This window comes from Anabrus simplex, chromosome 6 (genome assembly GCF_040414725.1).
Source record: "Anabrus simplex isolate iqAnaSimp1 chromosome 6, ASM4041472v1, whole genome shotgun sequence".
NCBI lineage: Eukaryota > Metazoa > Arthropoda > Insecta > Orthoptera > Tettigoniidae > Anabrus > Anabrus simplex.
In genome coordinates this window covers 68,132,259-68,276,437 of record NC_090270.1, presented here as the reverse complement: position 1 = coordinate 68,276,437, position 144,179 = coordinate 68,132,259, and the positions used below count along the sequence as shown (strand labels likewise).

At 39.8% G+C, this 144,179-nt stretch overlaps 1 protein-coding gene across 1 annotated transcript; it reads left to right on the top strand.

Moving 5' to 3' along the window:
• Nucleotides 1-57,231: 57,231 nt before the first annotated feature.
• Nucleotides 57,232-115,003, top strand: LOC136875864 (mucin-17). The gene is made up of 3 exons (XM_068228228.1): nucleotides 57,232-57,280; nucleotides 105,343-105,477; nucleotides 110,584-115,003. The coding sequence occupies exons 1-3, from the start codon at nucleotides 57,232-57,234 to the stop codon at nucleotides 114,321-114,323; spliced, it is 3,924 nt and encodes a 1,307-aa protein (XP_068084329.1). The 3' UTR covers nucleotides 114,324-115,003.
• Nucleotides 115,004-144,179: the final 29,176 nt, after the last annotated feature.

The following is a 144,179-nucleotide window of genomic DNA, read 5'->3' as shown; positions in this document are numbered from 1 at the left end:
ATGAGCTTTAGAATGTATTTGGGAAAGCCGTTCGGTTTTCAAATTACCCTCAGGGATACGATGCCGCAAAGGGAGGCCCGCTGTTCTAATGAAGTGAGTGCGTTCTCGTGTCGCAGAGCAAGGAGAGGTGCTAGAGAAGTCCGACTGAAATGAGGATGGAGGAGTATTTTAAAATCGAACTAGTTAGATGATATAATACTTCAAGAGTTCACTGATGATCAAGGACAGAATTTTGATGACCCGAAATGTTCAAGAAATGGTCTATACAATGACGGCAATATTCCAGTAAAATGATCCGAATACTTTTAAAAATGACATATAAATTCTTAATTAAATATTGTAATCGATTTAGTAATCGGGTTGGTATAGCCTATATTTTTATTTTAACACACAAACAAATTCAAACAGACTGCGTCTTTCCATACTAACATGAAGTTAATGAATAACTAATAAAGTTGCACATAAATACTGGTGAACATTTCGCCCCATTGTTCAATACTGGGAATTTAATTTTTATTTCAAGAATGTTTTGTCTGTTACGTGTTCGATACATCGGGAACATCTGAAGAACGAAACAAAAAAATACTTAAAGTTGCGATAGTATCTAGTACCAGATGCGTAAATGCTTCAATATCCTCAAACATGTAAGAAAATGGCTCAAAAATTATAAATTACATAAAATGAACAAATAATGACACATGATTTTAGAAAACGATCTAAAACTACAAAGTGGCAAGAAAAGACAAAAGATGACCTAATAAATTAGCATTTCTACTGTTGTATACAAGGAACTTGGTATACAAGGGACAACTTAAAAGTTTATTGCTTCAAAACATTTATACAATATGTACGTGAAATAGAACGAAACTTTTCTTTAAGCTTGTTGAGTTGCACACGTTTAATGTTAATATAAGGTAGTAGGCTGAGGGCCTGAATAATATTTACAAATTGAGATTCCTATATACATTCAATCTTGTCTTGATGAGACAGTCAGTTCAAATGAGGGAACGTTCTTGATAGTCGAAAACTATCGGTCATATATAATAACAAGTGTAACTTGTACAGAGAGTTCGTATTAGCAGAATGCTAACAGGAGGAGTATAACTTGCAAGGAACTTGCGTCTAGTGTTCATATATAGCAGAATGCTATGATTGGAGTCGGAGCACTGTAGGGGACTTGAGTGAGTAGCAGAATGCTTGGATGGGTGCTCGACGTGGCTACGGGATGCAGGATGAATGAGGCAATGTCCAGAGGTGAAACCTCACGGCCAGGGATCAGTCCACCTATTCAGAACACATTTTTAAGAGAGTAGCTCCGTGTCTGACTTGCGGTGTAGTCTGGTCGTTGGACACTGTAGGAGTCCTGGAGAGGCGACCAAGGGGGAAGTTTTCATTCCCCTTCCCGAAGGAAGGGGCGGGCCACCTAGAAGGTTACGCCTTGCGAGAAACGTTGCTCCTTTTATAGCGCTGGCTGACCTCACAGGCGATCACGTCAGCGCACTGCAGTCTGCCTCGTGGTCTCTGGAAACATCCATGTGTCGGGCGGAGATTGTAGGCGCGGAGGACACACACAACATCTACAATGTGGGAACTATGATCAGGATTTCTGTACGAGTTATCAATGTCTGTTGTGAACCAATTAAAAGATGACATGTCATCAAACTCCTATCCTTGCTGATTATTATTGATACTGTCTTAGAGGAACGGTGTACAAAGGAAAAGAACTGAAATGTGGTACATGAAAATGAAGTCAAATGATGAGATCTTTAAAAAAAAGTATCAGATCTGAAAAGTTATTGAAAATATAAAGAATTTAGTTAATGAATGGTGAAGCATGGAATGACTAGACGTCGTACCAGACGTTGACAATTAGCATGTGTGTGATTTACGTTAATCCCTCAAGTTGTTCTGAGCCACGCACGCAAGTGGACATGCGGCTCCCAGCGGCTTATCATTACCTAGGCTACTCTTCTTCAGGTTCTCTGTGGCCCTTCGCAATCATTTTTGCACTCTCTTCTTTGATCATTTCCTTCTGGTATACAGGTTGATGTTTTTTTTAAAAATAGACTACAGCTAGATGTACAAAGCCTTTGAAACGTTGTAAGGATGATCTTCATAGCATCTCTCTATAAATTTATTTATAGACTTTTGGACACAAAATTCCATACGATTGGCACTGATATTTCCCGTATTTTCCATTTATCGAAAAAAACAGTATAGAACAAAAAATTCTAATTTACCTTTGGGAAAATCGATTGATCATGAATATATCTTTCAATAAATCAAACTCAAATCGATAACGATTAATTGCATGTAAAGAATTGTTTTGGAGAGACAGCTGTGTGAAGTTGATAAATGTAGGATTCCGTGCATCGAAAGAGGGGAACGTCGATATCTCGAACCTCCATTACTAGAATTTTCAGTATCTCGAAGTAACTTAAATTTCCCGGCCGTTTGTCCTATTCTTCATGTGTATTTATTTCTCTGTTACTCGAAATTCATTTACACGAATTTCTCGATTTCTCGAAGTAAACATTTCCTTCTTTTAATCAAAAATACTGTGTAACTCGAATTTTGTGAAACATTAACTGTGCAATGCGGCATGTATAGTTTGTGAGTAACACTTAACAAGTAAAGAAAGGGTTACACTGATGCTGGGAGCTAATATGACGGGAAAAGGAAAACTAAAAGTTCTAGTGATCGGAAAATGGGCGAAGCCTCACTGTTTCTCGGGTGTGAATTAATTACTGGTCACGTACGAAAGCAACCCCCGAAGTCGCGGACGACAAGCTCCATTTACGAATCCCGGCTGTGTGTTATTGACGAGAAGTTTCAGCGTAAAGAGGGAACGATTAACCGTAACAAACAGAAGGGACTAACGGATTTTTTCTAAAAGTGTTAACGGAGGTTTGTTTCTTGTTTCACTACTGTATGTAGGGCCTACTGTATAACATGTACGATATACAGCAGTATTTCATGATTCACATGGTCTAAAACTTATAAATCCAGAGAATATGTATGCATCTTGTACCCAAAACCTGCATCCCCATCAATGCCTCTCTGGTACCAAATTCACTACGGAAACCAAACTGGGTGCTACCTATGTAGGATTCACATTTTCTGTATATTCTTGCATGTATCACTTTTAGGAATATTTTTGAGAAGATGGCTCATTAGACTTATGATTCTATAATTTCTATGAGATTTGCCACTGTATTCTTTGGAATAGGGATGAAAATTGATGTTAACCAGTCACAAGAAATTGATCCATTGGTGTAACTCTATCAGGATATCTAGAGATTGGTCCTCTTGAATCATTTTTAATATTTCTACATGTATACCATCCAGTCCAGGCGATTTTATGTTTTTGTAGTTATTGAGGCCATATTCGTGGCGAGTTATTAATGGTCCTTCATCCATATCACAAACAGAAGGACATGGTCCCCTATAATCAAGGAAAGGATAAGTCACATAGACTTTCCGGCTGTTCAATTTTCCTTCATGTTCACAAATTTATGTATGAAGAATTACCAAACACACGTATTAAATTAGTTGGGCTGGTGCTCAAGCCTATGCCAATAATACACTGAAATAATTTTCTTACGCTGGATTGAGTGGCTCAGACGATTGATGCGATGGCCTTCCGATCCAAATTTGGCAGGTTCGATCCTGGCTCAGTCCCGTGGTACTTGAAGGTGCTAATATACGTCAGCCTCGTGTAGGTAGGTATACTGGCATGTAAAAGAATTATTGCGGGACTATATTCCGGCACCTGGGCGTCTCCGAAAACCGTAAAATTACTTAGTGGGACGTAAAGAAATTTGTTATTATTATTATTATTATTGTTATTATTATTTTCTAACAGTAAAACATGTGACTGGATTCGAAACTCATGGCCTTCAGTTTTCAATTTCTAGACTACCGCGATAACCATTAGGCTACAGGCCCACAAGTTTTCGATTGTGACCCTCGAGTGAGTATACTAGATTTCCATATTTGTTAATATTAGTTTTACGTCCCACTAACATTTCAGTAGAGTATTTCATTGATTTTCTTCATATAAGAGGCATAGAATGTAACCTCAACACAGATGCGCGGTCATTATTTCTTTTAATACTTGCGGTCCTTATCAGTTCCCATGCCCATTATCTTGCTGGATAATTTGTTCAGCGCATAACACTTTTCTTGGAATATAACTGCAATGTAAGATCATTTAGTGACTACACTGATACATTACAAACAACACTGCAGTGCGCCAAGAATCATACAGATGGCAATAACATTTTATTGATGATTTGGTCACACCAAGCCATGTAGGTAGCAGCATTATCGACTTTCTCGCTGAAAATAGCAAGCTGTCCGGTATTGTCATATTAAAGTATTTGACCACGCCTCCGAAGAGGCTATAAGCAATCACCATCACTGAAACAAAATGAATGAATGTAGCCATCAAACAGGATATTGTGAGATAAAAATATTTGAAGGTCAAAACAATTAGACAGTTTTTAACATACAAAGTTACCCGAGTGTATCTTACGGCCGTACATCATCCAGCAAAGTGTCACTGTGTAGATTTCATGATCTCGGACATTCATACATGTCTTCCCATTGTCATAGTTCATATAACACAACCTGTTACTGGCCAAGTCAAAAGAATGGAGGTGCACATTTATTAAACCACTCTTCAATATTCATATGGAATGAGGCCATATGGCACTGTTGTTGGTGATTCGTTAAGCCTTGAACAGTCCCCGACAAGAGTAGTCTGTGTGCCATAAAGAGGTTAACTGTGATCGAAGTTGGAAAATGAAGACGTCTTGCTCTTCGCAGAATTAAGATATCGGCAAAGGTAAAGCATGAAAGAAAACCTCCGCAAGTTTCCTAAATCTATACCGTCTAGTCAAAATAAAACCTGAGCAAGTGAGGTCGGATGGCAAATATGGTGGTAGTCAAACTGGTGAGCAAATTGGAAGTAAAGCCGGTTTAATCTAGCAGTCAGAAAAAGTTCCTGGACAAAGATTTATCATGACAATATATGATTTTATGTCCTCGGTATTCTTCTTCTTATTATTTTTATACCGCTTTTTCCCCACACCTGTGGGGTCGCTGGTACGAACTGCGTGGCACATGTTGACGTGGCCCTGTTTTACGGCCGGATACCCTTCTTGACGCCAACCCTATATGGAAGGATGTAATCACTACTGTGTGTTTCTGTACTGATTGGTAGTGTGGGGCTTTATATGAATATGAAGAGGAGAACGTTGGGACGTACACAAACACCCAGTCCTCGAGACAGAAGAATTTTTTTGCTATTTGCTTTACGTCGCACCGACACAGATACGTCTTATGGCGACGATGGGACAGGAAAGGGCTAGGATTGGGAAGGAAGCAGCCGTGGCCTTAATTAAGGTACAGCCCCAGCATTTGCCTGGTGTGAAAATGGGAAGCCACGGAAAACCATCTTCAGAGCTGCCGACAGTGTGGTTCGAACCCACTATCTCCCGATTACTGGGTACTGGCCGCATTTAAGCGACTGCAGCTATCGAGCTCGGTGCCAGAAGAATTAATCAGAAGCGATTACAATCCCCGAACCGGTCGGGCATCGAGCTCGGAACCCTCTGAACCGAAGGTAGTACGCTGACCATTCAGCCAACGAGTCCTCGGTCTGAATTAGACAAATAACCTGAAGGCATCCAAAAAGTAGGCATGTAGTTTCTCATGACATTTAAAGTCGTCGTCATACTCAAGGGACGCCCAGTTTTACGTGGGATTTCAACGAAAAAGATGTGAATTTTCATTTCAAAATCCCATTCATTTATCCGGTATTTGAAAAGCGCCCACCTTTCTGAAAAGCCGATAATGATGTTACACGGCTACCACGCCACTGAACAATATTCATTACCAGAGGAATGGCCAATTTTAATGGAAATCCGCTAACATCTATGCACTGATGTGCAGCCACACTATCGTCTGGAGAAAACGTGTATAGTTAATATTTACATTAAGATGTAACGTATCCTTCATGTTTTCCATCCTTTGTAGTTGCTTACAACTGTATATAAAGTTTGGCACTTCCGCATCAAGTTTAATGTATACTTCATGGAGGTGTTGAATCAGCAAAGCAGAATATCAGATCCTTCATCTTCATACATCTCTCTCTCTCTCTCTCTCTCATCTTTGTGCTTGTTAATTTTCTAGAAGTTGTTAATCTCTTGGTGTTTGCCAAAGCTTATTTTAGCCCGTCCATCAGCAAAGAATGGATGTGAGCATTATGTTAGTAATTCTAAACTCCCTGCACCTCCCCATTCATTCCTCTTATATACCTAAGTGGGAATGAATTTTAAATTCTCTGAATCTGGAAGGAAGTTTGCTTTACCCGTAGGGCATCTGGCACTCAAAAAATATAACTGAGCTCTGAATCTTACGTTTGAGCACACTTAACTTACCCAGGATAGTTAATTTTTTCTTCAAAACTTCTCTGTCAAGTTCTACTTCATCATTTAACTCAATTTTCCTCATTACTGAACAGTAATGATCTCGTGACTTAACTAAGAAGTGGCTCCCCATTTGAGCCGAACTTTTACTAGTTTGAATGAGAAGTGAAATTTCCCCAGTGAAGTGTTTGAATTGGTGCAACCATATCGACTGCATTCTATAGCGTGTTTCTCTCGTCGGTTGGCCGGCAGGCGCGTCCAGCTTGTCTGCGTCCCGTTGACTCATCACTCCCCGCTCCACGACATAGCCACAAGTACAGCACTTCGCTCATCTTATCCGTGCATGACATGAGATAACAATTAAGTATTAAGAAAATACGTTCGTACATTTTATGACAGGATATGTTGGAAATGTTCTCCTGCATCCACACATTTCGGGCATCGTCTTAGGATGGTTTGAATTTTAACATCTTCGTAGCCCGCCATGCTGAGCTGTTCGAAACTCCTGATTTTTGTGCAACTCGTCGTAGGGATTTTGTAGGCGTATGTTCTAATATTTCTGAGATTTCATTAACTTTTTCCTCGTTAAGCACACGTTTTTTAACACTTCGCTTCTTATCGAGTCAAGAACTAATTCCTCTCAATTTCTTTACGAGTTTCCGCACGGTTTTTCTATGTGGAGGACGTTCACCTGGAAATTGTGTTAGAAATCGTTAACGAATTCCCTGCAAGACTCTGTTTTCACATAATTATCGTACGTAAATACCCTTTCCTCTGCCGTGTGCACATGTGGAAGCATTATGAGAATTATACCCCGTAGTAACACTTCACAACTCGAGAAAAGTTGGAGCAACAGAGCAACACGTATACGCGTTCTAAGCACGGACCTGAACTGCGAAGTGCGGGCATTCCCGTCCTGTGGCTGACTTTATATACCGATTTTCATTAAATTTTGTTCAGCCATTTCCTCGTGATGCGCGTCCATACGTACATACATACATACATACATACATACATACATACAGACAGACAGACAGACAGACATGACGGAAAATTAAAAATTGCATTTCCTTCTTACTGTGGACACGACTGATTCTTTTTTAATTCTGAGCAATGTACAAACAAAACTGTCATTTTGTATACTGTATATATTTTTTCATTGACGAGAATTATACACCGCACAGAAATGTAATGAATCTAAAATTGCAATTGCTTCTTTGTATTTCTTATTGTCCAGAAGAACTCCGTGCAAATATAAAGAACAGGATGCCAAACAGACACTAGAATGGTACTATGGAGCACATAAGCAAAACAATACTATTCATGAATTCACAGTAAATCATTTCAACAAACTACGCATTGGAGAAACGTATATCATATATTTTTATAGTATGTTTTCATTGCTTCCCTGAAGGGTAAGGCGGACCACCTAGAAGGTAACGCCTTCTCTCTGGCCAGGAGATTCAGGCGGGTTAAAGCTGAAGTGATGGATTTAGGAGGTGTGTAAATAAGAAGATGGGAGGCGTTTAGCATATTGACTAACAGTATTTGTTCTTTTCAGTCACACGTAAGAGGACGAAACATATATCACGAATATAGTCTAATGTAGTCTTTTCAATAAAGACAATTACAGAATTATAAAGGTGGAATTATAAATTTAAATTGTACAACTTGATACTTTAACAATAATAATAATAATAATAATAATAATAATAATAATAATAATAATAATAATCGTATGGCGTCTGTTTCCATTTGCAGGCATTTAAATTTGTCGCCATACAGGCTGTCTACGCATCACTCTTGAAGTTCCATTTTTCTCTGATAGATGGCGGAGTAAACCGGATCCCTTTTGGGCGATCGATGCCTGGGTTTTCGTTTTTTTTAATTTTTTTTAATTTACAATTTGTTTTACGTCGCACCAACACAGACAGGTCGTATGGCGACGATGGGATAGGAAATGGCTAGGAGTGAGAAAGAAAGTGGCCGTGGCCTTAATTAAGGTACAGCCTGGTGTGTGAAAATGGGAAACTACGTAAAACCATCTTCAGGGGAGTTCGAACTCTCTGTCTCTCGAATGCAAGCTCACAGCTGCGGAAACTTAACTGCACGACCAACTGCCCTTCAGAAATCAGATTACCTATGCCGGACTTGAACCCGCGATCCTGCAGTACGGAGGCCAACATTCGACCTGTGAGTCACAGAGGGAGCTATTTATCAGGCCAATCTTTCTGAAACTATAGCATTCACCTATGCAATTTGACAATCCTTCCAGTGTCAAACATCAAGACTTGAAAAGCAATCAATATAATGCAAACTATTGAATGAATTCCATGTGGATTCTGCAAGACTTCCTCGACATCGGATGTAATTTTGCCTCATTCGTTGAGTTTAATAACGTTACGTTGAAATACATAGAAGTTAATTTGTTCTCTGGAAGATGTAATCAAAAATAAGTCATCAGTCGTCTCTGTCGCATTTCCTATATTATTCTTATTCATTTTTTCATCAACGACTTGACCTAAAAAGAGAGATATTTGAGAATGAAGGGCGAAATGCAGCTTGACAAGAGGACTTAATGGAAGTTCGCCTTTCGCGTGTAGTATGCTGCAGCGTCTCATTGCCTATTGCTCCTTCCTTTTTGTCTCATCGAGCGACCCTCAATGGGCTTCGTAATGAGTTGCACTCCAGGCATCAGATACCGGACTGGAGGAGTCATCTCAACAGCTCGGCCACTTAAAAAGAAAGAAAAAAAGAGGAATAAAGACAGGAAATATAAGCAATGCTAGATGATTTTCGCATACGTCCGCTTGAGGATGTGTAGTCGGTGATGTCCTTTCCATGATCGCTAAAATAATTGAAATAACTTGAAGGTTCAACACATCTACAGGTGTAGTAATCTCACTGAATTTTCCCTACGATAATTCTCCTCCACTTGGATCTACCTTGCACTGTCCTTTTAGGATCTTCATAGTCCTTCATGGTCCGGATCCATGTCTAAATGGTTAGCGCGCTGGCCTTTGTTCACAGCGGTCCCGGGTTCGATTCCAGGAAAGGTCGGGAATTTTAACCATCATTCGTTAACCTTCGCTAGCACGGGATCTGAGTGTATGTGTCTTCATCATCATTTCATCATCATCATCATCATGATCATCACAACCCGCAGGTCACCTACGGGCGTCAAATCGAAGGACCTGCACTTGGCGAGCCGAACATGTCCTCGGACACTCCCGGCACTAAAAGCCATGCGTCATTTCATTTTCATAGTCCATCAGTATGTAGCAGTAAAGAATGCTTCTTGGCCATCCACGAGGGCCTTTTTCTAGTATTTTGCCCTTTATTAAATCAATCATCACAGACCACTCCCAGTCTGTGAGTGTTCCATTCACGACGATCATCAAATCAATCACTCAACAATGATCTGCATTTAGGGCAGTCACCCAGGTGGCAGATTCACTATCTGTTGTTTCCCTAGCCTTTTATTAAATGATTGTAAAGAATTTGGAAATTTACTGACGTCTCCCTTGTTAAATTATTCCAATCCCTAACTCCCCTAACTATAAACGAATATTGGCCCCACTATTGTGATATTTCCTACTTTTAAAAACACCATTCAAACTTATTCGTGTACTAATGTAATTCCACGCTATCTCTCCACTGACAGCTTGGAACATACCACTTAGTCGAGCAGCTCGTCTCCTTTCTCCCAAGTCTTCCCAGCCCAAACTTTGCAAGATTTTCGTAACGGTACTCTTTTGTCGTAAATAACCCAGAGCAAATCGAGCTGCTTTTCTTTGGATTTTGCAGTTCTCGAATCAAATAATCCTGATGAGGTTCTTCTCTGGATCTAGTTCTTCAGCTGCCCATCATTGCTAACACGATCTAGGATATCTGTATTGGCCATTCGTGGCATACGCCTTATTTTCCCCAAACGGCACCAGTACCACATCTCAAAGGCCTCTAATTTCTTAATGTCGCCTTTATTAGACTTCAAGTCTCACCACAGTACATCGCAACTCATCCTTTGATGAGGGCATGATCCGCTGACATCTGAGATTGCTCTTCTTGAAAATTATGATTAGCCATGGAAATAAGACTCCTGGGTACAGTTTTACACTGAACATTTCTGCTGGAGATGTACCTTATTTAAAGCCACGGGCGCTTCCTTCCCAGTTCTACACCTTTCCCGCCTTTGGGTCACCGAAATCCTTCAATGTGTTAATCCCCCGTTAAAATAATAAACAAAAATGAACATTTCTGTTTCATTTATTGTCATTTAAGAGTGCAGAAGATCCGGAGAAACTGCTGAACTGTATAGACAGCGTCCTGGAGAAAGAGCCCAGGATAAATATAAGTGAATTCAAATGAAATTGTTGGAATGCAGATACACTAAATATTAGATCAAGAAATAAAATCTTACGGAAGTAGATGAATACTGTTCGCTGGGTAGCAGTAGTATAATTAACATTGACAGAAGTAAAGAAGACAGAAAATATACACTAACACTATCAGGGAAGACCTTCTTCTTCTTCTTCTTCTTCTGGCGTTTTCCCAATTATTTGGTGTCGATACTATATGTTGATTAAACCCAGTTTTACGGTCGGATGGTAAGTAATGTAATTTGTTGTACGTATGTCTATTAAGACAATCATAAATACCCGGTTACCAGAGGCTGAGAAATTAACCAAAAGTGGCCAAATTCCCCAGTCCGGTAGAGAATCGAACGTAGAGCCTTCTGAACAGGGATACGTTATGTGTTATTTGGCTAAATTAGGGTCAGTATTCCTAGGCCTATCAAACGTATAAAAAAACTACTGCAAATTGCCTTTGATGGCTGTCATGCAAAGTGATGTTTGGCTCCTTTATCAAGTGTATGTGCATTTGCGTTTCTCAGTGCCGGCAAATTCTTATTGGTGTAACGTGTATTTGAAATTCCAAAAACACGGACCATAACTAGCTCAAAAAGAAAGAGAATAGAAGCTTTTGAAATGTGGTGATACAGAAGAATGCTGAAGGTGAGGTGAGAACAATTTGGTTAAATTGAACCAGAAGAAGAGAAAGAATGGCAGGACATATCTTAAGAGAGCCGGGACTTGTTCAGTTAATTTTGAAGGAAGTGTAATTGGCAGAAACGGCTGGGGGGGGGACAAGGTATGAATATGGCAAAGAGTTCATAGTAGATGTAGTAGTTACGTTGAAGTGAAAAGGTTAGCACAGAATAGGGTGGTATGGAGAGCTGCATAAAACCAGTTTATAGACGGATGACCCAGACAACAACAACAACATGTATGCATCACAGACATAGAACACAGCCAACGATTTAACTGGTTTGAAACGTCGGATTTCGGAAGATCTTGCAGGTTGACCACTAGTGTTCGTACTCATCACTTATGTAGATGCTGTTGGATGAGAGACAGATGGAGCGGCACTCCCTAACATGGCGTTATGTAATCTGCCTTTATAAAACTGTTGGGGGTCTTGATCATAGCTGTGGAACATTCAGTTTTACATGTTATCAGAACTAAGGTGTCTCAACTTTTCATACAAAAAAATCTTATTGGCTAGGATTCGAACGGCGGCCACCTTGATTACGCACCACTATCGATATCACTCTTCTATAACGCTGCCCATTTTATTCTTTCTAGACTAAATTTTTAACTTTGTTTCAAAACTTGACCCTTTATTTAATTCCAAAATGTTCATTTAAAGTCGTATAATTTCTTTAATAATAATAATACTAATAATCATTTCGTGTGGCTACTTCTAGCCGAGTGCAGCCCTTGCAAGGCAGACCCTCCGATGAGGGTGGGCGGCATCTGCCGCATGTAGGCAACTGCGTGTTATTGTGGTGGAGGATAGTGTTATGTGTGGTGTGGGAGTTGCAGGGATGTTGAGGACAGCAGTAACACCCAACTCCCGGGCCACTGGAATTAACGAATGAAGGTTAAAATCCCCGACCCGGCCGGGAATCGAACCCGGCACCCTCTGAACCGAAGGCCAGTACGCTGACCATTCAACCAACGAGTCGGACATTTCTGTAATGAACGTGCTATAAAGCTTTTCTTATTCCTTAATTCGAACATAGTAATAATAATGATAAATACTTAGTTTGCAGAACGGAAACGTTATTTATTTTCACCAATTACAGTTTCTCAATCGTGAAATTAACAACGTTTCGCCCCAGTGTGGCAACGAGCTTTTCAGTTAGATGCCACACCTGTCCAGGACGTTGGCGGCTATTGTACCGTTGAGACACCACTGCAAACTTCCTTATAGCACAATATCTTTAAAGTGTTTGCAGCGTCGATGATGGAGACTGAAAAAGAAATGCATTACCCGGTTGTACTACTACTATACCCCAGAGACAAAACAGCAGTCAAAGCAGTGGAAACATGCTGATTCACCACCACCAAAGAAAGCAAAGGCAGTGCGTTCGGCCGGAAAGGTCGTGGGCTCAGTTTTCTGGGATGCAAAAGGCATTCTGCTGATAGATTATCTTCCTACTGGCCAAACAATTACGGGGCAATACTATGCAAACCTCCTAGACCAACTACAGAAAAGGATACGCAAAACAAGGCCTGGTTTGGCAAGGAAAAAGGTCATCTTTCATCGGGACAACGCTCCGCCGCACACAAGTGTTGTTGCCATGGCAAAACTTCATGAACTGAGGTACGAATTGTTGCCACATCCACCTTATTCGCCTGATTTGGCACCATCAGACTTGCATCTATTACCCAAGCTGAAAATTTTCCTCGGTGGACGGAGATTTTCTACAAGGGAAGAACTGACAGCCTAACTGGAGAGCTATTTTGCAGGCCTGGAAGAATCTCATTTTTTAGATGGGATCAAGGCATTGGAACATCGCTGGACTAAATGCATTAGTGTACAGGGAGACTATGTTGAAAAATAAAAGCAGTTCCACCGAGGTAAGATACTTAATTCTAGTACATTCCGAGAACTTTTCAAACCACCTTCGTATGGGAAATCCGCTTAGAATTAGTCACGTATACCTAATCAACCACTTAATCAACAACTAAATTACAGTAAATAGAGCAAATATCGGTAACTCTACGGGGTTCGTACTCCCCGAGGGACACTCTCTCGCCAAAGCCAACGACCACTTTAGAATATACTATCCTCCTCGAACGGGTAACAAACTGCCCTGTAAAGAATACGATTCAATTAACGTCAGTTAGACTATATCAACTTGCCTACAAGGAATGTCTATCCACACCGACTTTATTACTCCATAAAATACAGTGCATCGTTCGATCCTGAAAGCTATCTTATATAGCAGTTCACAAACTAACGTAAAGGAGGGTAGTTTGATAATACAGCCAGTTATTGCAATATTTTCATAGCTCACCACTGAAAGTGATACTATCATCCAGAAAATATTACAGAACTCAAAACATACATAAGAATAAATTACTTCTGCTCGGATTTCGATGAATTTATTTTTTCTGAAGTTGATCGCTAAGTTAAACGTAAAGCTGCTCTACAGGAGAATAACTAAACTGAACTACGTGGTGCGTATATTTAAATGCACATTTCTGATTTCTAATCAGGATTAATATCGCTTTTCTAGTATATTTGAAGGCATAATTTATTAATTTTTAATATAGGACTATTCATAAGGTTATTTTTACGAGACTTTTCTTAGTGGGATTCGTGATCGTGAACCCCCTATGGGTTGGGAACGCAGACGAAGAATACACCCACGATATCCCCTGCCTGTCGTAAGAGCTGTCTAAAAGGGGAGACCAAGGGGTGGTGAATTTTGAACAGTGAGATTAGCTGTGATTAGTACCATTACGCGAGCAACACCATGGATGGACTGTACTTGCAATTAATACCACTATGTGAGGAGCACTCATCATCATCATCATCATCATCACCACTGTGAGTGTTATCGTAACTGGCTACTCACCCAGGTAGGCGCGATTCGAATCCCGGCGAACGCATGTGACATACTTGAAAGGAAAATTCACAGCCTTGTCATTTGGATTCGACGTAAACATGGGTATATTTTTTTTATGATCACGATACGTACCGTCACGTGAAACTACAAAATTGCTTGCTAGCATTTGGTCATTCTTTCAGTTTGTCTTCTTGAAAGGTGACAGCATTTTGTGTCCTTCCGTTAGCGGTAAAGCTTGTTCGACTCCTTGACTGAAATGGTTTGCATGTTGTCCTTCAGAATATTCTCGGTTCGATTCCAGGCCAGGCCGGTGATTTTAGCCACTTCTAATTAAATCCTCTGACTCGGAGACTGGGTATTTGTGTTTGTTTCAGTACACACATCTGAATAGCTCGGACGGTAGAGCGCTCGCTTCCTGATTTCAACTTGACAGGTTCGGTACATTTACTGGCACATAAACAGAATTCCTGCGGAATAAAATTCCAGCACCTCAGCGTCTCCGAAAACCGTAAAAGCATTTAATGGGACGTATAACCAATAACATTAAAGTGATCACTTCCCTGCACGTACGGTTGGTGAAAGGAAGGGCAGCCGGTTGTGAAACTGGACCAAGTCCGTATGTATGCTGCATTCTGCATCCGCAACCTCACCGAGAAAGTGGAAAAATTGGCGGAATAAATAAAGAGAACCGTACAGATCTGATTGATTTTTGTGCATATTTCTTTTAATTTTATTTTAGGGGTAACTATCTAAAGTAAAGTACACATTATTCTCTGTTTCCCGGAGGTCCAAACTGGGATTTGAGGATCTGCTGGAAATTTAAAATACCGTCTTAAGTCTGAAATAGGATTCACTTAGCCTCTCTCACTCTATAAACTGTAGTGTAGTACACAACAAACTGAGTCAACCTTAACTAACTTTAATTATACATCACAATTATATTGTTACACACTCATATACAAAACGGATCATAACAGCTCACTCTATCTTAATATTTCTGCCGCCTTTTACGCTCGGCAAAGATTGTCTATCTTCGCTTTTGAAATCCATTAGGGGGCGGCCTACAGAATCACGATAAGGCTTCCTGCCTCCCGTTCTCTTCATAGTGCTGGGCGAGCTATATCAGTCAGGTGGCTATTGCATCATACACTCGTCCAGACATGGCACGGGGAATAACCGATAATCCGACTGCGACTCGGACTGTATAATTACTAGTTTCTACTAGCAAATATTAATAACCAATAGTCATCAAACCTCCCAGCTGTGTAGCTGAGCTTAGGAAATTGACATTTTGGTGTCCCGGGTTCGATATGTGGTAGGATCATGTTACACTGTTAATTCCCTTGTCTCGAGGACTGGGTGTTTGTACTGTCCTGAAAAAATGAAATGGCGTATGGCTTTTAGTGCCGGGAGTGTCCGAGAACAAGTTCGGCTCGCTAGATGCAGATCTTATGATTTGACTCCCATAGGCGACCTGCGCGTTGAGATGAGGATGAAATGATGATGCCCAGCCCCCGTGCCAGCGAAATTCACCAATTATGGTTAAAATACCCTACCCCGCCGGGAATCGAAGCCGGGACTCCTATGAGCAAAGGCCAAGACGCTAACCATTTAGCCATGAAGCCGGACATTGTCCTCAGTATTCCTGCAACGCACACTTAATAATATCGTGCCGATTTCTATGCAAGAAAGAACGTCGCCTACCCTGTGCTGGCACGTTTGGGCGCACACGGCCTAACCACTCAAAAGCTGGTTCTATTACCGTGATTTTAAGATTTCCGGCGGTGAAAGCTATTTTTGAAACAATACAGCTTTTTGTACAAATTTAAATAAATGGGTACATTATTGTATTAAAAAATTGTGAGGTAGCTGTTTGCTTGCCTAAACAATTATTGGGTGATTAAAACTTCTGAAACTTCTGAAACGCCTGAAAAGCCTTACTTCTGATATGTTTTTGACATGCTCTATTGGTGAAAAATATCTAATTCCCTCCATGGGAATTTAGAATTTTCCATTCGGAATTGCTAGGCCGGCAATAATTCCATTGTGGAGATTTATCTCCCGTACGCAGTTATCAGACTGTGCCTCTTATAAGGGCTTCTGATAAGTTCACCTGCATACACCCCAGCGTCAGTGGGTACGGTCTGACACATCCCACTCTGATGAGTCTAGTGTCAGACCTAAGACGAAACGCTGGTTAATTGAGCAAACGCCTGAAAAGCCTTACTTCTGATATGATTAAAACTTCGTCAAAAATTCGATGAAGAGACGAACACATGCTGAACAGATTCTGGGCTGACTGACAGCGGAGATGAAATCTCTAGTGTCTTACGTTATTGTATAGTATGAACGATGTATTGATACCTGATGTCGATATGGAACCCGATGTTTGAATACAGCTTCTTCCGAAGACTGGACCAGAATAGTAATAGCCACACGAAATAATAATTATTATTAGTCTATTATTTCCGCCTCCGTAGCGCAAGGGTTAGTGCTATTAGCTGCCACCCTTGGGGGCACAGGTTCGGTTTCCGGTAGCGCTAGAAATTATTATTGTAGAGATATCTAGTTACGAAATAAATCTAGTAAATACTCGGGATGAGGACACGTGTTTCCAATTATTATTAGACCCTATTATTATTATTATTATTATTATTATTATTATTATTATTATTATTATTATTATTATTATTATTATTATTATTATTATTATTATTGTCGTTTGGGCCTACTGAGGACCACGGGACTCGTTTCGACTCCTTGTATGGAAATTCTGTTCTTTCTTTGCCCAGAAAGCTTTCATCTTCTGCCTGTGTGCTTGTTTCATTTCCTCGGTCCACTTCGGTCGGGTGGTGCCTGTACTCTGTCTGCTGGTGAGAGACTCTGGAAAGACACCTTGAAAGGTTAACTGCCGGAATAATACACGATCCTGTATGATTTGTTCTGAAATCCCCAGCTGTTCTAAGTCGGACTTCACTGTGGTGATCCATTTATTTTTGGACGCTTTCCCTCTTCCTGTAGTGGTAAAGATCTTGCTGGTAAGTCGGTAAGTACCCATACGAGTCAAATGCCCATAGAAAGTCAATCACCTCTTCCTCATGGATGTATGTATGTCTTCTTGATGGTCATAGATCTCTTCGTTGTGCCTTATCCTGTAAGTACCTTCTCCTTCTCTTATTGGTCCTAAAATCCTCCTTAGTATTTTTCGTTCCTTGAGCTCTAACTTCCTCAGTGGACCTTTTCTGTTCACCAGAAGACACTCATAGGCGCACAGTACGGACGGTCTTACTACTGAATTGTATTGTTGGAGTCTAAGGTTCTTAGAGAGGCACTTGGATGTATAGATGCTCTTACAGGTATGGTAGATCCTTTCCAACTTGGTGCATCTGGTGTCTATTGCTAATGTCTCATTCTCGGTTGCTGAAATCCACTCCCCTAGGTACTTCACTGCAGGAACCTTACGAATGGTGGTGTTTTCTGGTGGCATAGTAGGTGGGACTCCCTTTATTATTATTATTATTATTATTATTATTATTATTATTATTATTATTATTATTATTATTATTATTATTATTATTATCCTATAACATTGCACAACTGTAGAAGTCCCTTGTTACGAACTAAATCTAGTAACTACTTGGTTAGCTAACATTGACAGCTTCCTAGAAATAAGAGTGGTCTAAAGAAACTAGCCTGTAATGAGACACAACTAAAAGGGTCAAGGACTGTTCTCTGTATCGACTTATCCGAGTTCGAGTCTGGAGAGCGAAGTATCACGTGTAACCCTTGGCAGCGTGAAATTTGAGCGTTCTGTTGAGAAATATTAACTCCCACTGAGGCAGCTAAAGCGTCACAGGATGGAAATTAGGGGCCATTCATTGCCTTGTCGGTGTTACAGGTGCATGAGGTGGGAGACAAATGACTAACTCATGATGCCCGCCTGGTGGGCATGATCGTTAAAGCGTCAAGTCTCCGTTTTCTGACACTGTGTGGTTAGCCCGTGGAAAATAATCACCATCAGTATGTTGGCCAACAGTGGTGGTATATAAATTACTATAACTGCTTGTACTTATCTTTGGTCCAAGATGTCCAGGGTTCGATTACCGGCATGGTCGCTTGATTATTAGAAATTTTCTTGGCAGCGCCCCATCCTCCCGGACATGTAGGTCGCCTATAGACCGTTTATTAGAAGTCCTGCATCCGGCCTCTCCGGAATCCATACGCCATTGTTGTTATTATCATTTTTATTATTAATGGAAGTGGTGGAAATATTATCTCACTTTAGATTGGCTAAAGAGGATTTTACAATACATGTCCGCTCGTCTGAGCTGATAGGGAACATATAATGTATTTGAATATGTTATACTACTGCAACCAAACTTAAGAATTGTCTGTCCACGAACCTGCTACGCAGGCGTAGCAGGGGGAGAGGTGATACTCCCACGTGGCGCGTCCCAGGTGGCGGATAGGGGGGTCCTAACCGGCTTGCCGGCGGACTTGAGGGAAATAAAATACCTCTCGCGGACCAAACACACTACCCCCTGCGGGTGGGGGACGCACATGTAGAATACACCCGCGGTATCCCCTGCCTGTCGTAAGAGGCGACTAAAAGGGGCGACCAAGGGCTGACTGAATTAGAACCATGAAACTAATTTTGAATCGTACCATCACGCGGGGAACACCATGGGTTGCCTGTACTTGCGAGTAGTACCACTGTATTAGGTATGAAATAAGTTTGTGATTAGTAGCAGCTGGAGGGGGTTCTCCTGTGGGTTTCCAGTACCCGTGCGTCGTACCCATGTGAGCAACACCGCGGGTCTGGGCGTTGCCTGTGAGTTGTACCACTGTATGAGCGACACCGTGGGTCTGCGTTGGCTGTGATTGGTACCCACTATGTGAGGAACACCACGGGATGTGTGGTTAGTACACCTAGGTGAGGAACCTTATCGGTCTGCGTTGGCTATGAGTGGCGCCATTGTGTGAGAAACACCATAGGTCTGCGTTCCCTGTACGAAGTGCAAACCTTGTGAGTAGTACCATCTTGTGTGGAACACCGTGAGTCTTCGCTGCTTTTGATTAGTACCCCGACATGACTAATACCATGGTTCTACTTTACTCGCGACATGTACCATTCTGTGGGGCCTTAGACATGTATTTTGCACCCCTTTAGACATCAAGCATCCTTGTGCTTTATAAGTGGTCCCTTGGTCAGTAATACTATTATTTTCGATCTTTTTTTTTAAGTCTGATCCACTGTTTTTTTTGTTTGTTTGTTTGTTTTGTTGGTTGGTTGGTTGGTTGCTTTTTGTTGGGTTCATGTCCATCAAATCATTGTTCATGACAATTTTTATTTTATTTTGGTCAGTGGATGTATTTGACCTTTTTGTTATTTCATTTCGTACCATTAGGGGCCGATGACCTCGATGTTAGGCCCCTTTAAACAACAAGCATCATCATCATCATCAAGAATTGTCTGTCTCGTAAACTAATAGAATTTCTTGTAAGATATTTTGTGTTAAGTACATATAGAATTAAACCGCAAATATGTCCTTAAAACGACGAACATTATGCTACGACCATAGTGTACACATACCATACTTTTTGTCTCCAAAATATGTCCGGCTCCTTGGGACTGAATGGTCAGCGTGAGGCCTCGGTTCAGAGGGTCCCGGACTCAGTTCCCGATGTGGTTAATTCCTCTGACTCGGGGACTGAATTTATATTTGTCATAGTAACTCTCCTCTTCGTATAGGTTACTTATACAAATAACACTTCCAACCACCACAAAAACACGCAATATTGAATACATCCTTCTGCATAGTGTTGGCGTCAGGAAGGGCATCCGGTGGTAAAACAGTGTACAATACACTTTTGCTACGTAGATAACACTCACGATCCCAGAATGTTAAGTGTAAAGTGGTAGGAGAGGAAGAAGACGGTGATGCTGTCTATTTCGGTGTTTCGAAAATCATTTCCGAGAAACGTTTTGTGTGTGTGAACTCAGCAACTGAATAAGTATATGTATTGCCAGGTAATGTAAAATCATATTCCTACGGACAGGTTTAGTTTAGTTTGTGATATGACGAGGCTCAGGTTATGAATCCTACTATTATGCCAAAGTATATTATGAAAAACTTTTACACCATTTTTCGAATAATATAAATGGAATACATTTAATCATTTGTCAAACATCACATTTCTAAATAAATGAAAATTAATTTACTTTCTCCTCTAACATGTACTTTATTGCTTGTGGAATGAACACGTAATAGCAATGTCTTCCTAAATAAAAGTCACCCTCAAATGAAATATTGTTCAAAAATAGGAAACAAATATAATTTTGTAACTTTGGTTCGCAAATGGCGGTGATTCTCAGTAGAAATAAATATTCTTATTGTATGTCCTTTTCTAGAATGGAGAAAGTTAACTGTTTCAACAGGTGAAAATATACATGTGTTTATATATTTGATATATTCTTTATTTAAACCTTGTCTTGGAGTCTGTGTTGCCTTTTTATAATTCGTGGTGCGCTTAGTAAATCAGCACTTGTCTTCAGGTAGAAGTTTACCTGAGCCTAGGTGACAAAGTACGACATATATCTTCTAGAGAGGAGCCAGGTAGAATGGTAGATTGCTGCTACCTCCCCTCAAGAATTAACGCATTGCTGTTTATGTGGGAGTAAGGTAGATTAAACTGTTTTGAAAGCTGACATGATAGACTAGCTCCACAAGGTGAACCAGAAACTGTTTCACTACTTCTAAAGCCACAGTATCGTTACCTGAACAAAGTTATGACTAACGCTCGGAAGTTGAACACCTATCACTTACCTAAAACAAGACTATAAATATCCAAAACAGAACCTGAAATCTGGCAGAAAGGGTGTAAAAATGTGATCCAAATTCATTCATAATTTTATTTTTAATTACATATTTAATTAAGAAATACAATGTTCAGAAAAAAATTCTGGTGGTATGTGTAATGTACAGTGCAAAGATATGAGTGAAATACTTATATCAGATTATATATATTTTTAAATGAATATCATTTAAAGGAATTGCGTGTTTATTAAACTTTAAAATTTATTATGAAATACTCATTCCTCCTAGAATGAATTCAGCGAACCCCCAATAGACATCCTGGAAAATGAAATTTCAATTAGTGCAACTGAAATAATGTTTGGCTTAACAACACTAGGGTTACAGAAATTGGAATTCGGAAACCTTACCTCAGTGTTGGCTTTGCAGTATAACACAATAGTCATCGTCTGGTTCTTAGGTGTAAAGCATCGCCGGTTTTCGAACAGTACATTTCGAAACATTGAGAAACTTCCCTCTTCATTAATGGATATTAAGGGTTCTTACTTCGTGCAAGCGAGATCTTCCTCTTCAAACACACTCACGTCAACATTTTTTTTTCCTTTCAATATTTCAATTATCTTGCACATAATTTGATACCCCTTGTTGTTGTTTTTTCAAGCACCAGTTTCATTTTTCATTTCATTTTATCATCATTTCTTTCCCTCTTTTTTCATATATGCCAACGGCCGTAGCCGTGTTGAAACACCGGATCCCGTGAGATCTCCGAAGTTAAGCAACATTGGGCGTGGTCAGGAGTTGGGTGGGTTACCACGCGCTGTTGGTGGGGGGTAAGGGAATGGAGGAGCGGAAAGGAACTGGCCATCCTACCGCACGTAAACTCCGGCTCAGGAATACCTCTGCGGAGGTTCGGACCTGCCTTCGGGCAGAATAACCCTTACCTTACCTTTCTCATATATGGTTCAAATATATGTATTTACTACAGAAAAGATGTTTAAGAGGTGATGGACAAAACAATGATGATTCGAACTGAAAATGAGCAGTAAAAATATAGACGAAAAAAGGTAAAGTTGAGAAAAAGCTTTTAAGACCTAAAAAATGCTAAAAAATGACAATACACCAAAAAACGCAAAAACAGGAACAAATAAAACCCAGCATTTTCTGGCCTACAATGACCCAGAATGAACACATATTATGTTGGGCCTCGTCCTCGGACATTCAAGAAAAAAAAGGATTTTTCCTCAACTTCCGAGTCTTAGTCATGACGTGGACTGATACTGTATAATATTTGAGCTTTCATTATAAATGTTAGAGAAGTATCGAAACCTTAAGAAGTTGATTGTATCAAGTACTGTATGTGTTAGTAAAATATATTTGTAGACCGTGAAATTATGTTCGTGTTACCAAATTTCACTTTAACATGGATATGTTTTAGGATGGGGGGTATTTCTGGGATTAGCGTCATCAGTGTATGTCTTCGTTTAACTAAGAACTTGCGACAGGCACGCTGCCTCTACGCCACAAGGCTGGCTAAGAAGAAGAAGAACAATAAGGATACATTTACGAGATCTAGAATGTCTTTCATCATCTCACAATTCACGAGCCTTACTTTTCGTTTGAGGACACACTCATTTCGCTTTCGATTTATCGGAACTCTTTCTTGCCGCGCTGAGTGGCTCAGACGGTTCAGGCGCTGGCTTTCTGACCCCAACTTGGCAGGTTCAATCGTGGCTCAGGCCGGTGCTCAAATACGTCAGCCTCGTGTCGGTAGATTTTACTGGCACGTTAAAAGAACTTTTGAGGCACCTTGGCATCTCAGACAAGCATAAAAGTAGTTAGAGACACGTAAATCCAATAACATTATTATTCGGAACTGTTTATTTTTCACCGGGCGGTTAGGAGCCCGCAGCAGGTTGCATCCGGGAGATAGTGGATTCGAACCGCACTGTCAGCAGAACTGAACATAGTTTTCCGTGGTTTCCAACTTTCACAGGAAAATGCTGGGGCTATTCCTTAATTAAGGCCACGACGCTCCCTCCCCTTTCTTAGAACTTTTCTATCCCATCGTCGCCATAAGACCTATCTGTGTCGGTGCGACGTAAAACAAATAGCAAGAATTTTTTTTTTCTTTCTTGTGAGTGGAATTAATAGATGCGTTGTCTGTACCCCCTGCATATCCTAAGGGGCTACTTAGAGGGGAACAATGAAAGAATCGTTCTTCTTCTAAGGCCAAAAACGTGTCCATGATTCTATGTTTACAGTGCAACCGTAAACAATTGCACAAACAATTCGACAATCCGTTAAAAATATCGAAGAATTGTCGCTTGAATTGACGTGCTTCTCTGTAAATTCTGCGAACGGCCGTAGCCGTGCTGAAACACCGGATCCCGTGAAATCTCCTAAGTTAAGCAACATTGGGCGTGGTCAAGATTTGGATGGGTCGCTGTTGGTGGGGGTAAGGGAATGGAGGAGCGGAAAGGAACTGGCCACCCTACCGTACGTAAACTCCGGCTCAGGCACACCTCTGCGGAGGTTCGGACCTGCCTTCGGGCAGAATACACCCTTGCCTTTATCTGTAAATTCTGAATGAGCTTCAGTCGTAATTCAAAGAGAACTGATAAGGCTTCTATATAACGCAATTTTGAACGCCGGTGTTACAGTATCTTAGGTGGCCTCCTTGCTTTTTATAAGACCTTGAACCAATACGAATTTCCGCGTATCTCGCATTGTCATGCAAAGTGATTGCTATGTTTGAATCTACATTGTGAACACATATTCTCAGTCCTGAAACTTAATAACAGTAAAAATAGGTGTCTCTCTCTCTCTCTCTCTCCCCCCCCCCCTTGTTCAAAGCTGCAGTTATAGTTAACGAGGTCTATGGTGTGTTTCGGTTATTTAATACTAACTGGGACTATGGCACCGGGTGTATAGACGTGCAAGGCACACCTATATGACCATGTGACCATGTGTACAAGCAGTCACATCTTTTGCAAAGCATAATTATCTCGCGAACGGTTCAATTGTCACCCCATATTCACATAAGCCGTTTTCACATAAATATGTCTTAGATCTGGCGATCATCTGAAAATCTGTGTAAAGGAATACTGTCATGTAAGAAAATGCGTGACGCACTGTTACCTAGCAACAGTACTTCGACATCTGGACCTGCATAAAAAGAGCTGCACGGGCCATGTATATGTATATCATGACCATTCGTCAGTACTTCACATCACAGCCTGACGGCTGCTAGGTACCAGCGTCTCACATTTAATTTTTATTTTTTATTTTTGGTGCCGCTGCAATTGTTTCTCTCTTATGGTGTGCGTTCTACTGTTTCGGCTCGTGCCATGTTTTAGTTACTATATATGATGCCCCCGTCTTCAGCTTTCTGCTTCATCCCATAGTAGTTTGTATTTCGAAGATTTATCATCAGATCTTGATGGTACTAGATCGTTGATCTTCCTCGCCCTCTCTTTCCCAGAACATTTCCCTCAGTCAGCCTGGTCAGAAAACTGTCATATCGTAGCATGTTCCCAACCATTTGACAGTTATTTCCTACATTTCCATGAGTAGCTCTTTTTTGCCTTTCATTTCGTTCAGGACGCATTCATTCTTTTTCTTTCTGTTTATACTTATCACTTGTCTCCAGACCACATTTCAAACGTTTATGCTGATTTATGTCTTGTTTAGTCAATGTCCAACATTCACAACCTTATATCAGCTCTCTCCGGAAAAAAATTGCTTAGCTCTTTTTCACTTCAATGTCCACATGCTTACTTACTAACAAATTTCTTTCCTTGGTAAATGCTTGTTTAACCAACACCATCCTCGTCTTGATCTCCCTGCTACACCTGCTATCTTGTGTCATAATACTTTCAATTTAATTATGAGACCTGTTCAACTACTTGTTCGCAAGCTTGATATTTGTAAGAACTAGCTCAGGATGTTTGCTCATAACTAGGGTTTGGAATTGAGGAAAAATCCTTTTTTTTTTTTTTTTTTTTTTTCGAGTGTCCACAAACGAGGCCAGCATAAAATGTGTTAATTGTGGGTCATTATAGACCAGAAAATAGTGGATTTTATTTTCAATTTTTGTCTTTTTCAGCGCTTTTGGCTTATTGGTCCTTGTTTAGCCTTTTTAGGTCTTAACGGCCTTTATCTCAACCTCACCTACCTTCGATTACATTTTTACTGCATATTTCGATTCAAATCATCATTAGTTGAGCCATCACCTCTTAAATATCTTCACTGTAGTAAATGCATATATTAGAAGCATGTCTAAAAAGAGAAAAAATAAGAAATGAAATGAAAAATGAAATAAGTGCTTAAAGAACACAGGGGTGTGCAAGATAAGTGAAATATTGAGAGGATAAAATGTTGATACGAGTGTTTTTTAAGAGGAATATCTCGCTTCCTTCAAGTATGAATCCTTTCATCCGTTGATGTGAAGAGAAGTTTTCTAGGTTTTTCACAACGTTCTGTTTGAAAATCGACGATCCTTTACACCCAAGAACCTGTAGATGGCTACTGTGATATACTGCAAAGCCAAATGAGGTGAGTTTTCCGAATTCCAATTTCTGTAAGCCTAGTGTAGTTAAGCCAAATATGATTACAATTATGCTAATTTCAAAATCTTTCTCCGGGATTTCCATTGCGGATTCCCTGAATTCCTCCTAGTGGAATAAATATTTCATTCTAAATTCTGCAAGTAATTTTCTAACAAACACGGAATTCTTTTCTTTTTATTACGTCTAAAAGAAGAAGTAGTAGAAGTAGTTCCACCAGAATTTTGCATTTTTTATATCATATTCCTTCATGTAATATTTAATTAAAACTAAAATTATGAATGAATTTTTATCACATTTTAATTAATTATTTATGGTTCAATGGACATTTCTTTCCACTTAAAAATATTTCCACTTCTTATTTCTAATTTAAATAATATACTGTACATGTCCTTTTTGCAAGGTTTAGGTCTTTTTTGGATATATTTAGCTTTTTGGGCAACATATAGTTCTTCAACTTCCAATTCCTACTGATAACTAATGCCTTCCTTTTCTTCGTACTGATGCTGAACTGTAGGCCTACGTCAGAAAGTACGGATTACAGCACTTCCAGCAATTTCGACAGCTTCTTTTCTGATACAACTTGCATAAATATATTTATTCTGATGTGCATGTGGACTGGGGATGACATACAACAGGGGCGTAGCAACATAATCCCTTCTATTAGACATTTCAATTGCCAGCCTATTCTATATATCTGAGCGAAACCGATGGTCCAGTTTGTGTTGAGAAGTAGGGGTTGAAATCTTTATTCTGGAATAAACCCTATTTGACCCGTGTTTCATTGTCTCCGGTGTAGCTTTTTATCATCCAGCAGGACGTTGAGTTAATCACCACTTGTCTTGGGGCAGAAGTTCACCTGAGCCAGGGTGACAAAGTGTGACAGCTTTCTTGTCCATGGTGTCGTGTTGAGAGAGACCAGGCAGAATGCCAGACTCCAAAATAGAGAGGCAGCATTTATCGATCTGAAGAAGCAGCTGCTGCCACAGCGACCGCCCTCCCACACATACACAGTGGACTTCGCCGCGCATCGCATCGCGCTATTTTAATATTCGTTAGCTAATACTAATGAATTACTTGCCCTTTCCGGCTAATTTTAGATGAGCTCTAATCCAATATCTATCCGCAACACAATATGGTAGCAATAAAACTTGGTGTACTCTTGCAAAAGCAATATGTTTAATCCTCCTTTTTTCATAAAACGTAACTTATAAAATTTTAATATCGTATTAGTAGATTTTTTATTTTAATTAATAACGCTTGTTTAACGTTGTTCTAACACACTTGTGGAGCAGAATTTTAGCCGACAGTGCATTATTTAGAGATGTGTTTAAAATTAAACTACCTCTCAGTAATTTTGCAAATGTTATATACTTGTCACATGTGTTTTGTATTTACTTCGGGTGAAATTTGTTTAGTAGAGGAAATCTCTGTAGGTCAGTGGTCTGACAACTCAACTCGCTACTAGCGTGTCCTGGACTCGAATCTCGGTGACTTTGGATATAAATTTCAGTAGCCGGGCTGAATGACTCAGACGGTTGAGGCGCTGACCTTCTGACCCCAACTTGGCAGGTTCAATCCTGGATCAGTTCGATGGTATTTGAAGGTGCTAAAATACGTCGGCCTCAAGTCGGTAGATTTACTGGCACGTAAAAGAACTCATGCGGGACTAAATTCTGGCACCTCGGAGTCTCCGAAAACCCCAAAAATAGTTAGTGGGATCGTAAAGCAATTAAAATTTATTATTATTAAATTTTAGTAGGAACACAGCAGCAAGAATATTTGGCCATAAACCTCCGTCTAAGTCCTAAAATAAGCCCAGAGGAAATTACAACACCTCAGCTTCTCTAAAACATAATAACGATTGATGGGACGGTAAGAAAATAACATCGTCATCATCATCACATCATCATCAACACCATTATACATCATACATATATTTTCATTATAGATGGTTACGCATTTCTGCGTTCAGTCTGCAATCCTCTATGAATTTACTAACCGCCGCCACAATCATATATTTATAACTAGTTCTGTGGCCTCATTTAGTTATACAGTATACCTCTTATCTTTAAATCGTTATAAACTCAGTCTAACCATCGTCGTCTTGGTCACCCCCTACTTCTCTTACCCTCCCTAACAGAGTCCACCGAGCTTGATAGCTGCAGTCGCTTAAGTGCGGCCAGAATCCAGCATTCGGGAGATAGTAGGTTCGAACCCCACTGTCGGCGGCCCTGAAGATGGTTTTCCGTGGTTTCCCATTTTCACACCAGGCAAATGCTAGGATTGTAACTTAATTAAGGCCACGGCCGTTTCCTTCCCACTCCTAGCCCCTTCCTGTCCCATCGTCGCCATAAGAACTATCTGTGTCGGTGCGACGTAAAGCAACTAACAAAAAAAGTAAGAGTCCACTATTCTCCCAGTTAACTTAACCTCCTCCATTCGCCTCACATGACCCCACCACCGAAGCCGATTTATGCGTGCAACTTCATCCATCGAGTTCTTTCCTAACTAATCCTTTATCTCCTCATTCGCAGTACCCTCCTGTTCCCTCCTATCTGTACCAGTAATCATTCTAGCTACTTTGTCTATCACTTCTAACTTACGAATAAGATAACCTGAGTGTACCCAGCTTTCACTCCCGTAGAGCAAAGTTGGTCTGAAAACAGACCGATGTAAAGAAAGTTTCGTCTGAGTGCTTACTTGCTTCTTACAAAATACTGTCGATCGCAACTGCGAGCTCACTTCATTAGCTTTACTGCACCTACATTCAACCTCACTTACTAATACTGCCATCCCGGAAGATCACATTATTATTATTATTATTATTATTATTATTATTATTATTATTATTATTATTATTATTATTATTATTCACGCTGAATACCAGTGGAAAGCGTAATTTTTGTCATCGTTTCAGAAAGGATCCATTTGAAATATTTTAAACTCTTGCATTATTTGAACATTTCCCCAAGCATATAAGGAGAAACGTTCCGTTTATCATCCATTTATTGGTGCAAAAAAGTAATCAGAAAAACGTGTATATCTTATAAAATAAACGCATTTGAGAATATAACGTAAGAAATGAAAGAATATGACGTAAAGACAGGAAGGAGAAATAATGACCTGTGTAGGGATATGAAAGGAGGGAGAACGTGTCTGATTAGGAACATATGGATTCAGAAGACAAGTCATCTCGGAAGAATGCCGGAAGCAAGTACAGTAATGGAAGGATTTTCAGACAGGAAGAGGCTCACAGGAATACTAGAACAGGATGAAGAAGGGAACTCGGAAAGGATGTGGATTAACTGAGAGTAGATACAGCTTGAATGGAGATAGGGAAGAACTGTTGTCGATGAAAGCTGTCCTTGTATGTATGTATGTATGTATGTATGTATGTATGTATGTATGTACAGATTGTACATACAGGGTGTATCTAAATTCATTTACACCGAGGAGTGGCTGCAAGGTTTGAATCATATATACCAACTTGGGTTCGAACCCCACTGTTGGCAGTCCTGAGGATGGTTTACCGTGTTTTCCCATTTTCACACCAGACAATGCTGGGACTGTAATCTTAATTGAGGCTACGTCCTCTTCATTCCCACTACTAGCTCTTTCCTCTCCCATCGTCGCCTGTCTGTGTCAGTGCGACGTAAAGCAAAATATTAAAACAAATCCTATAATACACTTTTAGGGTTTGTATGGGGTACCGAGCAAATAACATTTTGAACAGAGACCTATGTCCGGTAATGCACCGTTTCTGCGCTACAAGCAAAATATCACGCTGCGTTTAAATGTCCCGTGTCTGCTGTGTCAATGAGTGGAGGTCTAGAACTGCCCTATATACAGTATACCGTGCTGCCATGCCTTTGCTGGCGGGACCTAGTGTTTACAGTGCACTATGTCTTCTGGTATGGGCTAGAGCAATTTTCTTACTTTCATTGATCTGTCTCTGTCTTATCCTTGACTTTGACAATGTGAAAGTGACTGAGGTATGAGCGATGCTAGTAATGACAATCCTTATGCAGCCAGTCCCTGCTATGAATGGTGTGAAAATGTTGCTCATAGGATCGGTTGGTGCATGCACTTCAGTGGGATTGGCAGACTGATTGTAATAGCAACTTCTGGCTCGGTGAGGAAAGCAACGGGAAACTACCTCACTCCTCATTTCCCTAGTAATCCTATTCAGTGATGCCTAGGCCATCTATGACAGCTGATGGCAGAGCTGTTGAGGATCCAACCAGCCTTAGGGCTGAAGACCGAACATACACACACCCTGCTACCAGAATGTCGCTTGTTACTCTCCCCGCTCCAGGCGAGCTATAGCTATATGTACACAGAAACGTTTAACGATTTGCATGAGCTGGGCGAATTTTACAGATTTGTTTTACGTCAGGTTGGATGTTCCTTCCTTCGGTTCAGATTTCTATTTTATTACCCAGAAAGCTCAGAGTTCCTTTCGTTGCCATATATAATTCATTAATGTACACTCAAATAATACAGATGTTCTGTTATTTACGTAGTCTTCTTCGTACAGGGCATGAAAGCCGTTGAAAGGGTAACGGCTTCCGCAGTCGATAAGGTCGTCACTTGGTGAGTTCATTGCCCGGCTTCCTTTCTCCACAGAAATTAATCTGGCACGCATTTTCGGTGCAAGACGATTGAATCTGAGCACCATGTGTCTCTCCACAGTAGATATCTTGTTTCTGCGCTTTTGACTTCCTTACAGGATACATGACCTGCCAGGTGAACCAAGCACGCCTTTGCCGCCTCTCTCTACAACACTGTATACTCAGAAGAATATTTCATTATTCTCAGTTGTCCGTGAATAATGTATCTCTCTTTAGATCAGTGGTAAAGCGTCGGTATCCAGATCCCTAGATAACTAGTTCAAACCCGGCAGATTTTCGAAGGGCAAAGGAAATTCCATTCGACACCCCACGCCGTACGTTGCCGGCGTGTAAACCTTCTCTGGCAACAGATTTGGAGTTTACCTGCCGAAAATAATGAAAACTCTGGCCGAGATCGCCAAACAGCGGTCCGGCTTACTCTGCCATCTGATAGAAAAAGACTGAACGTCTAAATTGATGCGGAGGCAACCTAAATGACATCAAATAGGGACGCCTTCTGATCCTTGCGATTTTTTCTGGCGTTTTAATGTCGCATTAACATAGCGATTATTTTCGGCGATGCAAGAATGGGAAAGGGCTAGGATTGGGAAGGTAGTGACCTTAAATAAGGTACAGTCCCAGCATTTGCCTGAAGTGAAAATGAGAAACCACGCAAAACAATAGTCAGGGCTGCCAACGATGTGATTTATTATTATCATTATCACTGAATATTCTATACTTTTGAAAGTCGCTGATCATGGTGGTATTCCATAGTTTCGCTTTGTATATATCATGTAAGTTACACTGTTGTAGGTATGTTCATAAAAACAAATCATCATAAATATGCATTTCTATAAATAAAACTCATATACATAACGATTCATTTAAGTTATTTTAATCTGTAAAATCTTTTCCGCGGGACATCTGTGTGGAATCTGAAGTCGAAAAGTGTAGGATTCAGGGCATCAAAATGGGGAAATTGAGACAGGGCAATGAAACTACCACGAAAGGAATAATCAGTTCTCTAGATTACGATGAGATAAGCCCTCGATATGTGCCTCAGCCATGAGTCTAGAGTCCGGATTATTAGGTACTGATAGGTTAGACTGCAACTTACTTAAGCCAGTAACAAGTATACCCTACACTGTACAACGGTTATGCTATGAGATTTACATAGATATTAGGGGTACAGCCTACAGAACTCCTTGAATTTATGCTACTCTTCCTACGTTATGGTACAACGGGTTGCATGACACTTCCTACAGACCAAATTACTTTGCATTCTAACATATTACCACCTAAAAATCCGAGGTATAGTCATGACCATCCATCAATTCTTTACATCACAGCCTGCATGGTTGCTAGGTAACATCACGTTACACATTTTATATCGCTAATTGTGCGACACAATTTTTTTTATGATCTGTAGCCATAAAACGTATTCATGTTGAAACTACTGACAGCATTACTTTAAATATTCATTTTGAAATAATATTTTTGTCACTTTCCCACCATCCGCCCTTCACGACATACTTTGAGTTAACGATTTAGGAGAGAGGAATCTCTTTATACTGCACTCACCGGATACCTCTCGCGATAAAATACGACGAAGAGTGTATGAAGCGAGAGAAGTTCGTAAAGATGAAATACACCCCAGCGCGTGGGAGAAAACGCAGATGATGTCACATTTTATCAATCGAAAACGGAGCTACACACTAAGGCTGAAAATATTGCTTCTAAAAATTGTTACTTGAAAGGAACTGTTTATCTATATGCCTCAATAAAAACGATGAACGTATTCACCAGACTATCAGCCTTATGTACAAGTAATACGCTATAATGAGGTCATGCAACGCCAAGAACATTCTGAAAAATTAGACTTGATAAAATTACAGTTACGCACAGATATAGAACAATATTTCATTCTGTTTTAGGGTACATTCCCTGCAATATAAATATATTAAAAGTGAGTTTTTGATAGTTATTGATGCTACACTACAACTGCTGGAAGTAGTTCCCTTCCTATATTGGTGATCCAAATGGCAATGTTTCCGTTTTTTACTGCAGATTGAAGTATTTCTGTCAATTAAATATGAACAAGGTCTCCAGATGCTCAAGCGATGTCATCCGAGGTCTTTCGTGCCCAAAACTGCCTGCAATTTCCAGTTAAATAATAACCGAAAGAGTTCAAACTTCTTAGAATGTCTCATCATGTGTTCCAGACATACAATGTTTCTTTTCTTAACATTTCTAATAATTTCTGCATCTTTCCTTAGTCTTTGTATTCCATCATGCTTTGTTATGTGCTCTATCCAGGAAAATCTTAACATATGTCCGTAACCCCACGTCTCAAACGCCTCTAATGATGTGCAGTGCTTGCAGTCAGTGTCCATGTTTCTACACCGGATAACAAGACTGTGAAGACGTAGCATTTTACCAACCGAAGCTTAGTCTGAATGTTCAACTGGTGGATTTTCAGGATAGAACTAATCTTGACAAGGACATTTCATGCGTGTTCTATTCACACTCTAAATTCACACAGCTTCCTAAGCAAGGTTACTTCATCAATCTCTCAATTTCTGCACCATTTAGAAATAATTTTTCTGAAATGGTTTGTTGTTTATTAATTCCCATAAATTTTGTCTTTTTTTCACTTGTGTTATTACACCATATAGTGAACTTAAGTCTCATATCTTACTCATGAGTTGTTGTAGACTATGGGATCCTGGAACTGTTAGCGCCAGTCCACGAGCATAATGACTGTAGTACATACACAGGTGTACACTGTGTTGCCTACACTTTAAGTGCCAGTCCAAGAAGTGACTGACTATAGTATACTGGTGTGTGCCGTGTTGCCTACCATGTAGCCGCCCGTCCACGAAATTATTGACTACAGTAGTATTAATAATATCATGTTGAATCTCTTCTTATTCGAATAATGTTAAGATGAACACAATGTAAACACTCAGTTCAACGCCCACTATACAATCAGTCGTCACCACCGTTCGTTGGATACGTCTACAGGGCAAATATCAAAGCCTAAGCGTAGTCCCAAGCATGTCCAATCTAAATAATAATAATAATAATAATAATAATAATAATAATAATAATAATAATAATAATAATAATGATAACGTATGTTAACGTATGTTGAGTATTCAGCCCGAAGGCTGGTTTAGTCCTCAAAAGCTGCACCAGCAGCTGTCAAAGTGTCATTGAAGAGGCATACTAGGGAAGTGAGGAGTGATGTAGTTTTTCCGCTGCTTTCCTCACCGCACCAGAAATTGCTATTACATGTCAGTCTACCAAGCCCACAGAAATGCAAGCATCAACCGAACCTATGAGCGATATTTCGACACCATTATTAGCAGCGATTGGCTGTATAATAAATGGTATTACTAGCATCGCTCATACCTCGGTCACTTTCATATTGTCAAAGATAGGGATGAGACTGAGACAGGTCAATGAAAGTAACAAATTTATTCTAGCCATACTATAATACATAGTGCACTGTAAACGCTGCATCTCGCCAACAACGTCATATAATAATAATAATAATTATTATTATTATTATTATTATTATTATTATTATTATTATTATTATTATTATTATTTCTTTACGTCCCACTAACTACTTTTACGGTTTTCGAAGACACCGATATGTCATAATATTGTCCCACAGGAGTTCCTTAACGTGCTGGCAAATCTACCGACACGAAACTGTCGTATTTGAGCACCTTCAAATACTACCGGACTGAGTAGGGATCGAACCTACCAAGTTGAGCTCAAAAAGACAACGCTCAACCGTCTGAGCAACTCAAGCCGGCAACAAGGAAAGGAGATAACAAATTTGAATTTATGGCAACTACTTCACTAGGTTTGGTGATTATGCCGAAAAATAAACAAGTGGTATTGAAATAAAATGGAGTTCATTACCGTGTCCTTTTCACTTATAAACTTTGTTATTTTTTATTTTTGGTTATGCACGATGACTTTTTAAAAATAACATATTATTTGAGGAGGAGGCTGGATGGCTGCTAGCTTCTAGCTTCCCACCCGCATCGTGATCAATCCTGGGTCGAGGTTTAAATCTCGACAATTACATGACGTCCTTGACGTCAGGAAGGGCATCCGGCCTTAAACTCCCGCCCGAAACCAAAACGACACTAGGGGGCTCCAGTGACGCCAGAAATAACTGGTACAAGCTGAAGAAAGTTGGAGTCTCCGTGGCTCAGGCAGCAGCGCACCGTGGTTCAAATCCTGCTGACTTCATGTGGGATTTGTGCTGGACAAAGCGGAGGTGGGACAGCTTTTTCTCCGGGTACTCCGGTTTTTTTCGCTATTTGCTTTACGACGTGCCGACAAAGATAGATCTTATGGCGACGAACTCCGGTTTCTCCTGTCATTTTTCATTCCAGCAACACTCTCCAATAACATTTCATTTCATCTGTCAATCGTAAATCATTGCCCCAGAGGAGGGCGATGGGAGAGGGGGGGGGGCCTTCATTCATTCCATTCCTGACCCAGTAGAATGACTGGAGATAAGCTGTGGATTTTCATTTTCATTATTTGTGAAGTTTCATAAGAAGTTCAATCCATATTAAAAATTAAATACCAGTGCATTTTAGAGAAAGTTAAAATCCAATTGAATGTGAACTTGGTTATGAGAACTTTGATTGTGGCTCAGGTCGTGAAACTTGAAAGTTCTGGCGCGTTAAATCCCTTCTGCCACAGTGATTCGGTACGCCTGAGTGGAAGTAAGATTCGGTGGGATAAGGAGCTTAATGAGAGTTTTAACAATAAATCACGTCACATATTCAACTTGGTAAGAATATAGAGAGATTAACATGGGAAAGTTTCTCTCCTTATGTGCCTCGGAACAGGATGAGATAATAAGTCAACTTCAGCTCCAATCTGGCTCCTGGCTCAGTCCGGCGGTTTTTGAACGTGCTCAAAAAGTCAGCCTCGTGTTTGTAAATTTACTCTCATGTAACTGCGGGACTAAATTCCGGCACTTCAGCGTCTCCGAAAACCGTAAAAGTAGTTAGTGGAATGTAAAGCCAATAACAATATTGCTATCCACTTCAGCTACACTTTAATTCCAAACTACCAAAAGTGTTGCCCGCGTGATTGGAGGCTTGTAGCTGTGAGGCTACATTCGGCTCGAATCCCACCGTTGGCAGCCCTGTAGATGAATTTCCGTTGTTTCCCATTTTCACACCAGGCTACTGCTGGGGCTGTACCTTAATTAATGCCACGCCCACTACCTTTTATTGAAATACGCTGAATGTTGTGAAAAGTAAGAGAAGAATTTAAATTGTTTCATTTGTTGTTGTTTTTTTCAAGAGGACTGCAATGTAAGCTCAAGTTTGCGACAATCCCGTAGCCGTCTCATTCGTAATTCAGATATAATATTGATCTTATTCGATCCCTTGTTGGATCTAGTTTCCCTACGTATCCGCTTATTAGTCTTATTTTTGGACATTTTTGTAAATACAATTGCCAATTTTCTGTCATGAAATCCTCGATATTTTCTGTAATTACGATCAAATTATAATTTTTCTTGTGTTTTCTGATATATTTCGTGGAAAATTTCAAACGATACCTAAATGGCCTCTATATGGGTCTACTACATGCCATGTATAACCGCCCGGTAAGTGGCCTTCGACTGTCAAAAGCATATCTTAAATTGGCGGCCATCTTGTGATGACGTCATGCGGATTAAGTCATTACTGTGACCACATCTTTTGCATTCACCATTTTAATTTAAAATTACATACAAACAATTCCCGTATAGATAATACTATTTGAGTTATAATATTCTGAAGTGAACCTCCGTGGCTGAGGCGGCAGCGTGCCGGCCTCCCACCGCTTGGTTCCGCGGTTCAAATCGCGGTCACCCCATGTGATATTTGTGCTGGACAAAGAGGAGGCAGGACATTTTCTTGTTTTTCAGGTACTCAGGTGTTTCCTGTCATCATTCATTCCATCAACACTCTCCAATATAATTTCATTTCATCTGTCAGCCACTAATCACTGACCCAGAGGAGTGAGACAGGCTTCGGTAGCCGGCACAATTCCTATCCTCACCGCTAGATTGGGGCTTCATTCATTCCATTCCTGACCCGGTCGAATGACTGGAAACAGGCTGTGGATTTTCATTTTAAATATTTTGAAGAGGTTTATGAAAAGCGATTCATCGATTTCTTGCTTGACCTCCAAACCCAATTTGAAGACGCTTCATGACAAAACATATTTTACCGGGCGAGTTGGCCGTGCGGTTAAGGGCGCGTCGCTGTGAGCTTGCATCCGGGAGATAGTGGATTCGAGATCCACTGTTGGCAGCCCTGAAGATGGTTTTCCCTGGTTTCCCATTTTCACACCAGGCAAATGCTGGGGCTGTACCTTAATGAAGGCCACAACCTCTTCCTTCCCACTCCTAGAACTTTCCTATCCCATCGTCGCCATAAGACCTACCTGTGTCAGTGCGAGGTAAAACAAATTGTAATAATAATTAATAATATTCACTATCGTTGCTACTTCCTACTATTTTTATCTTATTTTTTTACAATTTGTTTTACGTCGCAGCGAAACAGATAGGTCTTACGGCGACGATGGGATAGGAAAAGGCTGGGTGTGGAAAGGAAGTTTTTATTGCAACTTGCTTTACGTCGAACCGACACAGATAGGTCTTATGGCGACGATGGGGCAGGAAATTCCTAGGAGTGGGAAGGAAGCGGTTGTGGTCTTCATTAAGGTACAGCCCCAGCATTTTCCTGGTGTGAAAATGGGAAACCATGGAAAACTATCTTCAGGGCTGCCGATGTGGTGTTCGAACCCACTATCTTGCGGATGCAAGCTCACAGCTGCGCGCCCCTAATCAAATTGTCAACTCGGTCCGTGGGAAAGAAAGTGTCGTTGCCCTTAATTGAGGTACAGTCCCAACATTGGCCTGGTGTGAAAATGGCAAACCATATAAAACAATCTTCAGGACTGCTGACAGTGGGGTTCGAAACCTCTGTCTCCCGAATGCATGCTCTCAGCTGCGCACACCTAACAGTACTCCCTACTAATTTTCTGTAAGGTATGTCAACTACGATTTTGAGGGATTCCATCCGAACAGTAGAAGTATAACATAAAATAATATAAGTAAATAGAATCTGTCAGCGGGTTGCTGCCAGAAAAGAACGAATACTGGAACTTTTTAAATTTCCAATGAACACGTATGTTAATTTCCTTTTTATACGGACATTGATTAGTAGGCTGAACCTTTGTGGTTTCCCTACAATTAAGCCAGCTATGCATACTGGATTTTCTCTCTGGATGTATTAAAATTGTCATACTGATTCAGTAGTTATCAGCATGACAGGACGCCGTTGTTATAACCTGATTCATTCCCCACTAGCCGTTCCCATACTGTACTGTACATACGCTGCTTCAAGCACAGCCCTGTGCAGGCGAGCAACTCCAGCCAGCACCATAGTGCATTAAATTGATGGCTACTGTTCTCGATGATAAATAACAGCTAATTTATCCCTAAGGGGTAGAAAAAAGGAGACAGGACAGTGTTTCGGAGCTATTAACTAATTTTCTATCAATACTAGCTGCTGTACCCGTGCTCTATATTGTATGCAGATTTCTAGATGAAGTAACATACACGTTGTGAATAAAATTTTATTAAATTGCATAATAGCATTAGTATTCAAAAATTAAATTTTAGGCGCCTTCTCCTAAACTACCATTTCATCCAGCGTGAATAAAATTATGTATAGCCTAGATTGTAGTGCCTTATTTTCCGACTTTACGTCCCTATTTTCATTAAAATCTCTTCATCCATTTTCTCGTGATGCGCGTACATACATACATATATACATACAGATAGAAGAGATGACGGAAAATTAAAAAGTATATTTCCTTGTTACTATGGACACTACCGATACAGAAATACCATTCTTTTAAAAAAATTCTGAGCAGTGTGCAGACAAAACTGTTAATTTATTCTTGGTTCAAATGGGCCTACTTTGAACCACGCTTCTTCAACTGTTCGACCTTGGTCCTTGCCCAGTATTCTCGCATTTTCTGCCGGTGTAACTCCTTTCTTTCTTATCTTCAGGAGGTACCTTTCTTCCGGGATTTTTCCTAAAATCTATGAACTTTCAGAGTACGTCGTACAGATCGTCTATGCTATAGTGTATACTTTAGGTTGTAGAGAGTCGGCCATTTGGTTAGGGGCGCGCAACTGTGAGCTTGCATCCGGGGAATAGTGGGTTCGAACCCCACTGTCGACAGCCCTGAAGATGGTTTTCTGTGGTTTCCCATTTTCACTCCAGGGAAATGCTGGAGGCTGTACCTTAATTAAGGCCACGACCGCTTCCTTTCCACTCCTAAGCCTTTCCTATCCCATCGTCACCATAAGATATATCTGTGTCGGAGCGACGTAAAGCAAATTCTTTAATAAAAAAAATAATATGTTTAGGTTAGGTCATTTCAGTTTTTATACTGTTATTATATTAAAATGTAAATTGTTGAAATACTCCTTAAATTCTAAAATTGTAAAAATTATATTGTAAATTAGTTGCTCATTTATATACAGGAAGTGGTTAAGTGTAAGAAAGGGCCAGGAGCAGTAACTTCGCAACAATAAAGTCGCTTTAATAATAGTAATAATAATAATAATAATAATAATAATAACATAGACATAAAACCAAAAGTCCTTTACGCAAGTGAAACATTGGCACTCAAAAGAAAACATGACATTGAAGAGATCAAAAGTGAAGAGAGGAAGATAATAAGGGAAATTTTAGGGGCAAAATACACCTAAGACGGTTACAGGTTACAATCAATCAAAACAACAGAAAAATTCTCAAACATCGAAATTGACATTAGGAAAAGACGAATGGAATTCTTCGGTCATCTCACTAGATTACCAGAAAATCGATTGTCAAAAAGGATAATAGGTTATGTAACTTTGTTTAAGAACTCAACACCCCGGATTAACGAAATTCGAAAGGACCTCAAAAACTCAAACATATGTTCAACAGACATTCTAGAAAGAGACGTTTTTAGACACAAGGTAAACAATTGGGAAGCTACATCAGGGCAACCACTGGTAAAACAGTACAGACCAAAGTGGTCGGAAGAACGTAAACAAGCCGTCTCAAAAAAAATGGAAGCCTACTGGAACAACAAGAACAACCCACAGAAGAATTGGTTGATTTATTTCCTTAACGTATTCCAATACTGGGAGAATTCACTAATAATAACAATAAATAACGAATTATCAGCGATGCTATTTACAACTTCGTACGTATATATCATATCGCATAAATCTCTACGTGATTTAAGAGGTTTCAATAGCCATTTCGTATGAAACTATTGTTGTCAAGTCAAGTTTTGTCAATGAAAATAATATTTGAGCGCACTGCTGCACGTGATAACGACTACAGTAGTTACCGCACAACGTTTACACGCTTAGATGGTCAATATTATAGTATATATTCACTACGCGCAACTTTCATGTATAGCATTGCATGTCATCCCACCTCTGAGAGCATATTTCGGCTTCATGTCGAGCATGGCATCTATGCCATAGAAATCCGTCGATATTTCACCTCGTTTCCTACGCATGTCTCTCAGGAAACTCTTACAAGACCGTGTATTTGGTATTAAAAAATGTTTTGACGTCTATCTTCTATGCCTATGACTCTCGAGCTAGCATACACGTCAACTATGAAGGAGTATTTGTTGCAAGGCATAGATCCATAAGTGGTTTTGATTATTTCCATGTATGTCAGATTACTTTCATAGAGGAGTTCCCAGATGACTTCTTTGCCGTACTTTATTTTAGCCAAGATCTTTCTTTTGAAGAATTTTAGAGCAGTAGCCAGCGTTAACTGGCTGAGATTTTTAATACCCTGAATAATTGCTATAGCCGATGCTTATGTTTCTTGCTGTAAAGGTGCTTCCATTCGTTTTTAGATTTATTCCGAGATTTTTAAATTTCCTTTATTCTTGAATGTCATCCTTAATGCTTTTGTTACTTTTGAAGTAGCTCTTTCTTAAAGCCCATTTGATCACCCTGTTAAAGGCTGTCTGGAGACTGTGTATGGAGCTGGACTTATGTACCATATCATCTGCGTATGCATAGAAATTAACGTTTTCCATTCGATGACTTTAGGAATATCCCAGGTTGCAATAATGAATAATAGATGGCTTAAGGGATCGTTAATATCACCGGACTATTATCATAAATCATGTTTTCGTCACTTTCAAGGGGAATTCACAAGCATGGGCTCACCGACTTCATTCGAACTTTGGGAGGTAGATGTACGTCGAAAGTAAACAGAAATTTGTCCATGAGATTATGTTACGTACCTTTATTTAACGAGAAAATGGTACCTTAAATTTACCAGCCTTGTTCACAGTTGACAGTAGCACGGTCGACGAATGCAGAGTGGGTCTCGGCCCACAAGTGGTGACTGCTGGTCCGTGGTTCGACAGCTCTGCACTCCGACCGACCAACCGAGCAGAGGAGGGGTGGCCACGGCTCTACCGTGGCTCTACGCCTCTATATTCATGAAAAGGTGAGGGGCTGGTCCACCTCGTGGGCTGTCCTGGGAATGGTTTTGCGTAGTTTTCCATTCTCCTACACTTAGGCGAATGCCGGGACCGTTCCTAAAATTCGCCACGACCGCCAACTCAGTCACCTTCTCCGCACATCTTCTCCAATACAAAACTCCTGACCTGAGAGACGGCGATACAATCTAGGAGGCCCGCCTCCCCCTTCGGGGAGGAATGAAAACATTTAGTAGTAGTAGTAGTACCAACTCGCATACAATTTGCCCAGCGAAGCCCGGGTAATTTAAGTAATGTATACTTAATCTTTCCCCCTCTTCCTGGTCATTTTCATAATTTATTTTCTTTACTTGATGTGGATTTGGAACAGTTTTACGGCCGTGTGCCCTTCCTGGCGCCAACCCTATGTGGAGGGTTGTATTCACTATTACGCGTTTCTGTGATATTTGGTAGTGTGGAGTGTAGTATATAGATGAAGAGAAGACGAACACAAACAACCAGTCCCCGAGCAGAAGGAGTTAGGCCATACTCAATTAAAACGCTCATCCGGAATCGAACTCGACACCCTCTGAACCAGAAACCAGTCCATTGACCATTCAGCGTAGGACGCGGACAGCTGGAGTATACTAAAATAATGAAGCTAAATAACAGTTTTATTGAAATTCTCCGTGGCTCAGGGGGCAGCGCTGGCCTCTCACCGCTTGGTTCCGTGCTTCAGATCCCGGTCATTCCATGTGAGATTTGTGCTGGACAGTTTTTTCATCGGGTACTCCGGTTTTTCCGTCATCTTTCATTCCAGAGACACTCTCCTGTATTATGTCATTTCGTCTGTCAGTCATTTATCATTGTCCCAGAGAAGTGCGATAAGTATCGGCAGCCGGCACAATTTCTATCCTCGCCGCTAGATGGGGCTTCATTCCATTCCTGACCCGGTTGAATGACTGGTTTTTCATTTCATTTCAACAGATTTATCGGACCTCTCCAACATTTCAGGTATATATTTCTGAGAATTTGCATGAAGTATTTCCCAAACTATGTCATGTGCGTAGTCTCTCTGCCTTACTAGATCCCACCACAGCCACCACGAGGGAACCAGGACAGCGACAGGGAAGCAGATAACGGCGCCAGTAGAATATCGACTCTGGCTCAGATAATGCAATGTCGACTGATTTAGAACTAGGAGAACCCCGCACACACAATGTTCCGTTATCAGAACTCCCGCACGTGCTACAATCTGCTTCCGAGAACAAACATCATTTAAATGCGAATAATAAAATATAAACCTCTTCTCAGTAGAGCAGAGAATTATAAATTATATCACGCGTATCCTCGTGGAATATCAAGGATCAGCAGTAATCTACTTCCATATTATTTGTTGGCTTGAATGGTCATCGTAATGGCCTTCCGTTCATAGCGCCCTAAAATCAGTTTCAGGACAGACCGGGGATTTTCACCCTGTCTGATCATTGTTTCGAGCTCCAGGGTGGGTAATTTGTATCGCCCTAATACACATTTTAATTTACGTACAACATATCACATTACCACAGAAACAGACTATAATAATTACATCCCTCAACACAGGTTTGGCGTCAGGAACAACACCCTTCCATAAAACTGGTCTTGTTCCGCATTAGTTCCGACACTAAAAAGGTTAAATAATTGCTAAGATCAAGCGCAGTACCTCGTCTGTCATGTATAGACATTTCAACATTACTTCATGTAGGCTATCCCAGCGTCAATTTTGAAAATTCGTCTTACTCTACCAGAAGTTCCCTCTAGAATAAATGATAACGTGTAGACCTCCTGGTCGCAAGATCGTGCGTTAGTTCGCAAGGATATTTAGATTTTTGAAAGGGGAACGGAAGACCAGTTAGCAAACGATGTCGACATATAAGATATATCTGGGACACATTCCGTATACACACCATTAGTTAAACTCACAAGAAGTCACCCAATAGTGTTCTTGTTTCCTTGAATTAACACGAAGGCAAACTAAATGGTGTCGAATCAAAATGTCTATTATTATCAGTATGATGATGATGATTATTATTATTATTATTTTATTATTATTATTATTATTATTATTATTATTAATTCTATTAGGCTATCTTAGAACCTCATGAACCAATGCCCTTATTCTTAATGTTCTTCTTCTGATTATTATTATTATTATTATTATTATTATTATTATTATTATTATTATTATTATTATTATTATTATTATTATTATTATTATTATTATACGCGAGTGCACAGAAAGCCAAAATCTACCGCGGAGTCGTGATTAATTTATTCGAGTACACATATCATATATTACCAAATGTCTTTAACGTGAAAAAATCGAAGACCAGAATGCAGACCATTCATCCAAAGAGAGCCTGTTACGTTTTACGATCCTCGTTCATGAATCATGATTTCTCTTTTATCTCACTTTACTTTTCACGGACTTCTTATAACATCTCTGCATTTATGAAATTACCTAACTTAGAAGACTGTGAACGTCATCCATTATGTTCGTAGATTTGCCATAACAAGTGTGAATGCCTACAGTTAGGTATTTGGTTTGTAATTCCTTTCGTCCCACGAGCTTTCCTCTTAAATTACTTTGATCTCGTTTTATAGCGTTCAAAATTTGCAATTAATGTATCCCCAAACCTCATAAATTACAAAGCTATCATTCAAATCATTACAGAAGACATAACACAATTAGGAGAAAAACTGAACTAAAATCAAAGAAAACACTTACAGAATTCTTGACTGAAACACACAATACATTTCTCCGTAAATAATATAAAACAAAACATTCAACTTCGGTCACAAACTATAAATTTCTCATAGGCCTAATTATGAAAATCCTCAACCTGTTTCTAGTCATTCGAAGGGGTCAGGGTTGTAATGAATGAAGCCCCCATCTAGCTGCGAGGATAGGAACTGTGCCGGCTGCCAAAGCCAGACCCACTCCTCTAGCGCAGTGATTAATGACTGATTATATAAAATTATATTGACCGGGCGAGTTGGCCGTGCGGTCAGGGGCACGCGGTTGTGAGCTTGCATCTGAGATATAGTTGGTTCGAATCCCACTGTCGGCAGCCCTGAGGATGGTTTTCCGTGGTTTCCCATTTTCACGCCAGGCAAATGCTAGGGCTGTACCTTAAGTAAGGCCACGGCCGCTTCCTTCCAACTCCTAGGCCTTTCCTATCCCATCGTCGCCATAAGACCTATCTGTGTCGGTGCGACGCAAACCCACTAGCGAAAAATGATATTGGGGAGTTCCTGAAATGAAAGATAAGAGGGAAAACCGGAGTTCCCGGAGAAAAACCTTTTCCGTCCGCTTTGTCCAGCACAAATCTCGCATGGGCGGTATTTGAACCGCGGAACCCAGCGGTGAGAGGTCGGCGCGTTGCTGTCTGAGGCATGGAATATTTCTGTAAACAGAACATAAATGCTAAAATATCCTCAAATAATTTCAACCTACTAGCTGTATCAGTTTCAGAACTAAAGGAATATAAATTTACCAACTGGGAGGTTTAATATAAAGGCGGTGTATGCCACAAACCTATGAGGTACGGCAAAAATAAGTTTGTGTTTTAGGCTCAGTTGTGTGAAATATAAATTACTGAAACGTGTTCTTTATTGGGTCATCATTAGTACAATCTACAAAATATTGGCTAAAACATAATCACATGCTACATATTTATTACACATTTTAGTGGAATCAAGTGCAAGGAATAAGTGGCACTTGCACATTAAACACATAATAGTTAATTTGTGAAAGGAAATGATTCGGGAATACAGTATTATTTTAAATAAGATGGTGGGTATTAGAGTAGGAATTATTTACAAATTGCATTCATGAATTAAGGCATATCATCACAAGAAGCGGTGATCAATGAACGGTTTGACAGAGCACTGCGGAATATCTACTTCTTCATCTATATTTTTCAGTGAAAGGCTTCTTGTCTTCACATCTTAGTGACTGATAAAAGGCAGCATAAATATCTGGTTCACCGGGCGAGTTGGCCGTGCGCGTAGAGGCGCTCAGCTGTGAGCTTGCATCCGGGAGATAGTAGGTTCGAATCCCACTATCGGCAGCCCTGAAGATGGTTTTCCGTGGTTTCCCATTTTCACACCAGGCAAATGCTGGGGCTGTACCTTAATTAAGGCCACGGCCGCTTCCTTCCAACTCCTAGGCCTTTCCTATCCCATCGTCGCCATAAGACCTATCTGTGTCGGTGCGACGTAAAGCCCCTAGCAAAAAAAATCTGGTTCAAACTGTAAAAGATTCCGTAAACCCATAAATGTTACCACCTTTATTTCAGTCATATTGGCCGATGTGAAACACTCACTCATCAGGATAGCGACACACGCGACATGGGCGTCTTTTCCACTACTGATGTCTGAAGATCATAAAACAAAACAGTTTGTTCCGTTTATTTAAAGAGAATGGATGTGAGCCAGAGTCCTGTAAGCTATCTCATCTTAACCCTTTCAGACCTGAAAGAAAACTGGAGGCGTGAATTTTTGTTTGTAAGTCAAAAACTGACTAAAATGCTCCTCAATACACATATTGATAGTTTATTTTACAAAATAAAAACTAACATTCGAAAAAAAGGACCCACACAATTGTGCGTATCAAAATTCAAAACCTCGTTGTATCACATACGATGATGCATCTTCAAAATTTACGTTCACTAACCAATGTACACACTTCACTGAATATATTCCGGTATTCAGTAAAGCTTCTAGATTAATATAAAAGCAATAAATAAATACTTACTTTTGGCACTACTGCTTCTCGCCATCTCGCCGATCAACTGTGCTTTTTAAACTCTTATTCCTTCGCCCTGGTGGTCAAGCACATACTAAAAACAATTGAAATAGACGCCACGTGTCCCGCACAATCACTGCAGTCCGGTCTAGCGCCGAAAAAACATCAAATACGGTCAGGAATAAACAAAATACGAACCCGCACAATTGTGCGTACTCGGTCTGAAAGGGTTAAGCCAGACAGTATGTTTCGGTCCGTGTTAGCCATTTCCCTCACTCTGATGTGTTGACCCGACAGGCCAACATCAGCACGACAGCTACAGTCCAAGCCATCCCGCGCTATCTCACGGCATGACGTCATTTCACAAGTGAGTTCAGCTGAACCAAGAACATAATAGCTAACGGGAGGCATTGGATAATTGAAATTGACAGTACAAGAGCGAGTAATATTTTGCAGGCCTTCGTGATGATACAAATTTACCAATATTATCAACAATTTTGTATGTACCCCTTTTCCACTGGGTTCCTCAGTTATAGAATAGAATAGAATAGAATAGAATAGAATAGAATAGAATAGAATAGAATAGAATAGAATAGAATAGAATAGAATACTCCCATCCCCTAGTTTCGGATCGCCAGGAACTGGGGAGAGAGTATTTATTTATTGCATTCCAAGTTATCTGATGCATGCATAATTTTGTAACAATTAATTTATCTATTACTACCTTTATTACAATTACACCTACTCGCTAATTACAGCCGATCTCTAAATTGTAGTTTCTAACATATTCTTTCCTGGACGTTAACATTGTTATTTATTTTAGGACAACATGTGGGTGTTGTATGTTGGGAATTCATCTCGAAGGCTGGTTTGATCCTCCACAGTTCCACCGTAAGCTATCAACGGATAGCCTAGGCGTCACTGAAGAGGCTTACTAGGGAAATGAGGAGTGAGGTAGTTTCCCGTTTTTTCCTCACCGAACAATTAGTTGCTATTGCATATCAGCCTGCCAAGCCCACTGAAATGCATGCACTAACCGACCCTATGAGCGATATTTTCACACCATTCATAGCAGGAACTGGCTGCATAAGGAATGTTATTACTGGTATCGCTCATACCTCGGTCACTTTCATATTGTCCAAGCCAAGGTATCCTTAGTTTACAATAGACATTATTAATGAATAAGTGAATGAATGATTTAATGAGTTGTTAATAATAATAATAATAATAATAATAATAATAATAATAATCGTATGGCCTGAGCAGACATTTCAGTTTGACACCATCTGGCTGTCTGTTCGTCAATTTCGACGTTTCGTTTTACTCTGGGCTCACTAGATGGCAGACCGAGTAAACTGAAACTCTCTTGGGTGTCTATGGCTGAGATTTAATTAATGTTGTAGGGGTAAAAACCAAATGTATCACCAGAGATCGTTTACATTCCGACATCGTACGACATGGAGTGTCGAATGGCCTTTTTTCCGCCCTTCAAAAATTCGACAACCTCTGCCGGATTTGAACCCGCTATCTTAGGATCTGGTGGCCGACACTCTACCACTGATGGACAGAAGTAGAGTTGAATGCTCTCAGACCACAGCTAGGGAACTCCAGCAGATATGGTGAGAAACTTCCATGTGGATGAATGCATGAAAATGATTGAATGATTAATGACAGAATGATTAATGAATGACTACATTATTAATAAATGGCATGTACTCATGCATGAAAAGAGGTCTCTCTCTCTCTCGCAGTCATGGATAGCCATCATATGGGGAGTGAGCATTCGTTATTGATTGATTGATTGATTGATTGATTGATTGATTGATTGATTGATTTATTGATTGATTGATTGATTGATTGATTGATTGATTGATCGATCGATCTCAGCCTAGGTTTCTCAGTTATAACATTGGCTAAGTAAGGCATTCCAACAACGGGCGAATTGGCCGTGCGGTTTGGGGTGCGCGGCTGTGAGTTTACATCCGGGAGATAGTGGGTTCAAATCCCACTGTCGGGAATCCTGAAGGTGATTTTGCGTGGTTCCTTATTTTCACACCAGGCAAATGCTGGCGCTGTTCCTTAATTAAGCCCTCGGCCGCTTCCTTCCCACTCCTAGGCCTTCCCTATCCTATCGTCGCCATAAGATCTATCTGTGTCGGTGCGACGTAAAGCCACTATTCCAACTCCCCTACAGTGTTAAGCCTATCCAAAGTTCTCCCCATAATCCAACCCCAGGATTATATTATTAAGTGTTTTCTACCGTTATCATGCCACATTCTTCACCAGCCATGTTTCAATAAAAATTGAGTGTGTGCTTTTACTTGGCATATCTGCCTATCGAGAGTGACGCTCTGTTGTGGTAGCCCCAGGCAAAGATCAGACATACAGTCCCGCAACACGCTCCTGCCGCAAGGTAGGCCGCTGGAGCCAAAACATGGCGCTACCTTGTACAATACAGAACACTGAATGTGTAGACTGAGCGAGAGTTCATAGTAACGATACCCTTTACTTTATCGTACAAACAAATCAGTAAATAGAGAATGGCAGGTTATTCAATGAAGAGAGAGTAAAATTGGAGATTTTTATTTTATATTTTACAATTTTGCTTTAAGTCGCGCCGACAGAGATGGGTCTTATGGCGAGGATGGGATAGGAGAGGGTTAGAATTGGGAAGGAAGTGGTTGTAGCTTTAATTAAGGTATATCTCCAGCATGTTCCTGGTGTAGCAATGGGAAACCACGGAAAACCATCTGCAGGGCTGCCGACAGTGGGGTTCAAACCCACTATCTCCTGAATGCAAGCTCAAAGTTCCGCGACCCTAACCTCGGTGGAGAATTAAATCTACTTGATAAAGTCAGTTGTGTAATTTTTCATTTGAAGTCAAATACGTTGCAGTTTATAGGTGCTCTGTGAGAACCGGAAGACGAAGACCCAGCACCAATTGATTTAAAGTAGTTGTATCGACGCTCGCTCGCTTCTGCGCCCAGTATTTATAAATAAATATACATATATCGATCTTCAGTGTTGGCTGTTGGCTTCCTCTTATGTTTAAAACATTAGAAACTGAGTCTAACTATCGTTGCCTTGGTCTCTTTCACTACTTCTCTTACCCTCCATGGTCGATCCATTATTCTCCTGGGTAACCTACCCTTCTCCATTCGCTCCACATAACCCCACCATCGAAGTCAATTAAAGGTGCATCTTCGTCCGTCACATTTATTTCTAATTTAATCTTTATCTCTTCACTTTTAATACCCTCCTGTCATTCTTCCCACCTATTTGTAACAGTATCCATTCTCATTATGCATAAGGTATTGTGATTCCAACTCACTTTCGTACGGCAAGTAAGTCTGAAAACAGACTAATTAGCTTCATCTGAGAAATCCAGAATAGCATTGATCGCACTTACGAGTTCACTGCATTAGCTTTGCAGCACTTTAATATAATCTCACTTACTATACTACCATCTGGGAGAGGAAACATAATAAGTACTTGAAATCCACATGTTCTAGTTTCATATTCATGACCTGACATTCAGTTCTCTTAGGTATCTTCGTACTGGCATCACTTTAGTCTTTGAAAAGCTAATTTTCATAGCACACTCACTGAACCGCTTTTCAAGCAATCGGCGCAGTTTTCCATTATGACCTAAACACGTATTCCCGCACCCCACGGTGCAACAGTCCAGAAAGGCCTTGGCTTATCAAGCGACCACTGCTCAGATTATGAGGTGTCGTGCAGCTGGCATGACGAGTCATCTCGGCTGTTGTTCTTGGCCTTTTCAACTGGGAGTCACCATATTACTGTCAATAGCTCCTCAAATTTAATCACGTAGTCTGAGTGGACCTCGAACCAGCCCTTAGATCCAGGTATAAAAATCCTTGGCCTGGCCGGGAATCGAAGCCGGAGCTTCCGGGTAAGAGGAAGGCACGCTACCCCAACACCGCGGGCCTGGCTGTAAATTGTATATGAATATAGAAAAATACAGCTGTTGACAAGGTGTGTGATGGACGAACCATAGTCGAGAGTGGCATTTTAATCCACTCCATTGCACAGTTAATTCCAGAATCTGTGATCCCACCATAGTACTTCAAAACTTTCTTATAATATTGATCAGCAACCGAAAAGTGGTGTTGTGGTTAGCGTGATTAGCTGGCACCCCCGGAGGCCCTGGTTCGATTCCCGGCTCTGCCACGAAATTTGAAAAGTGGTACGAGGGCTGGAACGGGGTCCACTCAGCCTCGGGAGGACAACTAAGTGAAGGTGGGCTCGATTCCCACCTCAGCCATCCTGGAAGTGGTTGTCCATGGTTTCCCACTTCTTCTCCAGGCAAATGCCGGGATGGTACCTAATTTAAGGCCACGGCCGCTTCCTTCCCTCTTCGTTGTCCATCCCTTTCCACCTTCCCATCCCCCAACAAGGCCCCTGTTCATAATAGCTGGTGAGGCAGCCTGGGTGAGATACTGGTCTTCCTCCCCATTTGTATCCCCCAACCCGGTGTTTGACGCTCCAGGACACTGCACTTGAGGCGGTAGAGGTGGAATACCTCGCTGATTCCGAGGGAAAAACCAACCCTGGAGTGTAAATTATGAAAGAATGAAAGAAAGAAAGAAAGAAAGCAACCGAAAAATAGAGTTCGGATAAACAATTTAGGTAGGCCCTAATTTTTATGCCCGCTTCCAACATATCGAAATATTACAGAGAGTATCTTAGAAATAATATTAATTCCACCAGTCGAGTGTTTCAAGAATAAGCCTTAAATTGATAGGTATTCCGCCTCCGTAGAGTAGCTGTTAGCGCTGTTAGCTGCCGTCCTCTCAGGTCAGGATTCAATTCGCGGTACTTTCACACCAGGCAAATTCTGGGTCTGTACCTTAATTAAGGGGAGATGTGGCTGAAATTCGAAGGATTTTGGCGAAAAAATTAAAATAAAATATTTCTATTAATAAAATAGCTAGTTGCATAACGTCGCACCAACACAGATAGGTCTTATGGCGACGTTGGGATAGGAAAGGCCTAGGAGTTGGAAGGAAGCGGCCGTGGCCTTAATTAAGGTACAGCCCCAGCATTTGCCTGGTGTGAAAATGGGAAACCACGGAAAACCATCTTCAGGCCTGCCGACAGTGGGATTCGAACCCACTATCTCCCGGATGCAAGCTCACAGCCGCGTGTGGCGAATGCCAGAAAAGAGCTCCATCACATCCGAGCGAGGGCACGAGTTTACTTTACTCTTTAGTACGAAATGACAAATGGAATTTTGCCAATACTGGATGCGACCGGTATTAACATTAATGAATACCTGATCCTATTCAAATGTTGTCCTAAATTGAGATTTAATGGGCATGTTATTTGGGTTATATAATTAAATGATTTGCTGCTATTCTAACAGGTAATCTGCTTATTGCTATGCATAACCTATCACAACGTGGCTTTCAGAAGAGCAGTAAAGCCAACATATGTCACTAATCCAAATTACCCATTAAAGTCGACTGTAGTCATAATTCTCTAAAGCCATCAGTGGTAAAGTGGACCGTATGTTATAGAACCCCTCTCAGTTAAGAATCGCCAGGTTCGATTCCCTACCACAAAAAAGAGAGTGATAGCGTCTTTTTTAATCAACTCTGCTTATACTTTATGATAGGTGAAGGTGTAGAGGAATTAGCCACATTAAAAATGATAGGATCGATTCTGGTTAAACTCGGTGGCATTTCAGGATGCTTAAGTAAAACAGTTCCACGTCAATAACCTCCAGGACTTTCACATTTCCAGCACTCGGGTGAAGAGAATTTTCTGTATTTGATAGTGCATGTCCTGTACAGTGAGTTTCTCTCATCGCTTGGCCGGCAGGCGCGCTCAGCTTATCTGCCTCCCGTTGACTCATCACTGCCCGCTCCGTGGCATGGCGACAAGGAGACCACTTCGCTCGCGTTATCCGTGCATGACATGAGATAACAATTAAAATTAAGAAAATAAGCTCGCACCTTATGTGTTAGAAGGGATCGTCTCAGGAAACTCAAAATTCACACGCATAAGTTCGTCTTCCTTAAGTGGGGCTATTTCTCTCCGGATATGTTCCTTCAGTTCGTCCAAGATGTGAGGGTTTCTTGCATATACTGTATCTTTTAACATTTTATTTAACATTTTCGCAGCCCGCCATGTTGAGCTTGAAACCGCGGTTTCTCGTCCAAGTCATCTTAAGGATTTTATAGGCGTATGTTCTAATCTTTCTGCGATTTCATTTACTTTTCCCTCGTTAAGTACACGTTTTTTTAACACTTCGCTTCTTATCGAGCAAAGAACCAGTTCCTCTCAGTTTGTTTGCGAGTTCTCACATGGCCTCTCTATGTGCAGGGCGTGTGTTGTGTTAGAAATCGCCTAACAACTTCCCTGCAAGACTCTGTTTTCACATAATCTTCGTACTTATATACCCTTTCCTCTACAGTTGGAGCGACAGATCGACACTTAATACACGTTCTAAGCACGGACCTGAACTGCGAAGTGCGGGAACCGATGAGTCAACGGGCCGGAATAAAAGACTGGGCGCGCCTGTCGGCCAGCCGATGACAGAAACTCACTGTAGATGTGCAGAAACTAATGATTTTTCATGCTTATGCAGCCGAAGTGCTGCCAGGTGTTCTTGAAATCTGATGTCAAATTCTCTTCCAGTTCTTCTCATGTAAAATTGTTCACGGTTTTTACATGTGATTTTATATATATCTGGCATGTTTTTAAGTACGTATGTTTTTTCTTTAGGAAAAGGTACTGCTATTTTTAAACAGTTCCCTCTTTTTATCAAGGCGAGAATATTCGTCGTACCGACCACACGACACCTCGTAATCTGCAGGCCTTCGGGTTGAGCATTGGTCGCTTGGTAGGGCAAGGCCCTTCAGGGCTGGAGCGCCATAGGTTTGGTATGGTCTGGTACATTCATCAGGTAATAATAGATTTAATGGTGTATGAGGCCAATTTTTCTTAGGAAGTTCAGCGTCCCCTTTGGAATTGTTGCCAATTATTGTTGGGTGTGGTGGTATGAGGATTTACGTATTGTTATCATTTTTGCTGTTGCTTTTCATGTGCGTCTCATCTGTTAATGTGACGGTGATATCCAGGAAGTTAATTGATCTGTTGGTTTCATTATCTATTGTGAAACATCTTGTCAGTGCCTTACTGTACCGTAATCTACATTTTCTAGCATTTTATCAGAAAATAAGGTATTGCGAATTATATCCACTGATTTTTTTTAAATTCATAATAATTTTTCATCATCATGTGTTTCAAATTCTAGTCAGTGGATACGTTTTAAAATTCTAATTATCATGTCATTTCGTTCCACCTCATACCATTAGGGGTCGATTGCCTGGATGTTAGGCCCCTTTAAACAACAAGTATCATCGTCAGCATCATCATAATCATTCCTGGGGTATAGAACTGATCTGATAGCTGTTTCAGATTTATGATTTTAGGTTGAGATCATATTATTGGTGGTTGTGGCTTCATATTAATGATATCTTTGGTCTCTTTTATTGCGATAATGTAGGTGATTTTAATCGTTCTTTCTTTTATTGACTTATAGAAAGAGGGAGTTGGTTATATTCTTTCTGTAATAATATTATTTTGTGTAAAAGAAGCAAGAGATTTTGTAATACACTCTTCTTTAGATATGATCACAGTTCTATTTCCTTTTTCTCCTTTGACTATAATGCAGTCATCGTGTCTTGATTTTTCTTTTTCTTATCCGAGCTTTTATGCTATCATTATAAGCAAGTAGCTTGTGCTTCATTTGTTTTAGGATCTCTTTTTCTACTTATGAGTGACTGCTCGTTCTGTTCGTTCTTTTATGCCAACTGTAGTTACGTTTGTCATTAAATTATCCAGCACATTCTGATTTAGTGTAGAAGACTTTGAAGAAGTGCACTGTATTTCTGTCGATTTGTCGCGATTATTAATCCAACAATAAGGTTTGAGCGTAACAGTTCACAGGACAAAGAAGCTGATTCTGGAACGAAAGGGCCACTACGAACCCTGTTTTAAGTACTTCAAAGAAAATTATCACGTACCCGCCAGTTTCTGGGAGGTGAGTGGGTTGCTCTTCGCTTCATGAGGACTTATTTCAAAATGTTCAGCTGATTTCTTCTTTCGTTTGGTATTCCTTGCCATTTCTAAAATTAATTAATTTATTTATTTATTTATTTATTTATTTATTTATTTATTTATTTATTTATTTATTTATTTATTTATTTATTTATATCTGACATGTCTGGGCTCAGGCTACGAAGTCTGCTATTATGACAAACCATAACATTATACACTTGCATAAACATAATATGTTGAACAATATAACTACTTAAGATTGTAAATTAATTTAATATAATTTAAAGTACGTAAAATTTACTTTAACTGAAATTTAAATGATGATAACAACTTTTTTTAAAAATCATGAAAGGAATGTACATTATTAACTATGATTAAAAATTAAAACTTGCAACATTTAAACTGTAAGGTTACAAACCTTTCATTTACGTTTTTTCGAATTGAGCCTCAATGGACTGAGTGATAACAACCAATATCATTTCCAGTGTCTGTGTCTTGTTCGTCTGCCGGCTTTGATATCCTGCCAGAATCCCGTGAGCCCATCGATCAACAGTTTCCTCTGCTCCTCTGGTAAAGGGCCTCTCAGTCTTCTGGGTTCTGTTTCCACCATAAAACCCCGTTAGCTTTTCATCATCCTTCTGAAACTATCCTTGTCATTGATTTTATCCTGCGTAATGCCGATCTCTCTCAGATGTTTCTCACACTCTTGGAACCATCTCAACTTAGATGCCTTTGGTTCTCGTAGAAAATTCCAGATTTACTTTGTGAGCCGGTCATTATTCATACGGATGATATAACCCTCAAAACATCAATCTTCTCTAATTGTTGTTGTTGTTGTTGTCATTTGTATCATACTTATTTAAAAATATAACTTTTGAGGATGCTTCTTAGTATCATTAATCTCAATGTCGTTTCAACTTCCTACACTTTCTTCTGAATTTCTTTTGGCTATTTACATAATTCATTGTCAATTGTAAATCACCATTTATACGATATATGCAAAAAAAAATATTAGTATTTCTCGTCGGGGATAGCTGTACAAGAGGGGAATTTCAAAATGTAATGATATGTAAGCTCATTTTATCCTAAGATAAATAGTGTGAAAAATGCAGTGCCATTAAGTACATTACCATATGGTATCCCGTGTTCTAGGGCAGCTTTCCCTTGTGGATATTCTCTCTGGGCGTTTGGTCCTTATTTATCAGAGCCATCTCCTCTTTATTATAATCTATATTTGCCATGCTAATTAATGTAGTATGAATATTCTTACTTACAGATTATCATTCTTGGATATGTGTCCATTTGTGAATTGATGAGTTGTCTGACCACCTGTTGCTGCAATATCTGTGCGTCATATCGGTGGGCAGTAGGCTTCATGGCAAAGTGGTACACAAAATGGTCTGAACGTATATTTTATTAAATTTGTTTCGTTCCTGAACTCTACCCAGAGTAGAACTTCCCTTTTTTCCTTTTTTTCTTACAGTTTGCTTGACGTCGCACCGGCATTGATAGGTCATGGTGACAATGGGCTAGGAGTTGGAAGAAAGAGGCTGTGGCTGTAATTAAGGTACAACTCAGCATTTGACTGGTGTGATAATTGGAAACTACGGAAGTCCATCTTCAGCACTGCCGACAGTGGGATCCGAACTCACTGTCACCCGAATGTAAGCTCGCAGTTGCGCGTCCCTAACCACACCGCCAACTCGCCCGGTAGATTAAGCTGAGAGTTAGTTGTAACAATGAGGGGGGGGGGGGAGAATGGCTGGGAATTATGTGTTTTACCTCTTCTTAGCGAATGTTCAACTCGTATTACGAAAAACTAACGTCCAACTCCTTGGCTGAATGGTCAGCATTGAGGCCTTCGATTCAGAGAGCCTCGGGTTCGATTCCCGGCCGGGTCGAGGATTTTAATTGTATGTGATTAAATATTCTGGCTCGTTAGCTGGCTGTTTGTGTTTGTCCCTAACAGGAACACGCAATAGTGAATACATCCCTCCATATAGGGTTGGTGTCAGGAAGACCATCCGGCCTAAAACACGGCCACGTCCACATGTGCGACATAGTTTGAACCCGCGACCCCACAGTGTGGGAAAAGCTAAACAAGAAGGAGAATTTAGAAAAACTAACCTCCATTATTTATAACCGTCTGATTGCAATGCTCTGTGTTTCTCTAGTACTCAGAATGCGATCTCCGTTGGTCACCTCATGCAAATTTAAGTCGACTCCCAACCACAACACTGGCCTGCAGAGAGAATGGTTTTCTGATAGCCACTTCAGGCTGCAACTCCCTTGTGAGTACGGGTGTAAAGCAAGTTACGCCGTATACCTATGAGAATAGGCAACCAATACAGCACTTTTGTACTGAACTGTCTAAACCTAATTTGGAGAGGGGGGAAGGGGGTGGAGGTGGCAGTGCTTCGGGAACAGCCACGTTTAGTAACTCACAGTACAATAGAAACATATCACAATAGTAATTACCTTCTAGTTTAGGAAAACAGATTAGGGCCTAGGTCTAGGAACTTTTGTACCGAGTAGGATAAGCGAGTTATTATGACAAATATTTGTGAATTCTATAAGTAGAAAGGGTTTTCTTTTTGCAAGTTACTTTACATCGCAGTGACACAGATAGGTTTTATGGCGACGACGGGATAAGAAAGGGTCATAAGTGGGAAGGATGCGGCCATGGCCTTACTTAAGGTACTTAAGGTACAGCCTCAGCATTTGCCTAGTGTGAAAATGGGAAACCACGGAAACCACCTTAAGGGCTGCCGACAGTGGGGTTCGAACCCACTATCTCTCGACTGCAATCTCACAGCAATGCGCTCCTGATCGCACAGTTCAGAATTTACTAACAGCTATCAGTCTGTTTAAATTTACAATACATTTTTTTGCTAGTGGCGCACCGACACAGATAGGTTTTATGGCGACGATGGAATAGGAAAGGCCTAGGAGTTGGAAGGAAGCGGTCGTGGATTTAATTAAGGTACGCCCCAGCATTTGCCTGGTGTGAAAATGGGAAACCACGGAAACCATCCTAAGGGCTGCCGACAGTGGGGTTCGAACCCACTATCTCTCGAATGCAATCTCACAGCTATGCGCTCCTGACCGCACAGTTCAGAATTTACTAACAGCTATCAGCATTCCATAGTCAGTTTAAATTTACAAGACTCTTTTTACAATTGGCTTTACGTCGCACCGACACAGATAGGTCTTATGGCGACGATGGGATAGGAAAGGCCTTTGAGCTGGAAGGAAGCGGCCGTGGCCATAATTGAGATGCCTTGTGTGAAAAATGGGAAACCACGGAAACCATCTATAGGGCCGCCGACAGTGGGATTCGAACCCACTATCTCCCGGATGCACGCTCACAGCCGCACGCCCCTAACCACACGGCCACCTCGCCCGGTAATTTAAAGACTGGAATGTTTTTTTAATTTCAATTCAGGGACATGGTGTGGATGAAAACTTGCGTTGATGATCAGGAAATTGGCCAGGAAGGTAAGAAAAGGGTAATGGGAGTTGACACAAAAACACACAGTTCTAGCCCTTCAGGCAAAGAACTCAGTGTTGAAAACATCCTACAAAATATGAGCTACGAAATGTAGGTAAATAAAATATAATAAATTATGATATATTCTATATTTATTTCTAATAATTGCAATCATTGTTATTTGGCTGATTAGATTAGCAGTTTGCCTTTTTCTACCACTACGAGCGCTAATGTGAGTCAAGGCAGAGTTTCACTTAAGCCCTTATAAGTACTTTCAGTTTGGACATATTTCAAGAAAAACCAAAAAAAGACTCCTGAGGATATTGAACCAAGGAACACATTACAGAAATAACAGAATTACAGAATAAGTGAATTTGGCTAGGATTTGAATCAAAATGAAAACGAGTAAAGAAGCAAACGATTTAAGGCTGTTTTCTGGAACTGCATTTAAGCAGGAAGTGAGTTTCGAATATTTTTAGTTTGAAACCTTTCCTGGCCTTATAGCCCTTCAACTTTTGGCACAGTTGAGGAAAATGTATAATTTTACGTTTTACTTTGCCTGCTGAGAAATGTTGTCAACAATAACAATTATCGGCTAAGGTTGTCAAGCGCTGGAGGGGCTGACATTTTAAACCCCTGATGGCACGTTCAGTTCGCTTCATGGTCCTCTTAAGTGACACCGTGACGATCTTATTCCAGGTCATACTCTAATTGTATGTGAAACGTAATGCGGATGCATCGGTCCTTCAGATATGACAATTCCTTAAACATCCAAAAAAATATTCACGTTTATTCTAGTACTGGGGACTGTCTTGAAGGAGACACAAAATCCTTCATGATTTTAATATGCGTTCATCACTTACTTTTCTGGTAAGTAGCATCTGACGATTATACTTCCCTCATCATCGTACAATGACCTCACGCTTACACAACGGACGAGCACATCTAATTTGAAGGCTATTACACTTTATATTTGTCACAGGCAATGTTTGCTGTGAATATCCTGTGTGTTCATGGGAGAGATTCAGCGTGGAACAAATACCTCCGCAGCTTCGAGGAAATATTAAAAACATGGCCGCACACTTCCAGTGTGTTATTTATCACTGGTAGCTTCATGGCGCACACGGACTAGTGAGTACAACAGGTGCGACACCAATGAGGGGTCGGTAGATGTAGAGTGGGCACGGCTGGTCCGTGGTCCAACAGTTCTGCACTCTGACCGGCCAAACGAGGAGGGTTGGCGACGACTATACCGTGGCTCTACGCCTCTGCATTCGGGAGACGGGACAGAGCTGGACCTCACGACTGGCCCCATACGTCGGCTGTCCTGCCGGGACAGTTCCTAGTATAGGCCACGGCCGCCAACTCCCTCACCTTCTTTGAGCATCTCCTTCACCGCAACAAATCTCTCGGCCTGAGAGACGGCGTCACCGTCTAAGGGGCCCGCCTCCCCCTTCAGGGAAGGAATGAAAACATTTTAGTAGTAGTAGTAGTAGTAGTAGTAGTACAAATGAGGGATAATAAGCGGTATCAGTCGTATGTGCTACCCAGACCGGCAAATATCATCAGTGCAGTTCACGTGTAATTACCTTTAATTTTAATAATTAATTCACTGAAGGCCGTCTCTTACATTTAACAACAACATTTAAAATAATTAACGTAATATAATTTTTAAATACAATTTTTAAGTAATATAGTACTAATAGCAAATATGGAGATATTAATAAGAGAAATAATTATAGAATGTACAACATGACAAGATAAATGAACATGAAATTAATTTTAAAACTAACAATAGTAATAATAAAACAAGGAAACGCAGTAAAAACCTATAGCTAGCAAATACATTTCTAATTTGTTTTTTAAATATGCTCATGCAGGCACTCGTTCACACCTCACTCGTCGTACAATTCAGCAAGTGATTGCAGCAATCCATCTCAAATCTCCTACTAGAAAGCAAATCCTTAATGGTGACAGGGAGGGTATTCCACAGCCTAGTGGCAGTGACTACAAACTTGCGGTGGAGTGACTGAGAGACATAGTTAAAGAGGAGCCAGATCGTGTATCGTGGTTATGATAGGAGGAGAGGTAATTAGGGTTTGATGAAAGGCAATTCAGTACACCTGAGTTTAGAACTCCATGTGGAGACTGTGGCGCTCATGAACACGAAGCCGTGACAACTCCTTTTAAAAAGGTGAAATGTGAGAATCATATCGCAGCATAAATATAAGTCTGATACAGGTGTTTAAACTCCGCCCAAGCATCTTATTACTGTTTTGAGATACGCCGTAAGTACAGTGTCTCAATAGTCTAGAATAGGTAAGATTAGCGATTTTACCAATTATATCTTAAGATATTCTGGGAGTACAGTAGAGTAGCGTTTGAGATGGAAAAGGGATTTCTTAACTTTACGGCAAGTATTTGTCACTTGTTCAGTCCAATTTAGCGTCTAATTCATTATAACACCTAAGTTTCTTACTGACGAACAATAGTGCACGACGGTATTGTTCAAAATAATTGGGGGTACATGTCTACTTTTTAACAAGTTAAGGTTCCTTTTGGTACCAAATAGTATGATCGGAGTTTTGTTAGGGTTTATTAATAAGCTGGTATTCTTTGCATAGTTTATTCATTCGTCGTAAATCAAAATTTACTCTGTCAATGGCTACATTTATGTCTTGTGGATACGAGTGATAATAAATCTGAAGATCATCTAGATATAGGTGGCACTTGCTGTATTTCAATGCGTCCCCTATATCCTTCACACTAACAACAAAAACTCATGTCCTCATCCGTAGCGTAACGGTTAGTGTTGTTAGCTGCCGTCCTCGGAGGCCCGGGTTCGATTCCCGGTACTGCCAGAAATTTAAGAATGGCAGGAGGGCTGGTATGTGGTTGAAATTGTACACGCAGCTCAACTCCAATGGGGGTGTGCCTGAAAAGAGCTGCACTACCTCGGGATGAGGACACGAGTTTACTTACTTACTAACAACAAATAAAAGTGGGCCCCAAACCGACTCTTGCGGGACACCTATTGACCTGTTATGCCATCTTGAGTACATTGTTCCCACTGTTACTCGTTGCCGATGATCAGTGCGGTATGAGCTAAACAATTTCAAAGATTTCCCATTAAAGTTTAGACTGCGGAGTTTGAGTTGTAATAACCCAGGGCAGACTGTGTCAAAGGCACTGCTTAGGTCTAATAGTGTTGCTACAGTCACATATCGTTGGTGTATTGCATGTCTGATATTGTCCGAAACTCGCAGTAATGCTGTCACGGTAGTATGTCCTTTTTCAAAGCCGAATTGAAAAAGGGTCAAGGAGGGAATTGGACTGAACCTTATCCTATCTGATGATCCAGAAAGTTGTCATCCAAGCATACTTTGAAACGTAACGTGTCATGTACACCACCTTTAGTGCGAAAACAACTTGTTCTAAGTCATATATTCCCAATAACTTACCATGGTTCAGTCGTATACGACGACATATTTGAAACTTTGAACGTAAAACTACACAAGGTACTAAACGCATGTGTTCGTTACGTGACAAATGCCAGGCGTGACGAACACACACAACACCCTCTTACATACAGCTGCAATGGTTGAAAATCTATGAACTTCGGTAAATCTCAATAGTGTTGCTACGCAGAACATTCTCAAATTGAAAACACCATCCTACCTTTATATTGCATTTAAACCCATGGAGTCGGTACATAACTGAAATAATATGTTTACAAATTACTTTTCAAATTCCTCTCCATCGTACCACTTAAATTTAACAAATCCTTTATTTGCTCTGCATCACGTATCTTCAACGTCCTTAATCTTCACCGCGTCGCAAATAACACTAACTGTGCTCAAATAAACAGTCCTTAACATCTACCTTCATGGGGCTGAGACCAGGCATTCTTGTGTCTGACAATCCGAAATATGTATATTTCTTAGAAAATTGTTTCCCTGTTTTAACTTTAGATTCTTTAGAATCTTGCAGTCAAAAATAATAAACAGGCTTAATGATTTACTTTTTTACTTATTATATAATGTATATTTTAATTTTACTGGATTTCATTAGGTATTTTAATGTTTTAAGTTTAATGTTTGATTTAACTTTTAAATATTATAAAAATATAGTTAGTGTTTTGCATTATAATGTATTATATGAAGACGCTACTAAAGGGACTTTTCAGCGTCAGTGCCATGTAAATTATCAAACAATTCAACTTCAAATTTAAACCTCCACATGTCACATCAAATAACGAAAGTCTTCTTCTTCTCCTAACGCTTTTTCCCACATCTGTGGGATCGCGGGTGCGAACTGTATCGTACATGTGGGGTTTCGCTCTATTTTACGGCCGGATACACTTCCTTACACTAAACCTATATGGAGAGATGTAATCACGATTCCGTGTTTCTATTCTAGTTGGTAGTGTATTGCGCTGTCTGAATATGAAGAGGAAAATGTTGGAACAAACAGTTCCCGAAGCAGAACAATTACTAAGACGCGATTAAAATCCCAGACCCGGCCAGGAATCGAACCTGGGACCCTCTTAACCGAAGGCCTCAACGCTGACCATTCAGCCAAGGATTTGGATATCAAATAACGAAAGTTTCTACCAGTTATGAGAATAATAGAGTAACTGTACGCTGTTTGACACAAAACGTTGTTGACTGAAAATTTTTAGGTTATGGATACACGTACGACCGAAGAAAAGGATTACATTATCTGTAGTAACATAAACAGAGCTCTAGAATTTATCTCGAGATTTGGAGCTCCAGTTTTATGTACAGTACTTTGACTATCAAGCGAGTAACTACAAAATTAAATAAGTAAATATAATAATTTTGCGTGGCTATTTCTAGCCGGGTGCAGCGCTTGTAAGGCAGACCCTCCGACGAGGGTGGGCGGCATCTGCCATGTGTAGGTAACTGCGTGTTATTGTTGTGGAGGATAGTGTTATGTGAGGTGTGTGAGTTGCAGAGATGTTGGGGACAGCACAAACACCAAGCCCCCGAGTTAAGGGAATTAACCAGTTAGGGTCAAAATCTCAGACCCGGTAAGGAATCGAACCCGCGACCTTCTGGACCAAAGAACAGTACGCTAACGATCTAGCCATGGATCCGGACATTAAATAAGTGATTATAATTAAAGCACATGAACAAAAAACAAATCAAATGCACAAGTACTCATCACCTACAGAGTCTGGTTACACGTCAGACTCGCTTTCGGTTCCAAGGCTCCCGGGTTCGATTCCCGGATGGGTTGAGGATTTTAAAATTAAATGACTAATTCCCTTGGCTCAAAAGCCAACAGCCCTGTAAGTCAAACACCACTCACACCATTATCATCTACCACAACTACACGCAGTATCATATACACGGCTGATGCTGCCCACCCTCGACGGAGTGTCTGCCTTACATGGGCTGCACCAGGCTAGAAATAGCCACACGAAATTATTATTATTATTATTATTATTATTATTATTATTATTATTATTATTATTATTATTATTATTATTATTTCTGGGTCACTTTCAGTAATGAAGACTTATTATAACTGTTAACATCACCCATTCTATTTATCTGTTTATCCTTTAATTTAAAATGTACCGAGCTCGATAGCTGCAGTCGCTTAAGTGCGGCCAGTATCCAGTATTCGGGAGATAGTAGGTTCGAACCCCACTGTCGGCAGCCCTGAAGATGGTTTTCCGTGGTTTCCTATTTTCACACCAGGCAAATGCTGGGGCTGTACCTTAATTAAGGCCACGGCCGCTTCCTTCCCACTCCTAGCCCTTTCCTGTCCAACCGTCGCCATAAGACCTATCTGTGTCGGTGCGACATAAAGCAACTAGCAAAAAAAAACAATTAAAATATTCTCATGTTAATTTTATTATAAACGTCCTATTTATTTATTTATTTATTTATTTATTTATTTATTTATTTATTTATTTATTTATTTGTTCTTTCTTTCATAATCTGTTTATCATGGTTGGTTTTCCCTCGGACTCGGCGAGTAATCCCACCTCTTCCGCCTCAAGGGCACTGTCCTGGAGTAGGAGACTTTGGGTTGGGGGGATATAACTGGAGAGGAGGACCAGCACCTCGCCCAGGCGGCCTCACCTGCTATGTTGAACAGGGACCTTCTGAGGGGATGGGAAGATTGGACGGGATAGACAAGGAAGAGGGAAGGAAGCCGCTATGGCCTTAAGTTAGATACCATCCCGGCATTTGCCTGGAGGTGAAGTGGAAAACCACGGAAAACCACTTTCAGGATGGATGAGATGGGAATCAAACCCCCCTCTACTCAGTTAACCTCTTAACCTTCCGAGGCTGTGTGGACCCCGTTCCAGCCTTCGTACCACTTTTCAAATTTCGTGGCAGCGCCGGGAATTGAACAGGGGCCTCCGAGTGTGGCAGCTAATCATTCCACCACAGAAGCGAGAATGTATTTATTTATTTATTTATTTATTTATTTATTTATTTATTTATTTATTTATTTATTTATTTATTCCTGACTTATATTTGTAGCGAAGTTAGGGTCCACTGCCCTCTCTTACATGTAAATACTTAAAATAATAACATTTAAACATTTAAACATGAAAGGAAGATATTATAACTGCACAAAAAATTATACTACGGACAGATACGCTATGATTTAAGTTTCAAATCATTAGGGCATTTAGAGTGATAATAACGAGTGGGTTGGCCGTGCGGTTAGGGGCGCATAGCTGTGAGTTTACATCCGGGAGATAATGGGTTCAAATCCCATTGTCGGCATCCTTGAAGATTATTTTCCATGGTTTCCCATTCTCACACCTTAATTTAGGCTACGGGCGCTTCGTTCCCACATCTAGCCCTTTCTTATCCCATCGTCGCAATAAGACCTATCTGTGCCGGTGCGACGTAACGGAAATCTTCTCAGTAAGGCGCTAAATTCATCGTCATTCCGTTTAATTCATGTCGTTGTTTGGTCCTTTAAAATGGAAATCATTATCATCATCTTGCGCTTCACCAGAGAGCATGACCCCTCCTGCTGTAAAATACAGCAGCTTGTGAAGTGTACTGTTAAGAGGTGAGTGAATTAGTTTGAAACTCGTCCCGGTTGTGGGACTACACAAGGGAACACTGCAGTCAGAGGAGACAAAGCAAGTTATATAACAAATGTTACTTGACGTAGAAAATACAATTTACTCCCTTCTCTCGTGTTATCATTCCGCTCGAGTGGTTGGTTGGTTGTACTTGAAATCTCACCGAGAATTTGTTTGTTAAAGTTCCAAGATGTGCATCGAGTCCCGCGACTATTGTTCAACAAACAAGTCCCTGTGCTCGCTTCTACGTGCGGAAACTGATGACAACCTCGAACTGAGTACACTGATCGATACGGTATAATATTACAATCGAAAGGATACTGTCGGACCTAACTGGGTCAGGGAAGTGTTGACGGTCTGAGTGGCTCAGACAGCAGAGTGTAAGTTGGCAGGATCGGTACCAGCTCGGTCTACTGGAGTCTGAACACGTTGCTAGCCTTGTCTCGATAAATTCACGTACACGTAAAATAACTCACGTAAAGAACTTCCTATTGGACAAAATTTATGTCGCCCGGCGTCTCCAAAAACCGTAAAGGTAGCTACTGGGACGTATTATTATTATTATTATTATTATTATTATTATTATTATTATTATTATTATTATTATTATTATTATTATTATTATTGTTGTTGTTGTTACGGAGTTTTCCGTGGTAGTTAGAGGAGAAAGAAGGTGCGGGGGGTGAACAGGTCTCAGGCTACTAAATTAAAGTGAATTTAAAATTTAACAAGGTTATATTTTCTTTCCAAAATTCAGAAATAACATGAAAGACAGGTACAGAGTAGCAAGGCAATAAAAGTACAATTACAATATTTACAGGATTTGGGCTTCGAGCCCCGACCTCACAATTCTTGAGCAATTAGCCCAGTTTTACCCCAACACAAGTTTCAACAGAGGGGCGGAAAATCCCATTCATACCAGGAGCACTTGCTCCAAATTACACAGTAAAGCCTGCTTGAGGCGCGCAGAAAACAAAATATTCAAGAAAGAGCAACCCGCTCTCAAATTTTAAGCCTGTCAAAGGCCACACCTAATTCCACCTTCAAGCTGTCCTCTAAGGACATAAACACAGGGGTAAAATACCCAACCTACTGAGGCCTATTAAGTGAGAAAAGGTTAATTATATGGCCTCTAAAATACCAACTTGAGAGGAGGCGATCTGCACTCCTAATGCATTTGTTTTAAAACCTAATCTGGCTCTAGGCCACTAATGCAAGGGCTAATCCCATACTACAGAGGTGACTTTAGAAAAGAACAATTTACATTACATTAAGGAAGAATCGGTTGTGAGAAATAAGTTCACCTCAAAACAATATGAGTGGGAGCTCGAGAGGGTTAAGCACTCTCTATCCCAATATGTAGCTTAAAAGATAGAATAAATACAAAGTGTCTTTACATTTTAGGGAAAGTTACATGGTGGAAACGCTTCGGACCCGCCCCGAGAGTTAAACTGCTGAGCTAGCAAGAAAAGAAGTTATTAAATGGCCATTACCTGGTTGTTGAACTGCTGCCCGAAGAAGGAGGCGCTTCCCGCCCCCTGCTATGTACTTTACACACTGAAAGATGGTACTGAAGTGGCACCGAGACCCGAAAATCAGCAGTTTATATACTCTCGCGGAAAGTTCGAGGCGTTTTTGAAATGAGAACACCCTCCCACAAGGATTTTATTGGTTCACCAAGAAAACCCCTACACAAGATGAAGAAGAAACACATTATTGGTGGAAAATTACTTAAAGAAATTCGGGATTGGCTAAATTCAAAACAAGGGGAAAGAAAGGGTTAATATTGCCAACTTAAACAATGACTGAAAAATTTAGCAAAGAACAAACTTTTGAAATTAAATTTTCTCCAAAAAAACAGTTCTTTCACTTCGCACTAGGGTGCACCGTTGTAGTTCTTCAGTAGTGTCCTCTAGAAGCGAATGTTCACACTTCTTACTACAAGCAAAACAAAAATACATCGAAAATAACACAGTTCAGAAACTTCAAAATTTCCAAGTAGTGACATCTTCAGGATAACTTGAAAATTAACACATAAGACAAAGTTCAGACTTCTTCTAGTAGGGGGTTTTCAACTGGTGCAATTTTTAAATTAGCGGCGTGGAGGTGTACCGCCCGGTACAATTATTATTATTATTATTATTATTATTATTATTATTATTATTATTATTATTATTATTATTAAAATGCTACGTTAGGAAGGACATCAGAAGTAAAACCAGCCTTGTCCATGTGTGCCACACAGTAATAATGATTGTCCAGATCAGATCCATTTCTGACGATATTTACTAATTCAGTGGCCCATTGGCTACATTGTTAGTTACTTCCTTGTATCTGTCTCGGCCTGTTCCCAAGGCTTTAATAATATTGAAGTAGTAGAGTATAAGCAGTGGTACTAAATGCATTCCATTTGCAGTTATGAATGGTGTGAAAGTGTCGCTCATAGACCAGGTTGGTCCGGGCAAATCAATGAACCTGTCGGAATGATATTAACAGCGCCTTCTGACGTATTCAGGAGAACAATGGAAAACTAATAATATAATTTCGTGTAGCTATTTCTAGCCGAGTGCAGCCCTTGTAAGGCAGATCCTCCGATGAGGGTAGGCGGCATCTGTCATGTGTAGGTAACTGCGTGTTATTGTGGTGGAGGATAGTGTCATGTGTAGTGTGTGAGTTGCAGGGATGTTGGGGACAGCACAAACACCCAGCCCCCGGGCCAATGGAATTAACCAATGAAGGTTAAAATCCAGGACCCGGCCGGGATCGAACCCGGGACCCTCTGAACCAAAGGCCAGTACGCTGATCATTCAGACAACGAGTCGCACTAATGGAAAACTATCACAGTACAATTTTCCTAGTCCACATTTGAAGTGATGCCTAAGCAGTCCATGACAGCTGATGGTGGAACTGGTGGGGGACCAAAGCAGACTCCGGGCTGGGGACTAAACAAAACAAAACAAACAAACAAACAAACAAACAAATCAAACGAACAAACACAAACACTGTAAATCCTTCCAAGGAATAATCTATAAAACTCAGTGAACTAACACTTCCATAATTCCCAACTTTCTACTTACACTACAGCTCCATTCTAGGTAATATACCTTTATCCATTCGTTTCACACTTACATATTCAATTAAGACAAAGTCTAGATTCATGCCACGACCGTTTTGATGAAAATCCACTGAAAGTATCACTCGACTTCTATATAACATTTTAAAAATAAATTCATGTAACATATCTTGAATGGCACAGAATATGTTCAGTGAGTCATCGAAGTAATCCTGCAATATTTACATGAAGGGAAAAAAATTTACTGTCGGGGAATTCCTTTATCTAGCCTGCTGTTGCGTGTTCATTAATTTTAGAGTAAAGATGCATGCTCGAAGATCCTTAGCCCCGCTTTTACCGTAGGAAAACTGTCATCAGCATTAAGAAGAGAACCTCGCTTTATGTACATGAATAGCAAGTGGTTGAACAAAGTCATTTGAACTATGTTTGCTAACAGCCCATTCTAGGAGGCACACCGCAAAAAAGAAAAACAGCTTCACTTCCGTTTCACCCGAGGGAAGGCGGGAAAGAAGCGAGAATTACAGTTCCGCTGACACAGGGATGACATCCTGGACTTTACTGTCGACTTCAGAAGATTAAAAGGTTGATATCAAGAAAATTGCTGCAGGATATCACTATATGCTTCTTTGTGTGAGAAGCCCTTTTGCCTAATATAAAAAAGTTATATTATTCGCTTCAGAATGCAGCTTTTGTTAAGTCCTTTATGTGAGGTACTTTCACAAAGAACGAATATAAACAGCGGGAGGATATCCTTGAGGCCACTTGAGCCCCAAGAGGCCGCGAAGTTCTTTGTTTACAGAGGGTGATATATAAAGAAGTTGACAATGTTCCATCACCGAGTATGTTCACGACGATACATATGTAATAAGCCACTTTAAACCTACAGTTATTTGCAGAAACGCATTAGCGATATATTGCATCATTTAAAAGCGATGGAATATCGTGATCAACAACCGCGTGAGAATTCCAACACCATGTGATAATCTGATACCTGCTGTGGGAGCAAGGGGCAATGGGATCAATCCATTGAAAATTAGACACCTTATGCAACTAAATTGAACGATAACATAATTTATGATAAATCTCTCTGTGTGTTCAAAGACATGCCTCACACTGACTCGAAGTGGCCTATGCCTGTAATTAGAGCGCTGGAAGGATTTGAATATCCGCGAAGTTAGTGTGTTGAAGGATATAAAACTGTATGACAGTACGGATAATATTGCTGATAATTTCTAAATAATGAATTTTATTGAATTTTACTCATGTATACTCTTATTTTTGCTTCTGGTTGGAGACCCTTGATATTGGTATGGGAAAATAGTGATGTATAAAGAGACCATAAAGCCGTAAATCTGACCTAAGTCTCACTGGCTCCTGCTCGTAGTTAATGGAAGGAAGGAAGCATGGAAGAAGGGTGGGAGGGAGGAAGGAAAGAAGCAAGGAACAACGGTCAATACGTCGGTAGTTGTCGCAAGAGGAAATCCCTCATAAATCTGTGACTGTAGGGGTTCTGGTGCTAAGTATCAGGTTTATTGTATTATGTTAACAAATCCAACTATTTCAATACCAAAAAGAAAAAAAGAATAAAGAATCAAGAAAAAATAAAAAACAAAAAAGAAAATAAAAGAAAAAATAAGAACAAAACCAAAAAAGAATAAAAAAGATAAAAGACCAAAAAATAAAAGAGAAAGAAAAACTAAAGAAACAAAAAACCAAAAATAAAGAAAAAGGTAATAAGAAAGAAATAAACAAAAGAAAAGAAACGAAAAAGAAAACAAAAAAGTAAAATGGAATAAATAAAGTAATAGAAAAGTAAAAACAACAAAGGACAAAAAACTACAAACTGAAAGGAAAAAAGAGAAAAAGACAAAAGAAAAAAGAAAACGCAAAAAAGAAAAAACGAGAACAAAAGAGAAATACAAGAAAAAAAGCAAGGAAAGAATAAAAAATAGAACAAAATTAAAGAAACAAAAAACAACAAAACAAAAAATAAAACAACCTGTACTGTAGACAAATATTTACAATATCCGCGGATAACCATTCGGGGATGCGGATGCGTGTGCGGATGAAGGAACTGTGGATGCGGAAAATATCTTGTATATCCGCGCAGGGATCAATTACAAGGATTGTTTCACAAGTCAAGGCCATATCCTGCGATAAAGCGGCAAAAGTATAAATTCACTGTTTGCATTTGAACTCCGCTGGTAATTGCTTCTCAGTGCTAACACCTGTCAGGGAAGATAGAGTTACCAGTTGTAGGTAATGTTGTTTATACAGGGTGGTCGGAAACAATGTGAACCGGGTATATGAGCGTTAGAAGGTTGGTCATACTGATCAATAATTTGAAAAAAAAACGGTAACTCATGCCGTTGTCGTTTTAACAGCTACTGAAGTGAGCCAACCAGATCACTTCGAGGACGAATTCAAATGGGCTTTGTGAGGCGGTATTCCTGAATCTGCATGTGGCTGAAGACCGGCGTGAGATAACCAGTCAAAGAATGAAACTTCGCTGGGGGAAGGATCTGAGCACGGACCTCCGAGGTGCCAGCAAGTACACTACGGTGTCACTGGCTAAAACCAACGGTGTGTTTGTGTTTGATGCTGATTTCCCAGCACGTCTCTCAAGCCGGTTTTGAGTGACCTGCATATTTGGTAACACCGCCCCGCAAAGGCCATTTAAATTCGCCCGCAAAGCAATCGGATTGGCTTACTTCAGTAGCTGATAGAATGACAACGGCGCGAGATATCGATTTTTTTTTTCAAATTGCTCATCAGTATAACGCCCGTAGCCTTGTTGAAACACCGGATCCCGTGAGATTTCCGAAGTTAAGCAACATTGGGCGTGGTCAAGAAGTGGATGGGTGGTCATGCGCTGTTGGTGCAGGGGGATTAGGGAATGGAGGAGCGGAAAGGAACTGGCCACCCTACCGAACGTAACCTCCGTCTCAGGCAAACCTCTGTGGAGTTTCGGATCTGCCTTAGAGCAGAATACACCCTTACCCTTACCTTATCATTATGAGCAACCTCTAACGCACGTATACCCGGTTCACGTTTTCTCCGACAACCCTGTTTACTGTATATATCAATTGGACTGCGTATCATTACGGTATATTACTAAAATAATCATTCAATAGGGCAGAGTCACGCATGTACTGCGCCAACCAAGGAACGAACCCCGTGGATCGAGGAATGTCAAGAAAATACAATAAGAGTAACTGCTAATTAGAGACAGCGCAGAGTACAAGTCAAGAGCTCAAGGACACGAGTGTACACGCATGCACAGAAATGGTGTCCCGATATAAATTAAGTATGGCGTCCCCCATCTCCTCGCTTAACGCACTGCTGCAGGTAAACAGCCCGCTACAAGACTATTTTGCCGGGCGAGTTGGCCGTGCGGTTAGGGGTGCGCAGATATAAGCTTGCATCCGGGAGATAGTGGTTTCGAACCCCACTGTTGGCAGCCCTGAAGATGGTTTTCCGTGATTTCCCATTTTCACACGAGGCAAATGCTGGGGCTGTACCTCGATTAAGGTCACGGCGCTCCCTTCACACTTGTTAGCCTTTCCTATTCTATCGTCGCCACGTCGCCATAAGACCTGTGTCGGTGCGACCTAAAGCAAATTGTAAAAGAACTAAAACAGAAACGCCCGACTGCAGTGATTGAAATAGGCACAGCGGTGGAAGTATAGCAATACACACACAGTGCCTTCAGCGCTACCAGTTCACTCCGTCCCCTCCTTTTCAGTACTGGAGTGGGGCAGTGTTGATTGTTTATGTCGGGACACCATTTCTGTGCATGCGTGTACATCATCGGAAGAAGATTAAAAGATTAAATGTACATCACACGGAAGCTGGAAAGGAAAATACATTGTATCTAAATTAAGAAAGACAAAGAGATACAACGTAAAATTTTAGAACGAATTGAAGAGAATATAAAATTAATCATTCTCAAAATACAAATTTAGCGAAAAGAAGAAAATCTTAGCACAGGTGAACAGAGCACGAATTGAACAATAATCAAAGAGTGTTTCTCAATGAAATAAAAGCACAGTATATTGGCGCATTCTTGAGGTTGATCTCTCATTTTTAGAAAGGACACACCCAGAATACATTCATTGGATAGACCTCAAATTTTGACTAGAATGCAACGCCTATATTACGAAATTTGTGGGTAGTACAAAAGGAAGATCTTAAATGCAACAAAAAAAGGACAAACATTTGAATTTGTAATTTCCAAATAATTAACAAGTACAGAGTACTAGAATTACAGTACCTTATAATAAACTGAGCGAGTGCGGTTAGGGGCCCACTTTTTCATTCGGGTGATAATGGTTCGAATCCCACCGTCAGCAGCCCTGAAGTGGTTTCCCCACTTTCATACCACGCAAATGCTGGGCCGTGCCTTAATTAAGGCCACGGCTGCTACCTTCCCAATCCTAGCCCTGAAAACCTTACTTGTGTTAGGGGGACGTTAAACAAGTAACAAAAAGAACTGAAAATAAATCGGACAATGTCAAGTGACGAGGCAAAACACTAAGTTTGAAATAGAGAAGGAAACTTTAATGTTACAGACAGTGGGGTCCGTAAGTAGGGCAGTATATTAAGTTGACTAGACCTGACAAACACACACACTCACTCGGATAAATAGGCCAAAGTCACGTTCATAGAGATATAAAATACAGCTTCACAAATGTTGAAGAGTGGACTGTATAAGAGAGGCAGCTCAGAAATGAGCTGTCCGGAACATTACACTCAAATTGATAAGAGCCTACAGTTTTGAATAAGTTCCTTCGATGGAGATAAATTTATAGCTAATGAGAACCACTTGCCAACGTTCCCCAGTTTCTCGAAGCTCGAAGTAAGGGAAATAACAGCTGCTTAATGAAGCTGAAGGTGAAAGGATAGAGAAATAGACAAAGTAAAAAAGGTTTCGGCTTAACAGCGACTAGCTTTTCTAGTCTTGCACCTTTGCATTAGAGAGGTGGAGTTGGTGGTGATGATTATTGCTTTAGGAGGAAGTACAAGTGGGTAACCATCCTTTATTAACACTAATCAGAGGGAAAAATGGAAGGGGTGAATATATCGGTCAAAGAAAGACAAGGGCGATGAAAATGGAAAAGTACCTAGGCATTGCAACCTAATAGCGTGGCGGTCGGAAAAGAACAAGATTTGACCAAGGAAGGTGAGCCAGACACAAGTAAGTGAAAGCAATGCCAGGACCCAGCTAACGGCCCTGTGGTTGCCAACTAAGTTTCCCAAGTTAAGAGCCCCTGGGGTCCCTTTTAGTGGCTCGTTACAGAGTAATGGCATTTCGTTTGGTTTGTTGGCCCAGTTAGCTTTGTACCTGTGTTGCACTGAACATGATAAATTCTAGGTCTTGACAAACGCCAGTGTGTCGGAATTTTGTCTCGCAGGAGTTCTTTAACGTACCGGAAGCCAACGATGCCGAGATCTTTGTGGATCAAAACCTGTAAGGGAGCAGTTCTGCATTTATACTGTACAGTCTAGAACAGATTGAACGCACTGTGAGAAAAGTGTACGTGTTTCGTCTGAGTGTTGTTGCATTACTCTGCGTTTTGTGATGTACGTTTTGGTTATTGTATAGTACAAGCTTTTTCACTTATATGAAGGTATTTTCACGCTTCCCTTATACCAATATACTCAAAAGGTATCCCTGAACAACCTGCAAACGTTTGTCGGTGGAGTTCGGCTTCACCATGTAAATATGGAGATGATGACGTAAAACCTCATTACGTTAACTACCATAGGTGATCAAATATTTCGGCAATGTCGTGAATATAAACGTACCAAACATCTACTATAATTTACTACTTCACCTAGCAGTTAGGGTTACACACTGCGTTTCCTGTGACCTTTCATCCAAGCAGTCTTTACCCATGCAGGTAGATAACAATGAGCTGAAATTAGTGGCGCAGTAGTTTAATCGTCTTTGTGATGCCGCTTTCATCTCAAGTCGGCGTCAATTGAAGGTATTTAAATGCGAGAACTCCGTCTCTTTTTGACTTGCTGCAAGTTAAAGAAGTCCTGTGGGACTAACCGTTAACACTCTGACGTCTATCAAAACTTATAGTAATTGAGGGGCGTTAAAAAATTATTATTTATATTGTTGTTGTTGTTGTTGTCCGCCCCTGTGGTTTAGTTGTCAGTGTGCCTAGCTGCCACCTCCGGAGGCCCGGATTCGATTTCCGACTCTGCCACGAAAATTGAAATGTGCTACGAGGGTTGGAACAGAGTCCACTCAGCTTCGGGTGGTCAACTGAGTATAGGGGATTTCGATTCCCTCTTCAGCCATCCACGAAGTGGTTTTCCGTGGTTTCCCACTTCTCCTCCAGACAAGTACCGGGATGGTACCTAAGTAAAGGACACGGCCGCTTCCTTTCCTCCCTCTTCCTTGTCTATCCCATCCAATCCTCCCATCTCCCACCCACAAGGCCGCTGTTCAATATAGCAGGTGAGGCCGCCTAGGCGAGATGCTGGACCTCCTCCCCAGTTGTATCCCTAACCCAAAGGCTCACGCTCCCTCACCCTGCCATTCAAGTGGTTGTCGTGGGGTCCCTCGCTCAGTTCGAGGGAAAAACCAACCCTGGAGGGTAAACGGAATAAGAAAGAAAGAAAGAAAGAAAGAAAGAAAGAACGATTATTATTATTATTATTATTATTATTATTATTATTATTATTATTATTATTATTATTATTATTATTATTATTATTATTTCATGGCCTTTTACTCATTTATTTTTACGGTCGGATGCCTATCCTGGCGCCAACCCTATATGGAGGGATGTATTCACTTTTTGTTGTTTCTGGGGTTGTTAATAATGTAAACAAAGATGTGTAATAAGGTGATCACAAATACCCAGTCCCCGAGATACAGGAATTAACTAAATGCGGTTAAAATTCGCTCTCCAGCTGGGAATCGAACCCCGAGCCCTCGAACCGAAAGCCCCTACACTGACCGTTCATCTTGGAGCCGGATAATAATAATAATAATAATAATAATAATAACAATAATAATAATAATAAAGGCCAGCACGCTAACCATGTAGCCACGGAGCCGGACGCGGATCCCGAGAATTATGTGGACTGGAATGAAAACCACTCAGTCAATAATAAACATCTCAAACTCCAAACACACTCAAGGTACGGCAGTGCATTGCCAAGTACTTCGGCTTAGGAAAGAGTATTCAAGCGACTGTTAAAGTGAGGATGGCAGAAAATAGAAATTTATGAAGATAAAGAATGGGTGCCATTCAAAGTGGTCAATGTAATCACAATTATCGAATCCAGTGTTCTAGATAGACATGCATTATTATTATCATTATTATTATTATTATTATTATTATTATTATTATTATTATTATTATTATTATTATTATTATTATTATTATTATTATTATTATTATTATTATTATTATCGTCTATCAATATTCTTTGAATTCAGAAATGTGTCCACGTATCTGATCAACGTACCGCATACAATCTAATAAGGTGTAAAGTATAATTTAGGAATCTCCCAATCTGCCAAAGAGAATAGGAAAGGAAGACCCCAAGTATTCTCTAGGAAAGTACCGTGTACCAACATAAATCTCTCTCTCTATGGTATGACCTCCAAAGAGATGTTTGAACTGCTATGATCTGCATTATTTAAAAATCAGATTATAAACAATAACAGAAAAGAAAGGTAATAAAATTACGCGGTTAAGAACGCTTCCAAAGGACAGCGGATGGAGCAGCTGTCGGCGGCTTGTTATTTAAAAATCTAACTTCGTACGGTCGGTTGGCGTCGTCATCAAAGAGGGAGGAGATAAAGAGATTTTAAAATAGCAGGGAAGAGCGCGGAAATAAGGTTGGTATGCCTCGATGATCTGTGGTCACGTTAGTTCGCCTCACTGCTGTCTAAAGAAGACCGCTGTCCTCGAGGGCTAATGATGAGGAAGTGACTTCCACAGGATCTTCATTTACGCCGCAAAATATTGACAGAATTGCGTGGTTCCCCTCCGGGAACACCTGGAAGTAATGCTCTGTATTATTTACTAACCTTCCTGTAATTACATCTGAGCACATGGATCTAGAATTCTCTAACACATTTACAAACTAACTAGCTGGTTTTCTCGTCCAGCGGTAAGAGGTTACATTTTGTGAAATAGTGCTATCATCTGGCGGAGATGAGTGGCAGAACACTTCAGGCAGTCTCTGTGTTATTGTTGATTACCGAGTGAGGTGGACGTGTTCTTTGGGGCGTGCAGCTGTGAGCTTGCTTTCGGGAGATCGTGGGTTCGAACCACACAGTCGGCAGCCCTAAAGATGGTTTTCCATGGCTTTCCATGTTCACACTAGGCAAATGTCGGGCTCCCTTCCGACATCTAGCCTTTTCCTGTCACGTCGTCCGTCATAAGACCCCATCTGTTTCGTTGTGTTGTAAAACCGAACGTAATGTTGTTATTATTGATTAGTGTTTGATGCTTACCACATTGTAATGCAGGGCCTCTCAAACGCCCAAATTCTCACTCTTGCAAACCGAGGCACAGAGGTTCTCTGCGCCGTGCATCGGTCTGACTCGGCTGGGCTCGGATCAGCGTTTCGTCTCGCGGCGACTCGGCTAAGCTCGGTTTAATTCAGCTCAGATGTGGAGCGCTGCGGAGCAAGTGAGGAAGGCGGAGACTGGTCGAGCGAGTGGGACATGCGTAGGTAAAGAGAGAGACGGCGATATTGCTCGAAATCGAGGAGTGGGGCTCTACACTCTGGTCAATCTCGGAAGTCTTTGTAATTCGGCGTTATGCTGTTGCTGATCCTGAATAAATAAATAAATAAATAAAATAAATAAATAAATAAATAAATAAATAAATAAATAAATAAATAAATAAATAAATAAAAGTTCGTCTTTTTCACCTTGTTCTGCGCAATGCTCTGGTGCATGCAATCTGAGAGGCGCTGTTGTAATGCATTGCACCAGTTTCTTGGTGATATTAAGGTATCCGAGGCTTTGACTAGCTTTCTCACCTCAAGCCCCACTTTTCATCTCTTTATTCTAGATAATTCGTTACCAAGGTTCGGATTTTGACGATTTAATGAACTCTGAAAACGACCTATAAAATTACTTAAAAGAAATCTTATCAATACAGGTGCTTATCTAGATTTAAACATTTGTATATTTTTGTAATTAAATTTGTTCTTGTTGTTGTTTGAGTCATCAGTCCATAAACTGGTTTGATGCAGCTTTCCATGCCACCCTATTCTACGCTAAATTTTTCGTTTCTACGTAACTTCTGCATCCTACATCTGCTCTAATCTGCTTGTCATATTCATTCCTTGGTCAACCCCTACCGTAATTACTGCCTACACTTCCTTAAAAAAACAATTGCACAAGTTCTGGGTGTCTCAAGATGTGTCCTGTCATTCTATGCCTTTTTCTGGTCAAATTTAGCCAAATCGGTCTTCCCTCATCAATTTGATAGAGTATCTCTTCATTCGTGATTAGATCTATCCATCTCACCTTCAGCATTCTTCTGTAAAACCACATTTCCAAAGTTTATGTTCTTTATTTCTGAGCTAAATCTTCAAAAACGTATTTTTAATTCCTATATCGATGTCGAAAGTGAGCAAATTTCCTTTCTTTGCTTGTGCTAGTCTGCATTTTATGTCGCCCTTACTTCTGCCATCGTTAGTTATTTTACTACCCAACTAACAGTAGTCATATACTTCCCCAAAGACTTCATTTTCTAGTATAATATTTCCTGCATCACCTGACTTCGTTCTCCATTACTTTTGTTATGACCCCTGCTTGTGGGGGGACTCGCATGTAGAATACACCCGTGGTATCCCTTGCCTGTTGTAAGAGGCGACTAAGAGGGGCGCAAGGGGCTCTCAACTTGAGAGTGTGGATTGGCAACCTTAGCTAAGTCTTGGCATTGCTTCCGCTTACTTGTGCCAGGCTTCTCACTTTCGCCTCTCCTATCCGACCTCCCTTGGTCAACTCTTGTTCTTTTCCGACCCCGACGGTATTACAGCATTCGAGGCCTAGGGAGTCTTTCATTTTCACGCCCTTCGTGGCCCTTGCCTTTCATCGTCCGTTACTTCATTTTTCGAAGTGACGGATCACTCACTTCTTTATTCTTATTTCTCTCTCTTTACCCCCTGTGGGTGGGGGACGCAGACGAATAATATACCCAAGGTATCCCCTGCCTGTGGTGAGAGGCGGCTAAAAGGGGCGACCAAGGGATGATTGAATTAGAACCACCAAACTACTTTTGATTCGTACCATCACGTGAGGAACACCATGGGTTGCCTGTACTTGCGAGTAGTACCACTATATTAGGTACGAAATTGGTTTGTGATTAGTAGCTGTAAGAGGGGGTTCTCCTGTGGGTTTCCAGTACCCGTGCGTCGTACCTATGTGAGCAACACCGCGGGTGCCTGTGAGTTGTACCACTTTATGAGCGACACCGTGAGTCTGCGTTGCCTGTGATTAGTACCCCAACATGACAAATACCTTGGTTCTACTTTACTCGCGACATGTACCATTCTGTGGGGCCTTAGACCTGGTTTTGGACCCCTTTAGACATCAAGCATCCTCGATTCAGGACTGTGCTTTATAAGTGGTCCCTTGGTCAGTAATACTATCATTTACGACCTATTATGAGTCGCATCCACTGTTTTCTTGTTTGTTTGTTTGTTTCTTGTTTTTTTTGGGTTCATGTCCATCCATTCATTTTCCATGACATTTTTTATTTTGGTCAGTGGATTTTTTGAACTTTTTGTTGTCATTTCATTTCGTTCCATTAGGGGCCGATTACCTCGATGTTAGGCCCCTTTAAACGGCAAGCATCATCATCATCATCATCATCATCATCATCATAACTTTTGTTATGGACTTATTTATTTCCATATTGTACTCCTTACCCAAGACTATGTCGATAAATTTATCATCATAGGTAAATTTTACTTCCCCGATAGTATTGCTTTATCGGGACAATATCCTCATGCCCATCTATCTTTACAGTCTCCTGACTGCGTACTTTTGTATTCTGTTATAATAATAATAATAATAATAATAATAATAATAATAATAATAATAATAATAATAATAATAATAATAATGTTATTTGCTTTACGTCCCACTACCCACTAACTAATTTTATGCTTTTCGGAGTCTACCTTCTGTAAATCTTCACATTGTTCATTGATTGTTCCTGTGATGTCATTCCTGGAACATGTATTCGCCTTACAGTACGTATACATACTGTTTCGTTTTTTATTAAAGCTTAAGTGACTGCAAATTTTACTTGCCATCATGTTATCCTTCGGTGGTCCTTTTGCAAAATTATCTCTCCTTACTTCTGAATTCATTCCTAACTCCTACTTCCTTCTAACAAAAAACGATGTATAATTTGAATTATAGTGGGTCTATACCATTCCTTTTCACTTCTAAAAGTGTATACCTATTTTTTAAGTCCTCAACAATTGCTTTAAACTCACCCTATGAGCTGCGTACACTTTTATTACCATTTTCCAACGACCATAGTTACTTTGATTTTGATAATTAAACTTGATTTGTGATATTGCTATGGTACTGCGCATAAATCAAAAGAAAAATCGAATCATTGTGGATTAAAATAATCAAATCATAGTAACAGAAAGAATATAAGTGATATCAAAGAAATGAAAAATAATAATTCATCTGTTAACATTGATGCTTTCACGGCCCGTACTTGTAGACATGATACGGGCTTTTGGGCTTATGTCTTGTCAAGAAAAGAAGGTGAAACACTTAGCGTTTCACAGAGAACTTTGCTCCACGTCTTCAGAAGAAAATCTCGACTGTTCACGAGGAAGACATCTACAATAATGAGGGTTTGAATTTAAGAATATTTTACCGTTGGAGAATTGTAGTGGTACGCTCGTTCGTCACCAGATGGCTCGCTGTGTGCTGGCACAGCGCTCCAAGCGGGAGCCGACGACAACATTTAGCTCCAATATGACGTAACACATAACGCATATCTTGGAATGAAGCAACTGGTGATGAAAACGTACGAATATGGAAAACACCGAAACGAAATAACAGTATGGAAAGGACAGCGAAGTGAACTACTTACGTAAATCCTTAATGGCTGGCAACCTCGTATTGCTTAATTAATAGCCAGTGTCCCTGTTGAAATTGTTAAGACTTTTACGTATTTCCAAAGCTTCCTGCATAATCCTTGACCTGTAGCGTTTAGTGTGGGTAAGAGCTCGAACATTTTCGAACACGACATCATGACCCTACGATAGGGCGTGTTCAGCTATAACTTGTCTGGCTGGTTGAGACGGATATTTCTTTGGTGTTCCTTGATGCGTGTCCCAAAGGACGGGCATGCTTGACCAATGTATAAGTTGCCGCAAGTACAGTATTGGAATTTTTTTACACCACAGGGTGTAATAGTCGGGACAATTTTTTCTTGCCTTTACCTAAACTATGGGCAGTTTTAGTGACGATACCAAGCAGGGTTTTTATATTATACTTGCGAAGGTCCTTGGCATTCTGTCTGCGGTGTTGTGAATGTAAGGCAGGTAGGCAGTTCCCTTCATTTCTTCTTCCTGTGAGTTTTGATTAGTGGCCTCTCTGGGATGCAGGGCTCTAAGAACCTGTACATTGTTGTAACCATTACTCTTGAACGTGACTTTGAGTGTGTCTGTCTCCTCCTGGATATTGGATGGCTCACAGATTCGTGTCGCTCTCGTGGGAGTGTTGTGAGAATGCCCTGTTTTTGTGCTGGATGGTGGTGATAATCTGCATGGAGGTAGCAATTTGTGTGATAAGGCTTGCGATAGACGGTATGTCCTAAGGAGCCGCCCAGTTTTTTCTTACTAGAACATCGAAGAAGGGAAGGTATCCGTCCGACTTCATCACCATAGTGAATTTAATTTAAGGATGTTGCTGATTTAAGTGGTTTACAAATACATGAAGTTTTTCGGGTCCTTCTGTCCATTTCACAAATGTATCATCCACATATCCATACCAAATCATAGGTTTGACGGGCGCCGAACGGCGTGAGCCAAAAAGTCCATATCATGTCTACAATAATTAATCTGTTCAATACAGCACTGGTTCATAACAGAAAGCTGGCACTATGCAATCTTACTGTGTCCTGCCCGCAATATCAATAATGTATATAGCAGAACTAACTTTCCAATAAAAAATACACAGCACAAGGAACATGTGGCACTGTTGATTTATTAAAAATCCAGTCTCTTGCAAAGCGAATGAATTCCACATGAACCGCTGGTATTTTACTTTGAATGAATTTTTTTCCTGCTCTCCCCATAATTGGAATTTTTCTGAACTGACAAATGTTACGAAGAAATTAAATTAAATTATTATCTGATATTTAAACGAAACACAAAGAAAAGGAGCATTTACAGTTAAAAATTATGTTTAAATAAGCTGATTTAGATCAATCCCCTTGACATCAATATATTAAAACTACAATTGAGTCATTTAAATTGTTCACTTATAGACCATGATGGTTATGAATTCCTCATCGGTTACGTAAATGGTTCCTAAGGATTCTTAGGGATACTCTCAGAGTGCTTTGCACGGCGCAACATGCAAAAGACGACTTCGCCAGGTTGACCAAAATGCAGACCCCCACTCCTGAATTTTAAGCAATAGCGCTGTCTCTCTCTATCCCCACGCCTGTCTCGCTCGCTCCGCCTATCTCGGCCTTCCTCAGTTGCTCCGCAGCGCTCCAGAAAACGAGCAGAGTTGAACCAAGCTTAGGCGAGTTGCCCTGAGACAAAACGCTGGTCCGAACCAAGCCGAGTCTGACTGATGCACTGTGCACAGAATTTCTGCACCTCGCTTTTTACGCGTGAGATTTTGGGCGTTTGAGAGGCCGTATTTTAGACTAAATGTTTTGCGAAAGTTAAAAAACCACAGGGGAATTGTACCTTAAACAAAAGTCATCAAACCTATTATTTGAGTAGATGTTTATATTTATATTGGCTGAGTTGCAGGTGACACACTTCCCCGCATGTACGTCTGCAATCTGGTGCTACTTTATTTCCAGTCTAATGGAAGGGTCAGTAATGAAACCATTAGTCGAGACCTCCTTTGTTCTGGGTGATTTCCGACAAAAGAGTAGCGTTACAAATATGTTGCGAAGTTTGGGCTGGGAAGTCTTGGGAGAAAGGAGACAAGCTGCTCGACTAAGTGGTATATTCCGAGCTGTCAGTGGGGAGATGGCGTGGAATGACATCATCAGACGAATAAATTTGAGTGGTGTCCTTAAAAGTAGGAAAGATCACAATGTGAAGATAAAGCTGGAATTCAAGAGGACGAATTGGCATAAATATTCATTTATAGGAAGGGGATTTAGAGACTGGAATATCTTACCAAGGGAGATGTTCAATAAATTTCCGATTTCTTTGTAATCATTTAAGAAAGTAAAGCAAAGCAAAGCAAAGTCACCTCCGTACAGGCCATGAAGGCCCCTGGAGGAGTGGAAGGTAAAGGCTTCCACCATTGTTAACCTCGGCACGTGATGGGGTAGAGTGGTTAACTCTACGCCCGGCCGCCTTTGCCCCCAGGTACTCATTTTCGGTGTAGGCTGAATGAACCTCAGGGCCATATGCACCTCCGGAAGTGGAAATCTTGTTTCTTAAATTTTTACGACTTCCTGACGGGGATTCGAACCCACGTCCTTCCGGGCTAACCGAGCACGCCTTTACCGCCTCAGCCAGGCAGCCCCTCATTTATGAAAGGGCTAGGGAAAAAACAGATAGGGAACCTGCCACTTGGGCGACTGCCTTCAGTAGTGACTGATTGATTCCTGGATAGCGATCATTTCAAAACCCCAAGAAGACCCGTTCTCTGCTGAGCCGTGAACGTCCTCTACAAACTGGTAGTTTCCTTCACGCAGAGCTGATGCTATTGTTGCTATTATCCTGTGGAGACCTGAAGCCCTAAAGAGATGCTACATGCGGCTTCATACTTCTCTACCACGACTGTGCTGGGCCACACACAATTTCCTGGCAAACCATTTCTATTACGAAGAAAACTAATATGAGCACTTTGCTCTGCAAATTTAATTCTAAATTCTGAAATTATTCTTTTAGCGTGGATATGCTTTTTGGGCTGGAAGTCTATCTGTAATTTACGTCATCAGTTTTCCGACCATGGCAGTATTAGTCATCTATGTATCAGTCGCTTCATTTATGCATTGCTACAAGAACGCCAAGATTTGGGAGATGATGAGTTCTAATACCATCGCCTGCAGCCTGGAGGTGGTTTTCCGTGCTTTCCCATTTTCACCGCTAGCCAAATACTGGGACTGTATTTTAATTAAAGTCATACTAATAACCAACTGCACAAACGATGACAAGCTTAAGCCGTAGACAACGTCTATATAAACAACGTCTAAGTCGATTACGATCTTCCATTCCATGAACAATATTCAGACGGTTTTTAACTAGACGTCGTTTAAAGTTTCAATATACCGGGCGAGTTGGCGGTGTGGTTAGAAGCGAACAGCTGTGAGCTCGCATCCGGGAGATAATGGGTTCGAACCCCACTGTCAGCAGCCCTGAAGATGGTTTTCCGTGGTTTCCCATTTTCACACCAGGAAAATGCTGGGGCTGTACCTTAATTTAGACCACGGTCGCTTCCTTCCCATTCCGAGGCCTTTCCCCTCGCAACGTCGCCATAAGACCTATCTGTGTCGGTGCGACATAAAGCAACCACCAAAAGAAAGTTTCAATATGGATTCGAAAATGGAAACTGAAGTATATTTCATGCAACTCTTTGCTTGTCGCAATCGATGAAATTCGTCGGTACGTGTGCCAAACGTTAGTCAACTGTCGTCTTTTTACACATTACTCAAAGATAGCTAAGCATGACCTGCCCACAGATAAGAATACCGGTTTCGATGGAAAAGAAAATGAAAACCAACAACCTGTTTTCCAGTCAGTGACCGGGTCAGGGATGGAATGAAAGAAGCCCCCATCTTGTTGCGAGGATAGGAACTGTGCCAGCTGCCGAAGCCTATCGCACTCCTCTGGGGCAATGATTAATAACTGACAGATGAAATGAAATGATAGTGGAGAGTGTTGCTGAAATGAATGATGACAGGGAAAACCGGAGTACACGGAGAAAAACCTGTCCCGCCTCCGCTTTGTCCAGCACAAATCTCACATGGAGTAACAGGGATTTGAACCAGCGGTGAGAGGTCGACACGCCGCTTGAGCCACGGAGGCAACTTCGATGGAAAAAATCTCATAATATTATCAACACTAAAGCGACGCGCCACCGTACGAGGAAGTGTAGCTTAAATTATAATGAATAAGTACTATTTGCCTGTGCCTCATCCCCGCGCGTTAGGGAATTCGGGACCTTCCAACGCCCAGTGAAGCTCGACAGCATGGACATGTACATCGAGGAGGTGAACCTAGGATCCTGCGCCACTGAAGACGTCGTGATGACAGCTTAATTTCCTATGGATGTGCCTACCTGAGGAAGAATGATCACAATGCAGAATCGATAAGTACACTTCAAAATTCCAAGTTTGAAAGTGAGTGTAATCGAAATAGCATCTGAGAAGGGAAGATAAAACTATTATACTGCGTAACCGAATGCGTTGTACGGGCCATTTAGATGCAGCTTGCATTGTAGGGATCAAACGTTTTAACGCACCATCAGCAGCCCTCAAGATTGTTTTCCGTACTTTCCCTATTTTTACATCAGGCAGATATTGGGGCTGTTATTATGGCCACAGCTCTTCCTTCCCAGTCCTTGCCTTTTCCTATCTCATAGTTTCTGAAAACTTACCGGAATTAGCGCGAAATTACCCGCGAACAAAAATTCATATACACACAACCTACTTTTTAGTGCCACTATTGTGTGTGCTTACATGGCAGTAAATGTAATAACTGAATCCCTCCTGGTTGATGTATGTGACAGCCCTCTGACGATCATGGCAAGTTATTCTGATATGGATGTAGCCGAATTGAAAAATAATTCCGGTGAAATTACACCAAATATAATAAAATAAGTCGGTTTCCAAGAATTGTAGTGAAGTTGACAGTAACATAACCTCTAATTGTGATTCACTCCTAAAATTTGAGGTTAAACAATGTTCTGGGCAGTGTTTAAACATGCCTGGTTGAACATCGGTTTCAGACAGTGTCTAAATGATAAATATAGTATTTGCAATGCGGTAGCAAAACTTAGACGTTGTTTAACCTAAACATTGTCTAAGTACCATTTCTGCAATCGCGTTTAGGGGCGCCCAGCTGTAAGCTCGCATCCGGGAGATAGTGGGTTCGAATCCCACTGTCGGCAACCCTGAAGATGGTTTTCCGTGGTTTCCCATTTTCACACCAGACAAATGCTTAATTAATGCCACGGCCACTTCCTTCCCATTCCGAGGTCTCTCCTCTCCCATCGTCGCCATAAGACCTTTCTGTGTCAGTGCAGCGTAAAGCAGTAAGTTTTACATTTTAGTTCCATTATTTTATCATGAATTCGCTGTATTGAAAAGTCACACGCTTATAGAACTTCCTGCACGTGTCTTCCTGTCCATTGTGGAGGAGCGCATGCGGAGTGACAGCTCCACTGAATGTCACACGTTCTCATTAACCAGAAGCCTTTCATCTCCGACCACAATAGGTAGTAGTAAAAGCAGAAGCCTCCGGCGTATGTCGCGCTCTTTGACAGAAACTCATGTTTCCTTCATTGTGACGGCACTGTCGTAAAAATATATCCAGCACTACGTACCCCTTCCTTTAAGGTGGCTCTATTATTCAGGTTACCATTGTCGATTTTATTTCATGAAAACAGCTTGGGATATCTTGTTCAACATAAAGGGAGTGTATACTCTGCTTTATGTGATGGCTAAGTAACATCATCAATGGCTGAAACAGCCTGTAGTTTAACTTGACTGTTGATTCTGTGGTCATAAGCACAAGATATGAAGTTCCCCGCGAAATACACATGGACGTAGATTTTCATATCAAAATTCTTACGTCCATTACTTAGATTCAAACAGCGGTCGCCGTGGTGGGACACCATTGACGCCCTGCGGTACGGATTCCACACACAACTCGAGAGTTTATAACGAGGGAAAGTGAAAGTGAAAGGGCTTAATTTCTCAGGGGAAGCATTATTCTGTTTTTAAACAACACAAAATCAGGGACTCACCAAATGTTATCAAATCAGTCTGCGTTATAAGAAACAGCTTTTAAAATTAAGAATTTTGCTGGACTTTTTTATTTCAAAAATAAATAAATGAATTATCTACTTTGGATCGTGAATGAATCTGACTTCTCCGATATTTAGCAGGCATTATTTTCTTCTTTGGACCAGTTAAAACCAAAGCGTTTAAGTCACATTTATGTATTTCTCTTTAACAGAAGCAGGTGTGTAAAGTCACTGCCAATAATTAATTTACAAGATGAAAATGTCACGTCCGTAATAATGACAGAAAATGCATTACACGTAAGGCAAACCGACTTATCTGGTTGAAGTAAATTTTATTAACAATTTTCAGAATATTAACAAGGTTCAATGAACTTATCTGGTTCTTACCGGGGACTGCTTAGTATTCTAGAATAATCTGAAAGGAAAATTTGGCTATTTCTTCAATACTATTACGAATTGACTTGTACTGTTAGTGTCTACGGATAGCGAGCATTCACCTTAGTAGATTATTGAAACATTTAGAAACAGAAAAAATTGACTTGCCTGGCTTTTCACCGGGATGAGTGATATGGTCCTCGAGTTTTCATGTTTATAGAATACGTTTCTGTGCGATTTATTTGCGGTTTACACGGAAGGTCATTTCTCGACAAAGATCTAAAGAAGTACTGTAAATCTTCTTATTCTTGTTCTTCGTCCTGATGGAGTCACGGGTGCGAACTGTGTCACGCTTGAGGACTTGGCCGAGTTTTATGGTCGGATGCATTACATTATATCTTTATTGCCAACCATAGTACACACACCATCGGTATAAGGACCAACTACTAAATCTTTAACTAATTTTCTACTAAATCTACTATGTGGCATCTCACACATGAGCGAATAGCCAGCTCCACATGCAAGACGCTACCTCTACATCTAACTAAACTAACAACTTAACTACATTAAAAACTATACTAATTCTATTTTAAATATGACTGGTCGCGGTATCACCCCCTGGTGAGAAGCAAAGCCGTACTTCCCTTGGATGCCACGAAAAATATGGTCGGATGCCCTTCCTGGTTCCAATCCTGTGTTCACTATTGTTTGTTTCTGTGGTACTGTGCTGCACTTTGTGTGTATGAAGAAGAGTGTATTGAGACAAACGCAAACACCTTGTCTCCGAGTCAAAGGAATTAACAAAATGTTATTGAAATCCCCGATTTGGCCGAGTATCGAATTCATGACCCACTGAAAGGAAGGTCTCAATGCTAGCTATAAATGGTATCGTACACTATCTAATATACAGTCTAACACGTCGTGGGTTTCAGCGTGCTTGCTATGGGTCGATCCTATCAACAGGGAGGTCCTTGTTCAAGTCCCTCCCCCGGAGAAGTTTATTTCTTCTGTTTGCGCTCTCAGCCGGTGATAAGCCACGTGCAGGTTTAGGAACACTGCCTCGCAAAGCCCATCTGAAGTCTCCCGCAAAGCGATCTGATTGGCCAACCTCAGCAGATCATAAAAAGACAACGGCGCACTCTAACGCTCATATACCCCGCTCACATTGTTTCCGACCACCCTGTATATTTTGAATTACTTTCTAATATACTTTGCCAATAAACTTGTGTAGTTCTTTAACCCTTGAAGTGCCAAACGTGCGTGCTTGTTGCAATGTAATACGACTAGAATGCCAACGTCGCAAGCGCGACGCATAGTCCAGGCATTCGCTTTATCCGTTATAACATCATCCATATTTCGCTGATGCATTCATACCGAGTACGACATTGAAGTCGAAAGTTCAAGTTTTTCATAACTCATTCCCCATTAACCGCAAATTACTTAATCAAGCACAGCCAGGTAGAAATTCATCTGTTCTCACCCAGTTTCCCCCTGCAGTCCCAGTTGCTGTGAGATATTTCGAAGAAATTGTCTGGTTGAAAGACACAATATTTCTGCTGGATCGGTTATCTTTTTTTCTATAAAAAATACATCACTTAGGAATAAACTTGCTACAGAGCTCGCAGTGAACAAATTTAGTATAATATTTTAGAACGTGTCCTGCCAAGTGATAAACATTATATTACCAAGAAAATCAGTGGGCATTTCTAATTCGAGTATGCGACATTGTGGGTTCGAATTCTGAATTTCAACCTTTCGCTATCGTAAATGGCAGCAGGGAGGGTCTGGGAGGGATAGTGCTCGTCGGCCGACGGAACTGTTGTGCAGCTCGAAATTCTCTTGTACTATTCTTCCTGTATTTACACCGAGCGAGAGCTATATATTTTTGAAACATACGAGAAATTCTGAGTTCTTTTATATAGTAATTTTTCAAAATTGGGCCGATGACCTAGATGTTAGGCCCCTTTAAACAATAAGCGTTTTTCAAAAAAAAATTTCACTAGTGGTTAACATAAGAATCTGTATAACAAAAATGTAGTTAGTTATTCAAAATGCTGATGGTCTGATACTCGCTGGGTGTGTAAATGTATTATCTAGTACACATAAATATGTTAAAAAGGGGCTTCCGGGTAAAATAGTGTACTGCATGTCAAACGTTCCTCATTTTAAAATTGAGATTCAAAAGTTATTTTTAAATCTGTCTGCAACACCACAAGAAAGGCCTAGTACGAGGGTGAATCAAAAAGTAAATTACACTTCCAAGTTATGGCCATTCATGAAAACAGCTACACATAGGCAACATGGCTATTAGAACATACTATGTAAGTTCACTTTTCCACGTAGTCCCCAAGAGACTGTAAACATTTCTCGGAACGTTCAACCAATTTTTCGATTCCGGATGCGTAGAAATCACCTCCAGTTGAATCGCTGCAGCAGTTCGGACGTTTGATGGGCCGTGTGAGGTGTTGCTTCATGCGATTATCATGTGTTTGGTAAGATGAAAAAGGATCTCGGTGGACGACGATTCCGAAACAATGAAGAGGTGAAAGAAGCTGTCTCCAGGTGGGAACAGGGCTGGAGGTGATTTTACGCATACGGAATCGAAAAGTCGGTTGACCGTTCCGAAGAATGTTACAGTCTCTTGGGGACTATGTGGAAAAGTGAACATATATTGTATGTTGTCACACCCGTGTAGCCTATGTGTAGGTGGTTTCATAAATGGCCAATACTTGGAAGTGTAACTTACTTTTTGATTAGTCCTCGTATTTGGAGAAAAACACTTGGCACTTCTAAGGCTAATACATCGTTTAGGAAAAGTTTTAGCGAATGTTATTATAATTTAAAGTTGTTCTTAAAGGAATGAAGCGCACTCCTTTATCAGTAAAGAGTAGATAAACATCCGTGTATAATCTAGAAATAACATTTTCAGCCGCACGCTCCTTAATAAATAAATAAATAAATAAATAAATAAATAAATGAAAATGAAAACCTGGTTTCCAGTCATTGACCGGGTCAGGGATGTAATGAATGAATAATATATAGGCTATTAGTACGATGGGGTCGCCAGTCCCAAAGTGATTTAGTAATGACTTGTAAATGCCATGAAATGATAATGGAGAGTGTTGCTGGAATGAAAGATGACAGGGAAAACCGGAGTACCCGGAGAAAAACCTGTCCCGCCTCCGCTTTGTCCAGCACAAATCTCACATGGAGTGACCGGGATTTGAACAAGTATCCAGCGGTGAGAGGCTGACGCGCTGCCGTCTAAGCCACGGAGGCTCTAATAAATAAATAAATAAATAAATAAATAAATAAATAAATAAATAAATAAATAAATGAGGCGTCTAGTATCAAAACCGGCCAAGTCACTCAAGTGATATTTTTCAATATGGATGAAAAACCTGTAGAGACAAAGCAATGATGGTCAGAAAAGATTTTTTTTCACAGTTATATCCTTAATGGTTTAATATTTAAGTTCCGCTGTTTTGAGAAATCTAACTCATAATTAACCCATCTTTTTTGTTAATTTAAATTTTGACTTGGCCATTTTTGTTGCAATTTTGTACAATTTCTCAAGGTATGAATGTAAATCTTTCAGTTCACCACTCGGAACAATATCCACGTTACAGCACACAATAATGACAAAATACGATCACACCGGAAATAGGATTGCTTTGGCGCCAATGACGGTAAGAAGCCCGCCAATACGTAAATCAGTGTTGCAAACGAACAAAAACAAAATATTATGACTTCAAAGAATATACATTACAAGGAACGATTTTGCCTACTGATATTATCCCATTGATGCTTAATGTAACATAAGATTCCAAACAATAATGCTGCATCATAAAGATTGTCGCTCGTTCCTTGACTTGGCCGGTTTTGAATTCACTGGCTGCATGACTTGGCCGATTCTGTTGCACGACCGAGAATTCAGTGCTCTATAACATGAAGACATGGACGATTTTAAAGCATATTCTTGTTTCACCTGATAGTGCTATACTTCTACTTCAAATTTATAACCTTAACTCATTTTCGTAAATTTTGTGACTTGGCCGGTTTTGATACTAGACGCCTCAAATAAATAAATAAATAAATAAATAAATAAATAAATAAATAAATAAATAAATAAATAAATAAATAAATAAATAAATAAGTAAATAAATGTGTTTATTAGCGTGGTTAAGGCCTTCTCTTACACTAAACCAAAATCTGTTCTCGAGGAATTTTTGTAAATGGAATACTGCCCACAATAGAACATCATTTTAATCCCGTGAATAACAATAAAATTGAAGGGGATTTTACTATTTAACAAATAATTGCGTCATTTCCTCTCAAGAACTACTGAATTCATGGGTATTTCACATAGTTCGGACATTCCTGTAGCCAGGTGTTCGTCTGTTTTAAACAAATTGAGAAAAGAAAGTAGCTTGAATATTCTATAAGAAGGAAGTCAGCTCCAGGACAAAAACTATCCTTACATCGGTCTGTTTTCGGACAAACATTGCTTTATCTTATTCATAAGTAACAGAAATGAAATTAGCAAGAATGATCACTGGTACAAAAAAGTGGGAACAATGGCAGAAGAGTACTCGGAATGAGGAGATAAAGAATAAGGAATGAACTCAATGGATGAATATGTACGTATAACCCGGCTTCCGTGGAGGGGTCATGTGATGTGAATGAGGAGGATAGGTTACCTAGGAGAATAATGGACTCTATTATGGAGGGTAAGACAAGTAGAGGGAGACCAAGAGGACGATGGTTAGACTCAGTTTCTAACAATTTAAGGACAAGAGGTACAGAATGAAACGAAGCCACACAACTAGTCACCAATAGAGGACTGTAGTGACGGTTAATACATTTGCAGAGGCTTGCAGACCGAACGCTGAAAAGCATAGCAGTCTATAATCAGGATGTATGTACAGGATGAACCAAAAGTACGTTGATATTTGACGAGGCAATACATCACGCAACATTGGAGGTTTATTGACATTTTATTGGAGTTTTATTGACACCAAAATAAAGTATACAAAATGACCAATAGATGGCGCTGGACAGCAACACGTCAGGTTCAAGTAGTCACACATGCTTGACATGACACGAGATTTTATTGACACCAACAACGAGTGCAAAAACAGGCCAGCAGATGGCGCTGGACAGCAACACGTCAGTGATGCCGCATGAGACCAGTATATTGTATAAAAAGAGGTGTCATGAGAGAGGGCGTCAGATGCGCCTGCAATCCCGGTATGATGACGTTACCAGAAAAGGCACTGTTAGTGAAGCTTTATTTTGTTGTCAATAAAACCCCGTGTCAAACCAATCATGTGTGTCAATTATTACCTCTCTACCTCCAATATTCCGTGAAGTAGTTTCTCGCAAATATTGACGTACTTTTGGGTCACCATTTATTTATTTATTTATTTATTTATTTATTTATTTATTTATTTATTTATTTATTTATTTATTTATTTATTTATTTATTTGCATGATGTGAGAATCTCTATAGAAAAAGTCATATTTCTGCTGTTCGTTCTCTATGTAGATCTAGACGTCGCATGGGTATGATCATGGTATCAAAGTCACGTAAAACTACAGCTTGTTTGGCTGCTTGACAGATGTGTACAGTCAAATGTTACCGTCAAATGGATTCAAGGTTACAACATATGATAAGTCTTCAAATAGTACTCCCGCTTAACAATCGCGCATCAAAGCATGAATGAAACACGCTTATTACTTCCCATATAACATTTTATCTTCTAGTTTATTTGTAATTTAGTGCTAGAGGTTGATCCCTCTTTCATTCATCCTTAGAGCCATTCATCTTTATTATAGTTCCATTTATTTGTATCATTTTTTATCCCACGAAAAGCGTACCAAATCTTAGCTTTACTCTGATTAAAGGAGTTAAATGAGATGAGAGAATCGAGTATTCTTCTTCATATTTTGTTTTACTTCTTACAGAAGGCGGAATTGAAAAGAAGTCGTATACGATTATACAAACAAAGCAAACACAGCGCCATATCCTTCTCAGTTAAAACTTTCAAACAAAGTTTTCAACTAAACTCAACTCCTAAGATTCCGATAAGGTTAATGGATTTAAAGGATGAATGCACCTTCCTAGGAAACCACCTGAAATTCTTCATCCGAAACTCTGTAGGGAATGATTTCTAAATAATCTAAGAAAGTTCATCTTCACAGTTTAATGGAGTTAGGAATTTAAAGTCGACAATATATTTTTCGCCAGCACCATTGTCTAGGGATAAAAATGTTGCCTTTTATCTCGAAGAAACGGGTTTAACCGCGTACCAAATCAGGGAGATTTATATGGATCTGAGGGATGGTTCGTGGTCCGTTCAGCGTGTATGAGAGCAACTGAATAGCTATCTGAAGGTGAGATAGCGGCCCCGGTCTAGGAAGCCAAGAATAACAACCCGAGAGGTTTCGTCACGCTCACTACACGCCACCTCTTAATCTGCAGGCCTTTGGGCTGAGCAGTGGTCGCGAAGGCAAAACAGGGATGTAACGCCATTGGGTTTGTTTAGTTTTACAAATTTTACAGTCCACTTCTGTAGCGTAAAGTTAGCGTTACTACCTGCCGTCCTTGGAGGCCCGGGATCGATTCCCAACACCGCAAGAAATTTAAGGTTGGTAAGAGGGCTGATATGTGATTAAAAGCGAACGTACATCGTACATCCATTGGAGGTGGGCCTGAGAAGATGTGCACCGCCTCGGGACCAGGACATGAATTTACATTTCTATACATTTTATAGCAGAGTATTTTCGTGTTCTAGATGTCGGCAAGAACCTCGTGAGTAGTGTCGCTCTCCAAGATAACTAAGGCAATGGAATTCTCATTCCTGTCGTTTGAATTTCACGTAAAAATGGGATGCTTGGTGGATGAGTAATAACGATCCCCATAAAACTGCTTTTACCGGATACTCATCTACACACTGCCTCCTAATAAATCAGGATGTGTATTAGATCATTTAATGTTGTTCTTCAAGCAAGAGTTGCTCATCGAGTTGGTAAATGCTACGAATAAATAAATAAATAAATGGCCAGTATTCGAGCTTTGGCGACCTTAGAGACTATGCAACTCGATTGGCATACGCTGTATTATAATTATTTCCAACCTGAAATTGATTAGCTCTTGCTTAATAATAATAATAATAATAATAATAATAATAATAATAATAATAATAATAATAATAATAATAATAATAATAACAGTAATAATAATAATAATAATAATAATAATAATAATAGACATTCCATAACACCACCTCTCCAATCCCGCCGGCCAAAATTCTGGTGGTGAAATTTTTTTCTATCAACGGGTTTCGAACCGGCTAACCATTGTGTCAGGCCGTTAAGCACTTGACGCCTTAACGGTCATGGATACCAGGCGACCTAATGGGCCATGAACCTGGCGAGTTGGTCGTGCAGTTAGGAGCACGTAGCTATGAGCTCGCATCCGGGAGATAGTGGGTTCGAATACCACTGTCGGCAGCCCTGAAGATTGTTTTTAGTGCTTTCCTATTTCCACACCAGGCAAATGCTGGGGCTGTACCTTAATTAAGGCCACGGCCGCTTCCTGCCCTTTCCTGTCCCATCGTCACCATAAGACCTATCTATGTCGGTGCGACGTAAAGCAAATAGCAAGAAAAAAGGGGCCGTGATACACTCCTCCGGTAACTATCACCGTAAGTATACGGAGCTGATGATAATTATATCACAAGACTTAAGTTGAAACAACAGAATTTCTATCTGAATATCGTGTTCTATGTTTACTGGCTGGAAACAAATTCCGCTTGCATGGCAACCAGTGTATTCCTGGCATACGAACTTAGAATCACAATGCTTGTTTTGATATATTAGCACACATATTACTCATACTAGCTGAATTTCGACCTGACAAGAGTTCTCCTCTGCTGCTCACAGGATAAAGGCGAGACATGGAAACTCTCTCCAGTGAATCTCTTCCGCATCGTGCTTTCTTGATTAAGAAGCTCTATCTCGTCAGAGGTTTCTTAAAGGAGGCAAAAGGCGACGGTTTTATTATTATTTATGTTAGAAATTACGAATACAAAATATGCAAGTTTTACTCTCTGTAATATCCTCTCTGCATTTATTTACACCGGGTGCCTCGCGGGCGCCGTACTTCCTACTCACAATTGTCCCGCATGCAATAGTGATGCATGGGATGCCTAATCACTTGTTTCGAAGGAGTACTACAACACGCTGTATTGTGGATGATGTGAAACAAATACAGTAGCAGTCATTTTACTGCACACGTTCCATAACAGCGTGCATTTGTAAATAAGCCAAAGGTTCAGAAAATACAATTTAATAACTTATTCATGTATCCACGTGTAGACATTCCACTCCGTGAAAGAGTTTGTTTGTATGAAGAAATAAGTAATACTGTTCGGCGAAAAACGTTTGTGGAGTGCAAAGGTCTGTTCGGAGCTTCGGCTTCATTCTCCGTAGATTAAAATGATGTCTTTGTATTCGTCGTTGCTGCACGCAATAGCCATTGCCGATAGGCATACAGCAAATGTAATGCTGCTCTACACTTGCTTATACACCAGCCTAGTACAGTCCGGTCGTAAACGAGATTTGCTAATCCAAGGGGTTGCACTAGACGAGTAGTGCTGAGGAACATGCTGGGAGCCACCGTCCGTTTGTTATCCCTTCATATTCTGACGTAACCTGCCTGGTGACAGTAGTGTCCCTGTGAAAATCAGTTATCAGACATGCCATTCATCATTTGTACATGCGGGACATTTATAAGTAGAAATTACGGTGCTCGCGAGCCGCCTGTTACAATATACTAGTGGCCTGCCGCAGCAATAGCTGCGAAAAAGGACTAAAAATGAAACTGATGATAAAGGAAGCATGAGAAAATTAACGGAAACTGTACGGAATGTACAGAACACAACACCACTGTTCAACCCGGAAGAAGAACTGAATTTGCTCTACATTCCTTGCAAGCTTCACGTCTAAGAACAGAAGAATATTTTAAACTTGACTGAACCTAGCTTGGAAAATTCCTAGATATAAACTTATCTGGCTATGAATTTTAACACATTTGAAGAGCGTCAAAACTGATGCAGTTAATTTGACTTTCAATTTTAGTTGCCTGTCAATTATATGTGGATTTCTGATTTCGTTTTCCAGGTGCATCTTTTCATTTCTCTTTCAACTTATTTTAACATCTCACTAAACTCAAATGTTAATGTACAATTTTTCGTGTTAATTTCTCACCAGTATGCAGACAGCAACCGATCCCTAATGTTCTAGTCCAAGCAATATGGCAGCCACGCGTGTCCGCTAGCTTTGACACTAGGAGCCCAGTGACAACTTAAATTTCAAAGCGAGTGGTACGACATAGTTCATTCATATATCAGTTGATGACGTAAACTTTGCCATGTGCAAAAAAAATGACAATTTCACCTGGCTGAATGAGTGAATTTTACGCAAATAGAACAAAAGAAGCGAAATGTCTTCTTCACCCTAATCATATATGTAAAATAGAAATACCTACAAGGAAACATTCACCACCAGAACTTGTTGGATGCCATTCCCCAATATCAGAGTAAGACTAATCTCATTCTTATGGGTGGAAATAGTGCCGTCAGGATGATAAAGATTATTCAATCATTTCACTTGAAATAAAAAGCTATTTTCCACCAAGGCCCGTATTCACAAATGTAACTTACTTTACTGTTATCTTAGATTTCCAAAATACGGATAATGGCATTATCTCGGATAACGCCCACTTCTGTATTCATATTATCTCGGTTTACCAAAACTTTCAATCTGAAGCAAACATTTTTCATGCCGACACACGAAAATAACAAATGACTACGTGCTCCTTCCTGCCTATACCGAAATGTCAACTAGTTTTTAATTATGTTTGCTGTTTTCAATTAATTTATGTCCGCTATTGACCTAAAACGAAGAAAGAAGTCTAAAGTGACGTTCCAAGAAATGGAATTGTTATTAAATTTGCTGGCAAAGAGCATTAACATCACAGATAATATTGATTCTCATACGGAACCTTAAATATTTGTACGGAATAAGTAATTTGGCACACTGGTCGAAACGCTAGCAACCAAGAATGAGTTAGTTGTATAATTTATCACTTACAATAACAGATCATTTTTATTGAAATCATAGAGAATAAGAATACAAATTATATCCTACACATTGTATCATATATTTCACTCAAAAAATAAGCAATGTTTCTTAGATCATCATCTAAAAATCATCCAGTAGTGTGCTATAATCGAGAATTCACCTATGTGTAAGTAATTCCAGGTTATGTTCAATCATTGACAGCGCCGATGCCTTTCTAAAATGTATTTTAAAATCACTGTCATCGTAATCCTCAAAGTATGAAGAGGATGTTTCATTGCATAATCTTTGGCATATTCTTCGTCACTGTAATTTTCTCTTTCAGTTAAATATTCTGCCCATTTCACCGGCCACAATTTCTTCGGTAAAATGTTTAACCCGGATAATACCCATTATCCGAGATAATATTGTTGATGAACGCAAATTTAACTGTTATTTCGGTTTTATTAGCTTTAAATCAAGATTATACCTTTCACTCACGTTCATTAATATGGGCCTAAACATTTTAAATATTATGGTCATCGTTTTATTGTTCCTGTAACCTATTTAGAGTGCCAATTTCAGCTTTCCAGGCGTTCCCGTACTTTCCAGAATCGTTGTGGAAAGCGAAATAACTCATTGTAGTTCGAATTAATGTGGATAGATCTATCCGTTAGCGTCAACATCGAGTATTTGGCACAATCTATTTTCCGAAAGAAATTAATTTTATTTTAATATAAGAATCGTCGGCCTGCGAGGCTCGTTGTATTCTTAATGTAATTGGGAGGTAATACTGTATATCTGTTTCTGCTGACAGGTTGTTGTTTACTCAATATCGCTGTGAAAGTCGGACAGAGTGTGGGTTTTAAATATTTAGTTTTCACTGTAAGAACAACAACTCTGGATTAGCATCATTGCCAACAAAGCGTGAGTTTGTTTCCTTTACTGCAGATAAGTTATTGCCGTCAGTCTGTGACCGTAACCTGCCACTGTTTGATGATGGTCAATGGAACTGCACATCAGTCCGATGGTGCATGCTTCAGTTCAAAATGTCACACCAGGCAATTTCTGGGACTGTACCTTAAAATTAAGGCCGCTTCCTTCCCACATCTAGCCCTTTACTATCCCATCGCCGCCATAATACCTGTGTGTGTGTGTCTTTGCGACGTAAATCAACTTGCAAAATTAAAAAAAATCTGTTTCAAATGTAGCGTATATACAATGAGTACCAGGGATGGTTTGCGGGCGTAGGACATTGAAAGAGCAAACTCCTAGAGCTTCATGTGTAATCTTCAGCGCTAAATAAAGCAGAGCCTTTTCCTCACAGATGGGAGGAACCACAATGGTTCAAATAAGATACAATAGCAACCATTATTTCAATTTAAAGTGCATTTGAAACAAATTTGAATGCTATTTTGGCTTAGTGAATCTGTGCTTTATTTGCTTCTGCCTAGTGCACGTCATTGTCCTAAAATCGTGAAAGGGGGCTCTGAGATTGTTGAATCTATTAAATATAAATATATAATTTCCCCTGAAGGAACCAACATTTCCTTTTCATTTATCGAAAGAATATTGGTTAATCAGTTCAAATTCCAAAGTTTCACCCCGGTGGAACAGTATTATGGTTATAACATTCCTTCCAAAGACCGCGCCTAGTACGCCACTGAGTGAAAAGATATGCCATTCCATTTCACCCAGGCGTACCAATAGTTTCATCTGTTGGATTGACACACCTTCCAAGGACGCTGCCTAGTGCAAAGTTGAGTGTGAAGGCGTGCCTTTCCAGCTCACTGATCCACTGACACAATGGTGCTAAGCGCTACATACGTTTAGATTCATAATCCTATATTCCTTATTATAATGAGATCATTTTTATTGGTAAGGCTTAAAAGCCAGCTAATGCATAAATTGAAGCTATTTGGTGGAGACAGAAGTCGATTCGTGTTCGCCAATCAGAACTCCTTCAGGATATGCATAGCCGCTTAACGGCACGGACGAACAAGTTGACAAGTTGCCTCCTTAACTCGTAACCATTCCAGTATAATGACACCTGTGTTATCCCTGCTGTAGAGCGGGTTGTGGCATCCTCAGGCTGAATATTCCGGCTGTATGGATCAAAGTGCGAACAGACTTAAGACCCCACAAGTATTTTGTACAAATGTTTCTTGGAATGTTCAGTGGCATTCGTACTATAAATAACAAGAATAAACGAATAATGTAATTTCTATGGCTCGGATATTGATGACTTAAAGATATTTAAAAATGCACATAAAATGTTAAAAATTATTTTATTAAATGACCTAAAAATTAAGAAAATGCATTATAAAACTTAGAATATGATGTTAAAAATTTACGTTTTATGCCCTTCAGAAAACCCTTCATGTTATGCACAAACTTTAGAAGTTTAGGCCTTATATTTGAAGGCTGCTCGAAGACACGGAATACACAATACAATGAATATTGGTTGAAAAATTAACAGTTTGAAAAGAATTCGAAATAATAAAAGACGAGTTATGACATTTAAGTGTACAAAATATTAAAAAATTACAAGAGACAACTTCAAAAAGTAATTTCCAAAAAATGTAAAATATAAATGTGATTCAGAAACAAAGACTCGGAAGAACATGAATCTTCTTCTTTTTCTACGCTTTTTTTCACATCTGTAGGGTCGCGAGATCGAACTGTGTCGCACAGTCACTGTTTTGCGGCCGGATGCCCTTACTGACGCCAACCCTAGATGTAGGGACGTAATTACCATTGGGTGTTCCTGTGGTGGTTTGTAGTGTAGTATGTTGTCTGAATATGATAAGGAAAGTGTTGGGACAAACACAGACAACCAGTCCCCGGGTCAGAAGAATTAATCAGACGCGATCAAAATCCCCGACCCGGCCGTAATCTAACCCGGGACCCTCTGAACCAAAGGCCGCAACGCTGACCATTGAGCCAATGAGTCGGACTCGAAAGAACAAGAATTAGGCTACTTAATCTTAAATTGAGATATTTTGTTTCAATATTTGTATAACTACTAATTAAGGCATTCAGACGTAGGCCCTAATTTCATAAAATAATGTGGTAACATGACAAAAGGGACAAAACGACCTATAGAGACAAAAATCTCCAAAATGTGACCGAAAAATTCTCCAAAGTAAAAAAAATGCTCTTGAAATATTAAAAATATGCAAATAATGAAAAATAAAAGAGATATGTTTGTAGTCGAGGTACCATGAACATAGTTTGTATATATTAGAGCAGGGTCTTTCAGGGTGCATGCGCCTGGTGCATGCACTGTGCACGGTGCAAAAGACGACTTCGCTTGGTTGACCAGAGTGCAGACCCCCACTCCTCGATTTGGAGCAATAACGCTGTCTCTCTCTTTCCCCACGCCTGTCTCGCTCGCTCCGCCTGTCTCCCTCTTCCTCACTTGCTCCGTAGCGCTCCAAATCCCAACCGAGTAGAGCCGAGCTTAGCCGAGTAGCCCAGAGACGAAGCGTTGGTCCGAGCCAAAACGAGCGGGACCGATGCACTGTGCACACGACCTCTGCACGCTGTTTGCACGCGTGAGATTTTGGACGCTTGAGAGGCCCTGAATTAGAGCATTGCACTTGACCACTCAATAAAAATGTGACATGTAATCAGCATCCGGACCCTAGCAATTTCACTGGATGAGAAGCTCATGCAATGTACTGAAGTAATATACACTGAATCGCGTAACGTTCTCACCATGGCTTACACTTCTAATCCATAAGAATAAAACACGAAGTTTAATCAGACAAGATGTTATTTTGACGGTTTGCTTTCTATTTAGCCTGATCCCTGCACATACAAAGTTATATCAAATTAGAAATGTTGACACTGATGCCTTGTATGCCTTACTTTATCTAATAAGCATTTGTTTATTATTCTGTGCTGCCGTAGCTCCAGTGTAATCTCCTTCCTGTTCTTCTCTGTTAATTCAAAGCCTTTAGTATCTACTAGATTACATCTGAATTAAAATTTAATATTTGCACAGCTGAAACGTTCTGCAGGCAAACTTATGGTATACGATAATACCTTATTCCTCACTTCATATCGAAAGGAAACTTAACACACAAGTCTGTAGCGAGTATATCTCAAACCCTTCTTGAAAACGTCAAGTCATACGTTGGCTTCGTATAAGGGATTTGGGATTCAGAGATCAATAGCCCCATCTTCTTGTCTATGCTAAGTATTCAATAACTACAGGAATAATAATAATACCAAGCGAGTTGGCCGTTCGGTTGGGATCGCGGAGCTGTGAGTTTGTATTTGGGAGGTAGTGGGTTCGAACCCCACTGTCGGCAACCCTGAAGGTGGTTTTCCGTAGTTTCCCGTACCTTAATTAACACCAAGGATGCTTCCCTCCCAATCCCAGCCTTTCCTATCCCATAAGAAAGGCCTGATAAGAAGATTGGAAATTAAAGAAAGAATGTCCTTAAGGAACATTCTAGGCCCAATTAATAAGATGAATATAGACGTCGGCATAAAAATGAGCTGTATACTCATGTCCAGAAGATCTCTAACGTCATACGAACAAGGTGAAGTGCATTTTATGTCAATTTGCTAAGAATGGAACCAACACGCTTATCGATCTCTACCTATTTTAAAGATGAGAAGACCCAGCCAATTTGGTTCGTAGAGGTGGAAAGGGACCTACAGTAGATGGTGATTACCTATGAAGATACGCAAGAAAGCAACCCACGCGGAAAGAAAGTAAAAGGTCACCAGGGTTTCCAAGAAAGACAGTTGAAGACGGGAAAGAGGTAGGCACACGAAAGAAAAGAACAACACAGGCAACGAATGAAGGAACACAGAGCAAAATTCAAAGCCCAGAGAAGACAGGTGAAGAAACGTCGTCCATAGTAGGCCGATATGAATAAATAATAATACTAATAATAATAATAATAATAATAATAATAATAATAATAATAATAATAATAATGTCCGCCTCTGTGGTGTAGTGGTTAGCGTGATTAGCTGCCACCCCCGGAGGCCCGGGTTCGATTCCCGGCTCTGCCACGAAATTTGAAAAGTGGTACGAGGGCTGGAACGGGGTCCACTCAGCCTCGAGAGGTCAACTGAGTAGAGGTGGGTTCGATTCTCACCTCAGCCATCCTGGCAGTGGTTTTCCGTGGTTTTCCACTTCTCCTCCAGGCGAATGCCGGGATGGTACGTAACTTAAGGCCACGGCCGCTTCCTTCCCTCTTCCTTGCCTATCCCTTCCAATCTCCCCATCCCTTCACAAGGCCCCTGTTCAGCATAGCAGGTGAGGCCGCCTGGGCGAGGTACTGGTCATACTCCCCAGTTGTATCCCCCGACCAAGAGTCTGAAGCTCCAGGACACTGCCCTTGAGGCGGTAGAGGTGGGATCACTCGCTAAGTCCGAGGGAAAAACCGAACCTGGAGGGTAAACAGATGAATAATAATAATAATAATAATAATAATAATAATAATAATAATAATAATAATAATAATAATAATAATGGCGTGTGGCCTCTGAAGAAGCCTGGTACAGATCTTTTGAGTTGACGCCGTATACGCGACTTGCGCGTCTATTAGGATGGGACCCAACCTATGATGAATTCTAATGATGAGGAGGGCACACACACACACACACACACACAGAGAGAGAGAGAGAGAGAGAGAGTCCCCGAACCATCGGAATTAACCAATGAAGGTTAAAATCCCCGACCCAGCCGGAAATCAAACTTGGGACCCTCTGGATCAAAGGCCAGTACACTAACCATTTAGCCATGGAGCCGTACATAATAATAATAATAATAATAATAATAATAATAATAATAATAATAATAATAATCATCATCATCATCATCTGTTTACCCTCCAGGTTCGGTTATTCCCTCGGACTGAGCGAGGGATCCCACCTCTACCGCCTCAAGGGCAGTGTCCTGGAGCTTCAGACTCTTGGTCGGGGGATACAACTGGGGAGTATGACCAGTACCTCGCCCAGGCGGCCTCACCTGCTATGCTGAACAGGGGCCTTGTGGAGGGATGGGAAGATTGGAAGGGATAAGCAAGGAAGAGGGAAGGAAGCGGCCGTGGCCTTATGTTAGGTACCATCCCGGCATTCGCCTGGAGGAGAAGTGGGAAACCACGGAAAACCACTTCCAGGATGGCTGAGGTGGGAATCGAACCCACCTCTACTCAGTTGACCTCCCGAGGCTGAGTGGACCCCGTTCCAGCCCTCATACCACTTTTCAAATTTCGTGGCAGAGCCGGGAATCGAACCCGGGCCTCAGGGGGTGGCAGCTAATCACGCTAACCACTACACCACAGAGGCGGACAATAATAATAATAATAATAATAATAATAATAATAATAATAATAATAATATCTTATGGCTTCAGGTACCGTGTACATTTTATTATGACGCCCTCTGGCTGCGTGCTCGTCAATTTCGACGCACCTTTTACTGTAGACCTACCAGACGTCTATGGCTCAGTTTTAAGAAATTTTGTCGGGTAAACACCAAATTTGTCACGAGAGCACTTTTACATGCCGACGTCGTTAGCCATGGAATGTCAATAAAATTATCTCCGTCCTTCAAATATCTGACTGCGTCTGCTGGGTTTGAACCCGTTATTTTGGGATCAGAAGGCTGACACTCTACCACTGATCCACAGCGGGAGCTGTTACAGGGCTCGGACGGTAGACCAGTTTAGCAGGTTTAATTCTGGATTCTTCCGGTGGTATTTGAAGTTAGGCTCGTGTCTATAGATATACCGGTTCGTAAAATAACTCCTGCTGGCATAATTAAGAAACTTCTGGGTCTTCGAAGATCTTAAAAGTAGATATTTGGATGGACTTATCATTAAGCTGAGGTTTTATAATGAACTAGCGTGCCTGCCTCTTACCCGGAGGCCCCGGATTCGATTCCCGGCCAAGACAGTGATTTTTACCTGGACCTGAGGGCTGGTTCGAGGGCCTCTCAGCCTACATGATTAGAATTGAGGAGGTATCTGACAGTGAGATAGTGGCCCCGGTGTCGAAAGCCAAGAATAACGGCCGAGAGGATTCGTCGTGCTGACCACACGACACCTCGTAATCTGCAGGCCTTCGGGCTGAGCAGCGGTCTCTTGGTAGGCCAAGGCCCTTCAAGGGCTGTAGTGCTATGGGGTTTGGGTTTGGTTTTTTATAATGAACATTGGTATCCACGTGATTTGTATTCCGCGGAAAAGGAATTGATGTGGCTATAGTCACGATATCAAGTGTCACTTAAAAACAATAACCGTGATTCGTTTTAGTACGGATAGGCACTGATAGGTGATGTTCTTACAAGTTGCTTTACTTCTCATCGACACAGATAGTTCTTATGGCTACGGGGGGACAGGAAAGGGCTAGGAATGGGAAGGAAGCGTCCGTGGCTTTCATTAAGGTACAGTCCCAGCATTTTCCTGGTGTGAAAATGGGAAACCACGGAAAATCATCTTCAGGGCTGCCGACAGTAGGGTTCGAACCCACTATCTCCCGAATACTGGATAGTGGTCGCACTTAAAACTGACGGGTATCCTTGAATCTAAGATGCTCCAAAAGTTTTCGATAAAAGAAATCTCCTTGTTTAGATCGATGTTTTCACAGCCCGTATCAACAGACATGATAATCCGTTGGGATTTTGTACTGAGAAGGAAACGATGAATAGAAATGCTTTGTTCCACTTCTTCAGAAGGAAAGCACGCCTTAAATTTTTTGTACTGATTCCGCCCGAACCCACCCCATCCCACTCCACCCCACACTTCCTCCACCTCACCCACGCCTTCTTTCGGTTTCTCTTTGACATACTCTTCTTTTTATGTTCATATCTCCTTTACTCTAAAGTCTTTATCTTTCCTTCGTTGCGCTTTGTTCTATTTTTCTATTATATTCCTCATCTTCCATCGCCTTTAATTAGTTTGATGACCTTGCTGTCTATTACGCAACTCAGCGAAATACCTTAGTAAGACCTAAGATAGCGTCGTAACTTCCTATCCCGAAGCCTATAGCGCATATTGATCTATCTATTGACGAATGGGAGTATCGTTTGCACTATACTAACGGTCAAATGATTTTCCATTACCAACCGTTGCGACATTCTTAGAAATTTCTTAGTCGTGGATAGACAACGTTTCTCTCCTGAACATGCGGAGGAAAGTCTCCGCGAAACGTAAAGAATTTTCAGTTTTTTTTTTTTTTTTTTTTTTTTTACAATTTGTTTTATGTCGCACCAACACAGATAGCACTTATAGAGCTATGGATGAGGGAATGGCTAGGAGTGAGAAGGAAGTGGCCGTGGTCTTAATTAAGGCACAGCCCCATCATCTGGCTAGTGCGAAAATGGGAAACCAATGAAAACCATCTTCAGGACTACCGAGAGTAGGGTTCGAACCCACTATCTCCCGAATTCAAGCTCTCAGCTGTGTGCCCCTAACCGCACGGCCAGCTCGCTCGGTCTTTGTTTCTTTGACACGACAAATTCCCAAATGATCATGTGTAATAATTCGCCTTGTTTGATATTTTACATGAATTTGTTTCACATTAGGATCTTAACTGATCTGATCTTAAATTGTACATCAGTAGCTTATATACTCCTACCAATGTAGCGGTCTGACCTTGGTGTCAAGGTGCAGATTCAAGACAGCTGTATGGTATAATGTTGCTATATTGATGTGCTAAAAGTTTGTCTCTAAAATTTTCTCCTCTGCCTTGTATTCGGAATTCTTATGGAGAAAGCTGAATAAATACCACGTGGTCCGCCAAGGTCGTATTTTCTACTTCTAAGTGCCCTGCATGCGCTATTGATGAGCGGGATGTCTAATAACAGAATTTCATACCGATATTATTGCCCGCGGCTTATTTACGTCAGAATATGAGGATAGTTATTAAACTTCTATGTCTGCATCTTTGGCGTGATTACAAATGCTGCCTGTTACAGAACTTGTGTAGTAAATTAACTGTTATTTGTTTTACACCCGAAATACGACACGTTGTTCACTCCTTTGTGAACCAACAACTAGGCATCCCATTCATCACAAGTGCATGCGGGACACTTATAGGTAAAAAGTACTTGGCTTGAAGGCCACCTCGTTTATACCGTATATTTATTTTTGTCTACATTTGTACAATTCCTAATATTATGTTTCTGTGGATATTGAGAATAACAGGTGATAAATTATATAAAAATTCTAATATTATTTTTTGTTCTGTTGTAGAATCCGAATCGAGCTTGGAGGCGCGCTCCGAAGACGAAGAGGGAGACCGCGAGGAAGTTGATGAGGACTCTCCGATTGTGCCCGTCACCACTGACATCCCGGTTGTACTCACCGGCCAGGAACACGCTGTCCAAGGTGAGCACAGTTAAATTTATTTATTTATTTATTTATTTATTTATTTATTTATTTATTTATTTATTTATTTATTTATTTATTTATTTATTTATTTATTTATTTATTTATTTATTTATTTATGTATTTATTTATTTATTTATTTATTTCATTCATGCATATCATTTTTGTCCCTATGGACAGTGTTTGAACTCGAATATCTCATGATGACACAATTTTCACTTCTTTCTCTTCTTCCTCTTCTCTTCCCAAAATCTCTTCATCCTTTGGCTGTGCTCCTGTTTCCTTTGTTCTGTACACAATGTTCCTGCCTTCTTCTTCTACTTCTTCTTCTCATTTACTATAAATTTTGTATTCCTAATTTTGTTTCTGAATTCTCTTCTGTCTCCTACCTTTTGCCTGTTGATCCTCACCTGCCTTAAGTCTTCCTCTATTTCATGATAGCTATTTGGTTTCAAGCTTGAACTGTTTACTACATTAAAGATTTTCTTTGTAAGTCTGTTGTTATCCATTCTCTGCATGTGCCCATAAAAAGTTAGTCTGCGTTTCCTGATCATGTCTGTGAGTCTGTCAGTATGCTGGTACAGCTCTTCAGTAGGTCGTTTCGTCCATATGCCATCTCTGTGTATTGGTCCAAATATTATTCTGAGAATTTTACGTTCTATTTTTTCTGTCTCTATGATGCCTGATGCTCCAATTGTGGTCGTTTCTCACTCATACAATGCTTCCGGTAATACGACTGTTTTGTAGTGTCTAAGTTTGGGCTGTCTTAATATGCTTTTTTTTATTATAATTTGACCATGTGAGTGTGTATGCTTTCTGGAGTTTTTCCTTTCGTTTTATGTTAGACGCCTTGTTTGATCCTCCTATTTGTATGTATTCCCCTAAATATTTAAATTTTTCTACTCTTTTTACGGATCCATATACAGTATGCATGGTGTGCACATTGTTGTTCTGTCGTTCAATGTATTGGGTCTTCTCGTAAGATATCTGTAGACCTGTTTTGGCAGCTATTTCATGCAAGCGTTCCAGTGCTTCCTTTGCCTCCTGTGTATTATTGCTAAGTATTTATTTATTTATTTATTTATTTATTTATTTATTTATTTATTTATTTATTTATTTATTTATTTATTTATTTATTTATTTATTAGCTGACGTGCCCCTTCTTCCCTACGGAATTATACGGAATTGTGTGTGAAGTAATCATCACGTTGTTAAATAATCTGCATGTCTCTTTGTCTTACCCGAGAAACTCCCTGATATTCCGGGATGATACACAGCCTGTGTTACCCGGAATATCATTTTTCAGATGGTGAAGGAAATTTCACCATCGGTGCGGTAATGTAGTTTATGAGATTACCGGTTATATGTAAACAAACTCACAGTCTCTCTCTTTATATATAAGTATAAATCACGTATTGATTATTAAAGGTACAAAGAAAAGTAATATTAACTTTTTTCGAGTGTATCAAATTTTAAGTACACCTGCTCTGCACCAATCGATATATATATATAATATAAAATAAGAGTTTTGTCTGTACGTTGCTCAGAATTTAAAAAGGGTGGCATTTCTGTACCAGTCATGTCACCAGTAACAAGGAATTCACTTTTTACTTTTAAGTAATTTCTGCCTGCCTGCCTGCCTGTCTTTATGTACACATATCACGAGAAAACGGGTGAAGAGAATTTAATGAAAATCGGTATTCAAAGTTGGGGAATAAGTCTCTACAATCTGGGCGATAAATAATTGTATTCACGCTGAGTGAAATGGTAGTTTAGGGGAAGGCCTAAAATTTTAATTCTCAAATATTTATGTTATTAGTGGTTGTATCTATAAATACTACATAACTAAAGGTATACGGTATTAAATATCCGACCATTTATGTCTCATTGTTCATAAATTTGGATTTTTGTTGCTAAGTCCATATCAGCGCAGAGTCACGAGAAAATTGGTCAACAGAATTTAATGAAAATCGGTATATGAATTCGGAGAATAAGGAACTACAGTCTACGCTATAAATAGTTTTATAAGATGCCCTAATACCGAAAGAAAACTAAATGTGAAGGACTACAATATAGAAAGCTCATAAAATGCATCAACAATAGCAATACGTTGACTACTGTTTGTTGTTATGTTCCTTGTGTCTTCTGTTGCCATTCATCTCCGATAGATAGGATTACTGCTGCGTACCGAGTATTTTTTTAAAATTTGCTTTACGTCGCACCGACACAGATGGGTCTTATGGTGACGATGGGATAGGAAAGGACTAGGAGTGTGGAGGAAGCGGCCTTGGTTTTAATTAAGGTACAGCCCCAGCATTTGCTGATGCGAAAATCGGAAACCACGGAATACCATCTTCAGGGTCGCCGACGGGGGGTTCGAATCGATTATCTCCCGAATACAAGCTCACAACTGCGCGTCCGTAACCACACACCCAACTCGCCTCGTCGTACGGAGTGTAACAGCCTGCCTGAATATTGGCGGGAATCAGATGGGGAGCTAGGTAACTTTCTTCTTTAGCATGCCATTCCTCTGGTTCATAAATTTTCAGATACTATTGGCACGTAACACACTGATTCATCATAGCATTCAAGCTATTCGATCCCAGTTCTGAGGCACTGATTGGAATGAGCAGTGTGCATATTTAACGGAATAATGGAAGAAGAGCGCGGTTTTCAGTTTGATCGAATATTTTATATGATAACATTGGTTTTAATCGCTACATTCCTACTGACGTTTTTGTAATGACCTATGTTGACTTCAGTTAGGAAAACCACAACCCCAGTCTTTCTGAGAATTCCGTAGTGAAGCACAGGTATATCAGCTAGTGTGTAATAAGACTAACAGTTCAGGCAGCTTATTCAGTTTTAAGTATCCCACGCGTCCGCTTTCGTCTGACTTGCTTCATATTTTCCTTCCCTATCTGGCCCGCATAAGAGGTAGTGTGATAGTAAAGCATAGAAAGCATCATTTTCTGGAGTACTTATTTCTAGGAAATAGAATTTTAAGTACAGTCGTTCTGACTCCATTATTTAATAGGACTGAACCTTTAAGCTTGGTAACTTTTAAGACTCCAAGACACACATTTTCCTATAACTTGCTTCACATTTTATTTCCCTGCAGGGCCCCCTTGAGATACACTGTAATAGTAATTAGCCTATATGCTTCATTAATAGGACTAACCGTTTAGGCAACGTAATCACGTTTAGGGGTCCCAGGCGTACGTTTTCCTCTGACTTGCTTCACATTTTCCTTCACTACCTCACTCACTTTAAGAGTAGCGTAGTAGTAAGTAGCCAATGTGTTACCCAAAGTTCCATCAGTCAGGTAAGTTTTACGTAAAACACAAACTTTGAGATTTATTATTGCAGCCTTTTTTTTCTTAAATCACAGTTCTCATGGAAACATTTTAATATTCCGGGTTAACACATATCCTATGTTACCCGCAATGATATTATCTTTCAAATGGTGAAAGTAATTTCAAAATAGGACCATTAGTTTCTGATATTACGCATTACACATAAACAAACTCACGGTCTCTATTTATATACTAGTATGTTTTTATTTAAATGAATTTGCAATGTCATCCCTGTTCGAACTTTTCCTGGAAGGAGCCTTAATAAATCCCGTTGCAGAAGATGTGAGCATTTGAAACTCTTCCTCGCGTATTAGCGTTCTGTCCCAAAGAAGAGCTCAGATTCAACCGCCGCAATGTTATGTGTTCTATGATCGCTGGAAGCCTTCGTAGGGAACATCACCTCGAATTTGGATGCCTCTCCGAAGATTGATCAACACGACGAGCTGGCATCATAGTGGCCGACCGAACTAAAATCACTTCCGGCCTAAATGCAGTTCCGGAAAACGACCTAAAATCTCTTGTTCCTTTACTTATCTTCTTTTTTATTCAAATCCTAGCCAAATTAGCTTATTTACATAATTATTCCGGTAATGTGTTCCTTGCTTCAATACCTTCAGGTGTATTGTTTTTTTTTAAACCCGCATCAAATGTAGTTATATGGGCTTAAATGAAACTCTGTATTGACTCACATTAGTAGTGGTACAAAAGGCGCGGCTGTGAGCTTGCATCCGGGAGATAGTAGGTTCGAATCCCACTATCGGCAGCCCTGAAAATGGTTTTCCGTGGTTTCCCATTTTCACACCAGGCAAATGCTGGGGCTGTACCTTAATTAAGGCCACGGCCGCTTCCTTCCAACTCCTAGGCCTTTCCTATCCCATCGTCGCCATAAGACCTATCTGTGTCGGTGCGACGTAAAACCCCTAGCAAAAAAAAAAAAGGCAAACTGCTAATTTAATCGACCGGATTTTAATTTTTAGGGATAAATAAAGAATATATTATTTTCCTAAAATTCGTAGCTCATATCCCTAGGATGTTTCAGCATTGAGTCGCCTACTTGAGGGGCTAATACTGTGAATGTTTTCGTCTTATTCTATTTGTAGTATCTTCTAATACATTTGTCCCTGATTCGTCTGATTACCTTGCTGTTTACTTCACACGCACATACGATGGAACAAGGAAGATATTAATTGGACGTCGGAAGGTTAGCGATAAGTGAGCTATCTGGTGGTGAACAAGAGTACCACGTACTATAGACCAAATTGTAAAGCATTCTTAAATTCAAAACTTCATTATTAGAAGAAAAGACCTGCTCTCGAACAGGCGAGGTTTTCTTCTGAAGACGCAGAGCAACGTTTTCTGTGAAACGTAAAGAATTTCACCTTCTTTGCAGACACGGCAAAAGCCTAAAAGCTTATTATCATGTCTACAATTCAATAACAATACTGAATTGATAATCATCCTTTAGACCTTTTAGTCACTAGTGAGATAATTTTATAATTGACAGATAAACTTGTTGTTCCCCATACGAAGATAATCACCATCGCTATACGATCTCCCAGTCCGTCCCTAAATAATGAAGTGCCTTCAATTTTCCTTTTTTCCATCTCATTCCATTACCACTCATGCCTATTCAAATCACATCTGCTAGCATGTAGTAACATTCTGTAGAAGGACTTAATTTAAATATTCTAAATGGATAAGGATTACCTCCTTAATATGAATTTAACATATATTGTATCTCTTTTTCCAGATCCCAGCGCGTTTCCTCAACAGAGGTACATTGTTGAAACCATCACCATGACAACAGTGACGGAGCGGCGGATAGTGCGTGAAGCGGACGACCACCTCCACAGGAGATCAGCAGGTGGCGGCTACAAAGGATCAGGGCCAGATGGTGACGTCAAAAGAAGTGGTATCCTCAAGGGTGGCAAGCTGTGGAAGAGTACGGACAGTCCTAATGATGGCAATAAACCCTTCATCGAGGAGACATCCACATCGTTCTCCTCTCCGACAGCGTCCTCGCCGGTCAAGGACGAAGAGGTTGACGGAGCTCCAGGCGCTGGTCGCCGCTCTGTCAGGTTTAGTGAGGAAACGTCTCTGCCTCCGGACTCTCCTGGTCCTGAAGATAGGGTTCCAGAAATTCAGGATGAGAAGATAGAAGAGATCAGTGTCGAAAATGATAATAGTGAAAATGTCAAAGACGAAGCTGTAATTACCGAGGAGGTTTCCTCTCCAGACTCTACTGAATTAACGTTGACTTTTAAGTTAGGTAATCATGTCTTAGTTTCCAATAGTCTTCGACCAAATTCAGCTGTCAGGCAATTATTCCCCGCTCCAAGGTTTCTATCACCCCCACCTCTCCTTAACCGCTCAATAACCGATGAATCTATCAGTGATGAAGGGAATTACGATAATAATTCTGGAGCTGTTCACGAACAAGGGGAATCGGATCAGAACCATGATAACCAACAGTTCATTGTTACAGCAGAGTCGCTGAAGTTATTTGAGGAGGCAAAGCGATCTAAGCTGGCTGAGATGTGTAACAACAAGGAACTGTCATTTCAGGATGGAATGCATGAATGTAATCAGGCTTACATCGCTGTAATGCCACCAATGCCTCTGATAACATCTCCAAGTGGTGGGAATAACGTGAACAGCGATGATGATGACAGTACTAGCACGCAAATAAGGCGCACCATCGAACGCAATGCCTTGCGGCGAAGTCTTCTTCGGTACGAGCCGGGGAGAAACAAACGAAATACGACGGTGCCTACTAAGACTCGCTCTGAAGATTCACTTGTAGAACGTATTCGAAAACTTACATGTGACTTGGATGAAGACGAAGAGGACGGAAGCAGGAAAGATGGACAGTCTACAGAGAAACGGGGAGTTGATGCGTCTACAGATACGGACAATGAGATGGACTTCGAAAACTGTGGCTCCGTAATTCCTCCAAGGAGCAGTCCGCCTGGAGAAGAATCCAAGAAACACCCGCAATCAAATAAATATGTTGCTTCTCCAAATTCAGAATTTTCTTCAAATAGATTCATCGAGAAAACATCGTCACCTTCATCCGGTTCCTCATCTTCCTCTGTTTCGTCGGGATCAACTTCATCTACGTACAAAAAACTGACAGATCTGTTCGCGAGGAAGAATACAGAAAATAAAGCTCCTGATGTGGGATCTCCTTCGCAAGAAGGGTCAAAGACACAGCCTCCCACCACGATAGAATGGAGAACAGCTCCTTATTATTCAACTGAATGTAACCAATATATATCACCACCTGATCTCGGTAATGGATTACCAATACACGTTACACCGCCTAAAGATTTTGCCAATGGTGATAATAAGGGCAATTTTGTGGGACCAAAGTGTGCTGTATCGCGCACGAGTGTAACAGCGGAAGCTAGAAAACAGTTCTTGTCCACTTTAGCACCACTAGCTGCTTGTGTTAGTGCTGGTAGCACGGGTGATGAAGAAAACCCTGGCGATGGCTGCGAGTACTACCAGATTGCAGTAACATCACCTGGTAGTTTGCCATCCGGAGACAGAGCATCTATAGCGAGCACAAGTACGTTGGCAGGAGGAGAAGAATCCGAGTACAGCCTTGACGATATAGAGGAGGTGCTCAAGGAGGAGCAGAAGGGACCGCAACCAGATGTGGTGGCCGGAACTCAAATGCAGTCCCCGGGTTCTACTCCCCCGAATGCGGGTGAAGGTTTGGCGAGCACAGTAGATGAACTCGCACTGTTCGTTCAAAGGGATGCGGGTCGAATTGAAAGGATCAAGAAGAGGTACAGTGTGAACAGCAATACCCCTTCAGTGTCTGATGAAGACGATCACGACGATTATGGTTTCAATAGGCGCCCATCAGTTCGCGGCATAAAACCACGATTTGGTTCCACCACAGAAATTTTACAACAAATGCAAACGCAGCTCCAACCGCCGATGTTGGCATGTGCATCTCGAGCTGGAAGTCATATGACGTGGCCTTACTGTTCTCCTGATGGAACGCCTGTGACAGCCGAACCTCCCAATATCAGGAGGCGAGGAATACTTCATGCTCGTGCCACGGCTGCTATGCCTGTTCTTCAGGAAGAGACGGCATATCCCTACGATTACAACCGAGGCATTACCTTCGGTCCTGACTATGGCACTGGGATAATAGTTCATCAAGAATCTCCTACGGAAAGTATGCGAAAGGATGGAATTGGAAGACGATATGTTACTCCTAACCAAATAATGTATGCGTCTACAGGAAATCTCTATCAACCATCGCAACAGATAATGAGAATTGGTGGTGGATGTGCGGAAAATCAGGTGTATGGCACGCTGAGCAATCGAAATTTGCATCATGCGGCACATTTGCAACATCCGCCATCTGCAGGGTCGCCACCTCCTCCTGGTGTACCGAGAAACTACCCGCAGAATTTTAGTAACACTTCCTCACCTGTGCAACAGGTCATTCCTCTACCACCGTCAGATTCTGCAGGTTTGGTACCGTATCACCATCAGTACCAAGCTGATCCGAGGTTTGCTTCCATTCAAAGTCTGGATAGAGCTACCGGAACTATTTATGGGCGTAGAGTTCCTCCCCCAGGGATGGTACAGATGCGCGTGTCTCCAGTTTCTAGTGGACCATCATTACCACAGCAAGGACATTATGCTGGACCTGTGGCCTCAGCAAGTGTACGACTTACAGCTCCCTTCATTGATCCTAATATCACAGCTGTTATAGAGCCGCATTATAGCCCTGTTCCTCACCCCAATGCGTCCTCCAGGTCTAGTCCAGTGCCACCTGCGTCTATTATTAGGGTGGGGCAGGGCCAGCAACAGACTATAAGGGTACCTTATCCAACAGGTGCACCAGTTCAAGTACACCTCCTCACCAGAACAGGTGTGGGAGGATCTAGGAGTGAAAGTCCTCAGAGAGGATTAGGATCTCCCTCAGGACAGACATCAGGTACGCCACCTGGTGGACAATATCCATCACCACCACAGCAACAGCCTCAACAACAGCAGTATGTTGTTGCGAGGGGGACACAGACTTCTGCAAATGCACTCTACCAGATACCTGCTAATGCCCGTTATTATCCCCCACAGCCACCTGTGGGTGGCACAAATAACGGCCCTGTCTACAATAAAGGAGGAATGCCCTACTCTGAACCAGTAAAGTCACAACTAAGCTTCGCTCAGCAGCATCCACCTCGAAGATCTACCTCACCGATACCTTATCAGAACATTAGCAGTTCATCCTCATCAACATGTTCGTCGTCACCCACAAGATCCAAGTATGGTGGTGGTCAAGAACGAGGAGTTCCTGAAGGGGCCGCCAGTTCGTCCCCAAGTTTCCCCCAAGATTCTATGTATCACCTACCTCTTTCTTCCACAGCCCCGTCGTCGTTACAACCGACCTCCCAAACACTTGCTCAATCACCTATTTCCACCCCCACGTCAACTACGTCTGTATATTACGCAATGAACGTTTGACAGCACCATCATTTCGAATATCATTATTACGTGACCTTTTCTTCCAACGAATAAGTATATATATTTTTATGTAAATCGTTAAGGTGCTTCTTTTAAAATTTCTCCTACCTTTTTGTAAAGCAAGAAAGAAAACGAGTCATCCATAAATTAAACCCCGACTGAGAATGAACAGTGTTCAAGAGAAAGATTTGAAGAAGAATCAATTAGTAAGGAGTAATTGTTGTCATTTTTCAGAATGGATTTTGTGTAATTAATGGAAATGTCTTTATTTAATTTTTTACGTGTCGATGAGAAAACATTTGTGTAAACAGCAGAAAGTTCTCTTTATATTAATTCGCGTACCAAAATCGTCAATTCAGTGCCTTTTAGTCAATAACATCAGGGAAGACTAATCCCTCGAAGGTTAAGTAGTAATTCTAACATCTCAGGTACCTTATAGGCAGAGCGCTTGGCTGGAGACTACTTTACCTTGTTTCAGTCTCCTGTGCTTTTAGCTGTTAGAACTCTGTGTTCGTGGAATAATGTGCTCCTTCGCTAAATATATGAAAAAATATATAATGTTACCATTAATATCCAGCGGAAGTTGAATTCTGTCGAAGCTTTACCCAAGTCTACTTTAATCAAGACATAGTCCGACTCTTAGGTTGAGTGGTCAGCTTTGTGGCCTTTGATTCTTAGTGCACCGGCCGGGTACTGAATTTTAGCCGCGTTTGGGTTTTGGGTTGGATATCCTAATTTACAAACACAGCACCATAATACCAACCATCACATGAACATGCCTCCCACCAATTAGATTTGGCGTCAGGAAAGACGCCCTGCCGTAAAATAGGAATTAATTCAGATTAGTGCCGATCCCAAATAGTGGGGAACAAACACAGGAAAGAAGAAGACTCTATCGAGGTATAGCCAGATGTTTGGATTGGCCGCTATAATCATGCAGGTTTAATATAAATAATATCTTCTAATCATATCATATCATCTTAATATCGAAGTTGAATTTTTCATTATTTTCTTCGTATACTAACGTTGCAATGAAATTACGTAAAGGTTCTTATACCACAAATGAGCGCAACTCTTACATTAACAGAATGAATTTATGCAGACATTCTGCCTTTATTTTTTGAAATCAGTCAATAATAATAATAATAATAATAATAATAATAATAACAATAATAATAATAATAATAATAATAATGTGCATGTGCCAGCTCATGAAGGTCGTCTCGTACTTCCACGGCGTTGAGAAAGTATTACTCTGTAATCTTCTTCTTCGTACCGTTGTTCCACTAGCGCAGAAACCGGATCAATGAATGTCATTTTATTGCAAACTTACGCATTGCTGGTATTCATTGCCAGCGCAGTTTTGGTCGTTCTCTGGGGTGTTGACCTTCGACATCTAAATGAAGTACGGAGTTGTCAAATGTACCAGACGCTTGTCTCGTAGAGTAATTCTGGAAATAAATTGACAGATGAAACTAGAGAGTCTGGAGAAAACATGCCCTACCTCCGTTACTTCCAGCACAAATTTCGATTGGAAAGAACGGAATTTAAGTGAACCCAGGACATGGAGGTGAAAGACCGACGTCCATGTTTGTAAACCACGTAGGGGTCTAAATGACCCTTAAACATTAAACATAGTTCTCTATTTATCTATATTTTAAAAGAGAGGTTATTTTAGTTTCGTACCAAGATATATATACTTTTAATATAACTATGAAAGTGCGTAATAGCTGGGTTTCAACGTCAGTGGTCTAATACTTCAGGTATTTTTTAAATAAAACTTTACACTCGGTGGTTCGAATTCTAAATAAAGCTGAAGATTATATAACGATATCAACAGTCACATAACGCCACAAGCTTGTTTGCCTTAAGAAAACAAGTCTTGCATCAACATTAGTGTCTTGTAATTTAATTTAATGAAATTGGTAATGACTGAGAATTTGATCGCTTTCGGGAGCCGAAACAGAATTTCTCACTCTACAGACCAAGGGACATCTATAGACCTACTAAAAACTACACTTCCAAGTAAGATGCTGGATAGCTATGCCTTAAGCGCTCTGCCAGACAAGGACGGATTAAAATTTTTCTATTTCTCACTCTACCAACCTGCAACAGAGCTTCCCATGGTAACAATATTGTAACTGACTTTAGATCTTAAGTTCTTCCAAATGGTCGTAAAGTAACATGAAAGACTTTTAACCGTTCACTTTAGTTTTATTCATTCTTTCCAGAACTGTCCATACCTTAGAGTCATAGAAACATTAATTACACAAAATCCATATTAATGTCAATGGTTAAAATAACTGTATAGCATTAATCGATTAACCAGCGGTCAACAAGTAATGAAGTGTCGATAGAACATTGAAGAAGGATTATACCTAAGAGATGGAGGAACATTTGTTCCAAAATTGAAGTGATTGTACCTGGTTTTAAGTTCGTTTATAACATGCTTAGTGAAGATGGATGAAGATTATAGAATTTATTGTTATGAAAACATTTTAATACCCTATAAATATACCCAAAAATCATAACCTTCCCTATGTGTTTAGCATAGGTGTTCAAAGTGTTTATTGGTATAGCATTAAGTGATTCGAAAGTATGTAATACGAATTGTGTTCCACAAACAGATGCTTCAGAAATACTGAAGAAGCAAATACCAAAGAATAAGTATGAATCAATCCGCTAACTACTGAAATACAATTGTTCAAACTTTTGATTTTAGCATTACTATGATAGTGTTTAGGGAAGAGAAAATTGATTTACAGAAATGATTATAAAATTTCTATACTGATTAGTCGTACATTTAAATACAAAATAAAACATCACAAATCAATTACAAATGCCTGTGACTGTATTCTTCTAAACAGCACATTCAAAGAAAACTAAAATTATAGCCAGTCCGCTTTGTACACAGTTTTTCTTCTGTAAATTTTACGAATAGCTATCCGTTTCAGGTCAACTTAAGATCATATCAGCAGCTCCGAGCTTTCGTGTCTGTTTTATTGTTTTTTTCCACCTTCGTGGGCAAACTGTTGACGACCAAACTTCATATTTATATAAGCAAAAATTGAAAATTTTTGGGTTATTAAGGCCGTGTGTATGAGCAGTGTTCCGCCCACAGCGTACCACTGGGCTCGTCAGCTGGACTGATGTGTCATTACAAAATGCTGTCCAGTCTACCTAGCTACCTAATAATAGCTTTTATTCTGTAGCCTGATGGGGTGAGACGGGTCTCCTAGAGGGTTACGCCCCCTCTCAGATCAGGAGATTTGTTGCAGTGATCTGAGGTGCGATGAAGACTGAGCAGGGAGCGGCTATGGCTTAGTAAGGAGAATGTAGAACCGTGGATAACCATTCTCAGTACAGTCGACGGTGGGACCAGCCCACCGCCTTCCGAATGCAGAGCTCTGTTTTAAGCCATAGTTGCTTCTACCAACAAGACGAGACTGCATCCACCTGCCCCACGTCTAATCAATCAATCAATCAATCAATCAATCAATCAATCAATAAAAATTAATCGTTAATAATTTTAAATAAGGAGGGGGATACAAGTTTTCATTTCGTACCCGAACGTCGTCCCCCACGTCAGGGAGATTTGTAGTAGTGGTGTCATCTTAGAAGAAGGTAAGGTGGATGCGGTCGTGGCCTAAAATAGGTACTGTCGCATTAGAGCAAGATAATGGAAAACGACGGGAAAACATTCCCAAGACAGCCGACGGTGGGGGCCTGCCACTCCGTTTCCCGAATGTAGAGCTGCAAGACGAGCCAAAACTAGTCACTGTCAAGCAGAAGCCTATTCTACTCGGTGCTAAATATTGAGGCGCAGCCTCTTCTAGTTAGCATATGAGGAGTGCTAACCTGCTAGAGGAGAAATGATTCCCTATTATCAAAAAATTTTACTCCCCGTGTAGTTTAAGTCCTTCACGGCCACAAGTTAAAAATCGCAACAATAAAAGTACAGTGTAATAGAGTGCACTAAGGGAGATATGTAGCTTCATTTCCAATAAATGTCTTCCTTTGATTTCATATCAAAAGTTAACTTCCCATCATGAACCATGGTTTGATTTCACAGATTGAAAATATCATACTGAAAGAACTCGGGCTTTCTCTTTCGTGAAATAAACAACGTGTTACCCCAGTTTACCATCGAGCTGATCATTTGGAATGCTTAATTTTCCAAGACTCTCAGACTCCCTCCAAGACGCTTAACTGCATACAGTGTACCCATCCAGGAGCAAGCAGGTTTCAAGATACGGTACATGTGATTTCAGAATCATTCAGTTGTAAAAAACAGTTGATGATTTCGAATACACTATTGATTTTCTATCCCATCTATATGCTCTTTCTGAGGTCTGTCTTTTAAAAAAAAATGCATTTCAGTGTACATCTTTGCTTGCTCCTGAAATGATAGAGAAAACAGGCCTTATGTTCTATTCCCAGTGACTGGCTTCCACGCAGCTTGATGCTGAGTCTGTCGACTCTATTGCTTTCACTATTCCCCACCAGATGGCATTAAGGCAATACAAAAGCGTACTCGTGACTACGGATACAATAGCCAATTGTAAATAAATCCTATATTTGCAACAAGTCGATTATGACATATTTTGAAATTTTTAGTTTCCGATTTTCACACCGGGAAAATTTTCCTGTACCTTAATTAAGGCCACGGGCGCTTCCTTCTCACTCCTAGGCCTTTCCCATCCCTTCGTCGCCATAAGAGCTATTTGTGTCGGTGAGACGTGAAACGAATTGTAAAATAAATTAGTCATCTAACTCTACGTTACGGCTGCAAAGCAAGACTAACCACTCCACTTCTTAAATCTATTAATTCTCAGTGTTGAAAACTTCAAATATATCCAGGAAAAATAGCTCTGTACATACAGTGCTATTTTGTAGACATATTTTCCTTTCTATACTTTAAATATATTGAATTGTATTCCTGAAGCATCTGTAAGGATTTCTCCACAGATCTTTGTATTGTCGTAAAGATGTATTATTGTGGAGATTTCTGCGAATAAGTAGCATCAGTCTTTATCATGAACCTGATTTCATTAAGCCAAAGTTCTTATAATAAGATTTCGTTAACATGTATTTACTATCGAAACTAAAGATGTATAAAGACGTAGCAACACTTAATAGTTAATATATATTCTAACTTATGTATTCCTGCGTCCGTATCATAAAATCATATGCAATTATTACAATATTTATATTTAAATTTTGTAGAGAAATAATATATACGTATATATTTAAAAACTATCCTTCCTCTAAGGCGTCTTGAATATTTCTAATTATTTGTGTAACAAATGAAATGAAGCTTTAATATAAGTACCAAATAATTATAACAACATTTTGATCTCTAAGTACATTGATTTTGAATGTAATTTCAATATAAAGAAACTAGATATAGAATGTTATTATAAAATGATTTTTCGTTTAGAACATCTAGGAAGCTATTTATTTGATTATTCTTGCTATCCGATGCCTTATACAGTGCTTGAAATTTATCTGTGTAGAAAACCAACGTTCCATTCGTCTTTGGCTATTAAATATTAATAGACCTAATTGACGAGTTGTACGTATGTTAGCAAGAAATGTATATTTCACTCAAGAAACCAGGTATCTTTCTAAAGTAATAACGGCGGAAAATTAGTATAATTTTCTCTTTATGAGAAAAGCAAGTGTACGATTGTCAAAAGAATAATCACAAATCCTCTAAACAGAAAAATATTCAACAAAATATTGCGAGATGGAATCATATTTACTTAACGTTCACTATGATGTATTAAGGTACCAGTAAATGTTTATGATGATGTTGATAATACATCTTGGTGTTACCAAAAATGTTATAGGATAAGTTAATGGTAATTAGTGTTAGTATCGATATAACTAAGTACAGTAAGACAATGCAGGAAGATAAATTTAGATTATGAAAAATGTTCTTCTTATATTTTAAGAAGTAGGTTACATTGTAAAGCTTTGCTTTGCGATAAAATAAGACTCCCCATTTGAGGCACAGAGTATTATCTGTCATAAAATCTTGAAACCTAACTTCATTACGGTTCCAGTCAAGATTGTTGACAGTTACTGCTTACTGTGCCACATAGAAACATTATGTTTTATCATGGTTGTTGCTATTGTTTATATATAACTGAAATATTTGTTTACAAAATCAATGTCTTTCAAATTAATGTACATATTATGTAAAAATAAAACAATATTAATTTTTCGAAATATCACAATAACATATTTATTTGATCAGGAATATTCGAACAAAATTTATCATCAAAGAAGAAGTATTGCACATATAACATGAATTTTAGAAATTCTAAGAATGACCTAAGGCCTACAAGAACAGTAATTCAATATTTAAAATACTGGACTAAATTGAACTTTCTAAATAGAAATATAAAAGTAAGCTTTAACATTAAGGACAGATAGAAACAAAATTTGTATAGCAAGAAGAAAGTTATTACATGCACGATATATTCTGAACTTACAAATTCGATCAAGTATTTATATTTTTGTTATTTAATTTATCTCATCGATAAAAAATGAGACAAAATTAAATAATTTCTTTCACTGATCGGTAGGCAAGATGTTATGAATACAATATGTCATTTTAAAATTAAATATTTATCAATATACACGCACAATATTTAGTCTGTAAGAACGAACGATTTACGAAGATTGGAATATCCGAATTAACCATCCTAAAACTAAAATATTTATGTTTTACGGAAGATATTAAATTACATTTCTTAGAATCACTATTTGTGTATATTTCTATATACTGAATTGTGAGCGGTAATAATTTAAATTATATTAAAGTTTCCAGGATGGAATTTATCTAGTTTTATAACTTTTCTAAAACTTTAATTGCAAATTAGTTATTTATATTGAATAGAATATCAAATAAGGTGTGGGGCAGAACAAAAATGTTCCGGATTACTGGTAATAAATGATCACGTTCATAAATTGAAAGTGAATATTTCTGCAAATTATGAATCAAACAAGTTAAGTCTATTGATATTAATGCGTCAACATAAAGATCGGATATCTAACAGTATTTTGTGCTTACACTCCATACCTGCCCTCTACTGTCAGTATCACCGCAGGGGATGAAACATCAAACATCTAATCATTATTGCCAAACTTGGGAAGTTTCGCTAAATGTGTGTTTGTGATTCGTAGTGTGGTCCATAGCAACATTAAAAAATGCTCTTTGTAAATATTTTTTGCATTTAGACATTGGCAATTGTGAATCACACGAGGTAATGTGTGACATTATCGTTATTTGATTAGAATATATGAAGGGGTCGGGGCAAACGAGTTCCAAGCAACATTTTCTTCATTTTAAGGGAGACCAGTTAGAAAGTTTGTTCAAATCGTGAAATCGTACCATTCACGGGAATGATGTATTAATAGCTTTGAAAGGTTCAGTAATATTCATTGTATGTGATTTGCAGGCATAATTTCTTTTTGGCTGCTATTTGTAAGGCCAAAAGTCAATACTTTTAATACTATGTCACAGAATACTGTAGCTTGGCACTTTATTGCCCCAATGGGAGTGACACTTATCTTAGGAATATTATTTTATGACAATGAAACAATGTCCGATATTTCAACTATTTTAATCAGAAATGAAAAATAACACCAATCTTCAGTTAAAATAACATTTCCACCAATAATATTTAAATTGGTAGCAGTGGAAATCGGGGTGGAACTGGCAACTGAAAAGAAATTTAAATAAATCAACATAAATCCATCACGCAAAAAGGTCTGTTTGTACCTTTTCACTATGATGTTCTTTTCAAAATATGGAATTTAGGAACTTATAACTGCACATGCATAACGTTAAAACTAACAGATCAGCTGCTCCTTTCATACACTTCTTCAACTTCATTAGTGTCTTCAGAGTCAGGAATAAAGCTGAGATAAAACTGGCGATGGACAGGTGGGACATGGTCCAGGAGTTTCAACACATCTTGCAGTTTGTTGTTCTTTATTTTTCGCACAGTACTGTACTTTTGTTTCAAGCTCAACGTTGTGGTGTTACCTCCATCGCACGTTACAGTCTTCAAAATCCACATTCACTCTTGTTTTGAGTTTGATAAACCATGGATTACTTGCTTCAAATTTGAAACAAATTACGTCTGTGAATTTAAATTCCATGCCACTTACACATGTTTTTTACTGGTGTTCAGGAGTCTAAATTTTTGTTTCGCCAGTTTATAAAAGTCGTCTTGTTTCATGTCTGTTACACTGAACACTTCTTTCTCCCACATTCTTGAATGATACATTTCCAGTTGGCAGGGTCGTACACATGCGGTTGATTTCGTTGGTAGGGCCCACTTCTAAATTTTGGCAAAGTCTCTATCTGATGGCAAGAATGTGTTGCTAGATGTTAAAAACCAGTGTTCGATATCAATAAATCGTTTAGTACGAATTAAATAAGACCAGAGTGCCATTATATTCCAGTTTTTATTCTGGCCCCCGCAGTTATCAGAAAAAATCACAAGCCTTTTAGCATCGACGGCGTTTGTTTTCAGATACTTCAGAATTGCACTACCTATTTCGTCACAGCCTCTTCCTGCAATACTCTCATCCCACAAAAACATGCACCCTACGTCTTTATCACAGTCATGAATGCCTACATTGTATGTCCACAATTTCCGTACTTTGGCTCTCCTTCAGGTGCCCAGTATCTCCGTTTTATAGGTATAGCTTCAATGCATACAAATAAATAAGCATATTCCTTATCAAAATCAGCGAGATCCCAAAAACCCATTAAATATTGAAAATATCTGTTGTTCTTCAAGTTCAAAACATCTCATGGGACAGCGACACAGCTCTCCAACATTTGCTCCTGGAACAACTTTTCCGGTCTTACGCGCTACATATTCTCTTCCTTCGTTTCGCCTCTTCTTATTCATCTGTATCTTCTTAATACGTCTTTTTCTCTTCCTAGAATTCGAACATTTATCAGGCGAATGTGACGGTGACCTTGAATGATCCAGGATATCCTAAACTGTGCAAAACACCAAGTCTTAGTACGAGAAATACCCAAGTTGTATCCTCTGTTATGTAACTAATAACAATTACTTCAACAAGAGTGCAGCAAAATTATGCACTAGTTTTAATGTTAACTCGTATAAACCTCTGGTCGCAAGTGACAATGTAACCTTTCTTGAGAAAAGTGATGACTGACGGCAACAGATTTAAAATTGGAACAATAAAGTGCCAAGCCACACAATGCATATTTGCGAATGTTGGTCAACAAAGGCCTTAAACTAACCAGAGTAAACTTTGAACTGAAAAAGCCACTTGATATAGATCCAAGAGTGTGTTATATGAATATGTTTGTAAATAAAGGGTACAGATCTCTGCACATGGTTATGAGAGTATTTAGGGGTTGTAGTAAGGATGTAAAGGAGAGAGCATATTTATCTCTGGTGAGACTCCAAGTAGAGTATGGTTCCAGTGTATGGGACTCTCACCAGGATTACTTGATTCTGGAACTGGAAAAAATCCAAAGAAAAGCAGCTCGATTTTGTTCTGGGCGATTTCCGACAAAAGAGTAGCGTTACAAAAATGTTGCAAAGTTTGGGCTGGGAAGACTTGGGAGAAAGGAGACGAGCTGCTCGACTAAGTGGTATGTTCCGAGCTGTCAGTGGAGAGATGGCGTGGGAGGACATTAGTAGACGAATACGTTTGGATGGTGTCTTTAAAAGTAGGAAAGATCACAATATGAAGATAAAGTTGTAATTCAAGAGGACAAATTGGGGCAAATATTCGTTTATAGGAAGGGGAGTTAGGGATTGGAATAACTTACCAAGGGAGATGTTCAATAAATTTCCAATTTCTTTGCAATCATTTAAGAAAAGGCTAGGAAAACAACAGATAGGGAATCTGCCACCTGGGCGACTGCCGATCGATTGATTGTTCCTAAAACATAACCCAATAACTTAGTAAGTTACATAACCCCAGCAACAATGGCGGAAATTTTGTTATGGTCAAAATAATGTCAAGCAACACTTCCACTTTCAGAGGAAATTTCAAATGCTACGTGAGGAAGATAGTCAGGGTTTACATTAGAATTACTGAAATATTCTTCAGAATCACTGGATAACACAAGCTTCCTCCTACAATCCATGGTAATCTGGGTCTCCTGGTGGCTTGACACTGTTTTGCTCCGAGTGTTTCTAAGAACTGTTGGGGGCAACAAGATGAAAGTCACATGCAGTGCCACCTGAATGTGTTTCTGTGCAAGTTTTCGGTATTTACTGATAGCTTATTCTAATCGTCAACAGATGACACCGACAGCTCAGTTTTGCCAAAAATGTTGCTTGGCACTCTTTTGCCCCTACCCCTTCATATATCAGCATAATTACCATAAGATTATGCAGCTATTAATCTGACAAAAGAACACTTTTCTACTCGCTAATGAGTTTTTTAAAACATTTTAGTTTTGTATGGGATAAACAAAGTTATAGAAAATACCTGATATCAGTAGTAGCTTTCAGCTTCATAAAAATGTTCAAGTTATTGGAAATGAAGTACATAAGGTTATCGTCAAGATCTGAAAAATGAAAATTCTATTTCAGATACATAAATAAATAAATTATTAACTAACATTTTTGGCAGGACTTTTTTTTTCTTTTGAAAATAATTTTCTTATAGAACAAGAAATTTCGTCCACTTAGTGTCAGAGTTGTAAAACTAAATAAATAAGTAAATACAACAAAAACCTTTTGTTCACTCTGTATAATCATATCTGAACAATACATAATTAATTACCTCCCTCGCTTTCACACACATGTAAGTTTATATTCTTTAAAATATTAGTTTTCATAATATGAAATAATGTTTTTAACATCCTATTTTCTGTGCGACACTGGTCATCCCGTTATAATACAACAAAAACAAATTGCGTCATTTAGAAGATGATGATCAATTATTAGTAGGACTGCCATCATTAAAGGAAACGTTTTAAAGGACAGAGGGGTTCGAACCCCGCTGTCGGCAGCCCTGAAAATGGCTTTCCGTGGTTTCCCATTTTCACACCAGGCTGTACCTTAATTAAGGCCACGGCCGCTTCCTTCCCACTCCTAGCCCTTTCCTGTCCTATCGTCGCCATAAGACCTATCTGTGTCGGTGCGACGTAAAGCAGCTAGAAAAAAAAGGACAGAGGATTTCTTTGGTTATGAATGTTAAACTGTGAATCAAGGACATTTTATTTAGTTTGCAGGTTTGATTTTTGCAATATTTTTGCTTACTTTGTTCACTCTCCACCAACCTGTATTTACTTCAAATAAAATTGTAATGATTTCTCTATCAAGAAACTAACTAAATCTGACTGATGAGCAAAGAATTTAGAATGCCTAATGTATTTATTTTCGAAGCGATTTCTTCATATTTTAGTATTAGTAAAATAATGATGGTTACAGTAGCAGATTTTCTACAGAAAATAAAAGTTATCAGCTTCGTATATTCCATATTTTGGTATGTTCCTTGCACCTCTATATCAGTCACACACTGATGAACAGTTCATGTGTCGTAATGGCACAGAGGGTAATAAGTACAATAGAAAATACTATTCTTAACTTTCTATTTTTGTGTGTGACACTGGTCATCCAGTTGAACAACAAAACAAATTGTGTTAGAAGAAGGTGGTAAATTATTTGTCGTATGTTTCAGGATTACCATCATTAAAGGAAACATTTTAAAGGACAGAGAATCTCGGTTTTTTGTGAATCAAGGACATGTTTATTGATGTTAATAGGTTTGGTTTTGCAATATTCTTACTCGGTTAGTTCACTCTCCACTAAACTGTATTTACTTCAAACAAAATAGTAATGATTTCTCTGTCAAGAAAATAACTTAACTTCGAGGCTTTTCATATGCGGGATTTTCCCGGACGGGAAAAGTCACGATCAAAATTCAATAATTAAACCTGTATTTGGATAAACTGAAATTATTAATAAATAACCTCATTAATTGTTGTCTAAGAACTCGTCCAGATTACCAAAAAAATTCGCGTTTCATTCCATGTTTCAGTATGTAAATGAGTACGCTTTTCTATGTATATAATAGGAAGGGAAATTCAGGACAAGCAAAATCTAGCTTTGCAAACGAATTTTCTCTTTCGGAAGAAAATAGTTCAAAAGTTTAACCGTTTAGGTTGCACACACGTTCAAAAATGCTGTCAGTGCACTCATTTGTATTAATCCCATAAAAATAACTAACTAGGGAAGGGAAATCGCCGATCTTACGCAAATTTTGTACACATGTTAAATTGGCCAAGAGAATCACAATGTCCAAAATACTTTTTTTTTTTCGAAAATTAACCCGTGCGACCTACAGAAAGCGTTAAATTTCGTATGTTTGAATTAGCGCGCTCGGCAAAGCAGGCCACTACTCCGTACCCTGTCCAAAACTCGCACTGTCAAAGAGCTTATTACAGGCCACGCTGACACGCTTATAGCCGTTGTATGGGACTAGTGTTTGTTTGTACAATGATAATCCAAACAGGCAAAGTTATTTTTGCGTTAGAAGAAAAATATGGAACATGTGATATTAAGCCCTTATCGGCGCTTCGTTAGGTGCAGTTGCTGTAGAACCACTTTGTGCTTTCAACATTTCTACCCCGTGCATAACTGTTGCAGAAGCTATAAGAAGAGCCCTGCGCGGATATACAAAATATTATCCTCTCCGCATCCACAATTCCTTCATCTGCACTCGCATCCACATCCCCCAAGTGTTATCCACGGATATTGTAAATATTAACTACACTATTGTAATTTCGTCTCGGTGTTTTCCAAATTGGTACGTTTCTCATCGCCAGATGTTTCATTCCAGGCTTGTGTCAATATCATATACCTGTCAATGTCATATGTTACGTACTCATGTTATGTCACCCTCTTAGACTGATCACGGCCAACTGGATCCCTCGCTGCGGCTAGCTCGAGCGACGCATCAAGTCGGCCATGGACTGATTCTGATGGTTCGGTCAGCTTCCGCTTCGAACGCTAGCGCTGCGCCAAGTCGGAGCCATCTGTTGACGAATGAACGTACTATTTACACTTCTATTATAAATTCTAAATTTCAAAAAGTCATTGTTTAAGAAGCCTTTCTCGTGGGCAGTCGAGATTTTCTTCTGATGACGCAGAACACAGTTCTCTGCGAAACGTAAAGAATCTCCCCTTATTTCCTTGACACGGCATAAGCCCAAAAGCCTATACAGCATCATGACTATTATCTACAGTATATAACATCCAAGATATTGAAACGGATAGATCTGTTAATATAATACAATAGGCCTGATACATGGCATCAGACCCCCACAGTCACAGGTTAATGAGGGATTTTTCTCTTGCCACAACTACCGATGTATTGATCTTTGTTCCTTCCATTAATTGTGGACTGGTGCCAGTTAGGCTTAGGTCAGATTTATGCCTTTATGGTCTCAAGGCTCTTTATATATCACCATTCTCCCATACTACTGTCAAGGGTCACCTAACGACAAGCAAACAGAAGAGTAAACCTGAGTGAAAATTAATAAACTTCATTATCCGGGGATATTGTATATATTATCAGCAAAATTATTCGCACTGCCATACAGTTTTCATCCGTTAAGACAGTAACTTCGGGGATATGTGCGGATACATCCAATAATATCCGCATCCGTGCTGGCCTCTAGCTGAAAAGAGTAACTTCCTTTCGTGTGTAAAGTCCCTTTTTATACTGACTAACCTTTATTGTCACTATAACAATCTTATTTGATTGCCTTTATTGACCCACAATCAGTGAGGAGATAAATTATTTCTCTTAATGCCGCTACATCATTTTCACGACGAGCTACGCAATTATTAACCAATTACAAAAGAAGATTAGTGCCGCGGTCCCTCGACGGGTGAACTTAGCACGCCTCGCAATCCTGCGTAGACAACCGTGCCAATTCAAACGTGCGAACTTCAACGTTTCCTGTAGGTCGCATGAGTTAACAGAAACGTGTTGGCCGTTGTGTTATTTTTGGCTCATGTGTGTGTGTGTGTGTGTGTGTGTGTGTGTGTGTGTGTGTGTGTGTAAACTTTACGTAAGATCCGTGAGTTCCCGGTTCTCGCCCTTCCCTTTTAAGGGTCCTCCAGAGGTGACTTGTGAGGGAACATTTTTATCTTAGCCGAATTTTCAGCAAACAAGTTATTTTCTTTCCCCTCTACTTGGAGTTGAACTTTGCATTCCCATAGATACGTGTACTATGGAATAGAAAAGGAATTCTGCTGGTCTCAGTTAGAGTACAGCCTCGATATTTCATAGATGTGAACAGTGAAAACCATGAAAATCTGCGAGCCTACCAACATTGAGAATCGACGCCATAATTTCCCGAATGTAAGGTGTTATTTTGAATGTTGTAGGTAGGCCTACTACGAATCGTTGGCTTTGTACTACTGAAGGGTACTTTCTATGATAGGCTTACCTGGTGGCCAGATTGTTCAAATGTCAAGTCTTAAACCGTGGTTAACCGCTTGGGGATCCGTGGTGGAACAATTCCCAATCACTAGATAGCCTGTCAAATGTCTAGATTCGCATCCGGGAGATAGTGGGTTCGAACCCCACTGTCGGCAGCCCTGAAGATGGTTTTCCGTGGTTTCCCATTTTCACACCAGGCAAATGCTGGGGCTGTTTCCTTAATTAAGGCTACGACCGATTCCTTCCCATTCCTAGGCCTTTCCTGTCCCATCGTCGCCATAAGACCTATCTGTGTCGGTGCGACGTAAAACAAATAGCAAAAAAAGAATAATTCCTTATTCAGTTCCAAACATCTCCGTATTGCCCATGTGGAGTGAGATCGTATGACGCTGTTGGTGGTGATTCGTCCATTGGTTGTAGATGTGAATCTTTGAACAGATCCCTTGATATTATTCGACAGGAGAAGGCTAAGCGCCGACATGAGGTTTCATCCTCTCTCTTCCTCATTATTATCCTCTTACAACACGTAATATGCAGCCATCACACTGGACACAGAAACATATTATATACCCGCGTAATAATCTTCCCCTCTGAGGCAAGAATTAAAATTCTCCTTCAACAAAGTGCATAACAAAATATTAATATCACAAACCGCCCATCATCAAAGCCAATTGACTCGTATCCAGGTTCCTGGGCATAGGAAAGCAAGCGCACACACACACACACACACACACACACACACACACACACACACACACACACACACACACACACACACACCTGATGTTGATATGATCTCATACCTAAAGTAATACCTACCTACTTACGTTCCCACTCATGGCAAGGGCCTAATACATAACATTTTGATGCATTATTACATACATCTTCATTATATACTGTTATAGCCTTCAGCGTTCAGTCTGCAAATTTCTGTGAATTTACTAACCGCCACCACAATCCTCTGTTTGTAACTAGTTTTCCCGCCTCGTTTAGTTCTATACCTCGCCTTTTAAATCATCAGAAACTTAGTCTAACCATCATTGTCTCGGTCTCCCTCTACTTCTCTTACCCTCCATAACAGAGTCCATTGTTCTCCTCAGTAACCTGTCCTCCTCCATCCGCCTCACATGAACCAATCACCGAAGCCAGTTTATGTATACAGCTTCATCCAACGAATTCATTCCGAACTTAGCCTTTATCTTCTCATTTCGAGTACCCTCGTTCCATTGTTCTCACGTGTTTGTACCAGCAATCATTCTCGCTACTTTAATGTCCGTTACTTCTAGCTCATGAATAACATATCCCGAGTCCACCCAGCTTTCTTTCCCTGAAGCAAAGTTGGTCTGAAAACAGACTAGTGTGAAGATAGTTTCGTCGGAGAGCTGACTTCCTCCTTACTAAATAGTGTTGATCGCAACTGCGAGCTCACTGCATTATCCTACCATCCTGGGAGAACACACATTCTAAATACTTGAAATTATCTACCTGCTTCAGATTTTTATGCCCAATCTAACACTCAGTTCTCTTGGATTTCTTACCTACTGTCATCAATTAAGTCCTGGAATGGTTTAATTTTCATAGCATACTCATCGCACCTATTTTCAAGTTCTAAGATATTAGACTCCAGGCTATCGGCACAATCTGTCATTAAGACCAAATCGTCCGCATAGGCCAAACCGTTTACTATATTTTCACCTAAATGAATCCTTCCCTGCGACTTAATATATTTTAGTAGATGATCCATGTAAACCATGAACAACAAAGGTAAAAGAATACAGTCTTGTCTAACCACTGTATGTAGCTTGAACCAAGAAATAATTCTACCATCAATTCTCACTGCAGCCCAGTTGTCAATATAAATGTCTTCGATTGATTATAATAATCTGTCGTTAATCCCATAGCCCCAAGTACGGCGAACATCATTTCCCTCGGTACTCTGCAATATGCCTTCTCCAGATCTACGAAACATAAACATAACTGTCTATTCCTCCCGTAACATTTTTTAACCATCTGGTGCATAGTGAAAATCTGATCCTGACAACCACACTGGTTTTCATCCAAATTCCTCTCAACCGCAAAAGTTAATTCTTCTTCAGATTATCGAAAAATTAAAGCAGCGCTATTAGTTATGTTAGCAAGGGGAAAGAAATATACAGTGCGTGGCCTAAGTCATTACCATTCGCTGACGTTGGCATTAAAATGATTTTCTTAATGAACTGACTCCTGTTTTGATGTATTGCCACCAGAGAGCGAAGAAGCCAGCGGGGGCGTATTTCAACTGAAATGGTAGAAAGAACGGACACAGTATACAATTGCATATATTGATCTGACCAGAACCCTCATTGAGAGGTCCGAATTTTTACACGATCCTGTGTACGCTGTACTATATAAGGATATGCTGTGTGAACTGATAATTAATATAGACAATAATCGGATTTTTGAGGGTAAACAAGCCTAGGAATCACTGAGCAGGTATTCTATGCCGACGTTTTCTTGAGGTTAGGTGAAGAGATTTCTTCCTCTCTCCCACCTGCTATCAGTAAGTTGACAGGCAGGTAAGTATCGAATACCCCCCACTATGTTACTTCGGAGATTACTAGTGATCTAACATTTCAACATGACTGAGATGCTATCCTCAGGTCATTATTAAATAAGAACATACACGAAAGTATTATTTTTGTTGATTTATCGATAAAAAGTTACAGTAGCATTCAGAAAATGCTCAATATATTACAGTAATTGGCACCTAACTTTGGGGCAGCTCAATGTATAGACATCTATGATCCCTCCCGCAAAGGTTCCTCAACTTTTCAGCAAGTCATCACAGTCAGAGGGCCTTCAACTTAACCTGGCATTGCTTCCACCTTGCTTGTACCAATCTCCAAACTATCAGTTCTTGTTGCCCTTCCACTCTGAAGGTCTTTCATTTCTACACCTTGCACGCCCTCACGTGTTTGTACTTGGAAACACTACCATACTACAATCACTGCCTAAAAGTAAACTGTCAAATATATCTTCAGAACAAGGAAACTCTGTACTTAAAAACGAAGAAAATGTTAAACCAGAAAATAAAACAATGGCATACACACTTGCGTATATAAATAGAAGCTTCAAACTTCTGAACTTATAGTTAATATGAGATTTCAGTTTGAAAAGAAGTGTGCCTTATCTGGCTCACCAAGACGATCATGGACCCTGATAATGAAATCAAAACAAAAATTAATTTTAATCTCAGAGAATTAATAATGTGGTTATCTCTTTCTCAGGAAATAACAAAACTTTAAGCATCAATGTGGTCTTGCTACAATTACGAGGTATAAACAGATAAAACAGTTCTACATACAATATAATAAATATAATATACCTAAAGGTACGAAAAATATTTAGGTTGATAAATGTTCAGATTAATCATCCTATTTGGTTTGTGATACCTAGCTGATCTTCCTTACATGAATACCAAATTACACACGAGTATAGAATAATATGAATGGCCTTTATTCAGCTTTTCCTACTAGATTCTCATAAAATCCCTACGTGTGATGACTTACGTTTAGAAGTAAACGTCGAGGGTGTATTGAGGCTTTTGTCTAAGCACCAAAATGATTTTATCATTCATACTGATACCTAGTACTATTTAATATGAAAGAGTTGTTTCTATTGGTACATTTAGGATATCAAGAAATGTTTTGGTAAATTTAAAGAACGATGCTCATGAACTTTATATAACAATACATTCAGTAATCAAGTACATGTTAGCTATAACTACCATTTAAAAATGATGGCAGTAATTTTAAGAAACATAAAGCATATAGGCCATTAATTTTCTTCAGCGAAATTTAAACCTATTCACAAAATAAAAATTATTTCTTAAATTTTGATAGGTACATTTTAACAGCTACCTATAATGAGGTCATGAATTTACTATAAATTTCCTTATTTTTAATTGATTTTAATGTTTTTTTCTTAGGCAGCCTCCAAGTGTATGAAGATTTTGAAAACAAATAAAATAGAAATACGATGAACATTCTTTATTTTTAATATTTAGAAAATGCACAGAATGTCAAAATATTGTGGCTCTACAAATGGCTTACATATTGATTATTCTGGCATAATTAAGGATGAAACTTTAATAACAATATTCCGCCAATTTATTTTTATTATTATAGCGTGTCATCATTGTACCTCAGAGAATACATTTAAAAATGCATTTCCACTTTGTCACTATACTTGAAGACACAAAAGCAGATGAACCAAAGAAAATGGAATCCTAATGAACTAACAATTGATCAAAATTATGTGCTTTCTGCGTGAAGTAGAAATTTGTATCTGTTACTGGACATTTGAGACATTTCTTTGTCTATTATTCCCTGCATTATTTGTCTGAAATGGTAACGACTTGGTGCGAATTATAAGGATACATTTTATTCACAATCGAATAGAACCTGGGATTTAGACCTTAAGCTGTTTTTGATTTAAACTTTTCCAAAATATTTAGCACAGAATGATAAAAATATCACTATTGGTTTCAAAGCCTTCTTTAAGCTGCAAAATCAAACCGAAAGGTGTTTAATACACTCCAATTTTACTCACACGAAGAATTATGTGATATACATACTAGGGAATTGTAATTTATAGTAGGGTAAAACTCTCACATGAGTAAGGAAGTAATGAAATGTCAATTCATTGATAATTCGGCATTTTATAAACTCTCACCTTAGTAATTGTAAAATGCATTTCACACCGAAAGAATTCTAAAATACAACATTCATGCACTTAAGTTACAGGCCCTATCGAAGTAATATATAGGTCACATATTACTTTACCACAAATAATTATTCAGTCGAAATAATTATCATTTTTATTAACAATATCCGGAAACATCTGAACAATAACATACTGTACACAAAAACAAATATATTCTATTGTACTGTATTTTGTAAGAGCCAACAAAAACAAAAGTATGGCCGAAAAATATGCGTTTGTATGAAAAATTACTAGAATTTAATTTATTTGAATTGAACTGGAATTTTTTATATTAAAGAAATTAAACCAGAAATGAAGTAGATTGTATCTTAAGAATCCGGGTTACTCTAATGAAATTAGTCCTAGAATATGACTTAATTTCAAATGGCAATCCTTGAGTAATTTGTGCATCATTATCATTTTAGCTGACTCGCTCCAACAAACATTTTACTCCTTGGCTTTTGTAATATCTACCACAGATGAAGATGAACCCTTGCCATTTCAGGCAAATGGTGCGCACCATAACACCACGGCGTATTCTGTTTGGATAATATTAAGTCAAGATAAATCCACATGTATGAAGAGCTCAAAGAGAGAATCTGATGGTCCCAAATATCTTTCATTTTCAATTTCAAATAATTTGGTGGCCTAGTTAGTGGAGATTTAAAATATGACTGTTAAATAGGAGGAAAGAAAACGAGTCAGGAGGTATTGTGATTTTAGAAACACACACAAGAGAAGGAACCGCTATGTTAGTCCGCTTTATGGAAAGTCCATATAAACATCCTGAAACTGCAAGGTGTCCTGTTACCATGATATAATGAAACACAAAAGGTTCTTAAATATCTATCTCACTTATACAACCTTTGTGAAAAACGTATCAATGTAATATCCCACGACATAACTAAGGATTATTTGAATAAACCGTATACTGAATCAAAATATTCATTCATTCCTTCTCAGAATTCTTGAAATTCCAAATGTAGAAGTATACAAATCCTGGATTCACCCTCCTTTCACCACTTCCAAGTTTGTATAAGTTGTACAAATCAGGTTTGTAGTGGTATAGTTTTAAGTTGTAAGAATATGTTATGTATTATATGGTTCTATTTCGATATAATCCTTATGCAACACTATTTAAAAGGCTAGAAAAGTAAACCAAGAGGTTTTAAAAATATTAAATTTTAGTTTGTTTAAAATGTGGAATAATTTAATTATCACACTCCATCCCTGGGCTCTTCATAGAGAAGTCGTTTTGAAACATTTCTATTAGCGCCGGTTCTCTAGAAGATTCCATTGAGGAGGTTGTAAGTTTTGACATATGATGTGTATACTTTACTTTGAAGGTGCTTATGTTTAGTTTTAATATGACGCTTTAAAACTGATTTCTACTTTTCTACAATGGGAAAGTAATACACAATTTGAGTGATAAGAGACAATTCAAACACTATTTTGTGGTAACGTGCCAAATCCAACATGAAGATGTGGAGTTCTGTATACATAAACCCTAACTGAAGTGAATTATTTATTATTAAAAAGATATTTGTTGTTATTGTATTGTATTAGGTAATTTGTAGTTCTCATATTGACTAGTTGTTATATAGACAAGACTTTGATATAGAAGATAATATCCAACAGTATAGATATAAAATAACATATTGAATATTTAAAAAACAGAAAGTTAATTTTAAATGAACGCAAAATGTTTACTATATAATGTACATTTAAGATACACCTTCGTGACTGGTGCATAAAGTACCAAATAAAATATTATATAATTCAAGAGTTCATCTTCTGCTGCCCACATGTCCTTAAGTAATTCCTTCACTTCCTAACAGCCTTATGATGGACATCTCAATATTGTTCTAAAGTAATATATTTCAACACGCTTGTGAAACTTGAATGGAAAGGGTTTTCTTGATCTTTAATGTTAGTGTAAATTGATTCTCTTCATAAACATCTGTGTCGCGGTAATGTTGGTGTAATGTATTCGGACGTTTTTCACGTAAAATTGAATAAGATTATTGCCAGCTAGTATGTTGACTATGATGGCTTCTACTTATTTGTGTGAGCAACTGTTATCACAAATGAACTACAGTATGTCAAGTCAAAATAAATATCCCGTCTGACTGACGAACATATGTTTAACTGAAGACAAAAATACAGATATTGGTGAGATAATTGCAGATATTGAAGAAATGTAATGAATTGTTTGATTGTTTTAGTCTGAAGTACATATAAACCGTAATGAATATTTGTAAAAAATTAGCAAACGCCACTACACTCATGGCCCGTTCGTGCCTCCATCTGCTGGTTCGTTTTGAACTACGGGTATTTGCTAGCTTTGCGGGTTGCTTATCATATGGTTCGGGGTTTGCCCATACGAACATGTCGACGGGATACTTGATGAGTACGACATTTCGTTTTAGGTCACAGTAAAGACCTTCTTCAAATAGTTCTGCGAATCTATACCGGGCCATTCATCAGGAGTTACCACAACTTGCGGAAGTGACCACTGAAGATGTTTGGAGCAATAAATGACATTTTCAACTTGTGTCCTATTAATAATACAGAGTTATAATAATTTGCAAGTCGTTCGTAAAACACGTTTGTCTTTAGTTCCTGTCGTTTGAAGGGTAAAGTAAGATTAAATGAACTCTTCGTGAAATATCTTTTATTTAGTTTCTTCATGTTCTAAAGCTCGAAATGTCGTAACCTAGTTTCACTTATACTTGAACTGTACAAGATAAACCAGTTTAGTTTTGTCAAAACTGACTTTTTGGTTGACCTAAACAACAAACACTTTTTAACAATATATATTCTCAAATTATCATGACAATTTAAAATAATATATTTAAACAACAACCATCATTCATAATGGAAAATTCTAAATTCCCATACAGGGAATTAGATATTTTTCACCAATAGAGCATGTCAAAAACATATCAGATGTAAGGCTGACACATCCCACTCTGACGAGTCTAGTGTCCGACCTAAGACGAAACGCTGGTTAATAGAGCAAACGCCTGGAAAGCCTTACATCTGATATTTTTTTTCATATATCTTGTCACAGAAGAATATTCTTCGGTTTGTCAATGTCTTTAATGTCCTGTGTAACTCGCCATATTACACTAACAGAGAGTTATTTCACATGAAAAACTATGAGGGATACGAAACATAGAAGCACACACACAAATAAAAACAATAATGTTGTATAAATCACTGCACTTTGTTCTTCTCTAAACACTTTTGAACGTGCAAGCAGTTATTTTCAAACGACAATACGTGCTAGTATTCAGCCAGCAGATGTCTGCAATCCTTCCTCTCCCTTTTCCGTAAGGCGCGACTGTGAGATCCCTTGTAATGAAGCTTTGAAAATCTCAACTTCTTCTGCCTGTTTTCTTTTCAGAAAAGAGAATAATTAAATCAGAAAATGTGATTCCCTTGAGATCTGCAGCGTTAAAACATGCAGTGCGGACAGGGCGAGGTTTCGTCAGGAGCAACTCTTTTTTATTATTGGTGTTGTTGAATCGTTATGCACAACTAAGGAGCACATTTGAACTAATTAGCACTTTTCCGTTTCTCTTCTTCTCTTCCCAATATCTCTTCGTCCTCTCGCCGTGTTCCTTTTTACGTTGTTCAGTCCATCCTGTATTTAGTCGGGTGGGCTTTACAGAAAATTTGTATTTGTGAATTAAGGTTTTCAATTTTAATATATCTTGAATGCTTTCTTCATTAATGTCAATTTCATTTGGGCTTTCACTGATTTATTTTAGTCAATTAGTGTGATTTTTCATTGATAAGGTTAAGTTGAAAATGTTCCTTGTGAGCCTGTTATTATCCATCCTATATAAGTGACAGTAAAATTGTAATCGCCGTTTCCTGATTGTATCTGTGATTTCTTCTGTAATTTGATATATTTCCATTTCCGGATTTTGGTCCTAAGATTTTTGTGAGCATTTTTCTTTCTTGTTTTCTGATCACCTTTATTCTATATCTAGGAAAGGTAAGGGTTATTCTGCCCGAGGGCAGGTCCGAACCTCCGCAGAGGTGTTCCTGAGCCGGAGTTTGCGTGCGGTAGGGTAGCCAGTTCCTTTCCGCTTCTCCTATTCTACATCTGCCACCAATTATAATAGCTTCATATGCATAATGTGCTTCTGTTTTAACTGCTGTCTTATAACGTCGTAATTTTGTCCTTTTTTAACATACAATAGTTATTTTATTGTATCTATCCCGGGTAATTTTGTATACTCTTTGAAGTTTTGCAATTCTTTCTTAGCTTGCTGATTTAACCCTCTTGGTTCAATAATTTCAACAAAATACTTAAATTCGTATACTTGAGCGATATTTCCATATTTGGGGATTAATGGTTGACTGTTGAAACTTGATCTAGTCGCTTCCATATACTTTTTCTTTTCATAGAAAATGTGGAGTCTTGTTTTGGATAATATTTCATGGAGACTTTCTACAAACCAAATAACAGCCAGAATACTTCATAAGGCAACCTCTAAGGCTCAAAACACACTAGTTATAATTTTGATACTGACCACGTTTGATCTCCCTAACCTAACTGATTATCATGATGGATTTTTCTTTTATTATTATTATTATTATTATTATTATTATTATTATTAAACTTTTTCCAAAGATATTTTGAGAAGTGAGGGACTTTGGTTTAAACAAGGTAAGTATAAACAGAGAGACAGCCTAAACTATTTCTGCTTCCAAGCTTCCTTAGGAAGGCAGTTTCGGTACGCATTTAGGGTTCTTCTTCACATATCATCAGTCTTGACGTGATTTACCGATGAAGATGGGAAGCATGTATGAACACGTTGGGAGATAAGAAGAAATAAATGTACGAGAATTCGGACTGATGAGAAGAGAGCCTATCGATTTGAGAAGGACGATGTGTGAAGATACGGAGTTTGTCCTTCTCCTTTTGTGTTTTCATATTTCTCCTTATCTACTGTTCTACTGCTCACTCCTCCGATCCTGAGCTGTTCCTTTGGAGTACGTATCCCTCTATATATGACTCAATTTTTCACTTGTTAATTCCTTTGCTTTTGATGAAAAGATATTTTATAATGAATATCATATAAAAATCATGTTACAAAGTTTATGATGTTAACGAATAGATACGAACTGAATGAATAAATTTAAAGAAGAAATTGAAATAAGCTCTTTACTAAACAGTATAAAACATTAAAGCCTACGAGGGCTGTTCTGTCAACCTCTGAAATGCTATAAAAAGACACATTGACATAACAACACTTTTATCACTAAAATTTAGTAAAATGAAATGAAATGGCGTATGGCTTTTCGTGCTGGGAGTGTCCGAGGACATATTCGGCTCGCCAGGTGCAGGTCGTTTTTATTTGACTCCCGTAGGCGATCTGCGCATCGTGATAAGGGTGAAATTATGATAAAGGCGACACATATATCCAGCCCCCATGCCAGCGAAATTAACAATGATGGTTAAAATTCCCCACCCTGCCGGAAATTGAACCCGGGACCCCTGTGACCAAATTTCAGCACGCTAACCATTTATCCATGGAGACGGACACTAAAATTTAGTAGTTTCATACTTATTTTTTCACATAATCGCCAAAAAGTTGTAGGTATTTGTCGTATCGTGACATCAGCTTTCTGATGCCCTTTGCAAAGAATTCTTTCACCAGTGAGGCAATGTGCGTCTGGACAGCCTCCTGCTCCATAAAGTCCACCAACAAGACACATTTATGATCCCAAAAAATGGCAACCATTCTTTTTCTGTTGCTCAGTGACAGTTTAAACTTTATTGGAGAAGAAGCATGCATCCACTGTATAGGCTGTTCTTTGCTTTCTGTATTGTCATACAGGAGCTAAGTTTCATTACTAGTGATATTTCTTCCATCTCACTATGGCAACGCGTGAGAAAAAGTACGGCTGACGCCATTCGCTGAGTTTTCTGATCGTGAGTCAACATTGTTGGGACCGAACACGAACAAATTTTCCGGTATCCTAGGTGTTGAGTCATAATTGTGAACAGAGAAAACGTTGAAATGTCTGGGATTGAAGTAAAAAATTTCACTGAGCGTAATCATCCATCTGTGGCGGCGTACAAACGAAGAACTTTAAGATCCTGTCGAGACGCACATTATCTCACTGGCGACAGACATCTTTGCAGAGGGCATCGGAAAGCTGGTGTCACGATACGACAAATGCCTCAAACGTTTCGGCGATTATGTGGAAAAATAAGTGTGAAACTACTAAACTTTTAGTGATAAAATGATTTAGTTATATAAATGTGTCTTTTATTTATAGCCCATTGAACTTTACATAAAATAATCTCATAAAAAACGACCTCAAATTACCCTTTCGAAAAATCAACTGATCATAAATTGAAGACTTGAAATAAGGAAGACTCTAAGTGCCAAAATAATATGTTTGAGGAAAATGAGTTTGAAGTATAGAAAGCACTGGCGTGGAGCATAGAGCATGCCATCTGTTGATAGATATTGCTACTACACTATCACTGCTGGCAGTTCTAGCCTTTTATACAGGGTGAAGCGAAATTCACGCACTCGGGCGTCGCAGCGCGACTCCTCACATGCCAGCAATAAAAAATGTTTCTCACATAAGATCGTCCTGCGAATATATTCGTTCGTAATCGGTTTACCCTCCAGGGTCGGTTTTTTCCTCGGACTCAGCGAGGGATCCCACCTCTACCGCCTCAAGGGCAGTGTCCTGGAGATTCAGACTTTGGGTCGGGGATACAACTGGAAAGAATGACCAGTACCTCGCCCAGGCGGCCTCACCTGCTATGCTGAACAGGGACCTTGTGGAGGGATGGGAAGATTGGATGGGACAGGCAAGGAAGAGGGAAGGAAGCGGCCGTGGCCTTAAGTTAGGTACCATCCCGGCATTTGCCTGGAGGAGAAGTTGGAAACCACGGAAAACCACTTCCAGGACGGCTGAGGTGGGAATTGAACCCTCCTCTACTCAGTTGACCTCCCGAGGCTGAATGGACCCCGTTCCAGCCCTCGTACCACTTTTCAAATTTCGTGGCAGAGCCGGGAATCGAACCCGGACCTCCGGGGGTGGCAGCTAATCATGCTAACCACTACACCACAGAGGCGGCCCTGCGAATATATACGGCAGAAAAATAACGTTGAAGAGTGGCAGTCTGGCAACACTGTAACCACGCGTAGGGTAACTACCTCTGTCAGCACGTGTTCGTCGTACTGTACCGTTGGTGCAGTGGAAAGATATTTGGGTTAGCATGCAGGAGGTCAAGTGTTCGATCCTGGGTTGAGGTGCTCTTTTATTTGCTAATTTCCATCGGACATAACATACTGTAATACAGTAAGACACCGTTTCGTAAGTCACATTTATCCTACATTTACAAAATTTAGTAACGCTGAACACGTTGTAACGCATGTAGTAGATGAAGTGGTGCCAATAAATTCACGCCCACGACGTGGAAAGGGCGTCCTTCAAAGCTGACCAATGAAAACGAATGTTCGTCCACTCCTAGGATCGTAGTATGTAAGTGCAAATGGTGTGTAGAGGACCCGCTGCAATCGCTGTTGACGATTAAGATGCCAGATACCATACCATCTGGACTACATTTACGAAATAAAAAACCCAGGATCTAACCCTCGATCTCCTGCATGCTAATCAAAACCTCTATCCACTGCTCCAACTGTACAGCACGAAGAACGTATGCTGACAGAGGTAGTTACGCTACATGTGGTTACAGTGTTGCCAGATTGCCACTCTTCAACGATCTTTTTCTCCCGGATATACTCGCAGGCCGAACTTTTGTGGGAGAAATTTTTTATTTCTGCCATGTGAGGAGTCGCGTTGCGACGCCCGAGTGCGCGAATTTCGCTTCACCCTGTATATTGTTAGGCTTGGCATGTAGATTCTATTTTATACAATATCTCAAAATGTGCAACTTTGGTGCTTAGAGCCTTCCTTATTTCAGGTCTTCAATTGCTTTGAATAAATGAAACTAAAATTTATAACGGTTAACTTATTTTTATCTAACGAATTGTTTTCCAGATACAACTGTTTGGATTTTTTTGCTAGTGGCTTTACGTCGGAATGACACAGAGGGGTCTTATGGTGACGTTGTGATAGGGGAAGGCTACGAGTGGGAAGAATGCGGCCGTGGCCTTAAGTAAGGTATAGCCCCAGCATTTGCCTGGTGCGAAAATAGGAAAAGACGGTAAACCATCTTGCGGGCTTGTCGACAGTGGGATTCGAGCCCACTATCTCGCGAATGCAAGCTACAGCCACGCGTCCCTAACCGCACGGCCAACTCACCCGGTTGTTTGGAATTTGGAGTCAACATAGTAGGGTTGAGTGTATCAAAAATGGAAAATTGACTTAGAGCATATAAAACTACCCTGAATGATATAATCAGTTCTCTTGAGTATGGCTGTGAGCAAAGCAACGGGAAACTACATAAGTCTTCATTTCCCTAGTACGCCTCTTTAGTGATGCCTAGGCAGAGTTGTTGAGGACGCAAATATTTTTAGATGACCTCCTGCCATAAGACGTATTTATGTAAAAATAATAATTAAATTTCAAATTACGATCCACACAACAAAATATTTACAATTTTATAAATTAAAAGGAATTCAGCATTATTGTAACTACCATCGAATTTGTCTTACTGGAAATCTTGAATAATTGTAACTCTTTCCGTGGATCATTGACATTCCCACACTACAGAATTAATAAAATCTTAGGTGATTCTATAATTATTTGGATAACGCATTCATGTCTAGATTTAGCGGAACAAAATAAGAACTTATGTTGGATCAAATATACAGCATTTCAGCGTCTCAAAAAACCAGTAACATTATCGAAAATTACTTCCTACAAATATCCAACAAAATTGAGTGGTGAAATCCTGAAATTTATAGTTCGATACCGGTACGTAGTGAGCCAGATTTGCTGGGATTGGAAAGGAATTCAGTTTACAGGGAGAGATTCAGCTTAACACGGGAAAAATAGGCCAATATTGATTCGAATCTTAAATATGCTACAAACGTTGTTGACAAATGGTGCACATACCCCAGTATTGGCATTTCCTTTATAACTCTCTTACAGTTAAACGGATAATTATGATTTTTTCAGACTTTTCTCCCATAGTGTTGTAGTACAATCTGTACCTCATTCAGATCAATAGAATTTATATTAGATTTGATATAACATATTTATTTACAAAAATATTGATATTTTCAGGTGCTTGGAATAAAAACTCGACAAAAATCTCCAAATCACAGTCTGTGGTAATGATTGTGGTTCATTTTGTAGGTGGAGGTTTGATACACACTTTTAAAAAAGGAAAAGTACGAAAATTCTTATAAACTTGAATTTATAAGGGAAAAAATGATGTACTGTTAAATTTTTGCTATTTTGCTTTACGTCGCACCGACACATATAGGTCTTATGGCGACGATGGGATAGGAAAGGCCTAGGGATGGGAAGGAACGGCCGTGGCCTTAATTAAGGTACAGCCTCAGCATTTGCCTGTTGTGAAAATGCCGAAACCACGGAAAACCATCTTCAGGGCTGCCGACAGTGCGGCTCGAACCCACTATCTCCCGGATGCGAACTCACAGCTGCGCGCTCCTAACCGCACGGCCAACTCGCCCGGTTATACTGTTAGAAAGGCGGGAAATTTTGAAAATGTTATTTTAAAATATTATTAGAGTTTTGACATTATTGAAGTTGCTTCTGTTTGCCAGGAAGCATGCCAATACTGGGATATGTGCAGCAATTGTCAACAACAATTGTAGAATATTTAACAATCGAATTAACATTAACAGCCGCCTCTGTGGTGTAGTGGTTAGCGTCATTAGCTGCCACCCCCGGAGGTCCGGGTTCGATTCCCTGCTCTGCCACGAAATTTGAAAAGTGGTACGAGGGCTGGAACGGGGTCCACTCAGCCTCGGGAGGTCAACTGAGTAGAGGTGGGTTCGATTCCCACCTCAGCCATCCTCGAAGTGGTTTTCCGTGGTTTCCCACTTCACCTCCAGGCGAATGCCGGGATGGTACCTAACTTAAGGCCACGGCCGCTTCCTTCCCTCATCCTTGCCTATCCCTTCCAATCTTCCCATCCCCCTACAAGGCCCCTGTTCACCATAGCAGGTGAGGCCGCCTGGGCGAAGTACTGGTCATACTCCCCAGTTGTATCCCCCGACCAAGAGTCTGCAGCTCCAGGACACTGCCCTTGAGGCGGTAGAGGTGGGATCCCTCGCTGAGTCCGAGGGAAAAGCCGAACCTGGAGGGTAAACAGATACAGATGATGATGATGATGATGATGATTAACATTAACCCTTTTTTCTTTGTTAGGCTGGGTCTCCCCCATTCAAGTTGGTATGTTTATATACCACCAGATAGTCCCCTCCCCCCCCCATAACTCCCTTCTCACTTAAGGCACTTGTTTCAATTATGTACTTTTCCTCAGTCCTTTCAGTCTACCTGTAGTCACAAATGAATTTACCGTAGGAGGGTTTCTTCAAAAGTGTGAATTCTGATGCAGTACTGTGGGAAATTTCATTATGTACGATATATCTCGGGCATGAATTTTTGTATTTTACTGAACTCTGTCTAAAATGTCTCTATCGAAACCGATTTTTATGA

Bases quoted from the DNA above. Each gene is read 5' to 3' on its own strand.
- LOC136875864 (XM_068228228.1), top strand. From the start codon at position 57,232: ATGGTGTGGATGAAAACTTGCGTTGATGATCAGGAAATTGGCCAGGAA. The intron at 57,281-105,342 runs GTAAGAAAAGGG...GTTCTGTTGTAG, and splicing joins TCAGGAAATTGGCCAGGAAG to AATCCGAATCGAGCTTGGAG. The intron at 105,478-110,583 runs GTGAGCACAGTT...CTCTTTTTCCAG, and splicing joins CCAGGAACACGCTGTCCAAG to ATCCCAGCGCGTTTCCTCAA.